The sequence below is a fragment of the Natator depressus genome, chromosome 23 (genome assembly GCF_965152275.1).
Source record: "Natator depressus isolate rNatDep1 chromosome 23, rNatDep2.hap1, whole genome shotgun sequence".
Lineage (NCBI taxonomy): Eukaryota > Metazoa > Chordata > Testudines > Cheloniidae > Natator > Natator depressus.
The window spans coordinates 4,343,276-4,479,119 of record NC_134256.1 but is presented as its reverse complement, the minus strand read 5'-3'; the positions used below and the strand labels follow the sequence as shown (position 1 = coordinate 4,479,119).

The 135,844-nt window shown below is 52.1% G+C and overlaps 5 protein-coding genes and 1 non-coding gene across 9 annotated transcripts; 4 read left to right on the top strand and 2 right to left on the bottom strand.

The window, feature by feature from the left end:
- Positions 1–1,054: 1,054 nt before the first annotated feature.
- Positions 1,055–39,317, bottom strand: WDR62 (WD repeat domain 62). Its single transcript, XM_074937547.1, has 30 exons — positions 39,181–39,317; positions 36,535–36,626; positions 33,720–33,782; positions 33,281–33,338; positions 32,766–32,936; positions 31,163–31,297; positions 30,404–30,586; positions 30,093–30,253; positions 29,039–29,213; positions 27,462–27,599; positions 26,193–26,368; positions 25,496–25,587; positions 24,959–25,084; positions 23,452–23,519; positions 22,955–23,076; positions 21,330–21,405; positions 17,730–17,841; positions 16,853–16,916; positions 15,926–16,048; positions 14,946–15,076; positions 14,516–14,568; positions 13,100–13,303; positions 12,366–12,517; positions 10,438–10,562; positions 9,863–10,021; positions 8,259–8,385; positions 6,997–7,108; positions 5,298–5,364; positions 4,180–4,265; positions 1,055–1,709 (listed from the first exon to the last, which is right to left on the bottom strand). Exons 1-30 carry the CDS (start codon positions 39,283–39,285, stop codon positions 1,443–1,445), a joined length of 3,723 nt encoding a protein of 1,240 aa, XP_074793648.1. The 5' UTR covers positions 39,286–39,317; the 3' UTR covers positions 1,055–1,442.
- LOC141976915 (small nucleolar RNA SNORA16B/SNORA16A family) lies at positions 28,363–28,506 on the bottom strand. Its single transcript, XR_012636155.1, has one exon. It is a non-coding gene; the product is annotated as a small nucleolar RNA SNORA16B/SNORA16A family (small nucleolar RNA).
- An 11,974-nt stretch (positions 39,318–51,291) lies between the features above and the next one.
- On the top strand, positions 51,292–64,652 carry THAP8 (THAP domain containing 8). Of its 2 annotated transcripts, none has more exons than XM_074937921.1 (4): positions 51,292–51,439; positions 53,298–53,490; positions 54,891–55,985; positions 62,559–64,652. In XM_074937921.1, the coding sequence occupies exons 1-4, from the start codon at positions 51,357–51,359 to the stop codon at positions 62,703–62,705; spliced, it is 1,518 nt and encodes a 505-aa protein (XP_074794022.1). In that variant the 5' UTR covers positions 51,292–51,356; the 3' UTR covers positions 62,706–64,652. The 2 variants fall into 2 exon arrangements, with proteins under 2 accessions (XP_074794022.1, XP_074794023.1); XM_074937922.1 differs by lacking the exon at positions 51,292–51,439 and adding an exon at positions 52,610–52,650.
- A 4,827-nt stretch (positions 64,653–69,479) lies between these two features.
- CLIP3 (CAP-Gly domain containing linker protein 3) lies at positions 69,480–93,342 on the top strand. Its single transcript, XM_074937048.1, has 14 exons — positions 69,480–69,619; positions 72,957–73,111; positions 81,231–81,370; positions 82,107–82,200; positions 83,439–83,600; positions 84,533–84,651; positions 85,529–85,765; positions 87,138–87,273; positions 88,219–88,347; positions 89,317–89,451; positions 89,628–89,751; positions 90,270–90,334; positions 91,059–91,131; positions 92,229–93,342. The coding sequence occupies exons 2-14, from the start codon at positions 72,976–72,978 to the stop codon at positions 92,281–92,283; spliced, it is 1,605 nt and encodes a 534-aa protein (XP_074793149.1). The 5' UTR covers positions 69,480–69,619; positions 72,957–72,975; the 3' UTR covers positions 92,284–93,342.
- A 3,779-nt stretch (positions 93,343–97,121) lies between these two features.
- ALKBH6 (alkB homolog 6) lies at positions 97,122–107,831 on the top strand. Of its 3 annotated transcripts, none has more exons than XM_074938100.1 (7): positions 97,122–97,213; positions 98,155–98,261; positions 101,760–101,828; positions 102,803–102,863; positions 104,378–104,529; positions 105,280–105,396; positions 106,934–107,831. In XM_074938100.1, exons 2-7 carry the CDS (start codon positions 98,208–98,210, stop codon positions 107,204–107,206), a joined length of 726 nt encoding a protein of 241 aa, XP_074794201.1. In that variant the 5' UTR covers positions 97,122–97,213; positions 98,155–98,207; the 3' UTR covers positions 107,207–107,831. The 3 variants fall into 3 exon arrangements, with proteins under 3 accessions (XP_074794201.1, XP_074794204.1, XP_074794202.1); XM_074938103.1 differs by having other exon boundaries at positions 97,203–97,221; XM_074938101.1 differs by lacking the exon at positions 97,122–97,213 and adding an exon at positions 97,448–97,585.
- Positions 107,832–114,269: 6,438 nt separating this feature from the next.
- On the top strand, positions 114,270–135,296 carry SYNE4 (spectrin repeat containing nuclear envelope family member 4). The gene is made up of 13 exons (XM_074937947.1): positions 114,270–114,388; positions 120,638–120,888; positions 121,447–121,597; positions 123,136–123,318; positions 124,743–124,880; positions 127,324–127,518; positions 128,743–129,025; positions 129,630–129,736; positions 131,033–131,219; positions 132,663–132,817; positions 133,657–133,718; positions 134,493–134,672; positions 135,179–135,296. Exons 2-13 carry the CDS (start codon positions 120,761–120,763, stop codon positions 135,294–135,296), a joined length of 1,887 nt encoding a protein of 628 aa, XP_074794048.1. The 5' UTR covers positions 114,270–114,388; positions 120,638–120,760.
- The last annotated feature ends 548 nt before the right edge of the window (positions 135,297–135,844 follow it).

The window sequence follows — 135,844 nt, the reverse complement described above, 5'->3', positions numbered from 1 at the left end:
AATACCGTCCTGAGCTCCAATTCAGGGCTTCCTTACTCTCTCCTCCCAGCCCCGTGGTGTCAGCCCTTTCCAAACAGCTGACCAGTTTGGTTGGTTCTAGCCCCTTTTCAGTCCCAGCACTTAACATCTAGTCAGTTTCTGGCCACAGTCCAGCCTAGCCTCCTTCCTTCACTGTCCTCCCCATTGAAGTGCATTTGCTCACCACCCCCATTCCATTCCCCACCTGGTGCTGGTCTGATCTGACAGCGGGGAGCACTTCCCTGCACTCAGAGGATGCTGCCTCCCGCTGCACAGTGCCTCAGCTCACTGATATACACAGCTGAGCTGTATACTCAAGCCTTGGCTGCCTGTGACCATTATGAATCCCACAGCCAGGGTAAGGGTTGAAGCTCTGTTTAGCTGTAGGACAAGTGAAGCTTGGGCACTGACTGGCACAGCTTCCCTAACCTCTCTTTCAGGAGCTCTGGGGTTCTACAGTCTTAACTGTGCCACTGCCCCCCGTATTGCTTTAGGCAAGTCACTGCCTTTCTGTGCCTCAGTTTCCCCTTCTAAAATGGGCAGACTTTTGGTCTTCCGGGTGACCTTGGCAGTCTCTTCCCCTCCCCGTGCCTCAGTTTCCCTATTTGCCAAATGGAAGTAATGATACTGACCTTTGTAAAACATTTGAGATCTCAGTGTGAAGAGTGCTATAATTAAAAGCATAGTAGATAACCATTAGGCTACTGGGTGGTCTTCAGATGGGCTTCCTATCATGATCAACGTAGGCTGGATTTGAACCAGCCGACTAGAGGTGAAAGGCTCAGTTACCCCATTACCACTCTTCCAAAGCCATCAAATCACCAGTTCCCCCAAAGCTAACCCTTAGAGCAGACCAGTACGCTGGGACATGAGCCCTGAGACAACAGCAGCGTTGAAATTCTCCAGCTGTGCCACGCAAGGTTCAGAGAAGATAGTCTAATGCTGGCCCCTTTAAAATCTATTCCATCTATGAAGCAATAGGAGGATCATTCCTTCAAACAAAACATATTTATTTTAAAGACTTCTTGAAAGTGGCAGGGATCTAAAAACAAAAAAACAAAAATACTTTTGCCGAAGCAGCTTACAACACACCAACCTAAAATACAGATCCAAAACATATCGACGGCGCGTCAATCCTCTCCCCTTGTTTCCGCTGTAACAGTCTGAGCGCTTTCTTCCAAAAAGGCCGTTTGTTAGGCTACTGCTTAGGACCGTGTTTGCCGAGGCCATTAAAATACAATTTACACACAACAAAACAAAAAAACTGACAAAAAACCAGTGCGGAAGACAACCGTTAACACGCGTATTTTGTAAAAGGTCGGACTCCGCAGGAGTCGCATGTGGGGCCTCGATTTAATTTGTGTTCTCTCAAGCTCTGCATTGCAATAAAACATACCCTTGGCGTATCTACCTGCCGGGGTCACTCAAGCCACTTCTGGTTTAATAGAGTCATCGAGTTTTTCCTGGACCATCCTCACCAGTGATTCTGAGTAATGTTTCAAGAGATAAAGTGTCTCATTGTCACGCAGGCGCTTGAGCTGAGGGGACAGACTGTCCGTAGCTGTTGCGACGTCAGCATTGTTTTTGACCGCTCTGGAATCCAGTTCAGTTTTCATCCAGCCGAAAGTGCTGGCAAGCATGGTTTTTATCTGGAGGAGCTCTTCCTCCGTGGATTCTTTGCATGAGGTCACCTACGGAGAGAGAGAGCTTTAAGGAATTGGACAGTATGCTTAGTCTTTCCCTAACAGCCCAGTAAGCTATTTGAGTCCTGATCAGATCTATAGCTGCCTCCTCAGTGGATTTTTGTCAACATAGGGTCAGTTTCGTCATTAAGCTCCTAGATTATTGACGTGATCTTACATTTTATGCTGTACTGAATCTTAGATTTAAAGGATCCTAAAGAGTGACACAAGCTGGTATGCAAACTATACCATATGGGTGCACACAGCCCCAAGGCCTAGAAAACACTTCAGGCCTGGCTCTGCCACCCTACTTCTTCAAGTCACAACCTCCGTACCTCAGTTTCCCCTCAGAGCGACATTCATGCCTACCTCTCAGAAGCATTCAGATCAGTACCTGTGAAGCACTTGGACAATGCGCTGCTGTTTAAGTGCTCCATGTTAATATGCATTTTCAGCCATAGGGGGGTGGAACCCAGCTGTTTTACAAGGTACAGGAATGCCACGCCAGCCTCTGAGAAGAAGACCTTTTCCAGATGATGATGGAGATGGAATCCAAGTCAGCAGAGTGTAAGCACTCAGGATGGAATTTTCCTTAAGAGAATTCTCCTCAGTCAGCTCCAAGCTCCACACTGATCCCACGGAGTCTGACGTTCTACCTCGGACACAGCCTGGGGGTGCACACCCCAGCTGAATTGTGTGCTATTTCAGGCATACTCCTTTCAACACAGCAGCAAGGACACTCCCATCCTTTAGGCGAGCGACTACATGCGTTCAGAAATACACGAAGCAAGCACACACAGCCATCCCCACTCTCTCTGGTTAATGGGCAAGTTCCTTCTTTTCCCATCCCGAGAAGTGCACAGACGTATTGGGAAATGGGCCGTATCTGCACCTAGGCCCAGCATTTATAGAATCTTAGAAATGTAGGGCTGTAAAGGACCTCGAGAAGTCATCAAGTTCATCTCCCAGGGCTGAGGCAGGGCCAAATAAACCTAGACCAGCCCTGACAGGTGTTTGTCTAACCTGTTCTTAAAAACCTCCAATGACGGGGATCCCACAGCCCCCCTGGGACGCCTCAGCTTCACTCCCCTGAGCGTTAGAAAGTTTCTCCTAATATCTCACCTAAATCTCCCTTGCTGCAGATTAACCCATTGCTTCTTGTCCTACCTACAGAGGACATGGAGAACAATTGATCACCATCCTCCTTACAACAGCCATTAGCATATTGGACCACTGTTATCAGCCCCCTCCGTTTTCTTCTCTCAAGACTAAACATGTCCAGTTTTTAATCTTTCCTCACAGATCAGGTTTGCTAAACCCTTTATTATTTTTCTTGCTCTCCTCTGGACTCTCTCCAGTTTGTCCACATTTTTCCTAAAGCGTGACACCCAAATTGGACACACCACCTGAGGCCTCACCAGTGCCAAACAAAGCAGGACAATTATCTTCCATGTCTCCCATACCTCCCATGTGGTGTTTTGTATCTTCATAAGGCTATTAAGGAAGCCTCGGCACCTCTGTGCTATGAGAATTATCCCAGGTTTATAGCTGGTGAAGAACCAAGGGTCAGATTTACAAAGGGATTTAGGCACCTAAAGATGCAGGCCTAGTGGGGTTTACAAAGTGCCTAAGCAGGTTAGGTACTTAATTCCTATTGAAAGTCAAAGATATTTAGGTGCCTAACCATTGCTTTCACCCCCAACAGAGAGCTATGCACCCATGTACGCACCTTCCCTACCATGCACCCACCCATTGAAATCAATGGGCGTTAGATAGCTAAAATACCTTTCAAAATCTGGTCCTAAATCATCAGATATACGCCTCTCTCTGATTCAGGTGTGAAAGTGCCAGAAGAGCATGCACATGTCAGGACTGAGCGTGTGTGTTTACAATTCACAAGCTTACACACAGTGGAGGGATTTGAAAATTTCAGCTCAGCTACTTCCCCAAGACAACATCACGTCAGTTTCAGAGCTGGGACTGAAACAAGAATTTAGCACCAGCACCTACATCTGTAGTTAGTCTACTACAACTGGACATCTCTAGTAGCCACGATGGCTCCATACATGTGCCATTTAGGGGACAAAGTATCCCACATCTGTCTACTATCGGGTTCTTTACACCTTCCTCTGAAGCATCTGGCCCCGGCCACCACAGGATACAGGACTAGGTGGACCTAGTATGGCCACTCCTATGACACACCCAGTCTAGATAAACCACATTGTAAAGTCACCTAAGCAGGCTCAGTGGGCAAGTTAAACACCACTCCTTGACAGTGTTCCTCTATGCTATATCTATACATCATTAACAAATTGTTTGCAGCCATTTTGATGATAATCACCACAGTGAATTTCAAAGGCCAGTAATTCCAACAATAGGTAGGGCTCCTAGCAAGGATGCTAGAATTTGTTATTCCTTCCCATGATGCGATAACATCATGTGCTTTCAGTTTATCACATTTCTTTATCCCACACTGTACCTTGTCATAAAGCTGCAACGTCTCCTGGAACGCAGTGCGCAAAGATTGCAGGTTCATTTCAAAACTTTTGAGGAGGATCTGGGTTTCTAAGAATAAAAACATTTACTGGGTTTGGACATGCAGTTTCCACATCTTGAGCCTTCCTAGACAAACTGCATCAAGTGGTTGTACTGCAAAATTCAGCTGTAATCTTCCATTATTTTAGCCAGCTACTTTCTTTAAATGACGACGCTAAACCTTTCCAAGAGGACTAGTATAAAACTTGAAGTCTCATCTAATCGTTCCTGCCGATTGAGTGACAAGTTTTTGGCTCTTCAAGGGCAAGTTAGAGCCTTTCATTCTCTTCACAAAGTCAAAAAGACGACATCAGAATAATCTCAGTCTAGTAAACCAATTACAGCTAGAGCAGATTAAGTCATGGGAGAGTTTACACAGAAGGCAGAGAGTGAGTTCAAGGCTCAAGCGTCACAGAATTTATTAGTGGAGGAAAACAGTCCCATTTACATTGCTGATCACCTTAAAACTTTTACTTCAAGGGCTCTCTCTGTCTGGTGTTGGGACAAGCAAAGCTACTATGAATTAACAAGGGACACAAAGAAAGGTCTTTTGAAGAGAGGAGAGCAAACATCGCCACCTTGTGGAAGTCAGGAGGAAAGGCGAGAACTACTACAGCAGCTCTGAAGATTCAAAGTGTGGTGTGCATGCCATTCCTGCTTATTACGGCCATCACTGTCATTAAGTGAAACCGAAGACAAGGGCAGTGTTTTCAGAAGCACCTAAGTGACTTAGGAGACTAAGTCCCATTGATTTTGAAAATGGAACTTAGGTATTTTTGAAAATTGTACCCAAGCTTTTTAAGACCTATATTGCTATACTCCTACAGACAAATGGCGCTCAATCATGTTTCCAGTGGGGGTGAGAGAGAGAGTGTGAGAGAGAGAGTGTGAGAGAGTGTGAGAGAGAGAGTGTGAGAGAGTGTGAGAGAGAGAGTGTGAGAGAGAGAAAGCCAGCTGTATACTTGTGGGAACAAAATGTGAAGCGTGCTTGGGTCATTTTCCATGTTTTTCCCTTTCCCAAATGAAGCATGCATCTCGTCTTACAATTAATCAGCATCTTACCTGAGGGACTGCATGCCTCGGGGTCTGTTTTTTCCACCACCTCAAGGGGCTTTTCCTCCAATGGTTTCTTTAAAAAAAAAAAATATTCAGAGAAAAGTTGGAAAATAAACCAATATAACAAAGATCTTAGTTTGGCTACAGTGTGTTACAAAAGTTTGAAATGATCCTCTAAAGGTGGAATTTTCAAAAATACTCCAGTCCTGTTGATTTTCAAATTTGATTTATGCACCTACATTACATACTTTAATAAATCACACCCTCGAGTCTCAATAAGACATACACTACATGTTTCATATATCCTGGTCCTCGTATTGCAGTAGCCATTGTGCTATGTTCCACTGAAGAAGAACACAGAAGAAACCAGTATGTATTAGATACAGGAACTACAAACTTAACAGAATACAGAGGTGGACTTAAAATTACAAACTCATGAAAATAATTTTTTCCCTCAACTTCCAACACTCATAGTAACAGTTCTGTTTTCCGCGCTAAGAGCAAATAACATGCTAAAACAGGAAGCAAGTGAACCATGAAAATCCTGCTGTATTGTAGCTGTTGATCTATCACCATAGCACCAGAGAGCCTCATAATCTGTAATTGATTCAGTTTACATGTCAAATGGTGATTTTCCTAACAGACAGTGTCACAAATGCCACTGAGCATCTGAAAACCCAGTGGTCCCCTTTCTGCTTTGGGTATCATCACGGGCAATACACCAGCTAGTCTCCGATTGGAGGATCCGTATCTGGGGTACTTCTATTTCCCACATCACCACAGTATCTTGATGCCTCACAACTTTATTATTTTTATTCTCACAGCATCCCTGGGAGGCAGGACAGTGCTATTATCCCCGTTTGCAGAGATGGGGAACTGAGGCCCAGAGAGGCTAAGACCCAGATCCTCAAAAGGTATTTAGGCTTTTGAGTTTAATGGAAGTTAGGAGCCTAAATACTTATGAGGATCTGGGCCTAAGTGACTTGCCCAGAGTCACACAAAATGTCTGCAGAGGATCAAGAATTGAACCCTGGTCACCCAGCTCTCAAGACCTAACCACTGGACTGTCCTTCTCTAGTTCATTTAATGCCATCACCTCTGGGGGTGGGAAGGAGAACAGGGAGGGGAAAAAAAATAACTAACTGTTGGAGAAAGATAACTAGAGCCCTGTGTAAATCAATTTCATGGAAGGCATGGCCCCCAAATGCCCCCAAACAGTGATCTTTTAAGTTGTTTGTGTTTGGTTGGTTGGTTTGTTTTTTAACAGGAAAATCTCTGCAAAAAAAGACTTTAATAAAAAAATTATCTTAACTAGCCAATTTTAAGGATGGAATGAATTTTTACAAGTAACTAGTCTCAAATGTTACTTGTAAAAATTCATTCTAACCTTGAAATTGACTAAATTTACTTGAAAGATTTATTCTGTGCAAACTCTGTAAAATTCAGTACTTTGCCATTTACGCTCTTATGAATTTTCTAAAAATTTTGATTTACACAGAGCCCTAGACCAAGAAACAATGAACCATGTGATTGTTTATTGCTTTGAAGGTTGAAAATTTCCCATCCAGTGTGATTTGTGGTCAGTTTCTAGGATTGGGGTTCAAAACACAGCCTTTGTCACACTTCGGTCACTTGTTGTAATAAGACGCAGTGTCTCATTTAGTATTCTGTAGCAGGAAGGGTTCTCTTTGGAAGATGAACATACCTCTGAATTATTGGCCTCACTAGACAATCTACTCTCTTCCTTAACTTGGTCTGTTGCATCTGTAGTACTTTGCAATTGCTGACGTGCTCTCGGAAGAAAGGCAGCGGCAAGCCTGGATGTAAATATACAGGAATCTGAATCAGGTTTGATCTATCAGTTAAAGTTGCGTACCAAACAACCTTTATGATAGACAAGGAGCTTTACCACGAAAGCCCTGAAATTACCAGCCAAGAGACAAGTTATTTGTCAGTTTACATACATTAAATCAGGGGTTCTCAAACTGGGGGTCAGGACCCCTCAGGGGGTCATGAGGTTATTACATAGGGGGTTGCAAGCTGTCAGCCGCCACCCCAAACCCCGCTTTTCCTCCAGCATTGATAATGGTGTTAAATATAGAAAAATGTGTTTTTAATTAATTAATAAGGGGGGTGGGGGGAATCACCCTCAGAGGCTTGCCATGCGAAAGGGGTCACCAGTACAAAAGTTTGAGAACCGCTGCATTCGAGTATTGCGTGCAGCATTGTTGTAGCTGTGTGTGTCCCAGGTTGGTTGTTGGACAAGGAGGATGAGGTCACTTTCATTGGAACGCTTCTACTGAGCTTACACAGAGCTCTTCTTCAGGTCCTTTGAAGACCTGAATCTAATACTTTAGGTTAGTCTTCTCTGTTCCCAAGTGAAATATTAAAGTCCTATTTGAGTTTCCGAAAAGATTAGACCCTGCAAGAGTCCATATGTTCTACTTTCTAGAGCTAAGATGCTCAGCTTGCATTTTAAAGCTTGAAATGAAACCTCTTTAATGGAATGCCCACAAGCAGCTGCCTTATCGACTTAGTGCAGGATTTTTCAGAAGCACCTAATGGATTTAAAATGATTAAAGTTGCACTGGAAGTCAAGGAGATACACAGTTTGGAATTGCTTAGGTGCTTTAGAAAACCCTGACCTTTAAATCACTGTCACTATCTTTTATCCAGCTGTCTTGGACTAGAAGAACTAGTGTACACAGTTAGCAGCTGGAGTCGTACTGATCAACAGTACCACTTTCTGAGAACTCAAATGACAGGCAAAAAGTGAATAAAAAGTGAGTGGCACTTTACAGACAAGACAAAGTCTCTGCACCAAGTATCTTGCTGTCTTAAGTTATTTCAGATACCATGGTGATTGATGCTCTATAAACAGGATATATTGAGACAGACTGGTGAGTGAAAGGGGGAAATAACCATGTGAAAAGATGTATTTGGACCGAGGAAACACGCTGCACCTACCTGCTGTTCTTCTGGCAGCGTGAGAGAAATCTTGCAGAAATACTCAAACGTGGATTCAAGAACAGGGTTTTTTCGTCATCCGCATCTTCAGGTGGCTTCAAATCCTTTAAGCAGCCATTAAACTTTTCTGTGTTTAAGGAGAGAGAAACATCCTATCAGAACTGCGTTCGGATTCCCTAGGCCCACTGCTCTACAATCACAGACCAATAATGAAAAAGTTCAAGAGAGAAAAAAAAAAAAAAAAAAAAAGTCATGTTTATTAGGGTAGTGCCCAGGGACCAAGTGAGAACAGGGTCCAATTGTGCTATGCGCTGTACAGTAGCAGACAGATCCAGCTCCAAAAGAGCTTACAGTCCAGCAGACTAGACACCCACAAAGCAGTGGAAAAGGATAGAATATTCAGGCAAAGTGAAGTATAGTGATAATTATATTGACCACCTTTGTAAAGTGCTTTGTGATCAGAGAATGAAAAGTGCTACATCAGAGCTAGGAATTTATTACCATCTGATTTCAAATACAGAATCAGAGTAGAAAAACCAAGACAGGCCACAGGATTTGTGCCTCAAGAGAGTGAATCATGTGCAATCTGCCTGGGTTCTGAAGTGAACTACACTTTAAGCCTCAGTACTGTGTGCCTTCCAGATTCTGAATACATACTAATAAAGGCATATAGAAGAACTTCACATACATGAAGCAATTTCAAAGGTTGCTGCCAGAAGTGAAGCTCCTTGAAATACCCCCAAGAAAGCCAACAAGCAGTTAGACAGGCTGTGGTAATAATTATGTCTTCGAGTCATACATGACAGTTGTGTTGGCTTTGAGATGAAAAAGACAAGATCTTTGAACTCAAATGCAAAAAACTCTCACTGACTTCAATGGGAGGGACTGATCCTACTATACAAACAATTCCAGATAAGATGCAAAATGGGTGTCAATTTACCACACTACATAGATTTATTTTAACATACAGTCATTATGATTGAGGTGCATGGGTACAGAAACATTACATACTGTTATGCTGAAAGGTGCTAATCGCTTGGATCCAAAGACAATCACAGACTTGTTAAAGCCAATGGGTGAGCCCAGCACTCTTTCACGCTCAATGGAGAAATCAAGCTTCTTCAGGTAGTTTAAACAGCTGCTGCCTTGGGCAGTCATCCCCCATTGTCAATAGGCCACATAGCAGTTCACTGCTGAGCTGTGTGGACTGAGGGGTTTCCCTGGCTGCAGACACAGGCTAGGAAACTGGTTGCAAGCTATAGGATGGGTGTAGAAGGCAGAAAGGCAGAGGAAGGAGCTATGAGAATGACCCTGAAAGGAAGCAGAGGGACAGGACTCCTGGGGCACAGAGCCCCTAGAAGGGCAGATGTGGGGATTTCTGAGAGAGGAAATGTTTGATTCTATGTGCAGGGAAACAGGACCCTCTGGACATTTTCTGTACGTCATCACCAAGACCACACAAACATATACCTGATTTGTATCATCAATTTCTCATCTTAATGAAGACAACCCTACAAAGCCCCAAATTTTGGTGAACCGCTAGGGCCAAAGGGGCAACCATACATGGCATTATTTTCATAATTTATTTGGAACTTAAGTGGTACCTTCAGCATGGGCATCTGTCAAGGTCTCAAAATGATGTTTCAGGTACTTCTCTTGTTCTGGGGTTTGGGGTAAAGAACTGTCTCTCCGGATGTTTCCGTCCAAATCAGTTGTTTCTATTTCCACGTCCAAGTCTCCATCTGAGCCCAAGGAGTCCTCATCTAGCATTACATTACACAGATCAAGAAAGAAAAAAAAGAGTTAAAGAGGAGATGCAAAAGGACTGAGTCTGGCATGCGTTAGGTTTTTTATTAATTAAAAAAAAAAATCACGTTATGACAGGCAGGTGTTCAAATAGGTCTGTAAGCCTCGAACCAACATAGCACTCGAGCATGTGTGAGACTTTAAGCGTGCAAGTATTCCCTGACTATTCACAGGCTCAGAGTCACACCCAGCTTTAACAGTGTTTTTGAATTGGGAACTTATCCTAGAAAACCGTTTTAAATACTTCCAAAACTGCCATGGATATTAAGCTCCATACAAGTAGAGATTTTTAAGCCCCAACCCGCTGCTTTATCACCCTCCCACCTTTTAATATTATAAAGGCTGGTTATGCTGTTGTATTTTCAAACATTACCTTCCTGTTGTCGATCAAAAGCAGATGTTTCAGAATCCAGAGATGTGACAGGGCAGCCTTTGTCTTTCCCATTTTTGACTTCCTTCTGATAAAGAGGCTGAAGATGTAGCTCCTTCACATATTTACTTGAAAATGAAAGGGAAAAAAAAAAAAAAAAAAAAAAAAAAAAAGGAGAAAGCAGTTTGTGAGAATTCTTAATGTATCAATTTTCAAAGCACTGTTAAAGCACTGGCCTTTTTATGATACACTGGGAGAGTCGATAATTCAGGCAGAGAGGGTCTTTCATCTGTAGGCAACTAGATTTAAATCCAATCCAGGTCAGTGGTGTTCAGCCATCACATAGTAGATTTTGATCTACATTATATGACTTGGCAATTCCAGTCTGGCTTTTCACAGATGGATAACACTGAGTGGAAAAAAAGATCCCACCATCACAATTATTTTAGCTCAAAGTCTCAGCAGGAAGGATCAGGACTGAGGCCCAGATCCTCAAAAGATATCTAGGCGCCTAACGTCCAAAATACCTCTGAGCATCTGGGCCTGCTGCTTCTTGAGACTAAAATACTCTTTCATCCTGAGAGATAGTCCCCACATCAGAATACTAGCAATAAGAGTGAATGAACTTTTAGAAGTTACACTGAAAAAAGTTAGTTTTGAAATTCTGTTTGAGAGTCTCAGAATATCCACATCACAAGTAAGTGTGTTTGGATGGTAGACTCTTTTTTTTCCATTAGCAATCAAGAACCATTACTCAAACCTAGCAGATACTTTAGAACTGCCACCTTTTCCTTCTCAGGCGAGAAGCTTTCTGAGCCATCTGAGAAACCAAGAGATGGATATTAACCAGGCAAGTAGGACAGAAGGAAAATAGTAGGAGGACAGGAAAGAGTAGAGTAACAAGCAGCAATTATGGATAAGTAGTTTTATCTTGTCTTCTCTTCACCAGATCTAGAGAGAGACATTCAAGGCCTAATAAGCGGAACAGATTTGCAGAAGGAGCTCAGAAAACCCGAGGAACGAACTCATGCACCTTACATACTCAACACTGCAACCAGATCTATAGGAAAGTTAGCTGCAGGGTGGTGAAGGAGGCAAGCACTATCTTTTGAAGGAAGGGCAAAGACACGTCCCAACTATCATGCAGCTGACCCATAACTCTATGGGGAACATCACTTGCTTACAGCATGAATGGGGGAGAGGAAGCAACAAATGATATAAAGCCAAGTTTACTCGAAGCTGGGAATGGGCGACATGGGATGGATCACTTGAGGATTACCTGTTCTGTTTATTCCTTCTGAAGCACCTGGCACTGGCCACTGTCGGAAGACAGAATACTGGGCTAGATGGACCTTTGGTCTGACCCAGCATGGCTGTTCTTATGTTCTTCCAATCTGCCCAACAATAGTTGTTCGGATTGCTTTCTAACCTCACTAGGGCCTTAAAGTGAAACATTTTGCAACATAAATAGCCTTATATTGTCCTTTGACTACAGAAGAGCTTAACGATGCATCCTCACAACGAAGACATGGTGATTCACCAGGGAGGTGGCTAGACAAGTGGCTATATGGAAAGCCCTTAAAAAGCAGATACTTCCCAGTTTCTGACCCCCAGCCGCAAACTGACTTTTTCCACCATAGGAAACGTTCGACTGGTTGGTCTTGCAGTTATTATCGTAGCACCTAGTAGCCCCTGACACGGACCAAGACCCCATTGTGCTAGGTGCTGTACAGAGAATTGCCAGTACTTTGCGGAAATTAATTCTAGATCACACGAGACACTCAGCCCAGTAAGACCTATGAACTGCTAAGACTAACATATGAATGAATACCTCGATACAGCTCTACAAAGAATTTTAATTTGGCACAAAGGAAGGGAGGGCTAATATGTAGACACATTCAAATGTAATCTTATTGCGTACCAATACTAACCTTTCTGCCTCTAAAGAGCTGTCCCCAGTCTGTGCATCATATATGCTGTTTCCACTAATTTCAAGAGATTCAGGCTCCTGATTTGTTTCGTCCTCCGAGAAGAGATCCGGGCGTTTGAAGTCCTCAATGACATTGCTAGGGGAATTCTCAGTCTGTAAGAAATACAAAGCTTCATTTCTTCTTAAAACACAAAGGTTCTCAAGCTATACATTGGCCTGCAGACATTAAGGGTATGTCGTGTCTACGCTACAATCCGAGGTGTGATTGCAGCTCACATTGACATACCTGTGTTAGCTTTAATCTAGCTAGCGCAACTAAAAAATAGCAGTGACGACGACATGGGGACATGGATCCCAGCTCAGGGTAGGAACATGAATATGTATCCAGAGTTCCAGGCGGGCTTGTACAGCCCACGCTGCTGCATCTTCACTGCTATTTAAGTTGTGCTAGCTAAATGAAACCTAGCACAGGTATGCCTACCTGAGCTGCAATCACATCTCTGACTGCACTGTAGCGTAGACATACTCGGAGATGGCTGGATGTGGTTCTTTATAAAAGGTAGGGTGGGTACAAGTGCCCAGGAGTCATATTTAATGATAAATAGCAACTGCAACAAACAAGGGATATTGACAGAAATGAAATTTATTCTGAAGAAAGTGACTTTGATTCTCTTAAAAGAGTAAAAAGAGGACAGTCAAAACAATCTTAACTATAAGCAACGTGAGATCACTAACCTCCAAGAGTAGTTGGTCCAGATTCTTTGGCTCGAGTTCAGTGTCACCCAGGAAGTCATTTTTTATTGGGGTAAAGTAACTCATGTCTGTGTCTAAAAGGGTTTTAATTGGCTCTTTGTCAGCACTTTCCGCCCATCGTCCTTGGGGCTGGTAATTCACCCTTGGATTAAATGTCATGCTGTCCGAATTTTCTGCCTCTCCCAGCTACAGAAAGAAAGTTTTCCAGGTTTTTAAGCACTGTGTGTAGTTTCTATGGATCAAATGCAACTGCAATCATTTTTTCAGTTCTAAGTTAAGTAATGAAAAGAGTAGACTTAAAATATTTTAAGAACAAAAACAATGTGTTAGAGAGAGAAAAATCACTGTTTTACTTAGCCGCCAAGACATCAGTTTGAGATCGGAAGGTTACGCATTTGGAGAACTACAGTTAGTAGATTAAAAGGAAAGGCATTTTGCTGAAGATTCGAACAGAAAAGCCCATACTGATTGGTGGCTGATGTTTTACTAATAGAAGAAATGCACTTTCTGAATTTGGATGGCCTGTCTTGATTTGGGGGAGACTATCCAGGCACTGTTCAAATCAATGGAAGAAGAAAAGAGTTTGGGATGACCCCCTTTTATAAATCTGGTTTATGATGTCAAATCCATGGCCACTATATGAGCATTTACCCCTGCCCTATGGTCAAACTGTTTGAGTTGAGGGTTCTGAAATCATCGTAAAAGTGGGCACCTGCAGAGGCAGTTTAGTGACGGAGAATCCTTAAAACATCTCATATGCCCCGTACTTTTTTAATCATTTGCGTAATTAAATGGGGGAAGCAAAGGATGACGACATCTTTCTTTTTAAGTGCCCAACTGTATCTCCAATAATTGTTTAGAGCACTGGCAGGGGGACAGAAACACAGGTTTAGTGATCATGCTATGAGAGAGTTTAATGCAACCGCGAACGGGGCACCAATAAAAAAATACCTGCAGAGTCAGAATCTTGTCAAATGCCTCGCCTTTCATGAAGCTCATGTTAGACTCTATGTATCTTTGCTCCTGCCCCTCTCATGGGTATATTTAAGGAAAGGGAGAGAAATGTGGCCAGCAATTTGTTGCTATTATTGTTAGATGAGGGATGTGTGGACAACAATACCAGCCAGCTCGTAGATAGTGCTTTTCATCAAAAGATCTCAAAGATCTTTTGCATAATCTTTAATGTATTTATCACCACAACACCCCAGTGCTATTGTCCCCATTGTATAACTGGAGAACTGAGGCCCAGAGAGGCTAAGTGACTTGCCCAAGCGTACACAGGAAGTCTGTGGAGGAGCAGGGAAATGAACCCAGGTCTCAGGCTAGTTCTAGCCACTGCATCATCCTTCCTCTCAAATAAAGCCCTTTTATACAGCTACATAATAACGCCCAGCTTACCAGTCTCTTTGCCCACATAGGCAGCTTGCCATTAGTTAGTATGCAGATAGGATCTGAAAAACAAAACCAAGAGACTGCTGAGATAAGCAATAAAGCTTATGTTGGGAAGCATTTGCTGCAGGGGAATGGGCTGAAGAGTGTGGGACCTTGTGATTTCTAATCCTGCGTGTAACAGGATGGTCTGACCCTAAAGGGTCACAGGCCAGCCAACCATGTTACACTGTGTTTTGACCACAGGAACACGCTCCCACTCTACTGAAGTTTAAAAGACTCCTTGACCACCTAGAATATTTTCTATTCCCCTCTCCCTCCTCTGTGATTCTCCAACAAACTTCCAAAAGGCTCAGGGTGTAAAAGCAGGAGAGTGCAAAAAGACAGTAAGTTTACATAAACATCACAACTGATTGACACACTAAGCTGGAGCGCATGCCTGTGTCAAAGTCTTTGGCTGGAGTCTGCAGAGAGGAGTCCTCTTCTCTCTCCTCATCAGTATCGTAGTCAGTCGGCTCTTCTGCTTTCTGGGACATCCTTCCACTTGGCACAGCAACATATGTCTCCCGCCTGAGGAACATTGTAAGTGTACAACCGTTACCTGCATCCTCGCTCCACTCTGCCTTACTTGTTACTCATGCACGTCTTACATAAGAAAGTTCCGGATTCAGATAACAGAGATGGCAGTGGCCACTATCCCCAGCGGAAGTTCAGGCTACCAGCCCAAAATACCATTAGGCAATGCAGCACACATTTGGCCAACCACTGGGCTGAAGTTGTAGTTCCCTGTGTGGGCCAATAGATGCCGCCATGGAGCCCAGCTCTGGGCAGACACAGAACACGTTCGTCTTCCTCCTGTCTGGCTGCTTCCCCTGCTGCATTTGGCTCAAGGAAGAAATAGTGAGCAGCCATGGCATCAGCTGCAGCAAGTGGTGGGGAGGTGATGATGGCTAATGAGTGGAGACAGATGGCAAGGGAACCTCAATACTAGCCCCAGGCTCCTCCAACTCTCCCAGATGCCACTCACCTACCTGCCCCAGTACTCACCCAACTCCAGTGACCCACTCCCCCAGAAGCCATGCCCCTACTTGACCACACCCAGCTACCCCTAGGCAGGGCTCAGTTCCCCAATTAACCCAGACACCCACTTGCACCCTTCCCCTCAGATATCTTCCTACTGCTACCTGCCAAGTTTTGTGCAGCTCCTTTTCCTACCCCCAACCACTGCTTGGGGAAGGGTATGTTAACCATAAACTTAGCTTTATGGTCATCTGCAAATTATTCAAATATCCACGTTAGCTCCCTGCATAATTTGCATAGAAGGTCAAACATGGAGCTGCCGAAAACTTGCAGGTATTAATAAGAGCTGCAATAAAATCAAATTCCTAACAAGCAGTTAATGAAAGCCCACTTTAATACCTGATTTGATTAGACCAGTTTAATTCCTTGGCTTTCTTCTGCTGTTGTATTTGATTGAGCTCCACTAAGTGCTGTTTCATACAGTTTGTAATCTCAGGGCCAAGGTGCCATATAAACACACAACTGTTGATAAAAAGATTTGTTTAGGACTGTAAAATTCTGGTATGTCTTGCATTCCGCAATACCTTTCAGGCTGAAGAATCCCAAATTGGTTTACAAAATCCAATGCTACAAATTATTGAACTCTTCTCAGTTCCAAATAAAGTCTCTAGCCAATGGTCATCAAGTCAATTCAGTGAGCTAGTGCCCACGCAGAGCTATTAAAAAAAAAAACCAAAAAAACCAAACCCCAACCCAACACCCTCAAACCAAATCAAATCTACTCCAAACACCATCATCAAGCCACAAAACAGAATCAGAAATATCTGATACCACCTCACCTGTTCATACCATCAGATTCAGCTCCAATCTGGTAGACCGAGTCCAACTCCCATTGAAGCCAACACTTAGTTAAAACAGATCTGTAATCTTCCACTGATGATGCGCCATTGACAGTAGCAATGGTGGGAGCTGTAGCATAGACATGGTGCAGTTTTCCAACATAGTGATGTTAGAAATTATGTCTACGTAGCGAATAAATAAAAAGCCTGCACCCTGGCTACACTGCAGCTTTCACCATTGCTACCAGTGATAATGAGCTGTGTATTCTAGGACAAACCTAGACACACAAAACCCTCAGTAACTTCGATGGGAGCTTGCTCAGGGTCAGAGCCTCCTCCCTTCCCTCCCATTCCCCTCCCCCAGGAACAATGGCTTACTGAGTAAATGCGTTAAAATATTCATAGTTCCCCTACTTTAGTACCTTCCCTTGGAGTATTAAATTCAAAGTAGCGTTGACATCAGCGTATTTTGTCAAATCACACGTACCTGTCTCCTGAGACTGTGATTAAATGCTTGCAATCATAGGTAAACTTCATCCCAGTTACTATTTCTGGAACATAAGAAATTAAGCCCTATTGGTCTCTTGTTCAGAAGACAATGAATTTGTGTAGTAATTTTCAGTATTATTCAAGATGATTTTAGGAACAAAATGAGTTTTGGTTAGTAAGGGCATATTCTTGGTTCAATATGAAGTGACTGAAGACACAGTTGACATAGTTAAATTACAGGCGTATCCTGATTTGAATTATTTTAAATCATATTCCTCTTTTCTCACTGGAATAGCCCTAGTTAAGTCACAAGCTACTAGTGATTCCTGATAAAACTTCTCATTTCCTAAATATTAGATCTCTGGATGCAAGCAATTCTGGATGCTAGTGTTAAGTCAGCATGCAGGTTTTGGTATCTTACTGAATATTCTGATCTACAAAAAGGCTATTAAAATATTTCTAAAAGCTTTGGAAAAACGTATTGTGTAGAGGACAATACCACACAATCAAAAAACATTGTGTTGTGCTTGGAGTTTAAAAATGTTCTAAAACGTGCTAATACTGGATGAAATGAATTATGTAACTATGATTAGAGCTGGTTAAGATAATTTAATGAAAGGCATTTTTTAAAAAATCATGTCCCTTTTACTACTAACTATGCTTTATAGTTTACTATTAGTTTAGAACACATAGGATTATTCCTGGTAAAATTTCACCTGAGAAATTGTTGGCTAGGATAATGCTTTTGGGAAATCTTTAATAACTTAGTTGTTTTCAATTCACAGGTGAAATGACTAGTGGAAGAGACAGGCGCTAAATTCTAGATTAAGTGTTCTTGAGATAAGCAGCTATAATGATAAAATGGAAAAGCACACCTGAATGGCCAAACATTTTTGCAACACACTCGCCGGAATGGAAGTCAATGACCGAAATACTCTTATCGGAGCAACTGGTTGCTAGAAAAGTTCCTGAGGGATCCAGCTGTACCTGCAGAAACAAGATACATTTCAAATAATTCCTCTTATTATGAGAAACTGCACATCCTCCTTCCAAAACCTAAAGAGCACAGGGTTAGTTAACTGTAAGTACAGTGCCCAGATAATTTCAACCACACATTATGGTGTTATACATATTTACCGTTGTGGGAGCATTAGAAACTGTTGAACTGGTAGATTTCCAGTCAGCTCTGTCATGCCCAGAGGTATTATTTTTTAAAAAACAAGGAGTAGACATGTTGTCTTGGAGGGATTAATACTCCAAAAGGTTTGAAGAAACAGCTATCAGACTGTATCAGAGCAGATTCAGGTTTCTGAACAGAGTAGATGCTCTGGGGAACCTACCAAGAGGTTGGATTTCTGAGAAAATAGGACAGCTGAATGGATAAAGAGAACTCTCAAGATGGGAGCTGGACGGAAATTTCCTAAGGAAGAACTGATCAAACATGCTGCACAATACACCAATGCCGACTCAAAACCAGAACAAAAAGAAACACTGACAATTGGCACTTCTAAAGCCATCGTATGGATGGCTCTCTTGTCCCTACCACAGCAAAAAACATCTCAACAAAGGTGCAGCTCTTGACAGCCCACGTTCAGCCATTGCTGACGGTGTTGGCAATGCTGTATCTGGGATAAAGGGTCATTCCCAAGACAGGAGATCCTAGTAGCCCTTTAAAACGTGAGGGATATCTAACTGTGGAATTTGTTTCCTCCCTTGGTCCACACTATAAATTGGATTTCATCATTTTCTAAGTGTGCTGTAAAACCCATCTCTCCCAGACCATCACGCACACTTTGGGAGAGAAGTGTTCATAAGGATTGTAGATGGTACAGAATATTGTAGGCAACCTGTGGGACTAGTAGATATTTTTCCCCTGCCATCGCAGTCAGAAATAAAGGGAAATCTATTAATTGCAGACTTGCAGGATGGAGGACTGAAGAACTAAATTATTATACTGATTTTTTTAAAAAAGTGTTGTGGCTGCGTATTTCAAGAGATGTGCAGAGCTTAGTACTACCTAAATTGAAATAAACAAAATAGGGAAAAAAGTGATCAGCGAGAGATTGACAATTCTTATTAGGACAGAATAAATGGTTTCATTCTAATGGGTCAGCTAAGGGTCAGGAATTTAAAGCCTTATACACAGAACTACTAATGAACGGTGAGGAAAGAGGAATATATAGATCAGCCAAGACTAAGCAAAGAATTACAGAGGACTTGGGAGCTGTAAAGTGTGCCAAAGATGAAAACGGAAAAGTGCTGATGGATGACAGTGAAACCATTAGGGGGTGGCAGCAGTTTTACGAGAAACTGCTCAATGAACTGAATGTGAAGAAACAGCTGAGGTAAGTATGCGCAAGCAACAACCTCCCAAGAGCTATCACCATGGTGGAGACATCGACGTCGGCAGTGGGACTGGGTTGAGACATTTAAAGCGTTTGGCCATAGGGAAGTGGTGACGACAAACTTTTTCAGCTTAATTCTCTGTACTGGAAAAATGCCCGACAAGTGGAGGAAGAGCCCATTGGTGCCTGTTTTCAAGCATAAAGAAGTGTACAAGAACATAGAAATTACCAACCCATCAAGTTAATGAGTCACACGATGAAATGGCTGTAAAGAACTATGGAGAAAAGACTTTTGGAGGAGCTGGAGCATCAAGTAAGCCACAACCAATTTGGATTTATGTCAGGAAAGTCAACAATGGAATGCCGTGTCTGCAGTTCGGATATTGCAGAAGTATAGGGTGAAAAGCAGGGAACTGCACTTAGGGTTTGTGGATCTGCAGAAGGCTTATGACAGAGTTCCTATAGAATTGTTAAAGTGGTGTCTGTGATCGTACAATCTCCCGGAGACATAGGTTCAGGCTATCATGGACATGTACAAGGGTAGCACAACAGTAGGGAGAAGCAGCTGTGGTTTCGGTGCGTCACTGACAGTGAGGGTAGATCTAGACCAGGGATCATCTGCCCTAAACCCATTCCTAATTCTGGTTGTAATGGACACCTTGGTGTAAGAGATTAAGACAGAGGCTTCATGGAACATGCTTTTCGCTGTTGGCGTTATGTTGTGCTGTGAAAATAAATGTGAACTGGAAAAAGAGCTAGAACTGCGGAGGGCTGCATTAGAAGCAAATGTCTTACAAGTCAACTGACAAAAGGCAGAATATATGCAATCCCTTGTTAAGAGGGACAATGAGAAGCCAGTAAAACTAGATGGTATAGAATTAAAGTCTGTGCAACAATTTAAATACCTCAGTTCAGTGTTGAGCCATGATGGGAACGTTAGGATGCTAGCAGCTGCATGAAGAGTGCTTGGTGTAAATGGAGGGAGCTGATGGGAATTCTCTGCGATAAAAATATGCCAAGTGTACAAGATTGTGCTTAGGCCAGCCATGACGTATGGGTCGGAATGCTGGCCAACGAGGAAGAGAGAAGAACAACTACGTCACACTGCCAAAATGGGAAGGCTCAGGTGAATGCCAAGTAAGAGAAGAGCTGACAGACTATGCGCCATGATGCGGGTAGCCCCATCATCAAAGAGCTGAGGGAATATTGACTGAGATTGCATGGTTATGCAAGACAAGGAGATGTGGGATACGTTGGCCAGAGAGTACAAGAGCTAGCAGTCATGGGACAAGGACCAAGGGAAAGACCTAGGGGGGGAAAAAAAAAAAAAAGTGGTTCAAGTTGCTGAAGGACACGAAGAAAGTTGGTGTCAGCTTGGAAGATGTACTTGATGAGAACACTTGGAGATCAAGAGCAACTGACTCCAATTGCCAGGACAAGGGAAAGAGGAAGAATAAATAGTTGCATCCAAACCAGGGTCCATTGTGACTCCTGCCTTGCTAACCTGAAATGTAACAAATCCTAGGGAGAGAAAGCTCACAAGAGGTCATGCCCTTGTAATGGCATGTGCATCTTCCACAGCACAGTCAAAGTGGGTGAGGTAATATCTTTTATTGGACCAACTTCTGTGGGTGAAGGAAACAAGCTTTCAAGATCTACAAACCTGAAGAGCAGCTCTGTGTAGCTTGAAAGCTTCGCTCTTTCACCAACAGAAGCTGATCCATTAAAAGGTATTACCTCACCTACCTTGTCCCACTAATATACTGGGACCAACTTGATTACAACAACAACACTGTGGACAGAACAAGCTAACATTCCACTTGGCCTTCTGATTAGTTGTCAAAGTTGATGGGACTGTCCAAGTGATAATTTGCATAACCTGCTTCTTTAAAGGACCATTCACGTGGTCTTGAAACATTCCCATAGTCCCTTGCAAACACCTATAATATGTTTCACCGGACTGTAAATCTAGAAGCAATGGCTCTGTAATCTCTACTTCAGATGATGTCTCTTTAGAATTTAGACATACAAACATGCAATACATAGGACATTATGCTTTAATTTCATATGTGTACCCACAGCACAAGTTTCAACAGAGCACTTGAAAAGCTGCAGCAATGACTGGCTTACCTTTAGTAACGACCCATCATCACCTTGTGATCCCTTGTAGCACCACTTTTGTTTCCCACTGACAGTGTTGTATACTCTGTAAGAAGGTCATTCCTTATTTTAATAGTGTGCAGTGGACAAGTGATTTGGCTCAGTCAAGACTTGCCTCACGTGCACACATAACAAATGGAACAGGGTAACTTTGCCATGTAGTTTTCAAATCAAGAAAGGCCTTTATAAAATACCTGCTTATAAAAGCACAAAGCGGCTTGCTTCTGCAGTGTGCCCTAGGCCTTGTACATATTTCTACTTATGTCAGTAGAATTTATGTTGCTCAAGGGGGTGACTAAGTTGTAAGTTACACAGACCTAAGCGCCAGTATGGACAGCGCTATGTTGGTGTGAGACCTTCTCCTGCTGACACAGCTACCACCCCTCACGGAGGTGGTTTTATTATGCCGATGGGAGAGCTCTCCTCACCAGACTAATGTAGACTAGCCCCTCGTCTCTGATATCCCGAGCACCTGCAATTCACACTGGAAAAAAATCAGGTCCTAACTCTCTAGACAATAATGCTGCTTGAACTCATATGCACTTAGCTATATGTGGTCTCCCTATAGATGTCACCTTTTGGCAACCTCACAGAAGCATGTTACCACCCCTCTGGTACAGCTGGGCCTTCTGAAAGGGGAAAATCTGTTGGGTTATTAATAACCTCTGTTGGATTATTAATAATAATTATTATTTTAAAAGACTGACTTGAAACTAGAAACTCTGGTTAGGTGCAAGTTCTAGCCCTATACACCAAGAAAGTAACTTTGCCAAAGTGCCATAGAACTATTTATAAATGGCAGTTTTAGTTTACATATTCAGGGTATTTTAAAATTGCATTTATTCTCTCATAAGCAGTTTGAAATTTTTGCTGTATGTTGTGCAACATTATAGTTCTAAGTCTTCTTCGTTATTGCTTAGATTTCAACAGTGCAAAAAAAATGCACTAAGCAATTTCTAAATGCAGAGGAAGATGGAACTTGTCTCAAAAAGAGTACGATGTACAAACAGTTTCTATAATGAGAGCTTACTTCATACTTGGCTTATGGAGAACAGCAGACAGGCCAGTAGCATAACAAATTTATCTACTGTAAGTGAAACAGACCTTTGGAAAAAGTGTGGGGGTTAATATAGTACTCTGATGTTGTGGAAAGCCAGCAATGAGGACTGGACAGGACAGGACAGGACGGTATTTGCCAGTGATTGGTTCCACCAGAACCATTATCTAAAAGTGAATTCTTGGAAGAACTGGACATTTACAAATGGTTCAGGTTAACCAGCTTACTAAAACTGCTGCAAGCTTTGGTTTCAAAGATGGGGTCAAAGCATCACAGGAAGATAAAGAACCTTGGAGTACCGTTTGTCTGAGGGATTACTGAATAAAGAATTACCATTTCATTAAAAATGGACACGGCCATTATTAGGGCACTTAAGACTCCGGTGTCTTCTCTGACCTTTGAGTTTCTCGACTCAAAGGCTACCAGACAACCCTTGAGATGTATTCCTGTTATTCAGACATATTGGGGAAATTTCTCTATTAGAGACATCATGTTTTATAGTCTAGCCTTCATAAAAAAAGCAAATAAAACAGATCACCTGACATTTCTATCTTGGCAGGCAACAGCTACGTATTTCTGTGTGATATCAATATCCATGTCATATAAGGTGGTTTTTTCAGCAACATGATGAGTTCTAATGAAATTAATCCCATCTGCAACCTGCATAAAAAGACATACAGACCAGAAAACAAGATTGGAGCACTCTGCTTCTTGTAATATAACCCTGACTTCTGTCAACAATTTTTCCATCTGTGTTTATGGGTACAATAAAAAAATCCCATATAGAATGGGCAACCCCCGTGTCAGGTAATGCCAATAAATCCCTGCTATAGAAACCCTGTAAATCTACAGGGCCTGCAAGGACCTTAAAATAAATTTCAAACTCTAGACAGAGATTATTCAAGTTGATTTTTCAGGGGTAAGTTTTGAAGTTACACTGTATATTCTATTTTGTTAAAAAGAGTACACACCCCAAGAGAGGACACTATTTTGCCAGTGATCAGCTGCTATCTACAGGGGGATGCTACAACTTACCTTTTGTGCACTGCGAAAATAAATACTTTTATCAGCTCCACAGCTTATCATTTGAACTTCTCCATTACCTGAAGGAAAAGGAAGGAAGGAAAAATGAAGTCAGAGAGTTTAAGGTAGGCACCAAGACCTAACAGGAATTCATTGCAATACCTCCCATTGAAGGACTGTAAAGCAAGAAAGCTAAAATTGCACTAAGTAGCTCCTTTTAAAAATTAAAATGTTCAAGATCTAAAGGTCAGATCCATAGCGGATGTAAATCTGCTAGGCTGTATAAGAGTCAATGAAGCTACTCAGTTTACATCAGATGAGGATTTGGTTCCAAATTTACACTGACAAATAGAGAGTTATGAAAACATGCCAAAGATTGCTTCCCATCTAGGGAAACTAACATAATGGGAAACCACTCTTGCAAACTGGGGTAATTTTTGTCATTACGAATATCTATGAATTAACACTCTGAATGACAATGACTAGTCCCTGGGTCAAGAAAAGACTAAGAACAGACTGGTGGTTCGGGCGCTCACCTAAGATGTGAAAGTGCCCATGTTCGAGTCCCTGCTCCAATGACTATTTAATGTATACATGGTGGAACAGCTTCAGCAGGAGGAACCGAAAAAGATTTGCCCCAGAATATGCCACAGCCCAGAGGTTAGGACACTCCCCTGCAGTGTAGGAATCCAAGTTCAAATCTCTTCTACACATCAGGCAGAGGAGGGACTGAACCCAGGTCTCCCACATCCCCGGTGGGTTGCTTAGCCTCTGGGCTAAAAAGATAAAAGTAGGCTTGGAAAGATGCGATTTTTATACATTGATTTCACCACCCATGGATGAAAAACTATTTCCATTCATAATAAAAAGTTTACAAACAGGCAAAGTTCTCAAGCAGTGTTTTACTCAGAGTTTGATTTACAGCTATTTACTTTGTCACCATCATATGTCAAAATATACATGTGTTTTAAATGGTTATAAAGCTTTAACTTTTTGAATTTCAACATCCCCTGTAATTAAATAAACCGTGCGACTCCCCCATAATCTCCCACAACTGTGAAAATTTAAAAATTGATAAAACAGAAAAAAAAAATGCTTAAAAATAAACAGTCAAAATTACAAAAAACAAAAATCGAATGCTACCAAGTCTAGTTATAAGGGAGCTGACTTCACCACCTCCTCCTCCAGGCACTTAAAAGTGCTCCCTCCCACTGTCAAAAACAAACAAACAATTAATTCACTGATTTAATTTTTGTGTGTGCAAATTTTTGGTTTCGATTTGAGTCAAACTGAATTCCCCCCGCCCCGCACAATTTTTCTGAACTTCCAGCAAATTGGGGGGGAGGGGAGGGAGTTATTTGCCCACCTCTACTGCCAAGCTATGCGAGGAGACATTCTTTTAAAGAAAAAATTAAAAACCTATTGTAAAGTAATTGAAGTTCTCTCTTCACAGCTCTGAGACAGATCAATGGAAGTTTAATAGAAACAATAAGTGTTAATATGAAGTCTGGAAACTTACCAGCAAATTTGACAGCTGTTATGGCAGATGAATGATCATCCAGAGTTTGCTCCAATTTATAATTTTTATCTACATTTAACACATGAATCAGTCGGTCTCTGCTTGCTGAAGCCAGCAGTGCCATCCCTAGAGACATTAAAAAGGGACATTTTTAAAGGCAGGGGGATTTGTGTTTCCTTTAAAAATAAGCAACATTTGTTTGAACTGTCATATTCTGAAAAAGTACAATGTAAAAATGGAATCTTCTTACACAAATGAGCATGTGTAGTCAGACTCATAAGCTCATTTTACTTAAAAACACATTTTTTCCAGTAAAATAAATATTTTATTGGAGTTCTTAATATAACAGAGGTAATCCACAGAAGGCAGTTTTAGATGAATATTTCTGCTAAATTAAAGTTACACATAGCTTGATGCAGACTGAAGCCAAAGAAACACAAATAATCCTTCAATATACTTTCAGCACCTTCCACGTGTTCAGTTGTGCTTTTGTCATTTTCCTCAAATAGATTTTAGAGTTTCTTTTCAAATACTTACCAGTTTCTGGTTTGGAATACTCCAAGCAGAGAACTTCTGAATCATGAGCTTCCACCTTAACCACTTCATGCATAAACTGTAACTCATGTATCCTACAATGAAAATGCAGCAGTGAAAAGCCAGGAATTTTACACATTGATGGGGTGGGGGAAGGAGAGGAACCAGTCCAACAAAGCACTTATCAATCATATTTATTATGGTAGTGGCCTAAGGGTGAACCAAGAATGTGGTCCAGTTGTGCTAGGCACTGTACAAACACAGAACAGCAGATGGCTCCTGGAAAGCTTACAATCTTAATAGACAAGACAGACACAGAGCGGGGAAAGGGATAGAACACATATAAGTACATGCTTATCTTTAAACATTGAGTAAACCCACTGAAGCCTCAAAAAATAATTTGAGGACTGGGAAAATGTCTTACAGTGAGAGATTTAAGGAGCTCAATCTGTTTAGTTTATCTAAAAGAAGACTGAGAGGTGACTTACAGTGTACAAGTACCTTCATGGGGGAGAAAAATACCAGGTACTAAAGGGCTCTTTAACCTAGCAGAGAAAGGCAGAACGAGAACGTAGGGGTATCCTGACAGGTGCAGAACCTGTAGCTGCTTTGCTAGCATTTCCAGGATCATTTCTGTTAAAACGTGCAACATTCAGTGAAACAGAGTAGAGGTGACAGTTGATGATATGATAATACTTGCCTCAAGTTGCCTCCTCTGTCACCTGAGGCTAAGTGCTGGCCATCAGGGCTAACCTGCATCACACGAACACCTGCTTTCACATCTAGATATCCTGCATTTTCATTTCTGTCAGGCACACTGGTTGAATCTTGCAAATGCTGATTATTATTGTCCATGTACACCACCTTCAGCAAGTTCTTTATATTGTGAGGGGGAAGAAAGAGCAAGTTAGATATATACCATAACAATGAACAATGGAACGCTTACTAGAGTCCCAGATAGTACAGTAATTTTGACTTCAATAGTATACTAGTACCTTAAGGATGGGATTTTCAAAAATGTTTGAATGAGTGAGGAGCACAAGCCCCAGTGACTTTCAATGGGACCTGTGCACCTAACTCACGCAAGTGTTTTTGAAATCCCACCTTAATGTTTATAATCTCAAGAACTCAAATCATCATCATCCCTAGTTGTAATATGGGACTTTCTATCATCAGATCTCAATGTGCATTATAAAGGAGAGCGGTCATTAGCCCCCTTTTACAGAGGGGAACACTGAGGCACAGAGGGGAAAAGTTACCCAGTGGCAGAGACAGAAATAGAACTCCGGTCTCCTGAGTTGCAGTTCAGTGCTCTAGCCTCTAGGCAACACTACCTCCAAAGCACTGACAGATTCTGACTGAGCCTCACAGACACAGTATCCCCATTTCACAGATGGGAAAATGCAGTAAAGAAAGGTGAAATCAGTTTACCAGTCTTGTTCTTTAGCCACTAAATCCCTATCTCTTGCTTTCAAAAAAGGCAAATCTGTACAGAATATTGTTGGCTTAGCTGAACTGATAAATGTGGCTAGGAACTGCTCCTACAGGCAGGAATAAGATATCCAGGAACCCTGCGTTCTTCAGATCATTGTAAAATCCTCTGAACAGGTTTAAAATAAAAGCTAGATACCTCATAGCTTTAATTGGATTTAAATTGGACGTAACCTGTCTTGAGTCAGACAAATGCATGTAAAAGAGAGAGGTGACTGCTGAAGAGAGGTACTGAACTAGAATATCCCACTCACTTCAATGTCTTTCCAGCCAGCACCAACCAATTTTTCAGCTGTGCTCTCTCTCCCAATACTCCAGCACAGGAGAGAGATTTTAAATAATTTCCACTCCCTGTAGTACACTTAAAGGCTTATCTGCCAGGCTTTACACTGGGGTAAGCCACAGGTGAATTTGGCCCCATTATTCTAAAGCTGTGTGTGCCTGTCAACAAAAAACAAAAAGCCATTATGGTGCTTACGTTACTGTAAATGTTATTCTGGAACATAGGTCTCGTGTCGCTTTCCACGTTCCAGAATCGTATGGTGTTATCGGATGAACAGGTTAGAAAAGATCCTGGAGGTAAACAGGACCTGTGATCCTCAAACTCAGGGTAAACCTACATATTTCCACAACATAAGAGAGAGGAAGGGTACAAATTAGTTTACATTCTAAAAACAGAGTGGGAGTCCAGAAGCCTAAGTAACAGCAGAAGTTTGTTCTACAAGACCCCTCTGCCATTCTCCTCTTAAAACTGGAGAGATTTTCTCCCCATCACGTGGCTTTTTTCCTAGGTGAAACTGACTAATAAAAAAAGGGAAGCTGGAAACATTTGTCCAAATGGGGTGGAGGGGTTTTGTTTGTTTTAAATATAACTCCCCTAACTCAGATGAAGAGCTTCTATTGTCATCGATACTTTATTTGTGCCTAAAGGTCCCCATCCTCGCAGTGTAAGGCACAGTATAACATATAAGTCTCCATCAGAACAGCTTTCACTCGAAGTATAAGATCACAGCAGGTGGATACAACAGACAAGGAAGCACAATGGAACAGTGATACAGTTATAACTGTAATAGACAAGAGTCACTCTGACCAGCTGTCTCACCATCCCTCTTTCAAAGAGCTCCCCCATCATCAGACTCCTTGTCATAGCCCCAGGAGGAAGATGACAGCCTGTGTATCAGTTCCTCTTCTAGATAAAGTGATGAGCCATTTCAGGGTAGATAAAAGTCAGTGGGTAGGTTTTCTACCCCCTCCAAGATACTTTGCCTGAAAATAAGTGCCCGAGTTTGCTTTGCATTTAGGAATCTGCCATGTCCTATCACGAGACATCACTGGGCTGGACACCGTCAGCACAAAGCTTGTATATAAATACGAAGTACAGGTGTATTTTTGTGAAATGTCACCGGACAGCTACAATGCAACAAACTGAACAGTGACAGTCAATGAAAACAAGTCACTTGCGGCTCCTGTTTGACCACATCAGCTACACAAAAGAGAGAGAGACAGCGTCGACCAGGGTCATGGGCACTATTAAAGCGGAGTAACTGGAGGCTGCCTAGTTCTATTTTCTGTTGAACATCTGAATCCATCCCAAAGATTAACTCTGCTTTTTCCCATCCTCTGTTCTGCCTCAAGCTACTGTACTATAAAGAAGGTTGATAGTATGGTCTGACTAGAGGAAAACCTTTATTATTAACCAGTTACTAGTCTGATATGGAAATAATAGAAGGATAGTAAAATCATCTTTTCTAAGTGGATAGTAAAGAAGCTTAAGTCATTTTTATTCCCCAGAACCAGCTTCAGAAGCTCTGTTTAATGGAGATTCTCTCTCCATGATCCCTTTGGAAGTCATTAGCATTGCTCCTTCTGATGGCCAAAGATAACAGGCCTAAGGGAAACGTCTCACCATCAGGACTAAGCACCACTAGCTCCCGGACTTCAAGCTCCAAATCAGAACCTTTGTGCTGCGCAGCCACCTTACTTGCCCCAATGAGGACAGAACGGGGCAGATCTCAGAGCTTTATAACTATTTCTAGCACATGAACTACATCTTACCTCAACATTCCATACAAAGGAACTGTGGAAGAGGTCTGACCACACTTTGCCAACTTTGTTTGTGTCTTTAACATCCCAGACGTATATACTGTGGTCTTTATACACACACGAGAGCCAACAATTGCATGGGTCAAAGGCTAAGGCAATGGTGTCTGGGTAGACAGAATCTGGTCGTCTTAAGAGACGGAGAAAGAGGAATTATTCTTTTTAGCTGAATTTAAAAAACAAAAAATGCAAGTATGGTATATACAACAATTTCTGTTTTAAACATCTGAAAATCACTAATCTTCCAGCCTACCGGACATCTTAAAACCACAGCTAGATTTTTCTGAGCATGTAACAAGTCTCACAAATGTCCATGCTAGGTGCAATTCAAGTCTTACAGTGCATAATATTATTCTTGGGTTTTTACCCTCTTCCATCCAGAATTTCTTATCTGTGAAAAATCTCTCTGTCTTGGGTACAGCCCAACGGACTGTTTTGATAACGCACAGCTCTGAAAAGCCACCTAGCTATTTGGAAAACATTCATGCCAGTTAGTCACACTGAAATAAAAATCAAATTAATGATACCTACTTCAGACGTAAAGTGCTTTGAGATCTACTGATGAAAAGCCTGATATAAAAGCTAAGTATTTTATTAAAACAGGCAAAGACGCTGTCAAGTCTGATTCGTCTTAAAACCTTACATTGTTATATGCAAAGCATCAGGTTTTAGTTTCTTCAAGCTCTTTCAGAAACTCATTTTAATGTTAACAACACTGGGACAGAGACCTCTTAAAGATGACTGATTTCTAGTCTATTTAATCTTAGAGATCCATTTTCTTCTTTTCTTAAATGTAAGACTAAAACTCACAAACTTTCAGGATCAAATTTTCAGAAATGCTCAGGGGTCACTGGCCACTTCTGAAAATCTGGCCTTTGCTATTTAGCCACTATCTTTAGAAGCTGTACGGAGTATTTAAGATCTACAAAGAGAAGGCACTTTTTCCTTCAAGCCAAGTCAAACATAATACACACGGTGAAGCACTATATTTAATGTCAAAACTTTGTACCTTGGTTCAAGCTCTTTGGCTACATCAATGCCCAAGCAGTGAGGTTTCGGTAGATCAGTGAGATAATGCATGTTGTAGGAATGAAAGATCCTCACAGTTCCATTTGCACAGCCACAAAAAATAAACTCCTCACTAACACAAATGCAATTTGCTAGTGATACCTGAAGTAAGAAGTCCACATGCATAAAGTTACGTTCTCGGTTATAAAAAAAGTATTTCTATAAAACAATTACAGTAACATATAAGGAAAGCTTAGGTATCCAAAACAAAATGGAATTATTTTACAGCAATTAGACAAGGCGGCATTTTACCTTCAGATCAATCCATTTTTCCAGCATTCGCTTCTCGTTAAATTGACAGAGAAGTCCAGAATAAGAAACGCAGAAAGTGTTGCCCGACATTTTCCCTTGCCCGCATGCTACACCACAAAAGATGTTATTGTGAAGTTCTCCCAGAAGTCCAGAGCGACCGACCAATGGCACAGTCTCTTTAATCTGCAATTAACATATTAGTTTGCATTATAAATACTAATACATATGTCCTTCTGACACCTCTCACTGAGGATCTAAAGAAAGCCTCTGAATATCACTAGGAGATAAGTAAGTTCCTCCTTTTTAAAAATGGGAAACAGGATTGTCACACATATTGATTAATGTTTTCTGGAATCCAGCAAGTATGCAATAGCTCTGTCAAAGAATTGAAACATCCTGCAAATGCGTTTTAAACGTTAAATTTAGCAATTTCCTGTCCCTTCACCCTTGTGCTCTGTTGTGAATGTGATCTTTGAAGACTACTTCCAGAAAGCTAGGTTCAAAGCCCAGCTAGAGCTGCCTGGCCATAGGTCATTCCTGAAGCAGGGCAGGAAGTTATGGTCTGATAAAGAGCTTGAGTGTAGGGAATGAAAAGCCTTACTGCTCTTTGGCACCACCCACCTAAAATAATATCCCTGTCTGCTGCAGTGACAGACATGGAATAAACATCTAGTTAGCTGTCTGAATATCCTGAGCACCCTTTTTTTAAAACTCATTTACTCCCACTTCCAACTGGTACAGCACGTGAGAAAGGTTTACCTTAACTTCTCTTGATGCATCCAAGAACCAGAATTTAACATGGCGGTGGCCAACAGTAACAAAGTAGCTGTCCTCAGAGAAGGATATCGCAATAACTTTACAAGACACTTTGTTTGATGCTACTAGGGTATCTTTCTGTAAAGAGACAAAAAATGAGCACCCAATAATTTGTACATGACAGATACACGGCACAAGAGACATGGAAGTTATGACTGAATTTCTGATTCCACTACAAGGCCAATTTTGACACAACCCCACTTCATCCTCATCATCATAACTTAGCAATTCATATGAACATTGACATGAAGTACAATTTAGCATACAGTTAATCTGCCAGGAAAGATGGTTTTTCTGACAATTTGGACAAGGTGTTTTTGTGAAACGACGATTCTCCCGAGTGTGAGATGCAGGAACGCTGGAAGCTCACTCGAAATGGGGGGGCCACCATTGCCAGAACCGTGGCCCCATCCCACTCCTTCCCTGAGGCCCCACCACCACTCCTCCCCCCCCCCCCCCGTAGCCCCCATACTCCACCTCTTCCCCCAAGGCCCTGCCCTTCTCTTGCTCCTCTCCACCCCCTCACCCCTCCCATCGCTCACCCTTAAGGCAAGTAAAAAGTGATGGGGCCATTGGACCCCCCCCCATTCCGGTGCCCCTGGTGGGGTAGGGAGGAGGAAAAGGTGTTCCGACTTTTTGAAAACATTCTAATGCTTCCTCCACTCTCCACCCGTCCCCTAATAACTCACAGGCAGCTTGACCTAGAGGCTTCATGTGTATATGGCTGAGCTGGTTCAATCAAGCAGGAGTGCCTTCACTGGACTTCTCTTTTTGGGAGCAAACATACTACAAAAGGTTAATAAAGCCTTTAGGATATGCATGTGATCCTGCAGGCGTTACAATGTATTACCTTCCAAGGTCAGCACGAATGATATGTGATCTACACCGGCTCAAGATGACAGGCCCTAGGTACTTTCATATTACAAGTGTGACAGATAATACAGTGGGGAGGCAGGAAGGAAAGACGACAGTGAGATCAAATAGGGTTAATCTGGGAGCAGGAGGCAGGATAGACAAGCAAGTGAAGAGGAGAGATCAGATAATGTTCATAGAAGGGACTATTGTGATTATTTAGTCTGATCTTCTGTATTACACAGGCCATAGTTAATTCCTGTTTGAACTAGAGCATCTTTTTTTTTTGGTAAAAGATCCATTCTTGATTTAAAAATTTCCAGTGATGGAGAATCCACTACAATCCTTGGTGAGTTGTCCCAATGGTTAATTACCCTCCCTGTTAAAAAATGTGTGCCTTATTCATCAGGAAAAGGGAGGCAGATAGTCTCGGCAAAGTCCTCAGCTCTGAAACTTGCCCTTGGTCCAGGAATGCTAGAGTTTGATAATCTTGTAGGCACATAGCAAAGTTCAGCTGTTTTCCCCAAGTGAGATCGGTTTCTTGGTTTGAATGAGGGAGGGGTTATTTTGATTGCATTCGTTATTATATAGCGAACAGATATATTATATTTTATTGTAAATGCATCAGTAAATTCTTTGCTTTTCAGTGAGAAATGACAGAGGCTATTTGTCCCTGACATCTGTGGTTCCTTACCTTCCAGTCCCACACATTGACAATCATGTCATGCTGATAGCCCACTGACACAATATACTTCATGTTGGGAGAAAAAGCCACACAAGCCACTCCATGTTTATGGCCATGCAGTTCAGATACTTGTGTCTTCTCCTCGACGTCCCACACTCGTACAGCTGGTCTGTGCCCGTTCTGCAAGAGTAATTTGAATATGTGCTGCCATTTGAATCGTACACAAAAAAATAGGAATTGCCATCCCAGATCAGAACAATGGTCCATCTAGTCTGGTATCCTAGTGCAGACAACTCACAGTTCAGCCACTTTAGTCTGTAGTTTAAATTCCAAATTAGTACTACCTGATCAACTGGCCAGAATTCAACCAATGTACGGAGGCCAGAAATCTAGCATCAAAACAGAGGGCACTAATTGGGCATTCCTTCTCGTCTTACTACGGCAGGTTTTCCACGCATACAAGCATTGGTAGAGAAATCAGAAATTCCATTCCAAGTGTACGCACTATAATACACTTCACTCACCTCACCAGTAACAATAAATTTTCCATCAGGTGAGAAAGACAGAGCACTCAGCGTTTTCCTGAAAGAAAGATATAGCTTTCGTTTTCCCTCAGAGAAAGTTCAGACAGAGCTCACCACAATAAACGCTAAGGTAAGGAAAAAACATTCTGATGTTACCCAGCATAGTGTTATTCAAACACACAGTCCACAATAGCTTATCTACTTAGACTGTCAGCTCTTTGGGGCAGACACTGTCTTTTTGTAATGTGTTTGTAAAGCCCCTGGCGCAGTGGTGGCCCCATAAGTAGGCATATAGCAGCCATGCACAGTATCAGCAGTTACACTTTGTTCGGCTCAGAGTCACATTCCTTTCTCAGCAACCCAAATCCCAAAAAGCAAGTTTGGAATAAAGATACCTAAGCACTATCAAGGTGGTGAGTAAATTAAGCATTGACAATACCTGGAAGTATTAAAGATGTGTCTTTGTTTATTCTTTTTGGGATTTAAAATTACAACCACACACCTGAAAAGAAAGAACAAGACATTTACATTAATAAGTGTTTCACCTGGTTTGTGGAGCGGTGGGGTGTTAGGAGGAGGATGGCATTCTTCAGCATTTGGAAGACTTCCCAGAAAAGGGAACATGTTGCAGAGAAAAGCACATCCTATTTTTTAAAATAAAATAATAACCGTAACTCGTCATCAGTCAAGCCCCAAGTTGACAAAGAGGGTCAGTATCATTATCCCCATTTTGCAAATGGGAGACTGAGGCACAAAGTTGTGACACGACTTGCCCAAGGTCACCCAGCAGGCCGTCACAGAGTCAGGAATAGGACCAAGGTTTCCAGAGTCCAGTCCAGTGTTCTATCGACTAGGCCACACTGTTATATGTTTATATTATGTTATATTGTTAGAAGGCTTTTGTTCTAACACTAATCTGGAGATTACTACAACAACTAAAAGTGTGACCTAAAACCCCTGTTTCTATTGTTCAGCAATAAGCACTTACCCTTAAAGCACAACTGAATCTGGTTTCAGCCTCTGACAATGGATACCGATGGTGTTAGTGTCACTTTTGACTAATATTTTAAGTTAAACAGACCATTTAAAGTATAATTTAATATTTAGGGTTTGTTAAAATAAGCTTTTACAAGGCTAATATTTTGTTTGTTTGTTTGTGGGGGGGGGGTGTTAAATAATACCAGTGTAAATAGTGGGATTTAAAAAAAAAAAAAAAAAAAAAAGACAATCCTGCGGTGTTTGTATGTCAAATGCCACAGCATCAAGCCAGAAAACGAATCTGACTGCTAGTTGGCTTTTAACAAGCCAAGAGGAATGCAAAACAGTTAACAACATGAAGAAAAGTTTTTGATTTTAAGAATTCTTTCAGTTGTAATAATTCAAATCAACAGTCTTTTTGTACTATGTTTGTCCTGCAGCTAGCACAAGGCCGTCCTGGGCCATGACTGGGGTAGCTATGTGCTACAGCAGTACAAATAAATAATAATTTGTAAAATAGGTAAGAATGTTTCTTAAAAATGATTCTGAACATGATTGACTCTTTCCCTCTAATTCAGTGGAACACCATAAAGGAAACAAAATATTTAAAAAAAGAAAAGGAGTACTTGTGGCACCTTAGAGATTAACCAATTTATTTGAGCATAAGTTTCGTGAGCTACAGCTCACTTCATCCGATGAAGTGAGCTGTAGCTCACGAAAGCTTATGCTCAAATAAATTGGTTAGTCTCTAAGGTGCCACAAGTACTCCTTTTCTTTTTGAGAATACAGACTAACACAGCTGTTACTCTGAAACCTGTCAAAATATTTAAAAGTTTGTGTTAAAGAATACAAATTTATTTTGTTCTTTTGAATAATTAATTCCGCAAACATTTTTTAAATTGGTTGTAATATATCTATTATGTAACCTAGCAAGCTAATTTTGACCTGTGCTGTTATAACTTTCAGTGGGTTAGCTACTGATTAATCAGGTCCCTTGATTTGCTTAATGTTATATGTTCACAGCACACACACAGAAGTTAGATAAAAACCACACACTCTTGCTGGAAGGTTGCAAAGTAATACGACTTTATTTTTTAGAAACCAGAACGATGACACAAGAACCCTCAACTCAAAAACAGAGACAGAGAAAACAGGCTGCTCCCTAAGGCAGCAAGACATCTCTCACCCCACCTTGCTTTAAGCTTGCGCTTTTCAGAATGACTCAGATTGCATGCTTTGCTACAGATCCACCCCCCCAGTCTGCAAGCAGGATCAAGAAACCACCCCACATTCTAAGCATGAAAGCTTGCAATTTCAACACAGTCCTCCATACCCCACACCTAACACATTTTATAAACGGCAAGCCAGGCCAGCTGGTAACTATCATACCACGCACTGTCATACTGGGATCAGAGGTCAGGACTCTTGCTTGGTCACTTTCTGGACTCTCAGCATCAGAGACCGAGTCTGACCCTGGAAGTAGGGGTTCTGGAACAATTTTTATAGTGTGGGTGCTGAGAGCCATTGAACCAAACTGTAAACCCTGTATATGATGGAACCCACTTTGAGCCAGAGGGTGCGGCAGCACCCACAGCACCCTAAATTCCAGCATCTATGCCTGGAAGTGGTGGGGTCAATACAGAGCAAAGAAACAGAGTATAGCTTAAGCTACTCCATTATCATGAAACTGACAGGTCTAATCAAGCAGTGATATCAGACTTGTGGATGCCTATGAATGAGAAGGTGAACTTAAAGCACTCGAATACACCTCTTTAGCCAGATCTAGAAGATGCTGTAGTTGTCCAAGAGCTTTCCATTTCCAGCCCTTGGCTGCTTGATGAACACTGTGAGAGAAGGTTTAGAGAAGCCCCACAAGGGGAAAAAAACTACTAAGGGCTCACAGCCCTATGAGATGCTGAATGTCTTCATCTTCTACTGAAGTCAGTTGGAATTTTGGTGCTCAAGCATGCCTCTAGCTACTCTGAATATGCTTACAGTGGTAGCTGATTATGTCATGGGATGGGATCCAACCTTTACTCGTGCAAGCTGTCCCATTAGCCTCTGCTTATGTGAAGCCTACCTGAGTGACAAAGGGCTGTAAGATGGAGCCCCAAAGTAATAGTGAAATAACATTACTGCATACACACAGTTGGCAAAACAACCAGGGTCCGTGTCCATTTTTTTTCTCTGTAAGTTGCAGTGGTTTCTATAATCATGCAGGTAGACACACAACATAAACTTACACTTTTTCACATTTAGTTATATAGTACACTTACCCTGTAGGATATGCTATCTGCCCGGTGTTTGGATCACAAGCTAAACCACTACTGGTTTGGGTAGTTATTCCCAATACTTTCTCAAGCATAACCTGCCCAAAAAAGAGGGAAAAATATTGAAGTCTAGTACAGTCAGAACTATGTAAGAGCTTATTTATAACTCCCAATTATTAGATTCTTGAAGCAGTTGTTCCAGCAACCTGGAAGGCAAGGTTTCCCACATCAGGTCAGAGGGAACCAATAAAAATTCAAGCAAACAATCATGCACAATAAACAAGCTTAACACTGAACTTTCTTTAAAAATGGAAACATTGCTTAATAGCCCAAATAATTAGAGACTATATGTTCAGGCTTTAAAACAGTGGCTGGAAATGTTTTTTTCCCTATTCTTCCAAAACCAGAGATCAAAGTAAGTATCGTAGGCTATGTTTATACTAGACTCTGCTGGCATAGTCCCCTAACATAGATGTCCTTCTGTCAGTGTAGGCTACTTCTTTTGTCTGTGCAAGAGCACCACCTTCCCAATGGACACCGTACTCTTCAATCAGCGTGGCTGTGTCTACACTGGGGGGTTTGTCAGCATAGTTGTGTTGGTCATAGGAGTGGGATTTTTTTTTTCTTCACACTCCTGATTGATCCAACTATGACAATATAAATTAAGTGTAGGTACTTATCAAGCCCCCCATCACCATAGTATCTGAACACCTCCCTATCTTTAAAGCATTTATCCTCAACACCCTTGTGAGGTAGGTAAGGCAGCATTATATCCCCATTTTATAGCTGGGGAACTGAGGCACAGAGGCCAAGATCCTCAAAAGTGCCTAACTCCTATTGAAAACCTTTGAGGATCTGAGAGACAGAGTCTGAGGCCTGGTCTACACTTACAAATTAGATTGACCTAGCTACATCACTAAGAGCAGTGAAAACATCTCCTGCCCTGATTGTAAAAGTTAGGTCAACCTAACCACTAGCATAGATACAGCTAGCTCAACGGAAGGACTCTTCCATCAAACTAGTCACTATCTCTCGGAAAAGTGGATTAACTAAATTGACAGAAAAACCCCTTCTATCGATGCAGGAAGTGTTTACATCACAGTGCTACAGCAGCAGCACCATAGCTGTGCACCTGTAGCATAGAAATGGCCTAAGTAACTTGCCCAAGGTCACACAGGAAATCCATGGCACAGCAAGGAGACCATAGGAATACAGCTCCCCTCAAAGGCTTAGATGTCAGTGATACAAACTGTTTGAAGGGGAAACAGAATTGTGAATGGAGGTCTTGGTAGCTTAAATGTCTTGTTCAAAGATTCCAATCTGTTACGTTTGAAGGGAGGCTGTCAGAACAAGTTTGTTTAAAAAAAAATTGGCTTTGTAGAAATCAGTTTTCATGATTTTCAAAATATTGTAATCGATTTTTTACAAAAATTAACAGTTCCTGTTGCATTTCTAACCCATATGCTGCAGCACTGAACTGGGACACGAGACCCTAAATGAGATATAAACAAGAAAAACAGACCAATCAGAAACTATAACTTCACTTAAAAAGATATGTTTACATCAAGACAACTAACTCACTGAAAAATTCTAGTGGAGACAAGACTCTGTGGTTTTTACTTCAGTCGAGGTCAACCAGAGCTGAGGGAACAGCTTTATCTTCACTATTAAAAGGTATGGGTTTTTTAACCTCGAGGTAACTAACATGTGAGCTATCCCAAGACAAAAGCATAGTGAAGATAAGGTGTTTTATTTGTACCGTGAGGTGAGGCTGACCTCAGCAAGTCTACCTTGCTGTAAAACTGAAATATTTGATCTTCACTGTGCTTTTACCTGAGGATAACACATTAGTTACTCCCATGCAAAAGACACACCCGTTTTGGCAGTGAACACAAGGTTTATAGGGCTGATCTTGTCAAGATAAAAAAACTACCCATGCTGTCTCCAGGAGGATTTTACAGCAAGTTAGCTATCTCGCTGACGGGGGAGGTAAGGAGTTGAATACAGCGAAGAGGAATCCCAAGAGCGCAAGAAGCGAACAAACCGCCCCAATGGCATGACAGCCTGTATAACCCCTCAAGCTGCTGAAGCGGCCGGGGGGTTGGGGGGGGGTATTTGTAACTTGTACCGTATGTGTGTAACCGAGAGCCCTGCTCCCACTGAGACACAACCCCCACCCTCAAAACACACACACAGCCACACACCCATTCCCCAAAGAAGTTAGACCCACCCAGCTCCTACAGCCCATGCTAGGGGACGCTGGGGGGGGCAGGGTCTACATCTAAGGGGGGGGCTGAGACAGACACCCACAGGAGGGTCTCAAATCACTGCCCCTTTTCACCTCTATCTCCCCAACCCAATAAACCCCCCCATCACTTCCTTAGTCCAACCTCCCCACGCATCCCCAAAAGTCTCTCACGCCCCCTCCCCAAACCCCACCTCTCATGTAGCCCCGCCCCCTCCCCAGTTCTCCATCCTTGCATCTCCCTAAGCCCCGCCCCCTCCGCGTCGCCCCGCCCCCTCACAGTTCCCCCAGCCCCGCCTCCTTTGCATCTGCCCACCCCTCCCCATCACCGTCTCGCTGAGGCCCCGCCCCCTCAAGCCCCGCCCCCCACTGCCTCAGCCTCTCTCCCGGTCATCCCGGCCCCTCACCGCCTCCTCCGGCCCCTGGTGCCTCGATCTGCGCCTCAGGCTTAAGAGCGGCGGCGAGTCGGCGCCCCCGCTCCGGGCGTAGAAGCCGCCGCCGGACCCTGCCATGGCTGCGGGGCCCTCCGCGCCCCTTCGCCCCGGCCGGACCCCCTGAGGCGGCCTCTACCCGCAGCAACCGCTCCGAACTGCGCGCGGAAACCCGGCTCCCCGCCCCCATTGGCCGCCGCGCACGCCAAACACCTCCGCTCGCAGCCAACGGCGGCGGCTCTGCCATGAAACCCCGCCTCCGTAACGCCCCAATGGGTGACGTGTATGCTAATCAGCCCTCGTTCCGCCAATAGTGGCGGCGCTGCCATTAAATCCCGCCTCCCGTGAAATATACCTTGCGTATAATCTAGTGCGGGGGGCGGGGAGGGAACCAATCATTTTCCAGATCAGCCAATAGCGGCGGAGCTACCGTAAAATCCCGCCCCTGTCTCCTCTTAGGGGCTGTTTCAGGTCTAACACCCACCAGGGGCCTGAAGGTTAAAGGTTCGAATCCCAGCCCCCACTCAATGCCATGAGTTAATTATTTAAAACCCAATTAATGAATTAGCACCAGTTATAAGCAATTAAACCATGAGTCTGGGAGGAGAAAACTGGAGCCCGATTGTGCGAGCCCTCTCTATACACAGGCTCCCTTTGAACCCAATGATCTTTCTGTGCCACCTAGGGCTTGTTGGATCAAGCCTAATATAACTGGAAGGGTCAGAAAATGCTTCACAGCTTGTACACCTTAAGCTTATTGCAATGCACCCATGATTCCCTGCATCCCTCTATTTGTCTCTCTCTCTCACACTCACACACACACACAGAAAAGGCTCTATGCATGCCCCTATTCCCCCCTGCCTCCATGGTAGGGGCTTTGTCTATGCCAAGCAACTTAACAACATAAGAACAGTCATAGTGCATCCATAATGTCCATCTAGCCCAGTATCCTGTCATCCAACAGGGGCCAAAGCCAAGTGTTTCAGAGGGAATGACCAGAACAGGCAATCATCAAGTGATCCATCCCCTGTCAGTCACTCCCAGCTTCTTCCAGTCAGAAGCTAGGGACACTCAGAAGATGGGGTTGCATCCCTGACCATCTTGGCTAATAGCCATTTGATGAACCTGTCCTCCAGGAACTTATGTCGTTTAAAAAAAAAAAAACAACTCATTACAGTTTCGGCCTTCACAACATCCCCTGGCAATGAGTTCCACAGGTTGACTGTGCCTTGCGTGAAGTACTTCCTTTTGTTTGTTTTAAACCTGCTGCCTATTAATATCCCCTGGTTCTTGTGTTTGTGAAGGAGTAAATAACACTTCCTAATTCATTTTCTTCACACCAGTCCCAAATTTTATCATATTGCCTCTTAGGCATCTCTTTTCCAAGCTGAAAAGTCACAGTCTTTTTAACCTCCCCTCACTTGGAATTTACCTCCCAGACAGAAAGATGACATTCAGGGTGTCGTCAACGTGCTAATTTCTATTGGGAAGATGAGCAGAGATGAGGCAGGGTATTACCAATTGTTTGATCAATACACAATTGCGGTGGTCCTCCGTTGCATTGGAATAATATTTATAGTGGGGGTACTGAATGCCGTTGAACAAAACTGTAAACCCTGTATATGGTGGAAACCACTTCAAGCCAAGGGGTGCTGCCACACCCCCAGCACCTCTGGTGGTGCTTGAAGCTGTGGCTGTGCTAACCAGATGGGAACACCATATGTCCCCCCCCACCCCTGATTTTTCCTATTTGGTTTTCTCCAAAATGGATATGGGTCTGGCCATTGATGTCAGGAACGTTCCCTGAAGTTTTGGAGTGGATTGAATAAAGCATTCTAGAGTTTAATGTGTTACAGACAGAGAAATGTTGTTGGGTTGACTGTAAGGACTTCACAAACTCCCCCCCCCCCCCATCAACCTGGTTGGGTGGGGGGGTAGAATAGGGGGCAAACACAGAGTTCCTCCCATAGGGGGAGAATGGGGGACCTGGAAATGGGCATAGTGTGACCCCCATCCCTTATTTTAAAGGGCCATCTTTTATTTAATTGATTTTTTCCCTTAAGGTGACCATCCATCCCTTGTTTTAAGATGTATTGGAATAGATTAATTCTGATCAGAAGTATGATTTTAAACATTACAGTGAAGCTAATGAGAATTGCATTGTATCCTTGGGGGCCGTAGAAAAAATACATGATTTGCGAAGGAAAATAGTGTTTCTTTAAAATAAAGCAGCCCCTTATTTTTCATGTGGTTTTCCCTTACTTTCATCCAACAAAAGTGATCACTCTAACCAGGGAGAGGGGAAATAGGAGCACACAGAGCCTCTGGCTGGGGAGGGAAGCGGGGAACTGGAGGGACACACAGTCCTTGAAGAAGAAGGGGATGGAGGGATTCAAGTCCCTGATGTGTGCAATAAGTACAGCCTACACTAGCTACAAAGTGTGTAGCCCCCATAATAAATATTAATAGTATAATTCAGTACATTTAAATAAATAACCTGTACACATCCTTGCTAGACCTGGGAAAATTTCTGGTTCTATAGAACACCTATTCAGGGGAGCACATATTCCATTTACCTCTGACTGGCTTATCTTCGAGCAGTTAATTCCCCTTCCTCCTTTCATTCTGGGTACCATGGTCTCCTCCTTCCTCCCCCAAATGTAGGGCTCTCCAAGCAGGGGAAATGGCTCTGCTGTTTTGCCCCCAAAGGGATCATCACTTGGGATCATCATCATCAGAGCCCAGACCAGCTCTGGGGCTGAGTTTTTAGCCCTTGGGGGAGGGCTCTTTTTTTTTTTTTTAAAGCTTTATGTATTTGTCACGTCTCAGTGCCATCATTCAATGCCTGGTGAGAAGAGAAGCCCAGAAAGCAAATGTAATGATAATCAAATTGGTCTGTAGACTTAATGCTTATGGCTAAGCTAGATTTGAGGTATAAAAACTTAACAGTTAGGGGGGTAAAGGCAAGGCAGAGGGAACTCAATAAAGCTGAGTAGCTGGTCTGTGTATTTATCTATTTACAGCTACACCTGTGCTGTTTGCATCAGTGGCACCAGCAGTCAAGGAATCTCCTAGGGCCTAATCATTGGGATAGCTAGGCACCAAGGCTAGCTTCAAGAATTTCACAACAGACCACACTCCCTGGCCTTTTCCTACTGCCCAGGTTCAGCTGCCATCACTTAATTTTTTCCTAAAGCTGAGCTCTGACAGCAGTAGCTACTTTGCAGCGAAGTGGGAATTTAGGGGACAGAGCACTGGACTGGGACTCATGAGACCGGGCAAGTTACTTCAGCCCAGATCCTCCAAGGTATATTTAGGTGCCTAACTCTTATTGCCATCAGTGGGACTTAGGCACCAAAATAACTCTGAGGATCTGGGCCTCCCTCCAATGTGCCTCAGTTTCCCCATCTGTAAAATGAAGATAATGATATTGACCTCTGTAAAGCGCTTTGAGAGCTATGGATGATAAGAGCTAGATGTTGTTATATTTATAGGTGATAAAGCAGAGGCATGGCAGAGGGAGTGTTGTCTAATGATCAGAGCGCATGACTTGAGAGTCAGGAGCCCAGGTTTTCAAAAGTGACTAGTGATTTTGGATAACTCTGTTTTTTAGTGGGGGGAAGGAGGCCAAACTTGAGATTCTTCAAAGGGGCTGTGACAGGGTGGGCTGGCCCTTTCAGGGGAGTTGGGCTCTGACCCACCTGCACTGAATTATCAGCCTAGTGCGTGGAGGATTAAGTGACCAGGCCGTGACAGATTTGGGGGATACATGTGTGTCAGTATATGAATTCCATTTTGGGTTTGCGGTTGCTACATTATAGTTCAACCTCTCACCTGAACACAACCTCTAGCTGGGCTTGGCGCATTCGCTGTTGTAGGAGACGCTTGACGGAGAAACCACATCCGGGAAGCTGTGACAGAGCAATCAAGTGCTGTGAGCATTGAATGGTTCTACCCCAGTGGAACAACACGTTTAGTGCCAGCATTGACTTTGACTCACTCTCTGCCCAGAAGCCTACTGGAGGGATTGGTGCTGCCCAAGTACAGGGGCAAAAAAGAGGCCATGTTTAAGAAGATGAACGCTGTCTAAGCCAAGGGAATATCTACACTGCGCGGAGCTGTGATTGCAGTACATGTAGACATACCTTTAATCTAGCTAGCTACCAGAAACAGAAGACCCTGCTGGAGTAGGGTGACCAGGTGTCTGGTTTTGACCAGAATACCCGGTCGAAAAGGGACCCTGGCGGCTCTGGTCAGCACTGCCGACCAGGCTGTTAAAAGTCCGGTCGGCAGTGCACCAGAGCTAAGGCAGGCTAGTCCCTACCTGTCCTGGCTCTGCGCTGTGCCCTGGAAGCGGCCAGCAGGTCCAGCTCCTAGGCGGGGGGGCCACTGGGCTCTGCGTGCTGCCCCCGCCCCAAGCACGAGCTCTGCACTCCCATTGGCCAGGAATCATGGCCAATGGGACCTGTGAGAGCAATGCCTGTGGGCAGGAGTAGTGCCGCGTGCAGAGCCGCCTGCCACGCCTCTGCCTAGGTGCCTGACCTGCTGGCCGCTTCCAGGGCACAGCGTGGAGACAGGACAGGCAGGAAGCCTACCATAGCCCCCCCGCTGCGCAGGAGCCACTGGAGGTAAGCCTGCACCTCAACCCCCTGTCCCAGCCCAGAGCCCCCTCCCACACCCATAACCCCTCTGCCCCACCCCCCCAGTCTGGAGCCCCCTCCTGCACCCCAAACCCCTCATCCCTGGCTCCACCCCCGAGCCTATACCCCCAGCCAGAGCCCTCACCCCTTCCTACACCCCATCTCCTTGCCCCAGCCCAGAGCCCCCTCCTGCACCCTGAACCCCTCATTTCTGGCCCCACCCCAGAGCCTGCACCCCTAGATAGAGCCCTCACCCCCACCTGCACCCCAGTCCAGTGAAAGTGAGTGAGGGTGGGGGAGAGCAAGCCACCAAGAGAGGGGAAATGTAGTGAGCGGGCGGCAGGGCCTCAGGGAAGGGGCAGGGCTAGGGTGTTCGGTTTTGTGCAATTAGAAAGTTGGCAACCCTATGCTGGAGGGACTCTGACTAAACTCGGGCCTCACAGGGATGGGGAAGACATGGAGAGGCTGGCATTGTTTTCCATAGATCTCTAACTGGGAAACCAGAGCTCCCACCGTCAGGAGGAGTCTGGGGCAAACAGATGGAATCTAGGAAGGGAGTTGGAGTCACATTGCAGGCTCAGGATAAGAGTCGAGGTGAGAATTTTGTGCTTTCAGCCAACCTGGTTGGCAACAGTGCACTGTGGCTTTTTCTATAGAATCAGAGGTAACTGGACTGCAGTGGTCTGCACTGCCTGGAAATCTTGGCCAGAGACCAATGCAGAAATGCTGTATAAGGACCTGTTCCAGGCTCTTGAGGACATGATACAATTAATGGCCACAGCTCATCTTTCGAGATGTCACCATGCCTTCACACATGGTGCATTACTGTATATAGCACGTGCTGAATTAAACGCTAGTTGTGAGGAGTGTTAAATTCTATATAAAACAATGACAGTTCGGCGTAGACGTGAGACAGAACTACGGCAAAACACATCAATTTTTATGGAACCTACTGCCGCAATAATGCAAGTTTCTTTTAAGAATAATATAATCATTTGCAACAACAATGCAAGCTATGGCAAATTATGAGCATGGAACTAGGCACTATAAACTATGCCTCAGCAATCCAAATGAATCAGACAGTCATGATTTTGGAAAATGGAGAATTTGGGATGGCTTGTTTTTATAACCTTCCCAGTGATAGAGCACATTATAATGGGATGGTGATTTTATTTTACTGGAGCACCTATTCTGTACCTCCAAGCAACGGTTCCTGCCCTAATTGGTCATTGTTTTCTAAATGGATATTGGTGGCAGAGTTTTTCTGAATGTTCATTCGTGAAAGAATCAAGGAGAAATATTAGAATAACAGGCTGTCTCCAAGTTATAAATGACTTGTATTAAAAGTAGCTATCTTCCATTGTGACCATTGGGATTATTTAAAATCAAGGTCTTATCTGTGAATAGGGAGCTTCTTATGTGAAGATGCTGATCACTATATTTTGAAAAAAGAAAAGGAGTCCTTGTGGCACCTTAAAGACTAACAAATTTATTTGAGCGTAAGCTTTCGTGAGCTACAGCTCACTTCATCGGATGCATCCTTTTTCATAAAGGACTCCTTTTCTTTTTGCGAATACAGACTAACACGGCTGCTACTCTGAAACCTATATTTTGAAATATTCTAAAATTGAGTGCTCCTTTTTAAAAAATAAAGAGAGGAAACTAGTCGGTTACATGTAAATTTCCAAGAGATTACACACTGCACCACAGAAACAAACATCACTGCTATAAAAATCACTGGTCGCACCAGAGAAATTAAGTGCACATTTAAAATCGGCATCATGTTGATAAGATTCTCAAGATTTGAAGCTTTCTTTTCTTAAAGAAGAGTTTTGTTTGATCACCTTTGTAATTTCCTCTCTTAGAAATAAATGAAGCTCCGATCTCAGTTGGGGTCTCTGGGTCCTACTGTACTATAATTTTCCTTCTCTTTTATTCTGCCATATCCTTGTCTGTTCTGTTTCTTCGGAACTTCCAGCATGTACAATCCTTAAACATATTTTAGTGAGAGCTCATCCTGCTAACAGTGCATCCAATGAGAGAGTAAAAAGACAAAGAAAGTGTGGTTTGTTCCTTGTGCTGCTCACAATTGGTGTGATGTCAAGTTTTTATTCCTGTGTAATTCTGCAAGAGGGTAGCGAAGAACAAAAACAGTTCCATGTGGGCCAGACCTTCTAGCAATCTCATTTCCCTATGGCAAAGAAAAGCAGAAGGGTGGTCAAGAACCTGTACACTGGCTAGTCAGTTTTTTTCCTATTATTCATGTGTGTCTTTAACACAGAGACAGACCTTTCGCTGGTGTAAATCAGTGTAGACCCACTGGAGCTATGCAGATTTACACCAGCTGGGGTTCTGGTCCATGGCTTCAAACACAAGGGAGATAAAACACTGTAAAAATAGGAAAATGTGATCTTAAAACCACAAATTTTGGCAGATGGACTGAGAGAGAAAGATGGGGGACAGGGCCTGGGACTATTTTTAGCTTCCTCCCTGACTTTTTTTTTTGGATTTACTAGATTTCAGGTTGATAGCACCTCTTAAATTATGTTGTTTTTGACTCTGTGCCACTCATAGAGGTGGAGTTATTAAGTCGATGGTAGCAAAATTTAACTGTAGACACTTCCATACTTAGGCTGATGTAAGCTGCCATGCATCGACCTAACTCTGTAGTGTAGAGTCCCTAAGTTCCCTGTAAGCTGCACAGCCATGCGGCTGCACAGCAGGGTCTCAAGGGCCATGCAGGCAGGTGTGGAGAGGAGCCCTTCCCCAGCCCTGCCAGAGCTGTCGGGGAGAGGAGCCTTCTCTTCCCACTGCAGCTGCGGAGCAGCCTCCATGCCAAGCCCCTCATCCCTGGCCACATCCCAGAGCCTTTGCCCCTAGCCAGAGCCCTCATCCCTCCACACCCCAACCCTCTGCCCTAACCCTGAACTCTCTCCTGCACCCTGAACCCCTCATCCCCAGCCTCACCCCGCAGCCCTCACCTCTGTACCCCCAACCAGAGCCCTCACCCCTGCACATACCCCAACCGTCTGCCCCAGCCCTGAGCCCCCTCCCACACTCCGAACCCCTTGGCCCCACCCATCACCTCCATATGGTTGCACATAACAAAATTTATTCCGCACATAGATGTAAAAAATGAGAGCGAACACTAATGTAGACCAGGCCTTAGGAACAGAAATCTCATTGAAAGTCACTTGGAGCTGGAGTGAGGTAGGAGAATCACTTGGGAAACAAAGGCCAGGTCTATAGTACAGTCTTCCGCCAGTCAGGGAATCACATCTCTTCACGTCCTGGACCAACAGAGCAGGGGCAGCAGAGTCTGTAGCATAGCCACAGTTGCACCAGTAAAACTGTGCTTGTTTTACCCATGGGGCAGTGGGTTCCTATACAGGCACAAAGCACAGCTTTGCCAGTATACCTGCGTCCAGACTAGGAGCACTTTGCCAGGACGGTAGACCGCTAACATGCTCTGAGTGCAAGCATAGTCAAGAGGTGAGTTTTGAAAACCCTTTCTAAAATACAGAGACTTTGTCCCCCCTAGGAAGCATAACTATGGTGGCAAACCCCCTAGGAGAGATATAGTTTATACCTGTCCTCAAACTGCTATATGTTTAGAAAATGGACTTTTTTGCCAGTGTAACTGCATCTAGTCTAGGGCTTTTGCCACAGAGCAATGTCAACCAAGGGTGTGAGTCCCCCCCGCCCCAAACACATACACTCTGTCCTCAGCAATAGAGCTATGCGAGCAAAATTCTTATGTGCAGATCAGGCTTTGATTTACACTCATGCAAAACTCCCAGAAACTTCATCTAGAGCTGGATCCAGTAAAGACCTCAGGGTGCAACCCTTTGTGAGCAAATCAACCGGGAATTCCTGACAGTGCCCTTTTTATGGGGACCTCTAGCTGTGCTGTGCAAAGAAATGCACACAGCGCTCTTCTGAAAGCCACAGAATTGAAAAATCAATTATTTGGTCACCTCTAACTCTAATCCCTCCCTCTTCGCTGCCCTTCATTCCTTTTAGAGCAATGCCCCATTAGCTCAGACCCCTCCTCCCTTCTGTGGTGACACCCCCACCTCAACACTCCCAAGGAGACCCCTCCAGCCCAAGACCACTAATTTAGCCCCCACCTCCAGGGTGAACCCCCATCCCAGGCCCCTCCTCCCTGCTGGGGTGACACCCCCTAGTTCAACCCCTCTCATAGCAACTCCCCCATCCCGGGCTCCTCCTCTTTCTTGGGGAGACACCCCCTAGCTCAGCCCCTCTCACAGCAACCCCCCCATCCCAGGTCCCTCGTCCCTCCTCCCTCCTGGGGTGACACCCCCTAGCTCTGCCTCTCTCATAGCAACCCCCCATCCCGGGCCCCTCCTCCCTCCTGGGGTGATACCGCCTAGCTCCCCCCCTCTCATAGCACCCCCCCATCCCGGGCCCCTCCTCCCTCCTGGAGTGACACCCCCTAGCTCCGCCCCTCTCATAGCACCCCCCCCATCCCAGGCCCCTCCTCCCTCCTGGGGTGACACCCCCTAGCTCCGCCCCTCTCATAGCAACCCCCATCCCAGGCCCCTCTTCCCTCCTGGGGTGACACCCCCCTAGCTCCGCCCCTCTCATAGCACCCCCCCATCCCGGGCCCCTCCTCCCTCCTGGAGTGACACCCCCTAGCTCCGCCCCTCTCATAGCACCCCCCCATCCCGGGCCCCTCCTCCCTCCTGGGGTGACACCCCCCTAGCTCCGCCCCTCTCATAGCACCCCCCCATCCCGGGCCCCTCCTCCCTCCTGGGGTGACACCCCCTAGCTCCGCCCCTCTCATAGCAACCCCCATCCCGGGCCCCTCCTCCCTCCTGGGGTGACACCCCCTAGCTCCGCCCCTCTCATAGCAACCCCCATCCCGGGCCCCTCCTCCCTCCTGGGGTGACACCCCCTAGCTCCGCCCCTCTCATAGCACCCCCCCATCCCGGGCCCCTCCTCCCTCCTGGGGTGACACCCCCTAGCTCCGCCCCTCTCATAGCAACCCCCATCCCGGGCCCCTCCTCCCTCCTGGGGTGACACCCCCTAGCTCCGCCCCTCTCATAGCAACCCCCATCCCGGGCCCCTCCTCCCTCCTGGGGTGACACCCCCTAGCTCCGCCCCTCTCATAGCACCCCCCCATCCCGGGCCCCTCCTCCCTCCTGGGGTGACACCCCCTAGCTCCGCCCCTCTCATAGCACCCCCCCATCCCGGGCCCCTCCTCCCTCCTGGAGTGACACCCCCCTAGCTCCGCCCCTCTCATAGCAACCCCCATCCCGGGCCCCTCCTCCCTCCTGGAGTGACACCCCCTAGCTCCACCCCTCACATAGCAACCCCGCCCCCATCCCAGGCCCCTCCTCCCTCCTGGAGTGACACCCCCTAGCTCCGCCCCTCTCTTAGCAACCCCCCATCCCGGGCCCCTCCTCCCTCCTGGAGTGACACCCCCTAGCTCCGCCCCTCTCATAGCACCCCCCCATCCCGGGCCCCTCCTCCCTCCTGGGGTGACACCCCCTAGCTCCGCCCCTCTCATAGCAACCCCCATCCCGGGCCCCTCCTCCCTCCTGGGGTGACACCCCCTAGCTCCGCCCCTCTCATAGCAACCCCCATCCCGGGCCCCTCCTCCCTCCTGGGGTGACACCCCCTAGCTCCGCCCCTCTCATAGCACCCCCCCATCCCGGGCCCCTCCTCCCTCCTGGAGTGACACCCCCCTAGCTCCGCCCCTCTCATAGCAACCCCCATCCCAGGCCCCTCCTCCCTCCTGGAGTGACACCCCCTAGCTCCGCCCCTCTCATAGCACCCCCCCATCCCGGGCCCCTCCTCCCTCCTGGGGTGACACCCCCTAGCTCCGCCCCTCTCATAGCAACCCCCATCCCGGGCCCCTCCTCCCTCCTGGGGTGACACCCCCTAGCTCCGCCCCTCTCATAGCACCCCCCCATCCCGGGCCCCTCCTCCCTCCTGGGGTGACACCCCCTAGCTCCGCCCCTCTCATAGCACCCCCCCATCCCGGGCCCCTCCTCCCTCCTGGAGTGACACCCCCCTAGCTCCGCCCCTCTCATAGCGACCCCCATCCCGGGCCCCTCCTCCCTCCTGGGGTGACATCCCCTAGCTCCGCCCCTCTCATAGCAACCCCCCATCCCGGGCCCCTCCTCCCTCCTGGAGTGACACCCCCTAGCTCCGCCCCTCTCATAGCACCCCCCCATCCCGGGCCCCTCCTCCCTCCTGGAGTGACACCCCCTAGCTCCACCCCTCACATAGCAACCCCGCCCCCATCCCAGGCCCCTCCTCCCTCCTGGAGTGACACCCCCTAGCTCCGCCCCTCTCTTAGCAACCCCCCATCCCGGGCCCCTCCTCCCTCCTGGAGTGACACCCCCTAGCTCCGCCCCTCTCATAGCACCCCCCCATCCCGGGCCCCTCCTCCCTCCTGGAGTGACACCCCCTAGCTCCGCCCCTCTCATAGCAACCCCCCATCCCAGGCCCCTCCTCCCTCCTGGAGTGACACCCCCTAGCTCCGCCCCTCTCATAGCACCCCCCCATCCCAGGCCCCTCCTCCCTCCTGGAGTGACACCCCCTAGCTCCGCCCCTCTCATAGCACCCCCCCATCCCAGGCCCCTCCTCCTTCCTGGAGTGACACCCCCTAGCTCCGCCCCTCTCTTAGCAACCCCCCATCCCGGGCCCCTCCTCCCTCCTGGAGTGACACCCCCTAGCTCCACCCCTCACATAGCAACCCCGCCCCCATCCCAGGCCCCTCCTCCCTCCTGGAGTGACACCCCCTAGCTCCGCCCCTCTCATAGCACCCCCCCATCCCGGGCCCCTCCTCCCTCCTGGGGTGACACCCCCTAGCTCCGCCCCTCTTATAGCAACCCCCATCCCGGGCCCCTCCTCCCTCCTGGGGTGACACCCCCTAGCTCCGCCCCTCTCATAGCAACCCCCATCCCGGGCCCCTCCTCCCTCCTGGAGTGACACCCCCTAGCTCCGCCCCTCTCATAGCACCCCCCCATCCCGGGCCCCTCCTCCCTCCTGGAGTGACACCCCCTAGCTCCGCCCCTCTCATAGCACCCCCCCATCCCGGGCCCCTCCTCCCTCCTGGAGTGACACCCCCCTAGCTCCGCCCCTCTCATAGCACCCCCCCATCCCGGGCCCCTCCTCCCTCCTGGGGTGACACCCCCTAGCTCCGCCCCTCTCATAGCAACCCCCATCCCGGGCCCCTCCTCCCTCCTGGGGTGACACCCCCTAGCTCCGCCCCTCTCATAGCACCCCCCCATCCCGGGCCCCTCCTCCCTCCTGGAGTGACACCCCCTAGCTCCGCCCCTCTCATAGCAACCCCCCATCCCGGGCCCCTCCTCCTTCCTCCGCCCCCTCCACCTTGCTGCGCAGCGCAGCGCAGCACGCGCGCCGGCGGGTGGGGGTTATGCGTGGCGACGCACGACGTCGCCTCGCGTGCGTGGTGTGGCGCGGCGCGTGTCACGTGGGAGTTGGGGGCCAGCCCGGCGCTGGGGCGGCCGAGCGGCGATGCCCAAGTACTGCCGGGCGCCGAACTGCTCCAACTCGGCCGGGCAGCGCCGGCCGGGCCGCGAGCGCCTCAGCTTCTATAGGTCAGTCCCGCGTGACGTCAGGACGCGTCACGCGCCGGTCCGGGGTGTCACGCGCGCGGCGCTCTCGCCCCCCTTTCCCCACCCCCCCGAGCAACGCGGGACGGGAGGCGGGCGCCGGCCTGGAGGGGGGCGGAGCAGGTGGGGGACTGTGGAGCGGGAGGGCTATGAGGGGGCAGTGAGGTGAGGGGGCGGGATGCAGCGGGGGGCAGGAGGCAGTGAGGTGAGGGTGGGGGGGCAGGAGGCAGTGGGGGGCAGTTGGGGGAGGCAGTGAGGTGATGGGGAGGACTGTGGAAGGGGCAGGGAGCAGGAGGCAGTGGGGGGCAGTCTGGGGGGGCAGGAGGCAGTGAGGTGAGGGGGAGGACCGTGGAAGGGGCAGGAGGTGGTGGGGGGCAGGAGGCAGTGGGGTGAGGGTGGGGGGGTAGGAGGCAGTGGGGGGCAGGAGGCAGTGGGGTGAGGGTGGGGGGCGGGAGGCAGTGGGGTGATGGGGAGGACCGTGGAAGGGGCAGGAGGCGGTGGGGTGAGGGTGAGGGGGTGGGATGCAGTGGGGGCAGTCTGGGGGGGCAAGCGGCAGTGGCATGAGGCGGAGGACCATGGAAGGGGCAGGATGTGGTGGTGCGGGGCAGGAGGCAGTGAGGTGAGGGGGTGGGATACTGGGGGGCAGGAGGCAGTGGGGTGAGACACAGTGGGGAGCAGGAGGAAGTGGGGTGGGGAGGAGGCAGCAAGGTGAGGGGGAGGACCGTGGAAGGGGCAGCAAGTGTGGGGGGGCAGGAAGCAGCAGGAGGCAGTGGGGTGGGGAGGAGGACTGTGGAGGGGGCTGGACAGGGGCCGTCTGGGGGGGTAGGAGGCAGTGGGGTGAGGGGGAGGACCGTGGAACAGGCAGGAGTTGGGGGGGGGGTAGGAAGCAGCAGGAGGCAGTGAGGTGAGGGGGCGGGATGCAGTGGGGGTCAGTCTGGGGGGGGGGCAAGAGGCAGTGGGGTGAGGGGGAGGACCGTGGAAGGGGGAGGAGGTGGTGGGGAGGGGCAGGAGGCAGTGAGATGAGGGGGCGGGACACAGTGGGGGGGTGGTCTGGGGGGCAGGAGGCAGTGGGGTGAGGGGGAGCACAGTTGGCGTGGGGAGTGGGCCATACAGGGGTGAAGTGCATGAAATTCCCCTCCCCCAGTAGCAGGATGGTGCTGTCATATCAGTATGTGCTGCGTGGTGGGTGTTGCCAGGTACTGTAAATTACTTTCGGGGTAGGCGGGCCCTTTATTTAATAGCAGTGAGTGACAGGCGCCGTATGCTTACAGGGATGCTTACAATACCAGGGTGTAGCCATGGCTAATAGGCCCTAGGCACTGTAAGGTATTGGAATGGGGCAGGGAAATGCGCTGGAGAGCAGGAGAATCTTTCACTGTATCTGTTTTATTGGTGTCTGGCTGAGCCCATGCACCTGCTGCCCTGGGGTGTAGGGGGAGAAGAGCAGGGTGTCAAATATTTGGAACTTAGCACTGCCCTGGGGTTGATATTCAGGCCCTGCCAGCCGAATCCTGGTGTCTGCTGCCACCTCTCTAATCACTGTTATCTGCTTGCATATTTGATAGCATATGGGCCAAGAGTAGTGCTCGGGGAGTCAGGACTTTTAGGTCCTCTTCCTAGCTAGCCTGGTGACTCACTGCTTGAATTTGGGCAAGCTCTTCACCTTTCTGTCACTCCATTTCCCCATCTGTAAAATGGGAATCATAACACGGACCTGCCTCAAAGGGGGCTGTGAAGCTAAATCAGTGAATGTTTGTGGGTTGCTTGGAGATCAGAGGCTGAATGTGGCCGTGACAGCGTGAGGTTTGGTTGTCACTGAAGACCTGTTCTGATGTCCATGCAGGTTTCCCTTGCATAACCCAGAACGACTCCAACAATGGCTCTCTCAGATGAACCAAGAGAAGTGGGTACCCACCAGATACCAGCATTTATGCAGCGAGCACTTTGCTCCGTCGTGTTTCGAATACAGGTGGGGGGTTCGCTATCTAAAGCCTGATGCTGTCCCCACCATCTTTCAACTGTCTGAAAACCCCCTGGTAAGTCTCTGGTCATCAACTGATATGGGGAGTTTCCAGTGTGAACTCAGTGGGGGATGCTTGGGAGAGAGTTTGACAAAATAGCTGACTTGGGAGGAGCATGGCTGAGTAGCTAGTGTAGCGGACTGAGCTCTATTCTTTACTCTGGGAAGAAATTATTCCCATACTCATAGTTGGGGAAACTGAGGTACAGAAGTATGAAGGGACTCAAAGTAAGGGCTTCCGAGTTATATTCCCGACCCTGGGAATGGGGTTTAGTGGCTAGAGCAGGAGGGACTGGAATGCAGCTCCTGGGTTCTACTCTCAACCCTGGGAGTGGGGTCCGGTGGTTAGAACATGGGGGACCTGGGGACTCAGGGCTCCTGGATGCTGTTCCCAACTCTGTTACTGACTCTGTGTGACCTTGGACGAGTCTCTTCCCCTCTGTAGCCTAGTTGTCCCATCTGTAAAATAGGAAGAATGATATTGACCGCTTCCTGAGGGGACTGTGAAGCTTTGAGCCCCTTGAGGCGAGCTTGAGTCACTGTGTTTTTATTACTTGTATGAATCTGGCAAGATGATCAGAAACCAGCCTAGTCACTGTCAGGTGACCTGCCTATACCTGCCCCTGGTTCAGCAGGCTAGTGACAGTCTGTCACTCCCCGAGCAAACAGCTTGAGAGTAAACAGCTCTGTCATGTGACTTAACAAAGGCTAATAGCAATGGAGGAAATAATTGCCTAATCGGAACATAGGAGTGGGAGGTGAGGAGCATGTGGCTCTGTCTGACTGTGCGTGCTTGTGCAAGGTGTTGGAGAGGGGGCTGGATTGATGACTCAGGGACCCCAGAGGCAGGCCTTTGACAGCACTTTAAATCTGGGCAGTCCCTGCAAAGCCCCCTGGGGAATGGCAGCTAGTAATGCAGTTGAGAATCAGGCCTGTTGGAAAACCTAAAGCCACTTTGCACTATTCAGGAGTGCAAAGGGGACTGAAAGTGAGCAGAAACGGCTGCTTGAGCCTCCCTCTTGTGTCAGAGGCCTCCCCAGCTGGCATAGAGCAGGTGTAAGGGTCCTGCTTATAACACCTGGCGTGGGGATAGATCAGGGCACGGCCAGAGCACACAGCAATGTGTGTGTGTGTGTGTGTGTGAGGGGGTGGCCGGGGGGTGGCCAGAGAGCACTGTGCTGTGTCCATCCTCTGCTCCCCAGGGCCCATAGGCAAAAGAGCATAACTTAGAGCAGCTCTGAGGCTGCTGTAATTGACATTGGAAGCCAGATAAGGCTCTCCTGCAGCATAGAGGAATGCAAAGGGAACTGCTAGCCGCCTCTTCCTCCTGCCTCAAGCAGGACAGGTAATTGGGCCCCCTCACCTCTGCATTGTCATTCAGAGGCAAACACATATTGTTTCTTTGGTGGCTTGCAGAAGAGGGAGAATCTTGCCAGGCCTCCATGCGAAACACAGACCAAGAAGCTAATCATTGAGACCAGCATGGACAGGACCTTGCAGGGGCCACAAGCCGTGGCTGCCCACCCCACTCAGGATACACTGGAAGCTCTCGCCATAGCTATCGACCCAGGTCTGTCCTCAGCCCCAATCTACGTGGAAACCCAGCCCTCTGTCTCGGATCTGGACCTCCATGCCCTCTCCTCCCCTCTGGTCGGGGCGGTGAACCTGATGCCTCTCGTTCAGATCGTGGAGCCGCTCAACGCTGTGGCCCTGGCCATGGCCTCGCCCACGGAGGGCGTAGAGTCCATCCCCATCCATCTCCCGGGCCAGCCGTTTCCTCCCACCATGGACCAGTGTGTGGATTTCTCCGTTGAGGCTTCACCGGACTCTTTCGTGGCGGACGTGCCTGAGCAGTTTGCCACAGAGATCATGGTCTCTTGTGAGGATGCTGCTGTGGTGGACCAGCCTGAGGGCACCTTCGCTGCTGATCAGCCGCATACCTTGGTGGCCACGGTGGACCCACAGGAGATCGCAGACCAGGGCACCCTCTTCATTGAGAACGTGTCCATCCAGCCCCTTCTGGAAACCGACCCTTCCACCGCAGCTGTCTTGAGCTCTCTGCAGGTGTCAACCACCCAGATGGTGGCATATTTCGAGACCATCCCCACCGCGCCAGTGGTGACCTCCGGTGCCATGGGGCCGCTGACGTCCAGTGCGTCGCCTCCCGAGACTGTGTTGTCCTCAGCCTTGACGGTGCCCATTGTCTCCACGGTGCCCATCGTGTCGAACTATGCCGCCGGCTCCCTGGATGACGACGACGACTCCTCCACCATTGAGGTGGAGCTTTGTGCCGAAACCCTGGAGGAGCAGCTCGAGGAGCACCGCTACCACAAGAACGAGCTAACCACCCAGCAGCTGGTCGACCTGGTGATGGGCCTGCAGAAGAAGGTCAAGGTGCTGCAGCAGCGACATCGGCGTCACTGCACCAAACTGGAAGCCATGGAGGGCGTAGTGGAGCAGCTGAGGAAGGAGAGCCTGGTGTCGGAGGAGAAGCTCAAGCTGCTGGAGATGGTAGGTTGGCGCGTGTCTAAGCTCTGTCTGCCTGTCTAAGGGTATGTTCTGATGCTTGCCGGGTCCCTCACCACCAGTTGCCCTTAGCATGAGGGAGTCTTGTCTGTCCCTGCTGTGGGTTGGCTTCCTGAAACTACCAGCCTCGGGAGCACAAGTGCTGCCTTCCAGGCCTCTGCAGGCCCCTCTTTCTCCACACAGGTAAGCAATAGGCACATGTCGTCTTGCCGTGGGCCTAGCCCTGTTCCTCTGAACACTGACAGAACTTGTAGATTTGCTGTTCCCAAAGGAGAAGTCCACTCCAGCTTGTAAGATGCAACTCTGGACACCACTTTAGTACACACACAGACACCCACCCACCGCGTAGGTATCTATATAGTAAAAACAAGAATCGGTTCAGCATCCAAGGACAGAGATTCCAGTGATAGTGGGTCGGAATATTGGAAACGGTTACATATGAAACAAAATCATAACATGCTTTCTAGAGATTATATTTAATTCACACAAGGCGTTTTCATACCTCCTACAGCGGGGGCTCTCAACCCTTTTCTTTATGAGGCCCCCGCAGCATGCTATAAAAACTCCACAGTCCAGCTGTCCCACAACAACGGTTTTTCTGCGTATAAAAGCCAGGGCCAATGTTAGGGGCGTAGCAAGGAGGGCAATTGCCGGGACCCCCACGAAGCTAAGTTGATCAGGCTTTGGCTTCAGCCCTGGATGGTAGGACTCAGGGACCCGAGCTGCAATCCTGGGTGGCAGGACTTTGGCTTTCTGCCCTGGGCCCTAGTGAGTTTAATGCCAGCCATGCTTGGTGGACCCCCTGAAAACTGCTTGTGGCCCCCCAGGGGGCCCTGGACCCCTGGTTGAGAACTACTGTCCTACAAGATAGCCTACCCCAAGTCCTTTCCCCAGCATTTTCAGCCAGTAAGGTTGAGACCTCTTCTCATAAAATCAATCCCACTGACAGCTTGTTCTTACAGATTGAAGGACTAATGGGGGTTCATAGGCACCCCCTAGAAATAGTCCCCCAAGCCATTGTTTGCAAACAGGATAAACCCCCTGTAGCTTGTTTTTTCCTGTGCTGCTTTCTCTTTGATGGCACATCCCTCTGTTAGCATTTGACAAGCCAGACCAGAGAGAGAAATGTTTCTTAGCTAATTATTCTAAAGAAACATAACTCCTTAAATATCCCCTGTACATCCATCTTACAATGATCAAGAGGACCAGTATATGACACGCTTTCAGTAGACCCTGACATGGACCTTTGGTGAACTAGAATGTAAATACCGGACTCCGGAGACGCCTGTAGCCCTCTGTCAGTTGGCACCATGAGGTCCCTGGGTCACACATGTATGCATACATGGGGGTGATTGCAATTCGTGTGGAAGTACCTGTGCTAGTTGCACTCCTGAAGTCAGGATGTGGCACTGCGGGCTAGCTGGAGTACGTCTCCAAGACCAACCCGTGGCTGCAGTGTAGACATAGCCGTAGGTACTATCATGGTGGTATCTCTGCACTTCACAATCTTTAAAATCCTGTGGGGCAGGGCTCTTGTCCCCATTGTATAGATGGGGAACTGAGGCTCTGAGAGGCTAAGTGACTTGCCCGAGGTCACACAGGAAGCCTGTGGCAGAGCTGGGAATTGAACCTGGGTCTCCTAAGCAGTGCTCTAGCCACTGGAACACCGTTCTGTTCTACCTAGTGGCTATGTCCCGTAGAGAATGCAGATACGGACCTTTAGCTCAAGCAGTAGCAACTCATGAAGTTAGAGCTAGGGGTCCCATGTTTGATACCCACAAACAGCCTGAGCAGGATGCTCTGAGTGCCTCATTTGGGGATACAAGGGGTGGGATTTTTTCCTGCTTTGGTGGGTGTGGGACAGACCGTATAGCCTATTGTTCCCTACTCTATGCCGTATGTGGGGCCAGATTCATCCAGCTGGCTTCACTCTGCTCTGTGGAACAGCTCCAGGGAAGGATGTGGCCTGGTATGCTGTCCTGGTGACTGGGTGGCCCAGTGTCTTGTGGGTGTCTGTTCCTAATGGTGGTGTCGCTGCTATGGGAATCAAGGCTACAACAAGCGTTGGAAAGTTGTTCCCATCTGCCAGCCTGTCTCGCTGTCCCTGTGTGAGGAGAAGTGGGGGGAGAGGTCTTTTGCAGCGAGCAGGGGTCTGTGTGCCAAGCCAAACCACTAACTCCCACATCGCCTTGGCCCAGAATCCATTGGGCCATTGGGACCAAGCACCCCCTCTTCCCTGGTGGGGTGATGATGGAGGTACCTTGGTAGGGGGAGTGGGGCACTTTTCAACATTACCCAGGATGACCGGGGTGAATACTACCACCTGGTTACAGCGGGAGGACACCCTGTCTGTGCCACACCAGGGGAAACTCTCCCCAGCCACCAGCTGCTGGCAACACAGGTGCACTGCTCTGGGCTCCAGGAGCCCCCTCTTTCCCAATGCAGGCTAGCAGTTTACACAGCCCACTTTGTTACATGTGAGTGCCCAGTCCCCTATTTTCTGGATGCCTGCAGGGTGCGCCAATCCGCTGTCTGTGTGGAAGCAGTGCACCCCTGTTCAGTGGCTTCTCAGTTCAGCACTCTCCTTAGATACGTCTATAGTAAAACCATATTAAAGCTCGAGGTAAAGATTCAAACTAAAGGCAACTGTAAGGGTTTGGAAACATAAGGGTTCCAACCTGGTGGCCTCTCTGCCGTTGAACTCCTCAGGCGCATGTGACCGTTAACATGCACAATACAGAGGCTTTGCAAACAGGGATTCTAAAACAATCACTCTCTGCTTGAGATGGCCCAAGAGATATACCGATCCAGACAAAACACACACACCTCCACGCATTCCCTGCATCAGTTTCCTCACCTCTCTGAAACTTCTTTGGACTTAGATCAGAGTCGAAAAGTCAGTGGCACCTTTTATTGACTTCTGGGGCAGGGAAATGACACACAATAAAAAACAGGTGTCCAGGACCCTCCTCCTGCAACTCACGGCTTCTCTTCTGAACCCTACTCTTGCTCTCTTTCTTCTCCAGCAAGCTTCTCTGACCTTGAGTGGTACTGCAGTCAGAAAAGCTGTCTTCTGCTATGAAAGTGTGTCCCTTTTTTTCCTCTCTATGGTCTCTGAGTTCATATGGCTTAGCAATAACATCCAGTTTCTTTGTTTCTCCCCTTCTGGGAAATTCCAGTGTTCCAAACCCAAGGCCCCCGCAGAGGTGCTGGAAAAAACCAGTCCTCTTAGCTTCAGCCAGCGCCTGGTCCCGAGGCGCACTCCCAATTGAATGAGAGCCATTCAGGTTAATAAGTCTCCGTTGCCCCTGGTCTGGAAGAGACATGCTACAGCCCTGAGAGCAGATGGTGGAACCCACATACACCGAGGCATTCAGTGATACAGCAGTGTCATAAAATCAACCAATACATAGCTTCCTCACCGTCATAGGAGCCAGTTCTTGCAAATAGTACTAGCAAGAAGGCACGGTGGCCCCATGGTTAGGGTGCCAGTATGGGAGACCCAAGTGCAATTCTCTGTGCAGCTACAAACCCCCTGTATGACCTGTTGCAAGTCACTTAGCCTCACAGGGGTCTTGTGGGGGGAAATACACTAAAGATTGTGAGATGCTCAGATACTATGGTGATGGGCACTATAGAAGTACCCTAGATGGATAATAAATCTGGTAATGTTCACAGCTCTGTATCTTCCCCCGCCCCTTGAGAGGCTGTTAATAACTTGTGCCATGGAGATAGAGTTGCTCAGAGCCCTTACTAGACGATCTTTCCATTGACTAGTGCAATAACCTTCCATGCCTAATCATCTATTGTGGGAGTGGCTTGTGTCTGTCCTTAAGTGCCAAATTGGCTGTGGTGTTGGGTTCTTTGTTAGCACATCTGTTCGGCTGTCTGTTCAGTCACCATTCTCTCCCTGTCGCTGGGCTCGGATGCAAAAAGATTCACACACAGCTCTTGTTTTAGGAGGGTTTTAATTGTTAACTTTGAACTTTCCCCTCATCCTCAATTGGAATTCACTCACCAGTTTATTGTTTTTGATCATTTTAATTGAACTGGATAAATGCATGTGGATGGACTGTATCCCCCAGTCCTCCTCAGATCGTAGCTTGAAGTTGGATCTTTTCCTGCTGCTCACTCATGCTGGTCGTGAAACCAGAGGCTTTGATTTAATTTATTGCCTACACGAGGGGTTTTCAAACTGGGAGTTGTGACCCCTTAGGGGGTCGCGAGGTTATTACGTGGGGGGTTGCGAGGTGTCAGCCTCCACCCCAAACCGTGCTTTGCCCCCAGCATTTATAATGGTGTTAAATGTATTTAAAAGTGTTTTTAATTTATAAGGGGGGGGTTGCACTCAGAGGCTTGCTGTGTGAAAGGGGTCACCAGTACAAAAGTTTGAGAACCACTGGCCTACACTGTATTGTGGGGCTGGGAAGTTGGGGGCCTGGCAGAGTTGTCTCTGTTAGGATGAGAAATTGATTTTACGAGTCAGGTAGACTCACGCTGTCATCTTGTCTATATACAACTATCTCTACCAAGTGCTGATTCCCTGAATACAGTACAAACAAAACAGGCATCTTCCTTGCTCATACATCTTCAAGTCTGTCCCTCCAGAGCGGGCTGTCCCCAAGAAATCCCATCTCTCTGCTTCCTGTCAGGGTCACACTCACAGCTCCTTCCCCTGGCTCTCTTGCCTAGCTTTTGTGTCTGCAGCCAGGGCCCCTCCTCAGTTTACATGGCATAGCTCTGATGTGCCATCCAGCCTGTTCCCTTGGGCTGTCAGCCTTTCTTGTCTGCAGCTGCCATCAAGTGGCTTGATTGCGCCTTCTGTTTAGCCTAAAAGAGTGCTTGGCCACACCCATTGGCTACAGTGGGGCCTGTGATTGTGTTTGGATCCAAGGTTTGCTTGCTGGCAGCCTTTAGCCCTTTCAGCATGACAGTATGTTTATTCCGATGAAGTGGGCTGTAGCTCACGAAAGCTTATGCTCAAATAAATTGGTTAGTCTCTAAGGTGCCACAAGGACTCCTTTTTCTTTTTGTGAATACAGACTAACACGGCTGCTGCTCTGAGACCTGACGTATGTTTACCTCCACGCTTTCCTGTAGCATTTTGGAATAGGGGGTATGGGAGAGGCAGTTGAAGCAAAATTATGTTGCATGAAACAGGATCTGCTTTACCCAGGCCAGACTAAGATAATTGTGGTAGTCCCTTCTAGCCTTAAAACAAACAAACAAACAAACAAAAAAAAACTACTGATCTGTGGACCTGAGGGTTTGTCTACCCAGGGAAACTGACCAGAATAGCTTCCCATATGGATACTCTTATTCCAGAATATCTATAGGACTTGAAATCCATACCCTGCCTTGTTCCAGAATAACTTCCCCATGTTGATGAGCCCTGAAATAGTTGGGGTGGGGTCGAATGGCTTGTGAGCTTGACTAGGAGAGAGGCAGTGTCTTTCACTTCTAGGTCATCAGTTCAAGTGGAGGTTTCCGACCTCTGCCTGCGGTTCCCACCACAAACCAGGCCTCTTCCCAGCAGCCTAGGCAGAGAAGCCAAGGAATGCACAGGTCACTGAGACTGAAATCCTCTGTTGCCCCCTTTCTCTGTGATCTGCAGGACCCTTTCTAGGGCTCAGAGGGGAGAGTTCAGCCCCCAGGGTCCAATCAGCCCTTGGGTTCTCTGCTGAGGCTGCTGATGAGGGGCCTAAGTCCACCTCTGGCTTGTGCACCTCTAGCTCCTGCACCCTTGTTCGATAGCAACCAAACTCCTTTTGTCCATGGGCCACCAAACAGCTATCAGACGGGAACGACTCATTTGCTGTTCCCTGGGGCTGGATCTAAGGAGCGATCTGGAGCTAGAGTCAGAGAGCGTAAGGCCAGAAGGGACCACCAGACCATCTAGACTGATCTGCTGTATCTCACAGGCTACCATCAGCACCTGCGTGCTAAACGCAGCCACTGAAATTAGACCAAGTATTACAGCTTGCAGGAGATTGGATTATCATGTGCCACAGGCAGCGAATAGGAGGGACTGAGGGGCACCTGTGCCCAAGGCCCCAGCAGTGACAGGGAAATGATTCAATGAGAGAGACCCAGATCATCCCGGCAAGTGACCTGCCCCCCATGCTGGTGAAAACCCCCTGAGGTCCCCGCCAATGTGACCTTCCGGGGGGAAATTCCTTCTTGACGCTGAGGAGCAAGAACCAGCCAGCCAAGCACCAGAGGGTGCGTCTACACTGCAATGCAAAAACCCACGGCACCGAGGCTTGGAGCCCAGGTCCATTGACTTGAGCTGCGGGGCTAAAAATGGCAGTGTAGCTGCTCGGGCTGGAACCCAGGTTCTGAGACCTGCCGCTTGGTGGGTTTGAGTCTGGGCTCCAGCCCAAGCCTGACCGTCTACACTGCAATGTTGAGCCCTGCAAGCCGTGGCTGTGCTGTGGGTCTTTTATTGCAGTCTTAGATGTACACCTCTGAGCCCTGGCCCCTCCCGTCCTTTAAACAGCGCTGCCTGAAAACCTCTCCAAGCAAAATCTTTAACCTCCCGTCTTGCTCTTCCCCCAGGCTTGCCTGCAGTCCAGCGCGGTCATGCCAGAAAGCGGCAGCACGGTTGCCATCATCTGCCAAGAGGAAGACCGGGCTCTAGTGTACGCTGTTCCCCAGCTCCCAGAGGAAGGGAATGAGACAATCATCCACGTGGAAGAGCAGTAACCCAGAGACCCGTCCTCTAGAGCCCTCCGCTCCCTGCTTCACTGAGCTGCACGTTCACGGATCGCCCAGGTCCTTCTCTCCCCAGCAACAGGAGCGGCGATTCCCGTGCTGCTGGCGGTGATGCGGCAGCTGCGTATTCAATGGCCTTAATGCCATGGCACCTTATTTTTGTGGGGAGTGGAGAGGTGGGTTTGTTTCAGGTTGGAATGATTGTTTCTATAGGGTTTTCTCGTGGGGGGGATCGAGTTACTGGCTTGTCCATGCATCCACCTCCCCGAGCATCTGAGCTGCGGGGTCTTGCTGTCACCGGGTTAATAACCACCGATTAAAAGCCGTATTTACTCATGTACTCGCTCTGCCTGCGTATAAGCTGGCTGCCTGGTTGAGTGACAACAAAAATGAGTGGGGTGTGTATAGGCCAAGCCAACTCACCCCGTCCTAAGCTGCTGAAAACTCCTCCTGTCAGATCTCTGCTTTGCTCCTGGCCCTGAGGCTTCTGTCTCCCCTGGGTCATCCTGTGTATAAGCCCTCCCCCACTGATGCTTTGGAATCCTAGCACAAATTTCTCTCCCTATGCACAAGTGTCTGTGCGGATGGGAAATGGAACGAGCAGACTGAACCAGCAAAGCCAGGCTGGAAATCTTGAGGATACCAGTGCTTGCCCCAGATCTGGGCTGCAGAGGTCCTGGAGGGATGTGTGACTGTGTATCAGTTAACACTGGCCAGCTGCATTGTCACCCAAAACGCTGTCTTTACAAGGCTCTCCGCTCCCCCACAGGGTCCCATGCATCCTGGGTGTGCGCAGTTTGCCGTGGTATTTAAATGGCTTGTTCTAGGCAGTAGTGCCAACCCCAAATGTTCAAAACATCACCAAAATATCAGGAGCTTGGCTTTCAGATCTTGAGATGATGTAAAAATAAGGGCTTTGGGGTTCTTTTTATTGGCCTTCTGCTTTTTGAGCCTTTAGGGTACCCTGGGGTCGCATTTTGAAGCTTTCTCCCCAGCCAGGAGGGCTAGAAACTTACTTTTGCTTTAAGAATGAAGGCTGCAATCATCACATCTCCAGGAGCTGGAGCTTTAAGGAAAATAATAATTTATCATGAGACTCAGGACAAAATCATGAGAGTTGGCAACACTGTGTAGGAGGCTTGTAATGGTGCAGGTTTAGCAGCTGGGGAGATGGGCAGGGCCAGTCACTTCAGGGAACGTGGACGTGTGCACTAGCTCTGCGGAAAGGTTTGTGGCTGCCAGGAGTTGGGGTCATCAGAAAGCTTGATAAAGGATTTGTCAGAGGGGTTAGGCACCTGGGATTTTGGTGGGTGGGGGTGGAAAGATGGGGGTGTCTCCTGACTCCTGCTTTTTTCTGAGCCTAATCCATGAATGTTTAGAGCCTGACCCATGACTCCAATGGGGGCGCCTGTGCTGAGTGCCCTAGCATTGCAGCCAGCTCTTGTCTATCCGGTTCCCTGTTTGGAAGACACTGCAGTTAAGCAATTCGGCTGCTATTGAGGATGATGGGAAAGCTCCCGTTGACTTGAGTAGGTGCAGGATTGGTCCCTGAATTGCAAGTTATCAGTAGAAGAGAAAGCATTGTTTAGATCTAAGGATAGCTCATCCTCCAAAGGCTTTAAAGCAAGGCTATCCACCCCATGTTGTCCCGTTGCCAGTGGCTTTCCCGGACTAGCTGTGTACTTGATTCTTTCCTGAGGGTGTGAATAAATTCTCTTCCACTTTATTTTTTTATTTAAGTTTATTTTTAATACAATTGTTTGCAAATGAAACAGCCGGAATCAAAGGTTGACTGGCGACACCACGATTTTAGATCTTGTTGAAGGTGTTGAGGGGAGGGACGGGGACCTCATCGTGCTTAAATCTTGATTTGTCTCTCCACCGGAGAGATTGTGTTTGTACCTGGTTAAAAAATGCTTTAATAAAAATGAATGATGATGACAAAGAAGTGCGGTTTCCACAGTGAAAAATTCTCCCTGGAGCATTTCCTTCCAGCCTATTGGGTGTATTAAAATCAGGGGTCTGATTTATTTATTTTTTCCTCCTCACTCTCTCCCAGTGTAAATCAGGAATAACGCCACTGCTGTCAGCGTGTGGAGCTGGGGCGCCGGTCCTGGGTCCACATGACGTCTGTACTGGAGCAGAGTGCCTGAGAGCACGTTTGCGCTGCGGTTTGGAGCCTGCCAGCCTGGCTTGACTGATGTGGGCTGGTGAGGCTTGCTTTGGCTTTCCAAAAAGTGCCATGTAGACAGTGCTCTGAAGTTGCATCTCGGGCTGGAGCTCGCATCTTCAAAGCGTTCCTGCTAGCCTTTGTCTGGCAGATTTGAGCTAGCGGATCTGTGCTGGGGCTTGGGGGCATCGCTGCTGCAGGCTCCAATATGCAGTATAGAGACACACTGAACCACTGGGCAGTCCATCCCCTCTAGGCACTTTTGGATGGCTACATCTCCTGCAGCAAACTTCTGCTTGTTCCCTTTCGTTTTTTAGTTGGGCTAACGCCATTCTCTGCCAAAGGAATGTTCCCTAAAGCCCATTATAAATCACACCATGAAGCCGGGTGGGTCCTGGATGTTTGAAAGTTGAGCTCTGCCATAAATATAAAGGGAAGGGTAATCACCTTTAAAATCTCTCCTGGCCAGAGGAAAAATCCTTTCACCTGTAAAGGGTTAAGAAGCTAAAGGTAACCTCGCTGGCACCTGACCAAAATGACCAATGAGGAGACAAGATACTTTCAAAAGCTGGGAGGAGGGAGAAAAACAAAGGGTCTGTGTCTGTGTGATGCGGGGACCTTCATGAAAACCTCCTAAGCTTACTTTTACCAGCTTAGGTTAAAACTTCCCCAAGGTACAAACTATTTTACCCTTTGCCCTTGGACTTCCACAACCAAACTTTATCTGGGTTCCTGAAAAAGCATAGTTTGGAAATGTCTTTCTTCCCAAAATCCTCCCAACCCTTGCACCCCACTTCCTGGGGAAGGTTTGGTAAAAATCCTCACCAATTTGCATAGGTGACCACAGACCCAAACCCTTGGATCTTAGGGCAATGAAAAAGCATTCAGTTTCCTTACAAGAAGACTTTTAATAGAAGTAAAAAAGAATCACCTCTGTAAAATCAGGATGGTGAATACCTTACAGGGTAATTAGATTCAAAACACAGAGAATCCCTCTAGGCACAACCTTAAGTTACAAAAAAGACACACAGACAGGAATATTCATTCTATTCAGCACAGCTATTTTCTCAGCCATTTAAAGAAATCCTAATCTAACACATACCTAGCTAGATTAGTTACTAAGTTCTAAGACTCCATTCCTGTTCTGTCCCCAGCAAAAGCATCACACAGACAGACACAGACCCTTTGTTTTTCTCCCTCCTCCCAGCTTTTGAAAGTATCTTGTCTCCTCATTGGTCATTTTGGTCAGGTGCCAGCGAGATTACCCTTAGCTTCTTAACCCTTTACAGGTGAAAGGATTTTTCCTTTGGCTAGGAGGGATTTTAAAGGTGATTACCCTTCCCTTTATATTTATGACAAACTCCATGTAAGGAAAACACAATCCCACCCCCAAGTGTATCGGTTGCAGCTAGTCCTTTATGTGTCTCCTTGCCACCCCGCACGCTCTCTGCAAAATGCTGTTGTGGATCTTCTTAATTTGAGCCTCCCTCTCCTTTCTGACCTGCGTTAATGAGCAGGGGAATGGTTAATAATTAAGGGAGGCCTAGTGGATAATGCACTGGCTTGGGTCTCAGGAGATATTGGTTCTATTCCCAACTCTGCTTGCTGGGTGAGCTTGGGTAAGTCACCCCACCTTCTCTGTGCTTCAGTTCGGGGTTGAGGATACCTATCTCCTTGGGATCTACTGATAAGTACCATATGAGAGCTAACAATGGGGACATTTAGGCTTTGCCTTGACTAAGGAAAGTAGTTGAGTTTAGGGCTGGCTTTGCTAACACGTGCCAGCTAAGCCTGACTGAAGTGTGTCCACTTTTCCGAGTCAGGATAAAGCCTTGTAAACATAATTGGCTTAGCAGCCGTTGAAATCAGTAAGGCAGTCTCCACATCAGAGCTATTGTTACAGGCTCTCTGCAAACTCAGGCAAGCTCTTCTGAATTGGTAACGCTGGGAGCAGCTCTCCCCTCTCAGATTGCTCTTAGTGCTGGTCCACACTTAAAATTAGGTCAACCTAGCTACATCGCTCAGGGCTGTGAAAAATCTCCTGTCCTGAGTGCTGTAGTTAGGTCAGCCTAACCCCAGTGTAGGCCCGGCTAGGTGAATGGAAGAATTCTAGCTACCGTCTCTTGGAGAGGTGGATTAGCAACATCAATAGAAACTCCTCTTCCGTCAATGTGGGAAGCATCCGTGCTATGGAGCTACAGCACCATCAGTTACGCTCAGAACAGTTACCCTCTCTCTGCCAGGGCGTCAGGCTCTCTGCAAACTCAGGCAGTCTCTGCATCAGTCACACTCTTCACATTTTGAAGATTTCCTTTGTAAGCATAACCGCCACAGACTTATATTTTCCCTTTATACAAAAGCTGAGGCTCTGGGGAACGAGTGGAAGGTCTGGCTGCACCCCCTGCCCCAATGAGTTCTTCAAGGGCACATCCCATTCTTTGTGAAACCTGGTCCTAGCTAGAATACAGCCCTAGCTCTGAGTTGTTAGTGTGGTGCTGCTAGGTTTTTCCAGCACACGGTGGCAGGGCGCAGCATTGCCCTGCTGCAGTATTCGCTCCCACAAGAGCTGCGTATGTGCAAAGTGATCTTCTCGTTGCAGAATGTCTGCGTGGAAAAGCTAACCTGACCCCAGAACAATCGGATGCTTGACTAGCATCCACCATACGTGCTTTAAACATGAATCTCCCAGGGGCATTGCAGCTTCCAAGCCACCATCCTCCATTTTGTCCAGCGTGTGTGGAAGGAGATCGGCTGATGGGGGGATGGAGTTTTATAGCTGCTTTTAAGGTGATTTGTAGTAATGGACGCTCGGTTTTCTCCTAGCTCCATGCCAGCTCCCTCCCCTGAATTACCGGCAAAATCTTTCACGCTTGACACAAAGGATCACGCACACTGCGGAAATGGGCCTTCTCCACGGAAAAGCTTTTCTCTGGAGCTGGGATTGAATTTATTACCCTCTCCCCACCCTGACCTCTGAGCTCCTAATCTGATTTTGCAGATGGCTCGTGCCTTTATCGTGGGGGGTGGGGTGTCACGTTGTGGGGGTGAGGAGGAATAAAAATTGGCAGTGCTTCAGCAACAACCTGTAACCCCCTACTCTGCCCGCTACGTAGTGTGGGGGTAGTTGCCATTTTTACTGTATATGGTCATCATTAGGTTCCAGAGTTATTCTTTTGCGATGAACGGGACCAGCTGCCTTCCCGCATAGAGAAGGCTGTTGTAGCTGTGGAGGTTATATAACAGGCCTGTATTGGGTCGTGCTCGGAAGGTATTCGTGGTTAGAAACTTTTACGAGTTGTTCAGGACCATCTGTGGCAGATTGGCAATGCCCATGGGTGGGAGGGAAGCATCAGGCCTTGCCCCACAGAACTCATGGGGTGTTTGGAATCTGGTCTGGGTCTCCCATCCTGGGTCTGCTAACACCTCAGCCCCCCGAACTGATTCATGAGGGGGTGGTTCTGTTCAAAAGCCCGGGCACAACAGGGCCTAAAGCGCTGAACTCAAGTCTCGGGAGCTCCAGGGTTGCTGTGTCACTCCCTGTCCCAGACCGTGCAGGATGGCTGTGCGCTGCTGAAAGAGCCACCCCGACCCCACCCCTGTGGCAGTCCCATTTCCGTGCACCCACAGGCTCCTAGGCACTTTGGGGCCCCCATTAGTGGAGAGGAGGTATCTCTCTTACTCAGTCACCCCCACAGGACGACCCACACTCCCTTCCCTATGCCTCTTTAGCTATACGCCCCCCCACAGTCCTCTATACTCCTGGTCACTGTGTTTTAGTCCTCTATCCCGTTTCTCCCCTGGAACCCCCACACCTCCTGCTCTGTCTGTACCCCATCATACAGCCCATCTCTACCCCCTTCCACTTCCCCCAGGCACTCTGCCCCCTTACGTTCCTCTCTAAACCCCATAGACTCCTAGACCTCCTTTATAACCCCCATGCACCTTCTCTCCCCCCAGAACCCCCATAACACCTGCTCGCTCCCTATAGCCCACATAGCAACCTGCTCTCTCCATGACACCCTTCCCATATCCCTGGTTCTCCTCCTGTAACCCCCACACAACCCCATAGCCTCCTCCTTCCCCATCAACCTTATTCTCCCCCTATAGTTCCCATAGCCTTCTGTTCTCTTCCTGTAACCCCCATACCAAACCGAGAGGTTCCTTCCTGCCCTGTTCCCTCTTATCTTACCCCACAGCCCTCTACCTCCCCTATAGCCCCAGCTCCCGTCTACACCCCCTCATCTTACCCCACAGCCCCCTCCTTCCCCCATAGCCCCAGCTCCCCTCTACACCCCCTCATCTTAGCCCACAGCCCCCTCCTTCCCCCATAGCCCCAGCTCCCCTCTACACCTCCTCATCTTACCCCACAGCCCCCTCCTTCCCCCATAGCCCCAGCTCCCCTCTACACTCCCTGTTCCCCCCTCATCTTACCCCACAGCCCCCTACTTCCCCCATAGCCCCAGCTCCCCTCTACACCCCCTCATCTTAGCCCACAGCCCCCTCCTTCCCCCATAGCCCCAGCTCCCCTCTACACCCCCTCATCTTACCCCACAGCCCCCTCCTTCCCCCATCGCCCCAGCTCCCCGGGATCCCGCGGCAGCCCCATCCCCCCGAGGAGGCGGGGATGCGGCGCTGATGCTGGTGCTGATGCTGCGGGCGGCGCATGGGCTCTGCGAGGCTCCGGACCCAGCGCCAGCGCCCGGGCACCGAGCAGACGGAGGGATCCTCGTCCCCGGTAGGTGCGGCCCGGGCCGGGCCCCCACCGGGACAGAGGAGTCGGGCCGGGCCCAGCTGCCTCCGCCCCGGGGGGATGCGGGGTGGGGGTCGGTGTTTATCTGGGGCCGGCCGGGATCAGCCCCCGCCCCCAAGCCGGGCGAAGATCAGGTCCCTCCCCTGCCCCCCCTGCATCGCCCCACTTCTGCCCTCCCCACCCGTCACCGCCATCGCCCCTCAACCAACCCGCCTGTACCCCATCGCCCCCCCGTCCCCTTCCTCATCGACTGATCACCCCACCTGTACCCCATCCCCCCTTCCCCTCCCATCCTTCCCCGTCCACCCCCATCGCCCCCCCATCCCCTTCTCCATCGACTGATCACCCCACCTGTACCCCATCCCCCCTTCCCCTCCCATCCTTCCCCGTCCACCCCCATCGCCCCCCCATCCCCTTCTCCATCGACTGATCACCCCACCTGTACCCCATCCCCCCTTCCCCTCCCATCCTTCCCCGTCCACCCCCATCGCCCCCCCATCCCCTTCTCCATCGACTGATCACCCCACCTGTACCCCATCCCCCCTTCCCCTCCCATCCTTCCCCGTCCACCCCCATCGCCCCCCCATCCCCTTCTCCATCGACTGATCACCCCACCTGTACCCCATCCCCCCTTCCCCTCCCATCCTTCCCCGTCCACCCCCATCGCCCCCCCCGTCCCCTTCTCCATCGACTGATCACCCCACCTGTACCCCATCCCCCCTTCCCCTCCCATCCTTCCCCGTCCACCCCCATCGCCCCCCCGTCCCCTTCCTCATCGACTGATCACCCCACCTGTACCCCATCCCCCCTTCCCCTCCCATCCTTCCCCGTCCACCCCCATCGCCCCCCCATCCCCTTCTCCATCGACTGATCACCCCACCTGTACCCCATCCCCCCTTCCCCTCCCATCCTTCCCCGTCCACCCCCATCGCCCCCCCATCCCCTTCTCCATCGACTGATCACCCCACCTGTACCCCATCCCCCCTTCCCCTCCCATCCTTCCCCGTCCACCCCATCACCTCCCCATCCCCTTTGATTACCCCACCTGTACCCCATCCCCCCTTCCCCTCCCATTCTTCCCTGTCCACCCCCATCGCCCCCCCATCCCCTTCTCCATCGACTGATCACCCCACCTGTACCCCATCCCCCCTTCCCCTCCCATCCTTCCCCGTCCACCCCCATCGCCCCCCCGTCCCCTTCTCCATCGACTGATCACCCCACCTGTACCCCATCCCCCCTTCCCCTCCCATTCTTCCCTGTCCACCCCCATCGCTCCCCCGTCCCCTTCTCCATCGACTGATCACCCCACCTGTACCCCATCCCCCCTTCCCCTCCCATTCTTCCCTGTCCACCCCCATCGCCCCCCCATCCCCTTCTCCATCGACTGATCACCCCACCTGTACCCCATCCCCCCTTCCCCTCCCATTCTTCCCTGTCCACCCCCATCGCCCCCCCATCCCCTTCTCCATCGACTGATCACCCCACCTGTACCCCATCCCCCTTCTCCTCCCATCCTTCCCCGTCCACCCCATCACCCCCCCATCCCCTTTGATCACCCCACCTGTACCTCATCCCTCTCCCCCATCACCCCTCCCATCCTTCCCCATCCACTCCCATCGCCGCGCAACCAACCCGCCTGTACCCCATTGCCCCCCCTGCCCCCTTCCCCATCGACTGATCACCCCACCTGTACCCCATCCCCCATAACCCCTCTCATCCTTCCCCCGTCCACCCCCATTGCCCCTCAACCAACCCGCCTGTACCCCATCAACTGATCACCACACCTGTACCCCTTCCCCCCTTCCCCCATCCACCTCCATCACCCCCAACCAACCTCCCTGAACCCCATCTCCCCTCCTTCCTGATTGCCTGATCTCCTCACCTGCACCCCATCCCCCCTCCCCCCTCCCATCCTTCCCCTGTCCAAGCCTATCACCCCCAACCACTCCCCCTGTACCCCATCGCCCCCCAACTACCCTATCACCCCCACCTGTTCCCCCATCACCCCCACCCTTCCCATCTGTACCCCAGGCCCCTCCCTGCCCCTCCATCCTCACCCAACTACTCCATTACCCCACCAGTCCCCTGATCACCCCACCCTTTCCATCTGTACCCCCAGTGTCACTCACTGCCCCTCCATCCTCCCCCAACCACTCCATCACCCCCACCCTTCCCATCTGTACCCCCAGTGCCCCTCACTGCCCCTCCATCCCAATCCACCCATTCCTATCCCCATCCACCCCACAGTCCTGCCCTGTGTGCCCCATTCTCCCCTCTAGGCCTTGACAACCCCCCCTCATTGCCTCCCTCCATTCTCTTGTCCTGATCCTCCTCCCTCACCCCCAACCATTGGTCCCATCTCCCCCGCTGCTGGGCTGCCCCATTTCTTCCCCTTTGTCCACCAGTCCCACTGATTCTGGGGCTCTTGTGACTTTTGGATGTCAGGCCAGGGGTGTGTATAAGGCAGGGGGAGGAGGGGGCAAGTGTCCAACGGGGCCCCCACCAGGCCCCCCTCTTCTGAGACCAACACCCCCTCTTTCCCTTCCCTCTTGCACACACAGCAGCGGGAGGGGCTGGGGAAGCCCCATCCGCAGCCAGGGCAACGGTTCTGATCCGCAGGGCAGGCCAGTGTGGACCAGTGGCAGGAAAGACCTGGCTCACCTTTCCCATAGGGGGCTTTGGGGGATGCAGGTGGGAGGGGGTTCTGAACTGCTGGGCTTTCCTAAGCTGGAGCAGGAGACAGCAGTGTATGATTTGGCGAGATGGGCAGAGGGAGTGGGGTCTAGTGGTTAGAGCCAGGACTCCTGGGTTCTATTCCCAGCTCTGGGGGGGGTCCTATCTGTTGTGATTGCTGGGAGACGGTGGGCCTAAGCTCACCCATAGCTAAATGCCCTCCCGCTTAAGCATGGGGGAAGGACCAGTGAACCCAGGCCCGAGTGAGTATTGGGGAACAACAGATGAAAGAGCAGAGACAGGAGTGGGGCCTAGTGTTTAAAGCAGGGCACTGGAATTTGACCCTGGATTTCAGTTCCCCATTCTGCCTAGCCATGTGACGCTGCAAGGCGGCCCATTCACTGGTCCATGCCTCAGTTTCCCCATCACCTGCCCAGTATTTAATAATACCAAACTCACTGTGGGGGGGTGGGGGTGAGCCTATGGGGCTTAAAATGAATGTGAGCCCATGGGACAGAGGGTGCTGCAGAGATGCCAGGTCTGATCGTATTAGCCCTGCCCAACGACAGTGACTCGACCCTTGGGGGGCGCGGCGGGTTCAGCTGATTGCTCAGAGGCCTGGACATTTTTTCCCCCGTTTCCTCCCCAGCCAGGAGTAAGAACCCATCATGACCAAAGACGACTCAGCCGAGCTTCCCTCCGAGGAGGCGCGCCAGCCACTGGAGTTCCAGAGCCCCATCCTGGAGCGGAGGAAGAAACCCATCGTCCATCCCTCCGCCCCTGCACCCTTGCCCAAGGACTATGGTGAGCTTGCCCCGTCACCTGCCTCGGGACTCGTCAGTGTCTTGCTCTCACCCTCCTTTCATTCCCCATTCTTGCCCTGCATTAGATCAGGCTTTGGATCCCAGTGACCCCCATCGCCCAAGACAGCTGCGTGGGGTAATGTTTCCCATTGCCGAGGGGCCTCATCCCCAGAGGTGCTGAGCACCAGCCAGCGAGAGGCAGCATGGCCCACCAGCTGGGGCCACGGGAGAGTTCAGTTCAGTTCCCATCTCTGCCGCTGACCTTCCTCTTTCTGTGTGTGCCTCAATTCCCCCTCCTGCCTGTTGTCTGGTTTGACTGTCCGTTCTCTCGGATGGGGGGCGGGGGGGGAAGGGGCCTCTTGCTCTGTGTCCGTGCACAGCCCGACACAATGGGGCCCTGCTTTCAGCTGGGACCCCGGGGCGTTGCCATGATGCATGTAAGAAGAGTGGTGGGTGCTTGGAACTTCTGGGGATTAGACCCCAGCATCAAAATCCCTAGCTCTTCTCATTAAGGGGTCTCAGAGCCCCATTTTACAGATGGGGAAACTGCTCCGTGCCTCAGTTTCCCCAAAATGGGGGCAGAGCTAGGATTAGAACCCAGGTTACCCGGGGCCTAATCCAGTGGGGTATTCACTAGGCAACACTGCCTCCCTGCATTGGCCTATGGGTGACAAGGATGTTGTTGCATTCTCCTCCCATGTGGCTCTGTGTCATTCAGCTTTTAACCCCAGGACCAGGTGCCCTGGAGTCTGAATCCTTCTACTTATCCACCATGCGTCCTCCACTTACCCCACCCCCCCAGCCACAACGGCTCACCGCTGCTTGGACAGGGCCAGCTCTGAGCCAGCAATCTCCATGGCCCAGTCAGGCCCCGGTGTCTCTGCTGAGACTGCCAGCAAGAGGTGACTGTGCCGTCTGAGAAAATGGGCTGAGACCAGCCAAACTCGCTTCATGTAAGCTGCCAACCCACTTGTCAGTGCTAATGGAGTTCAGCCGTAGAAACCGAGGCCTGATCTGAGCAGAGTTAGGACCAGTTTGTGTCAGCTGGGAATATGAGTCTTCTTCTTCTGTATATAAGCCAGACGGGTTATACCGGTATAGCTCATTCCCCTTCCTATACAGGAATAGTTATCCATGTCTGAGCACCTTTACGCCTGTATAACGGCACCCAGTTCTTCTGCTTTAACTAGACTGGGATAGTTGGTAACTTGGGTGGGGAGACAAAATCCCTAGGCTGGATGTGAACCAGAGGTTCTGAAACCCTTCCTTTGACTGCTGGCTCCATGGGCCTGAAATTTACGAACGAATTACCCACCTCCGTCCCTCTCAGGACCAGGACCCGGTGGAGGTGTGCCGGGGACGAATTGGCAGGTGATCGGTTTCTAAACACAGCCCAGTGACTCAGTGTTGCTAGATGCAGACACAGTGCGTCATCGGATGCCATTATTCTGGAAAGTCTCCTCCCTCCCCCACCCCCCCCCATCTGCTTTTGCATGAATTTGGCCGTGGCAAGAGAAGTATAGATTTTTGTTTGAGGGGTGGGGAGATGAGAGAGGGGCACGTGTCTCACCAGCAGTAGAAAAGGGAGTGTGGGGGGGTGACTTTGGATCCTTTATTTATTTTTATTGGCTTATGCTGTGAATATTTTGGCAAATAAGATGAGCTATGAAATCCATGCTAGGAATATGCTTACAGCACGTGCTGGTACAATAAGCTTTGGGGGGATTTTTTTGCAGTGTGGATTGCGTGGGAGACCCCTTGGCTCTGTGCAGGTCTCCAGGTGCCTACACCTTGTTGTGATTAATTTAAAAAAACAAAACGAAACAATTTAAAACCAAAGGTGAAAGGAGTGGAAGGCTGATCTTGTTTGCCTGAGACTCAGGAGAGTGAGGGTCTATCCGGGGCTCTGCTACTGACTCCTTGTGTGATCCTGGACAAGTCACTCGATCTTTCCGTGCCTCAGTTTCCCCATGGGTAAAATGGGGAGACTAACCCTGCCTTTGTCTATTTAGATTGTGTGCTCTTTGGGACAGGGACCGTTGCTCACTCTGCATCTGGGCAGCACCCAGCACAATGGCGCGCTGGTCTCGGTGGAGCGTTAATAATTTAGCAATTGTGGCGGGCATCAGATAGACGGCCCTAGAGAGGCAGAGACGTGGTTTGTTTATTTCCAGCGCAAACTGCTCCCCAGCTGAAAGGGGAGAGAGTTCAGTCTCCAGGGCCGTTCAGGCCCTGATTCTTTGCTTGCTGTGAGCTGAGGCCCACAGACTCATTTCACCAAGCAGCCCTTGAATCGTAAATGGCTGCTGGTCACTACCCGCCTGGCTAGGATTGGAACCAGTGACCTGCGCAGCTCCACCCAAATGGTTTCTTATGTAGTTAAGACAGTCATTTGTTTAACAATAATTATTATCCTTTGTTTTTATTTATTTATGTATTAATTATTAGTAATACTGTAATGCCTAGAAGCCCCACTCATGGCCCAGGAGTCCAATGGTGCTGCCCATTTTATTGCTATTAGGTGTATTGCGGTAGAACCTAGGAGCCCCAGTCATGGACCAGGACTCCATTGTGCCAGGTGCTGTATATATATTTTTTGCTATTAGGTGTATTGTGGTAGCACCTAGGTGCCACACTCATCACCCAGGCCCCCATTTAGCTTACGTGGCAGGGGCTGGGCTTTCCGCTCCGCAGGGCCTGCTCCCTTCCTGCAGTGGCTGCCCTGGGAGAGGGGCGAAGTTGTAGGCAGCTGGGCATTTGTACAGCATTTACCAATGTTAACAATCATCAGCATAACCGGAATTGACAGCCGTGGCCTGGGCTGAGCGATGGATCCTAGAAGGTGTCCTGCCAAACGGAAAGAGCAGCTGATGTTATGCAAATGGGCAGTTGGCTCAGCCTAGAAGAACCCAGGAAAGGCAAATGAAAGGCAGGGTGCGATGGGATGTCTGATAGCTCATGGGGCTGGGGAATGGGACCCTTCCCATCTAAGGGGTGCTGGCTCCAATCCAGCCTCGAGGGGGGGGACTGGCTGACTCAAGGGGGCAGGGAGTGGGACATGGGGCCTGTCCTCTCTAGGGGGCACTGGCTCTGATCCAGCCCCAGGATGGGGGGACTGGCTGGCTCTGGGAGTGGGGAATGCAACAGAGGCTTCTCCTCTTGGGGTCTCCAATTCCAATCCAGGACCTGGAGGAGGGGCTGGCAGGCTCAGGGGATGGGGAATAGGATATGGGACCTCTCCCCTCTAGGGGGTGTGGGCTTTGATCTGGCCCCAGATTGGGAAGACTGGCTGGAATATGGTGGGGACTGGGATATGGGACCTCTCTCTAGGGGGCACGGTCGTTGATCTGGCCTCAGGGCAGGGGGACTGGCTGGCACAGGCGCGGAGGCCGCGGAGGGAGGGGGCGGATAGCAGACAATGCGGCTGCCTGGTTTGCAGAGAGATGCCATCAATCTGGCACCTTTCCCCCGTGTGAAATTGACTCAAAAGCCTCCCCGTCACACAAGCCAGCTCTTGTGCTGCTCACAAGCTGTGTTTTATCCCAGTTCTGAAACGCTCTCTCCTTTGTCCAAGGGCCCTGCCCTCAGGAAATCTATAGCTCAGCCCCAGAGTCAATCAGACGATTGAAACAATTGAAACAATGTTTATTCCTCCGCAAATCAACCTGAGCAACTGAAGTGCGGTACAATTTATTAGGCCAGCTTCTGTTTTTATTAGATCTGTGGTGGTAGTGTCTGGAGCCCACAGATCAGGGCCTCTTTGTGTTGGGCGCTGCCCAGACACACCGTGACCGAGGTCGGGGCCCTGTTGCGCCGGGCGCTGCCCAGACTCAGCAAGAGATGGTCTCTGCCCAAAGAGCTTCCCGTCTAAACAGGCAAGGCAAACCAAGGCAGGATTATTCTCCCCCCAGTACAGCTGTGGAAACTGAGGCCCAGAGAAGGCAGGGTCAAGTTTTCAAGCCACACTTGTAGCCATATTTTCCAAAGAGCTGGGGTCAGCCCTGAAACACGGAGCAGGTGTTTCAAGCAAGATGAGCGCTCGACATGCTGAATATTTTTATTTGTGAGGGTCATTCATAGAAGATCAGGGTTGGAAGGGACCTCAGGTGGTCATCTAGTCCAACCCCCTGCTGAAAGCAGGACCAAGCCCCAGTTTTTGCCCAAGATCCCTAAATGGCCCCCTCAAGGATTGAACTCACAACCCTGGGTTTAGCAGGCCAATGCTTAAACCACTGAGCTATCCCTTCCCCCCCCGATATTGCTTCTATCTAATGCATGAAAGGGAGGTGAGCTCTTAAAATTTGCTTCTCTCCTACCCCACTTGTGTAAGGCAGAGTGGGGAATTGAACCTAGAAGTCCCAGCCCACTGCCTTAACTATGAGGCCGTGGACAGGATGAGGGGCTTGTGGATGAGCTCAGGGAGATGATGCCATGCTTAGGGGGCTGCCAGGAAAGGGTGTATTTGCTGGCAGGCATAAGGGATAATTCTCCACCGGCCTAAAATTCATGGGACCTATTTTTATGTCTTTATTTTCGGTCTTTGCTAAAGCTGCTTCAGGTTTTGGGTTATAAACTCGGGCTTGAGCCTGTTGGACTCGGAGGGGAACTCACACGTTGATTTCAACGCCAAGTGACTCGACGCCCCTTTCGCTCGCCTCCCGTGTCCCCACCCGGCGGCCCCTGCGCACCCTGCTTCTGCACGGCGCGTCCAAGAGGCCGCGTTCTCATCTGCGCACCTGTGGTGTCAAGAAGCGGCCCCCCCCCCACCGCCCCTCGGGCGTGGCCGTCCGGCTACTTCTGCTGGCAGGGCTCTCTGCCCCGATGAATCGGAGCCCGGGGAGCTGCCGTGCCGTGATGCTCACGAGCGACAGTCACGCTGGCCTGGTTTGCCGTTGGGGTGCAGATCAAACAGCAGTTTCATAAGCTGCCGTTGCTGGGGGAGGGAAGATCCAGGCTTTGTGTTTCCCCTGCAGGCTGAGACAAGCTCTTGTGTGAGTGCCCGCTGCCTGGGATATTCATCCCGAGGCTGCCTGCAAAGCGGATAAATGTGGCTGCAGCCCATATGTGTCAACGGCACAGAGCTGTTGGCTCGCTGGAATGTTAATTCAGGCCTGGTTAATTCAAAGGACCCTATGAGTCAGGACTGAGTCAGTGCCCCAGGGTGGTACTGGGGCGGGGTGATCGGTCCAGCAAAAAGTGTGGGTGGAGAAGCCTTTGGGAGATACTCTTCCCCCTCAGTGAGTCCTGGTCCCCCTGCTTTGCTGCAGGGAGCAGGGTGGGTGACTCAGTAGAGGGCGCTCTCCCCCTGCAGTCAGGGCTCGACCCCAAGGCCGTGCTAGGAGGCGTTGTACCGCAGAGCGTCCGTAGGGGGGCGCTCTCCCCTTGCAGTCAGGGCTGACCCCAATGCGTCACTAGGGGGGCGCTGTGCTTCTTGACTTGGCGTCTTTCAGATCAAATGCAAAACTGAAACCCTAAACCCTTCCGGTGGTTCTGCGACGCTCTTTGCAATATAGTGGTGTCAGCCCATTTAGCCAAGGCACTGGGGTTAACTGCAGCCTACTTCCTTCCAGTCCCCCCATGCCGTTCCAATTATATGTAGGGTTTCCCTTTACTTTCTACCCTAAAGGGATGCACCGTGTTTCCGTTGAACGCTGCTGCGCCCCACCCCAGAGGAGGCTGCATGGTAGCACTGGTGAGCGATCCCTGCACAAATATGAAAGGAGGGTGGTTTATAGGGTTATGGCGCAAGTCACCGGGTGGCGCGGTGACAGCCGTATCAGTTCTTTCTCTTAGCCTGGGAGCAGAGTTGGGCTCTTTTCGTGCTGCCGTTTCTCTCTGGAGGAGCCGTTGCAAGCAGCGGGAGAACTGAGCCGTTGCCTCAGTCTCCCCGAGTCGAGTGGAGGCTTTGGGCAGAGCTGCTCCCTGGGAATCAGCCATTGGTGTTTGGCCAGACAGAGGGCAGGGGTCAGATGGGAGAGGGGGAAAAGAGGAGCTACTCTTCCAAGCCCCGCCCACTAAATAAGCCCCGCCCGCGCGCGTGTCTCCACCCACAGCGGGCCGTGCAGACAGTCGTAAAGGGGGTTGGTTCTCTCGGCTCCTGACGCTGAGCTGCCCCTCGTTGGGGTTTGGCCCTGGGCTCTGCTAGACTCCTGGGCTCAGTGTGACAGAGAAGTAGAGTGACCAGACGTCCCGATTTTATAGGGACAGTCCCGATATTTGGGGCTTTTTTTGATATGGGCTCCTATTACCCCCCCACACCCCCCGTCCCGATTTTTCACACTTGCTGTCTGGTCACCCTACAGAGAAGGCAATTTCCTGCAATCTCCAACCTGGCCCAACCTGATTGAATTAAGCGTCAGTATCCTAGGGCTTGTCTACATTTGCAACACTACTGCGGTGCAGCCGTTCAGCTGCGCTGCTGGAGTGCGCTGGTGTAGACGCAATTCGTGCCAGCGGGAGGGGTTCTCCAGTCGCTGTGGTTAATCCGTTTCCTCGAGAGGCGGAGCTGGCGTTTTTTCTGTCGACATCGGGGGCCACTTACATCGGCAGGAGACACATTTCAGTGGAGACCCGTGCGCCGCTAAGGCATAGCGTTGTAGGGTAGACCAGGCCTGAGGCAACAGCTCACTTGCGCCCCGAGGAGACACCCGTGGTCGGCCGATCAGCTGTTACAGGGGGGACGAGATCAGACGCCCAAACTGGACCGGCGAGGGACTCTCAGATTCACGGCGGGGCTGGTTCTGAGCGAGAGCCGTTGTGAATTTGTGGCCACAAAAAAACCAAACCCCCGCTGGGTGGGATTAGAAGGACTGATGATGGGCCAGGGCCTGTTCGAGCCTCGGTGACTGCCCGATCCTTGCCCTCTGCCAGGCCACTGGAAGAGCAGCGGGCGTTGCAGGGTCTCTGCCGCAGTCACAGCTCTTGGGGCCAGTGATGTAGCCTCACTTGAGCAGCGCGTCTCTGGACCGGCCAGCTCCAGCGCGGAGTCGATTAACAGCCCAGGGCTGTTCTGCCCCGGGTGGGAGAGGCTCGGCTGGTGGGAGCCGGAGCGCGGAGGCGACAGGGTCGCTGGTGTTTGTCTGACGGGGTGACACTGATAGGGCTTTAATGGTGGCCAGACAACTTTGTTGGGACGTTCAGCATCCGGGTTACGTCTTGGGTCCGTGCGTCGCCTTGTGCACTCGACTCTACGAGCAACTTCCCGGCGTATCTCAGGAGGAGCAATCCGGCTGAGGCAGGCAGATTTGCTGGGGACCGGGCTGCCTGGACGTATCCCGCTGAGACGCACAACTCCATCCGAGAGAGGCGATGGCTGGGGAACTAGGAATCTAGAGCGGGTGCCCCTGCTGGACCCCGGAGGGGGAATACAGGCGCAGTTGCCCTGAACTGTAACCGGTGACTCCTTCCTGATTGCGGAGGAGAAACAAAAACTCTTGTGGCCGCTCCCAAACCCCACCCAGCATATTGGGCATCCCCGTGACCTGCCCTGGCTTGGCCGGACATGAAATCGTTAACGCGGCGGACGTTTAAATGGGCTCACGCCTTCCTGAGATGAGGGGAGCGGCTCACACCTCTCCGAGCAATTACTTCAGACTCTCTGCATGGGGACCTGTTTTCTGGGCAGCCAGAAGAGCTAGTTGGTTTGTAAATGAAAGCTGAGATTCTGGAGAGCTGGAGAGTTGGTTCAGAGAGGGGCAGGTCTGGCATGCGGGCACATACTGGCTATCGCTGAGTCCTGGTGGACAGGAGCCTGCATGCTGTTTGCAACCACCTCTGTCCAGGGGCTGGTGTAAATGAAACAAGCTGTGCTCAGAAAACACCCTGACTCTTCATCGCTCCCGGCTCTGCCACTGGCCTGCTGGGTGGCCTTGTGCACATCCCTTCCGCACTCTGTGCCTCAGTTTCCCCTCCCACTTCTGTCTGTTTAGGCAAGAACTAACTGGTGTCTGTGCAGTACCCAGCACAAGGGGGCCCTGGTCTGTGTTGGGACCTCTAGATGCTACTGTCATACAGGCTTGGTGTGGCGTGGTCTCGATTTTGGATGGGGATTCAGGTGCTGCTGTAGTGCACCTAATAAAGGGGTAGGTCCCCCTTTTTAAAGACCTTCCTTCTCTTTCCAGCTTTCACTTTCTTTGACCCGAATGACCCGGCTTGCCAAGAAATCCTCTATGACCCCAAGACCACGGTCCCAGAGCTGTTTGCCATCATCCGACAGTGGGTCCCCCAGGTGCAACACAAGATTGATGTCATAGGCAGCGAGGTGAGTGAGGGGAGCCGACGCGCCTTGCGCAGTGCCGGGTGCTCGCGAGAGGTGCCGGGTTGCCCGCCCTGGGGACATGGGACGCGCCGCGGGGGGCTGCAGCTGGGTGGAACCGGCACATCCTGATCAGAGAAGGGTCTGATTCCACTGCGGGGGTCTGAGATCGGCGCCACAGCGGGTCGGAAAACAGCCCACAGGAAATTCCGAGGTAGAGCTGAGCGGGGGTTGGGAATCAGGACTCCTGGGTTCTGTTCCCAGCTCTGGGAGGGGAGGGGGGTTGAGCGGTTTAGAGCAGAGAGGGGCTGGGAGTCAGGACTCCTGGGTTCTATCTTCAGCACTGCCACTAAGTCGCTTTGTGACCCGAGGCAAGTCCCTTCCCCGCTTTGTGCCTCAGTTTCCCCCTTCTGCCAAAGGGGCAGTGCCTGCCTTCGGGATCCCCAGGGCAGAGGTGCACCGTGTGGCTGCTGTTAGAAACCTCCCATCAGGCCCTGAGACGCGCTCGTCTCTTGCACCCCCCAAGCCCCCATCACCAGGCACCTTCCCACTCTAGGCTGGGTGCTGCTGGCCTGGAAATTAACTTGAGACGCAGCAGGATGGCTGGGGGGGAACAAGGCTTGACCAGCTCTGGCCAACCTCACCCCCCTGCTCTCTCTTTCCCCTCCCCTTCTTCTCCTCCCCCCACCTTCTCTCCCCTCTTTCCCCCTCCCCCTGCCCTCCTCCCCTCTTCCCCCCCCAGATCCTGAAGCGCGGTTGCCATGTGAACGACCGGGATGGCTTGACCGACATGACGCTGCTTCATTACGCCTGCAAAGCCGGCGCGCACGGTGTCGGTGAGCTGGGGTCGGGGGAGGGCTGCAGGCTGGGGTGGGAGGGGGAGGCTCCCTTGGTGGGGGTCGCCCTCTATCTCCGCTGAGGCACGAATGGCCAAATCCCCCGGTTGGGGGGTGGGGAGCTGCTGTCCTGGGGCAATTGGGACAATCTGGGGGGCTCACACTCCCCCACGCAGACTCTGCCCCTGTGCCGTGGGCCCAACCCACACTTGAAGGGGGGTGGCAGGCGGCCCCCATCCCTTTGATGCAGGGCCAGCATCGTGGGACCCATTTCTTCCCCCTGTGGAGCAGGATCAGGGCCATTCTTTCTCCTGCACAGAGGTGTGTGTGGGGTCCCCACAGTGCTCACCTCAGCAGCTGGGGGTCTCTGCTTGGTGGCAGGGGGCTGGGCCTGCTGCACTCTCCCCAATCTGCCCCACACAGAGCTCCCTGCTCGGGCAGGGCTGGCCGGACCCCCAGGAGCAGGGCGGCTGGGAGTTTAAAAACTCACTGAGACACCTGGGGCAGCTCCCCACGCTCAGAGCAATGGGCTCAGGCTCTCGGCAGACCCAGGCAGTGTCAGTTACAACCAGGACAGCTCCCCGTGCTCAGAGCGATGGGCTCGGGCTCTCGGCAGACCCAGGCAGTGTCAGTTACACCCAGGACAGCTCCCCGTGCTCAGAGCGATGGGCTCGGGCTCTCGGCAGACCCAGGCAGTGTCAGTTACAACCAGGACAGCTCCCCGTGCTCAGAGCGATGGGCTCGGGCTCTGGGCAGACCCAGGCAGTGTCAGTTACACCCAGGACAGCTCCCCGTGCTCAGAGCGATGGGCTCGGGCTCTCGGCAGACCCAGGCAGTGTCAGTTACAACCAGGACAGCTCCCCGTGCTCAGACCGATGGGCTCGGGCTCTCGGCAGACCCAGGCAGTGTCAGTTACAACCAGGACAGCTCCCCGTGCTCAGAGCGATGGGCTCAGGCTCTCTGCAGACTCAGGCAGGCATTAGTCACACTCCATTCCTCTATTTCGGGCTTTTCCCCCATTCGCCGTGGCTGGAGAGCTGCTTCCTTTCCAGTGCAAGCCAAGCTCCTCCTCCTGGGGGTCCCGTGACGCAGGGAGCCGGGGCTCCCAGCCTGGGCCCAGCGCGATTCTGCCTTCCTCCAGTCTGGAGTGTGCAGTAGCCTCAGGGGGAGGGCGGTTGCAGGGGCTCTTGTGCCCACTCAGGGCTCTGATCCCATTGCCTTTGTCCCCCTCCCCCCAGGTGACCCTGCTGCTGCCGTCCGCCTCTCCAACCAGCTGCTGGCCCTGGGGGTGGATGTGACCCTGCGTAGCCGCTGGACCAACATGAACGCCCTGCACTATGCTGCCTACTTTGACGTGCCTGAGCTCATCCGCCTCCTGCTCAAAGGCTCCAAGCCCAAAGGTGAGCCGGGGCGAGAGGGGGGAGACACATGCCAAAGAGGGGGACGCTTCCCCCCCGAGTCCAGCCGGGGGCCCCCCTGAGTGCTACTGCCCAGGGGCTCTGGGGTTGCGTTGCCCTGGCCCAAGTGGCCCAAGCCGTGTTTCTGGTAACCGGGGAATGTCAAAATACCTAGGAAAGCAAAGGTGACCTCAGTGGTTAGAGAGGGAGAGGGGCTGGGAGTCAGGACTCCTGGGTTCTATCCCTGGTTCTGGGAGGGGAGGGGAGTCTCGTGGTTAAAGAGGGAGAGGGGCTGGGAGTCAGGACTCCTGGGTTCTATCCCTGGTTCTGGGAGGGGAGGGGAGTCTCGTGGTTAGAGCGGCGGAGGGGGCTGGGAGTCAGGACTCCTGGGTTCTATCCCCAGCTGTGGGAGGGGAGTGGGGTCTAGTGGTTAGAGTGGGAGTGGGGGAGGGCTAACAGTCAGGACTCCTGGGTTCTATCCCCAGCTCTGGGAGGGGAGTAGGGTCTAGTGGTTCTGGGGGTGGGGCTGGTAGCCAGGACTCCTAGGTTCTATCCCCAGCTGTGGGAGGGGAGCGGGTTCTAGTGTTTATGTGGGTGGGGCTGGGAGTCAGGACTCCTGGGTTCTATCCCCAGCTGTGGGAGGGGAGTGGGGTCTAGTGGATAGAGCGGGTGTGGGGGAGGGCTGAAAGTCAGGACTCCTGGGTTCTATCCCCTGCTCTGGGAGGGGAGTGGGGTCTAGTGGTTAGAGCAGGGGGCTGAGAGCCAGGACTCCTGGGTTCTGTTCCCACTTCTACCACTGACTCATTGTGTGACCTTGGACAAATCGCTTCCCATGCCCCTGTTTCCCCTCTAGCCCTCGGCATGGGGGGCGGCAGGTCCCTTCAGGGCAGGGGTTGATGCCTCACCCTGGGCCGCGTCCGCGCTTTGCCTTGCAGTGCTCAACTCGACCTGCAGCGACTTCAACCACGGTACGGCGCTGCACATCGCCGCCTCCAATCTGTGCCTGGGGGCTGTGAAGTGTCTGCTGGAGCACGGGGCCAACCCTGCTGTCAGGGTGAGAGCCCGGGCGCGGGAACGGGAACTAAACTGCCCAGAGGGGAGGGGATGACCTTATACAGGCAGGAGACCAGCTGGGGCAAGATAGGGGCTGGTGTGGGAGGCAGCTGGCAGCATATAAAAGACACCAGATTGTCAGGATACGGATCAGGGTGGTGGGGAGGGAGAGGGGAGCTGGCATCAAACCAGTGACCTGACTGGCAGGATGTGGACTGGGGAGGTGGCAGCAAAGAGAGGACCTAACTGTGGGGATATGGACTGGGGGGGAGGGGCTGCAGGCAAAGAGGGGCCCTGACTCTGAGATATGGACTGGGGGGAGGGGCTGCAGGCAAAGAGGGGCCCTGACTCTGGGATATGGACTGGGGGGGAGGGGCTGCAGGCAAAGAGGGGCCCTGACTCTGGGATATGGACTGGGGGGGAGGGGCTGCAGGCAAAGAGGGGCCCTTACTCTGGGATATGGACTGGGGGGGAGGGGCTGCAGGCAAAGAGGGGCCCTGACTCTGGGATATGGACTGGGGGGAGGGACTGCAGGCAAAGAGGGGCCCTGACTCTGGGATATGGACTGGGGGGGAGGGGCTGCAGGCAAAGAGGGGCCCTGACTCTGAGATATGGACTGGGGGGGAGGGGCTGCAGGCAAAGAGGGGCCCTGACTCTGGGATATGGACTGGGGGGGAGGGGCTGCAGGCAAAGAGGGGCCCTGACTCTGGGATATGGACTGGGGGGAGGGGCTGCAGGCAAAGAGGGGCCCTGACTCTGGGATATGACACAGGGGATGGGGGACCGCACACAGACAGCTTCTCGGGCCCTTCCCCCCTCCCCCGGCTGCCCCGTCCCCTCCTCCCGTCCCAGCCTCTCTCCCCCTCTGCCCCCTGCAGAACAGCAAAGGGCAGGTGCCGGCCGACGTGGTGCCCGACCCCATGGACATGACGCTGGACAAGGCCGAGGCCGCCATGGTGGCCAAGGAGCTCAAGCAGCTGCTGCTGGACGCCGTCCCCCTGAGCTGCAACCTGCCCAAGGTCACGCTGCCCAATTACGACAACATCCCCGGCAACCTGATGCTCGCCTCCCTGGGCCTCAAGCTGGGGGAGCGCGTCGTGGTGGGCGGACAGAAGGTACCGGCCCGTCGGCCCCCTCTGGGAGCTCCCCAACCGAAGCAGGGGTGGGCCGGGCCGGGGCTGGGTCTGCGCTGACCCCGGTGTGGCGCTAGGGGGCGCTGTGCTGCAGGGAGCGGGGTGGGGGCTCAGTAGGGGGCGCTCTCCCCTCGGTGCCTGCGCTGACCCCAGTGTGGCAGTAGGGGGTGCTGTGCTGCAGGGAGCAGGGTGGGGGCTCAGTAGGGGGCGCTCTCCCCTCAGTGCCTGCACTGACCCCAGTGTGGCAGTAGGGGGCGCTGTGCTGCAGGGAGCGGGGTGGGGGCTCAGTCGGGGGCGCTCTCCCCTCGGTGCCTGCACTGACCCCAGTGTGGCAGTAGGGGGCGCTGCGCTGCAGGGAGCGGGGTGGGGGCTCAGTCGGGGGCGCTCTCCCCTCAGTGCCTGCACTGACCCCAGTGTGGCAGTAGGGGGCGCTGTGCTGCAGGGAGCAGGGTGGGGGCTCAGTAGGAGGCGCTCTCCCCTCGATGCCAGCACTGACCTGAGTGCAGCAGTAGGGGGCGCTGCGCTGCAGGGAGCGGGGTGGGGGCTCAGTCGGGGGCGCTCTCCCCTCGGTGCCTGCACTGACCCCAGTGTGGCAGTAGGGGGCGCTGCGCTGCAGGGAGCGGGGTGGGGGCTCAGTCGGGGGCGCTCTCCCCTCGGTGCCTGCACTGACCCCAGTGTGGCAGTAGGGGGCACTGTGCTGCAGGGAGCAGGGTGGGGGCTCAGTTGGGGGCGCTCTCCCCTCAGTGCCTGCACTGACCCCAGTGTGGCAGTAGGGGGCGCTGTGCTGCAGGGAGCAGGGTGGGGGCTCAGTCGGGGCGCTCTCCCCTCGGTGCCTGCACTGACCCCAGTGTGGCAGTAGGGGGCGCTGCGCTGCAGGGAGCGGGGTGGGGGCTCAGTCGGGGCGCTCTCCCCTCGGTGCCTGCGCTGACCCCAGTGTGGCAGTAGGGGGCGCTGTGCTGCAGGGAGCGGGGTGGGGGCTCAGTCGGGGCGCTCTCCCCTCGGTGCCTGCGCTGACCCCAGTGTGGCAGTAGGGGGCGCTGTGCTGCAGGGAGCGGGGTGGGGGCTCAGTCGGGGCGCTCTCCCCTCGGTGCCTGCACTGACCCCAGTGTGGCAGTAGGGGGCGCTGCGCTGCAGGGAGCGGGGTGGGGGCTCAGTAGGGGGCGCTCTCCCCTCGGTGCCTGCGCTGACCCCAGTGTGGCAGTAGGGGGCGCTGTGCTGCAGGGAGCGGGGTGGGGGCTCAGTCGGGGGCGCTCTCCCCTCGGTGCCTGTGCTGACCCCAGTGTGGCAGTAGGGGGCGCTGCAGGGAGCGGGGTGGGGGCTCAGGACGGCCGATGATCTGTCTGCGTCTCTGTAGCTGGGCACCCTGCGTTTCTGTGGCACGACGGAGTTCGCGAGTGGCCAGTGGATCGGGGTGGAGCTGGACGAGCCAGAGGGCAAGAACGATGGGAGCGTTGGAGGAATACGCTACTTCATTTGCCCTCCGAAGCAAGGTAAATGGGGCCTGGACGCCTGGGTTCTCTTCCCAGCTCTGGGAGGGGAGCGGGGTCTAGAGCAGGGGTGGGCAAAACTTTTTGGCCCGAGGGCCACATCGGGATTCCGAACTTGTATGGAGGGCCGGGTAGGGAAGGCTGTGCCTCCCCAAACAGCCTGCCACCCCCCATCCATCCCCTCCCACTTCACGCCCCCTGACTGCCCCCCTCAAAACCCCGGACCCATCCAATCCCCCCGCTCCTTGTCCCCTGACTGCCCCCTCCCAGGACCCCCAGCCCCAACTGCTCCCTCCGGGACCCCACCCCCTATCCAACCCTCCCTGCCCCCTGACTGCCCCACCCCCTATCCACACCCCTGCCCCCTGACTGCCCCCTCTGTTCCCCGTCCCCTGACCGCCCCGCCCCCCTGAACATCTGCCCCATCCAACCCCCCTGCTCCCTGTCCCCTGACTGCCCCCCGGGACCCCCTGCCCCTTATCCAACCCCCCCACTCCCTGCCCCCTTACCATGCCGCCCAGAGCACCAGGACTGGGAGCTGTAAGTAGTACACCGTAGGTAGCATATTCCTACGGGGAGCAATTTAATACACTACACCTGCAGCTCTCGCAGCCCCGCCGTTCACCCCAGAGCGCTGGCGGCCCGGCGAGGGAGGGCGGACAGGAGGGGAGGAGCTGGGGGCGAGCCTCCCCGGACAGGAGCTCAAGGGGCAGGCAGGATGATCCCACGGGCTGGATGTGGGGCAGTAGGGGGCGCTGTGCTGCAGAGAGCAGGCCATAGTTTGCCCACCTCTGGACCAGAGGCTAGCGGGTGGGCCTGGGAGCCCGGACGCCTGGGTTCTGCTCCTCTCTCTGGAAGGGAATGTGGCTTAGTGGATCCTGGGCTGTACAGTTTAGCATTTTCTGAGTCCCCCATTGACTGTTGTTGTTTTTTTCTCCATCTTCTCAGGGGTTTTCGCCTCTGTGTCTAAAATCGCCAAAGCCACAGACCAGATGCCGTCATCGGTGACGTCCACCCCAAAAACCCCCCGCATGGACTTCTCCCGCATGACCGGGAAGGGCCGGAAGGACAAGAAAGGTAGCGGGGCACTTCTAGTGGCTGAAGCAGCAGGAGCTGGGAGCCAGGACTCCGGGGTTCTGCTCCCAGCTCTGAGAGGGGAAGTGGTTAGAGCAGGGGGGCTGGGCGGCCGGACTTTTGGGTTCACTTCTTTGCCTAGCTCTGGGAGAAGTGGGGTTTAGTGGTTAGAGCTGGGGCGGGGGTGGTACTGGGAGACAGGACTCCTGGTTTCCACTCCCAGTTCTGCCACTGATTCTGTGCGTGACCTTGGTTGTGTCCCTTTCCTTCCATGTCGCATTCATCCACATCTAGAAAGGTACTTGGCTAATTAACTCTGAAGATCCTTTATTGCTAGGGGTGGGTGGAAAGAGCAGACCTGGCCTTTGGATCTGAAATCTCATCAAGGGGCTTGACATGACGGCCAATTAATCAGGAGCTCTTTGCAAGGAGATAAACCAGGAGCCCCCCGGCCCTGTCCTCAGATCGTGCCTGCCCCTCCCTGTCTGGTGGGGGAGACGTCAAAGCCCCGGCAGGCTGGCCGGCTCTGGTGCCGCAAAGAGTGGAAGGGGAAATCTGCATGCTATTTACATATGCAAATTGGAAAGGCCCAGCCTCCCCACAAACCAATCCCACCAGTTCTCCCCACCCATGTGCATCGCTCCTCCCCCATATTCCAGCCAGTCTCCTCCTCTCCACCCCCTGCCCCCTTTCCAACTCCTCCCTCGGTCAGCCTGGGCTTGGCATCTCCTGCTGTGGGCTCAGCGCCCCCTCTCCTCGGCTCCTCCCCCTGCTCCCTCCAAGTCACTCTCTGGAGGAGAGAGGAAAAGTTGAGGGCAGGGAGATGGCAGGATTGGCTTACAGGTGAGCAGGGGGAGGGGTTTCATTCACCGCCCCCCTTCCAGCCCCACTCTGGCACCAGGCTACCCGCTGGGGCCGCTGCTGCTGGAGGTCTGGGCAGCCTTGGGTTGGTCTCACTGCCTTTCCGCTCAGCCCTCAGGAAGAAGTCTCCATCCGTGGGCAGCCTGGACCGAGAAGGGCTGAAGATCGAGATCGGGGACCAGGTGCTCGTGGCGGGGCAGAAGCAGGGCATCATCCGGTTCTACGGCAAGACGGACTTTGCGCCGGGTAAGGCACCGGCTGGCGGGAGGGCAGAGCCGCCGGTTGGTGAGTGGAAAAGCCTGTAACAGGGTCTTTTAGCTCTGGAGTGGGAGTCTGGTGCTTGTAGATCCGAAGCTCCGGGGTTTGATCCCGCGGCTCGTGCTGGGAAGTGGACAGCTGACGGCTTCTTATCCCATCGCCAGGTTACTGGTTCGGCATCGAACTCGACAAGCCCACGGGGAAACACGATGGCTCGGTCTTTGGGGTCCGGTATTTCACCTGCCCCCCTAAACACGGAGTCTTTGCCCCACCTTCCAGGGTCCAGAGGTACGTTTCTCCTGGCTCTCGCTGCGTGTGAGCGTGAGCGATTGCCTTTTGGTGGCTGACCCCACCAAGGGACGTGCTGCTTCTTTAGCTCAAGGGTGGGAACCTACGGATGTGGCCCTACACGTGCTGGGTTCAAATCCTGCCTCCCTGAGGGGGCGTTTGTGAGCACCATTTCCCGCAGCGTTTGACAGCTCTGGTTCTCACTGGCAAGGACGCGACAGCCTCCAAATCATCCTAACGAAGCCCCTTTGAGTGGCAGATATTCTCCCCGTCTGAGGCAAATGTCACAGAAGTGGCTTCTGCCCGGATTATCCACCTCCCGTTTTTAAGAGGCTTTGGGACAGATCTCAGGTCTCGCCTATGCTGGGGGTTCACCCTGATCCCCGTCACTGGTATGCGAGCAGCCTTCCTGGACTATCACCGGGGGTTGGAATCTGGGCAGCTCCCTGGCGTCGGTCCGGTCCTGGCTCCTCCACACGTCCGTGAACAAGCCTCTCTTCTCTGCCCCTCCCTTTCAGGATCGGTGGCCCCAAAGACTCCCAGGGAGATAGCAGTTCGGTGAAGAAGGTGCACCAAGTCACTAGTAGGTATACTCTGGATCCTCTGCCTTTCCCTTGCCCCCAGCGACGGGAGGGACCAGGGGCCAAGCCCACCCCACCTGTGACTCCACTGGCCTTGCACCGGGGGTGACTTAGCTAATGAGGCCACAGGGACATCCAGTCTTCCCCAGCAATTCCGTCTGTGCCGAAGGCATGGCCCCATGGAGTCTCTCTTCAGTGCTTACGTGACCCCCCGCCGGCACTGTCCTCTCTGAGCATCTCACCATCGTTAGGGTGTTTTTAGCCTCACATCCCCCCGGGAGGCAGGAATATTTATCCCCCTTGATCAGATGGGGAAACTGAGGCACAGAGAGGCAAAGTGACTTGCTCAAGGTCACGCAGGGAGTTTGTGGCTTAGCAGGTAGTGCTCCAACCCCTGCTCCATGCTCCCCTCATTCTGCCAGCGCCGTTCCCCCAACACACACTGCCCTCGATGCAGCAGCAGCCCTCCCTTGCCTCAGCCCGCCACCCCGTCCCCCCTCCCTGTTTAGAGCCGTAAGCCCCGTCATCTCTGCGATCCTTTGCAGCCACCATGCAGGGAATTGAATCCGGACCTCCCACATCCCAGGCGAGCACCCTAACCACTAGGCCTGTGCACCCTCCTGGGTTTGTTGCACAGTGATTCCACCTGGGTTTGTTAGAGGGCGTCGGTGGCCCCCGGGTACAGTGACTCCCTTTAAAGCAAGGGCGTTGTCCCTTCTCTCTCAGTGTCACAGCCAAAGCGCAACTTCACAGCAGTCAGGACCCCAAAAGACATCACATCAGAAAACTCCATCTCTAGGTAAGGCGGGGGAGGAGCTGTGCGGGGGGGAGGGGGGCATAGCTGGAGTGCTGTGGGCCTGCGCTGTGGCTACTCTCTGTCCACCAGGGCCCATAGGGGGCTGATTGGGGATGTGGCCAAAGCACCCTGCTGTTTCTATTCTCTGCTCCCCAGGATCCATAGGGGGGAGGATCAGGAATGCGGCAGGAGTGCACTGTGCTGTGGCTATTCTCTGCCGCCAGGCCCCACGAGGGGCAAACAGGAAATGAGAGCAGTGTCAGAGCTAGCTGACTGCTAGAGCAGCCCTGAGGCTGCTCTGACTTACAACGCTGGCCGGGCAGGCCCCTGCACAGGAAGCATATGGGGAGGACAGAGCTGGCTTAAAGCCACTGTAAACCACCTTCCCTGTCTCAAGTGAGAATGACAGCACCAGACCCCTGGAACGTCTGCACCAGCTCTTGCAGGGGATGATTGATAGAGTCATAGCGCTTAAGGCCAGAAGGGACCATTAGACCATCTAATCTGACCCCTTCAGTTTCACCCGATACCTCTGTATCAAGCCCGAAGACTTGAGCTAGACTTCGGTGTTTCAGTCCTCAGGAGGCTAACCTGTTGTGAGCCCCCCTCAGATCTAGCTGGGGGGAAATATCCGTTCCCTGGCTGCCTACCTAGCTGTTGTTGTTATTTATTATGGGAATTACGGTAGCGCCTAGAAACCCCAGTCACAGACAAGGACCCCTTTGTGCTAGGGCTGTACATTTTTATTGCAATTAAGTGTATTACGGTAGCACCCCCCCAGTCATGGAGCAAGACCCCATTGTACTAGGTGTTGTATATTTTTATTGCTCTTAGGTGTATTATGGTAGTGCCTAGGAGCCCCAGTCACAGTGGTGCGAGGTGCTGTACAGTTGTGTTCCTATCAGGTTTGGACCAGGATCCTGTGGCGCCAGGCGTTGTACATTTCTATTGCGATCAGGTGCTGTACAAACACCGAACAAAAAGCCATTCCCTGCCCCTAGAAGCTGACACGCTGCCTTCTCATTTCCTCTCCCCCTGCTGGCGGGGTCCCTGCTGCGAGCTGCCTGGTGAGCGCTCCCCCCGTCTCTCGTCTCTTTCAGATTACTCTTCTGCTGCTGGTTCCCCTGGATGCTGCGTGCAGAGATGCAGTCCTAAGGCCTCGGCGCGCGCCTCTCCCGTCCTCCGCTCTGTCCTCTGTTCTCCAACTAACCGAAAGACTGCTCTCCCCGTTGGGCTCTCATCTCCCTGACCCTAGTCGCAGTTCTAGTGAACCCCAGTGCCTTGGTACCATTGAACGTCGCCCCCCATAGTCTGCGAGAAAGGCTGCACTAACCCCCCCCAAACACCACGCGTATGCACCTCCCACCCCGGGTAGATGTGACATGGGCTTGGAAGCTCCCCTCTTTGATTTCTCCCCTGACCCCCCTCCGGAGCACAGTGGCATGAACACAAAACCTCTTTGGTACGGATTTCCCTCTGCGGTTTGATTGCTCTGAGCCTGACGCTCGGGGTAAGGCCGATCCAGCATCCCTTGAACCTGGCCCTTTGAGTTGCTCCCCAACGAAACTTAATCTAACCTCGCCTCTCTCTACATCTCTGTAGCTGCGTGGACAGTGTCAGGTTATAACACTCCAAGTGTGGAAGTAATGCTCCTCCCCAGCTTAAGCCGCCTTTTTCTCTGGGAATCATGTAATGCTCACCTTCCAGGATTAGATTGCTCAATTCCTTCCAGGGAGGAGATCTGGCTTATAGAAACCGGTCTCGTTTGGACCTTAAAGAGCAGTGAGATTTGGGGAGATCCTCCTCTCTGGAAGCAGTGCGGGCCCCCTTCTGAGAAAGCCCCTGTCCCCCAGGCATTCACTCTGGGGCGCACTGTGCAGTTACCATGGGGGGAAATCAGTGCGTGAGTGTATTTCTAAGTGAGATCAGCGCTTACTAAGATTGCTAAGCATTCCCCTTGAGACACAACCGCTCCAAGGACCATCTGATGTTGGCTTCAAAGGTTGGAGCAGCTTGTACCCGATACGTTCAGGGCGAATCTGAGGGGTTGGGGTCTCTTAACACAGCAGGGTGCCTGGTGCTCCTCTGTCCCTCTTTCACTCTCATCGATTCGTTCCCCTCGGCGTGATCGCTCTTTATTCACAGGCAGGGCTGCCGGGCTTTTTTCCTTTTGAGCTGTTTAGGGAAAAAAAAAATTTAAAAGAAAACCACCCTTAATAACTATCTTAAAAGAAAAATTAGCCATGGAGGGCATGTTGATGTTCTCCACCGAGCCGAAGGTCTGTCTAAACACGAATGTTGTCCTGTTTAACTCTCCCCGTTAAAGCAGTCCAGTCCCAGTCCAGTTAAAGCAGTACTGTGGATTTATACTGGTATCAAGGTGCTTATATCAGTCTAGCGGAGAGGAAAGGGAATAAGCTATATTAGCTACAAGTAAACCTATACGGGGGTTATATCAGTGTAATGGTATCAGTAAAAAAACCACACCTCTAGCCCGCACGGGTTGTGCCAGCGCAAAATCTGTGTGTGGAACCAGTGTAAGGGAATGAGCTGCCCGGTTCTCTCCTGTGACAACCTCAGCCTGGATAAATAGCCAGCTTTGATCCAGTATAACCATGCAGTTTATAAAGGTGCCTCATACTGCAACAGCTTATTCCCCTTCCCATGTGGGAATAGCTATCCTGGTGTCAGCACACTGAGCCGGGTAAAACTGCGTCCACACTAGAGGGGAGCGGTACCACGTCAGCTGGTCCGGTCTAGTGAAAGGGGTACAGCGTCTGGGGGCAGGGCCGGTCTCGGGAACGCTGGGAAGTTGGAGGTATTTGGGACGTTGCCAACAGCCTCCGGGTGGCTGGTTTTGGGAACGGCGAAGAGCTCCCTGTTTGAGTGCCGGGGCTCGGCTCTGGGCAGCAAACGGTACCGCGGCCTGCTCTCGCTGGGGGAGAGCTACAGATAGTTGGGTGGGGGCTGCCCAAGACAGGGCGTGGGTCATTGCTAGCAACCAGGAACAGCTGCATAAAATCTATCCCTCCATCCATCGCACTCTGTCCTCAGATCCATCCATCTTGTCCCGCCACCCATCCTTCCTTATCCCTCCCTCCTCCGCTCTATCCATCCGTCTTCTCCCTCCATCTCTCCATCCTTCTCCCTCTATCCTTGGATCTATCCATCCATTCTTACCCTTCCCTCCATCCTTCACTGCTGCTGCCATGTCCCCTAACGTCACAAAGTAGGAAAGCTGGAGAAAACGACTGGTCAACCTGCTTTCTCTGGGGTGTCCTGTTAGTAAGCAGAGGCAGCCTGGTCCAGTGGTTAGAGGTGGGGAAGCCAGGACTCCTGGTTTCTATTCCTGACATTGGGAAGGACAAGGGAAAAGGAAGTCCAGACACCTGTTCTATTCCTGACATTAGGAAAGGTGCGTTGGGCAAAGGAATAGAAAGCCAGGACTCCTGGGTTCTGTTCTTGGCATTGAGAAGGAGGGTGGCTAAGTGTTTAGAGGCGGGAGACTTCTGGGTTTTCTTCCTAGCTCTGCCACTGACACTATGGGCAAGCCTCTGTGCGCCTCGGTTTCCCCCATCAACAAAATGGGGATGACGATATTGACCCACCTCACTGAGGGATCATGGAGCTTGCGTAACGAGAAGGCTTTGAGCCCCTCAGAGTGGCAGCCTCTCCTGGAAACACGGAGCAGTACCAGTCAGTGAAAAAAGGACCTGGGCCCAGTGTACTTTAAAACACCTCCAAATGGAACAGCGGCTTGTGCACCAGGCCAGAATTCTAACCACCATCTCCAAATCCTCTGCCTTCCTCTATGTCTTTCTGTTACATTTTGTGAGAGCTGGGAAAAGCCAGGACTCCTCGGTTCTATTCCTGACACTGGGAAAGGAGCCTTGGGAATAGGAAGCCAGGGCTGGCCCCTAAAGCTGCCCCCGACATGCATCTCCATCCCTGTCAGCTGTTATGAGTACTAAACACACGCATAGCCTCATCCCCTTTGCTTCCTCTCTAGCCCAATAAAAAGACTCCCGCTTTCTCATTTTCTTTTTACTAGCAATAAAAAACCTGCAATTGCTCAGCTTTGTCCTGGTCACGAGGGGGTACCCTGGGCCTTCCCCCATTTCATCCGGACCTTGAGTCACCCCGGCCGGGCCTGCGTTCCTGATGCTAACCATCATCGGGGACCGCTGTCAAAATGCTAACCTGGCCCTAGTCCGGCTCTGACTCCTTTGCAGTGGTCCCCGCCATGGCCTCAGTGTTTGTATAATAGAAATCACGTCGGATGGAGTTTCTTTAACACTATTTTTAAAATTTGTAACCCATTCTCCTTGTAAATGGTTTAGCGAGTGGCTTGTTACTCCCGCTGATGATCTCGCTGTTAACTCTGCATGCCTTGTCCCTTTCCCCTTCCATCCAGGATCTCTGGAAAACTCAGCATGAGAAGAAATCAGTATGCCTATTGCTTATCTGTCATTAATAAAGAGTGTTTCTATGTGCATTGTGTAAACGGCCTCTGGCTTTCACTCCTCTCAGTGCTGTTCTGTCCCATCCCCCTGCCTCCCCCCCATTCCCAGCTCCTCTTTGGAAGTACTGTAATAATATGAGGAGAGGGAAGGTGGCATCTCAGGTCAGCGGGGCATTTAAAACGAAAGCCTCTGCAGTGTCTAAGTTTAGAATCCCCCTTTTCCCCTGCAACTGTGAGGGCAAGAAAATTAACTTAAAAAAATAATAATTTGAGATTCTCAGCGGAGGCTTTAAGATGCCACCTTCTCTCTCTTTCTGGAGTATGGACTTAATCTCTCTTTCGACCCGCTCCAGCCCTGCCTCTGAGCTCTCCGGCGGCTCGGCCGTCCTTCCCAACAGAGCAGATTGCAGCTATTCATGCATTCCAGCATAACAAGCCCCCATCTCGGCTCTGCCTATCCTCCCAGTAGAGCTGACGTCCTGAATGACTTATCACTCAGACAGAAAGAAGAGGGATAATGGGGAGGGGTTGAGAATGCACACACAGCCCTTGCCATGGGGCAGAAGAGGGTGGACACAGAGCTGCTGGCATAGAGGGAGAATGGGAGACCCTGGTATGGGAGGAGGAGGGAATGGGGGGCACACAGAACCTCTGGCTGGGGGGATATTGGGCAACAGGGGATGGATCACTTGATGATGACCTGTTCTGTTCACTCCCTCTGGGGCACCTGGCACTGGCCACTGTCGGGAGACAGGACACTGGGCTAGAAGGACCCTTGGTCTGACCCACTCTGGCCGTTCTTCTGACCCTGTTATGGGGGGAATGGGAAATGGGGGACACAAGCCCCTGGCATGAATGGGGAGAACAGGAGACAATGTTATGGGGGGCGGCCCTGGGGAGGAATGGGGGGCACACAGAGCCCCCGGGATGGTGGGGGGGAAGGAGAATGGGGGGCACACAGAGCCCCAGAGATGGGGGGGAAGAATGTGGGACATGCGGAGCCCCTGGTGTGATGCAGGGGTGGAGGTCGCAGGGAGTCCCTGAAATAAGAAAGAGCGTGCTGGGGAGGAACGGGGGGGGGTGTCCAGAGACAGCACCCAGCTGGTGGAAGCCGTACCCCCCGTGCCCTGCTGGGTAAGGGGAGCCACCCCCGAGACACCCCACACCCTGGCGCAGCACCCGGGAGACGCTGCAAGGGGTGACCCCGGGAGGGGGCAGCCGGGTAGCTGTGGTGTGGGGAGCTGGGGGACCCTCTGCTGCTGCCGTACCCGCGAGCGGCGGGAGGCCACGGGGATGGGCTGCAGCACGCGGCCGCTGCTGGCAGCCAGGGGGCGCGTGCGACGCCGCCGCCGCCGCCTAGAACCCGGAGGCGCCCAAGGCCCGCCTCCGCCCTCAGCCCATTGGCTGCGGCCTGCCCCGCCTATCGCAAGAGCCGATTGGTTCCCTCCCCCCCGCTTACCCTTTCCCCCCACCGCTGATTGGCTCAGCCGTGGCTTCTCAGGGGCTGGGGGGGGAGGGGACCTCTATCAAGGGGCAGCCGGAAGTGGTTGTGCTCGTGCCTCAGGCGGGGGGAGGGGCCTCAGCAGCGGAGCGCTTTTCCCGTGAGCCTTTGCGACTCGCCAGGTGGTTCCGTGGGTTCTCTCCCTGGCTTGCGGGGTTGGGGGGCCGGACTCCTGGGTTCTCTCTCCCTGGCTTGGGGGCTGGGAGCCCGGACTCCTGGGTTCTCTCTCCCTGGCTTGGGGGCTGGGAGCCCGGACTCCTGGGTTCTCTCTCCCTGGCTTGGAGTGGGGGGGCTGGGAGCCCGGACTCCTGGGTTCTCTGCGTGACTGGTTACGGGTGGGGGAAGCCAGGACTCCTGGGTTCTGTTCCTAGCTCTGGGAGGGGGAGTGGGGTTCAGAGGTTAGTGTCCTGGGAGTCAGGACTCTTGGGTTCTGTTCTCGGCTCTGCCCGTTTGAACGCTTCCTCTCTCCCTGCCTCAGTTTCCCCGTACGTGAGGTGAGGATAACCCTGCCCATAAGCGGAGTGGGGATTGCAAGCGTTGGTCCATTCACGGTACTAAGGCCCGTGTGTGCTGTAGGCCGGTGGTTCTCACCCTTTCCAGACTTGACTTTCAGGAGTCAGGCCTGAGCCCCGCCACCTGAGGATCAAGCCTGAGCTCTGCTGCCCGGGGCTGAAGCATGTAATATAACTTTACAAGCTCCCTGTGGCATAGGGCCCTGGGCAGTGGTCCTGCTTGCCACCCCCTAGTGCCAGCCGTGCACTTGTAACACCGCTAAACCCTGCCCTGTGACCCTTGGGGGGGGGGGGGGGCGTGACTGCCAGGTTGAGAAACACCGATCCAGATGAGTTGACGTACCCCCTGGAAGATCTCTGTGTATCCCCAGGGGTATGTGTGCCCCTGGTTGAGAGCTACTGTTGCAGTGCCAACTGTTCCTGTTGGAGCTCTCCCTGCAGCTTGGAGACCCTGATGGTCTCGCTTCTGTTTGCAGTGTGCGCTTGGCTAGCTCTCAGGTAGCTAATGGTGCCTCCTCTGCTTCCTTTCCATGGATCTGCAACGGTTCCAGGAGGGGGACCCAGAAGACTAGACCTTCCAGCCATTGCAGGCCCCTCCTTTGAGATGGAGGAGCCATGTGCCAAGATACTTGCGCTGGAGATGTTTCGTTTAGAGCAGGTAACCAGGCGGGGAACGTAGCTGGGAAGTGGCAATAGGGGGAACTGGGGGTTTTATCTGGTTGTTATGCACTGGTGCAAAACCCTAACGTTCATTTGAGAGAGATGAGATCGTCTGGTTTTACCCACTTAGTTGTTGGGGCATGTGTAAAAACCATGGGTTTTGAAAGGTGAGTTTGGGGTGGCAGGGGTTATTGAGCATTATAGCAGTGGAGATATGCCTGCAGGTTTCGCGTCTGTTGTTCTGGTATGGTCTGGTGCCGCTTTGAGTTGGTGGGCCCTGGTCTGGGGGGAACATGCTCCTGATGATGAGCTTAGCAAGGTTGGTGTGAAAGCCAGAAGAGGGGATTTGGCCAGGATTTCTTTCAGGTTGTGATCCCTGTCGAGTATAGGTTGGAATTGTTTAATGTTACCCTGTAGGGGTTCCAGTATGGGCTGGTCGGTGACAACTAAGGAGTAGGGTGACCAGATAGCAAATGTGAAAAATCGGGGTGGGGGGGGTAATAGGAGCCCATATGAAAAAAGCCCCAACTATCAGGACTGTCCCTATAAAATTGGGACATCTGGTCCCCCTACTAAGGGGGTACAGTTGGAGGGGGTTTTGTTCTGTATTGAAGCAGGTTCTCTTGGGATATTTGGGTGGCCTGTTCCAGGATACGATCTACTTCTCTGGTGGAGTGTCCTTGTTCGGTGCAGGTGGTTTTAAGTGTGTTAAGGTGTGTATCCTGGACTTCCTCCTTGGAGTTTATTCTGTGGTATCGGAGTGCCTCAGTACAGAGAGAACAGATTTCTTGGTGTGTTTGAGGTGCTTACTGGATCTGTGAAGGCAAATGTGTTGATTCGTGGGTTTCTTGTAGAATAGATAGTTGTCTGTAGGGTTCCGTTGTTGAAGCGGATCGTGGCATTCGGGAAGTTGACACTGGTGCAGGAGTGTTCTACAGTTTGATGGTTGTGGGGTGGTTGTTGAAGTTGTGATGGAAATCTATGTGAGAGGTCAGGTCATCTGTCCAGAGGATGAAAATATTGATGTCACAGGTACATCATTGGTTTTGTGGTGCCTTTGTCCAGAAAATCTTCCTCACGGTGGCCCATGAAGACATTGGCATACTGGGGAGCCATCCTAGTATCCAGAGCTGTTCCCATGGTCTGGACAAAGTGGTGTTGAATGTAAAATGGTTAAGGGTGAGGATGACGTGGATGAGTTTGGCGATTGGGGTGGGTATCCCAGTGTTGTCCATTGTCTGTCTTGTAGGTATTTGAGGCAGGTGCCCATGCTGTTGTTGTGAGGGATTTTAGTGTGGAGGGAGGTGACACCCAAGGTGGCAAGGATGATGATCTGAAGGTGGTGGTTAATGCTGTGGAGTTTCTGGAGGAAGTTGGTTGTGTCCTGGAGGAAGCTGGTCCTTTGTGTGGTGACTGGCTAGGGTCCTCGCAACAAATTTTTGGATGGCCTCAGAGTGTGGCCACCAAGTCTTGCTGGTGGCTGCTCTGACAAATTTTCCTAAAATACTTTAGGAAAAACAAATATGCACATAAACAAGTCCAAATATTATTTATTTACATAGGGTGGGTTTATTTTGCAGACTCAATCACAAAAATAATGTACAGTTGGATTTTGGTGCCCTTAGCTCCTGCTGCCTCCCATGGCCCCCCACCCATCACCTCTGGCCCCCACTGCCTCCCTTCGGGTTTTCCATCGTCCCCCGGGCCCCACTGCTCTCTTTCCTCCCCCCACCCCCCTGGCCCAATTGCCCCGAGCTCCCTTCTGCAGCCTCACATCCCAGGCTCCCGTCCGCTCCTTGCCTCTTGACCATGGTGCCCAGGAAGGCCGGCCCTGCTGAAGCCCAGAGCCGGAGCCCCATGATTGGACTGGGGTGGGGAAGCCCTGGGCCCTGCTATCCTGGGGGACTGAAGCCCAGAGCCCCACAGCTGAAGCTTGGGGGGAGCTGAAGCATAGAGTCCCGTCACCCTGGGGGATTGAAGCCCAGAGCGTCCAGCTGAAGAGGGGCTGAAGCCTGCCGTTGGAGCCCCTAGGCGCAGCAGGGAAGGGGCGCTGCTTTGACCCCCTCCCCCATCTCTGCCAAGGAGGCTGCTGTTGCTGCAGGAAAAACCCCTGGTGGCCACATGTGGCCATGGTGGCTGGATTTGAGAAACACTGGGCTTGAGGATGGTTTCTATGAGTTCAGTTATTCCTTTGGTAAGCGTGCCATGGCCAGGTACAATAGGCCTGCCTGGGTTCCCTTGTTTGTGTATCTTGGGAAGCAAGTAAAAGATCCTTGGGGCGGGTTTGTGGGGGACGAGGTTATCGAGTTTCTTTTGGAGTTGTTTGGAGAGAGATTTGATGATCTCCTTCAATTCCTGGGTGAATTGCGGTGTATCGGAGGCGTCTGTACAGCTACGGACCTGAAAATCAATCTGTAGGCCAGCAGTGGGGCAAGAAAGGAAGGGTGGCCTTGGAGTGAAGGGGCTGGGCTGGGATTGCAGAGACAACAGGTGGATGTAACTGAGACCGGGATGGCCTACTGCAGTGGGGATTTTGACCCAAAAGGGGGTCACAAGCCTATTGTAGGGGGGTAACGGTATTGCCACCTTACTTCTGCGCTGCCTTCAGAGCTGGGCAGGCAGAGAGCGGCGGCCGCTGGCCAGACATCCGTCTCTGAAGGCGGGTTCCACCGCCAGCAGCAGCGTAAAGGTAACGGTGGCATGGTATGGGGGGGTTGTCAGAGCCTGAAATATTTTCAGAGCGGGTTCCAGCAAAAAAAAAAAAAGTGAGAACCCCTGGCCTAGTGACTAGAGTGTTAAACTAGTGCTCTGGAGACAGGGGGTCTATTCCCTGCTGTCACAGACTCCCTGTGGGATCTTATGCAAGTCGCTTCATCTCTCTCTGCCCCACATTCCCATCTGTAACACAGAAATACTAATCCCCCGCCCCTCCCCGTCCATTTAGTCTGAGAGCTCTTTCGGGCAGGGACTGTCTGGGCAGCACCTGGCCCCGATCTCGGCTGGTGCCTCTGGATACTGCTGTCCTGGACGTAATAACGTTAAGCTTCTCACTTGCCTTGCCCTGGAGGGAGGACCGTTCTGTCCGTGCGAACAGAGTTCAGGCTGAGAGGTGCGTTCAGCCATTGGGTTCTCTGCTGATGTGGCCCACGCCTTTGGGGTGGGTGGGGGGAGTGGAAGGGCAATTTGCATGGAGCCTACTGGTGGTTTTGTGTAAGGGGCCCCTGTCCTGCTCAGACCCAGCAAACTCATTGCACAGAGTTTTGCAGGGGTGGCATATGGCTTAGTGGATAGAGCACTGCACTGGAGCTTGTTCCTGGCTTCTGTTCCTGGCTTGGCCACTGGCCTGCGGGGTGGCCTTGGGCAAATCACATCCCCTTTCTGTGCCTCAGTTTCCCAGTCTGTAAACTGAGCATAATGACACTGACCCCCTTTGTAAAGTGCTTTTGAGATCTACTGATGAATATCTGGTGGTGTTATTAGTATGTTTTAATTACAGGTTCCACCAACTGTCTATTATATTCCAAACTTCATCTCTGAGTCGGAGGAGGCCTATCTGCTGCACCAGGTACGTGAGATTTTCATTTGGGTTTATTATTCCCATGGCATGAGAAGCGAGTGTTGCGCTTGGCGGACGCTGCTCTTGCAGGGAGGAATTTTCCTGCCTGACTCGGATAAAAGCAGGGCAGTTTGTCCGTTAACTTCACTTCTCTGCAACGGAGATCTCGGTCCCAGACCCCGACGGACAGGCACAGACGGACCCAGCTTTTGTAGATCTGGAATCCGCCCGACGCTCCCCCTTCAGTGTAGTAGGACCCGTAGGGATCTTAAGTTCATGATACGTGTTATGGGAGCACCTTGAGGTCCCAACCAAGATCAGAGCCCCATTGTGCTGGGCGCTGCACAGACCCGGAGTGAGTGGCAGCTCTTGCCCCAAAGACCTTGCAGCCTCAGTAGGCAGGGTGGATTGTTGTGCCTATTTTATAGATATAAGCACGGAAGTGCCTTGCCTGTGGGATCTGTGGTGGAGACAGGAATTGAACCCGGATTTCTTGAGTCCCCACCGGGGTCTTAACCACAGGGCCGGCCTTTCTCTAAACATTCAGTTCTGGGCCCCATCACCCACTCCCTGTGCTTAAGGCCCATCCTTAATTTTCTGCTTCTGTTTCCCCCCGGGCCCCTTGGGCAGGCTCATTTAATGTGAAGCCCCTTGGTCATTAGCCTGGGCCCTGGTTCAATTCCCGCCTCTGCCACAGACTGCCTGTGAGGCCTTGGGTGGGTCACTTAGCCTCAGAGCCTCAGTTTCCCCTCGTGCCCTTTGTCTGCCTTGTCTATTTAGCTTATAAGCTCTGCCTGCAGGGATGGTCTCTTTCTTTGTGCCTAGGCAGTGCCCGGCACAGTGTAGTGGGGGGTGTGGTTGGCATCCCTAGGCGCTAATGTAAATAATACTTTGTGCCTCTCGTACTGTTTCTCCGTAATGTTATTCCCCTCTCAAGCAAAGCTTTCCGGCATCTCATCCCTTCCCTGCGTTCATCCCCTCAGGTTTATGCTGCCCCCAAGCCCAAGTGGACCCAGCTGTCTGGAAGAAAGCTGCAGAACTGGGGTGAGTTCTCTCCGGCCCCATCGCTGGCTCCCAGGTGACCCCCCCCCACTGCACCAGGGACCGGTTAGTGCATGGGACTGGGGAATTCGCTCCCGCTGATGGTCTGGTCTGGGCTCAGCGCAGGATCCGTATGTGTCAGCTTTGTCCTTTAGAAGCCACGCTGAGCAGCCTGCATCAGGGAGGGAGGGAATGTCATTTGGCTGGTGAGTGACCTGGGCTGGCTGGCTGCAGGATTGAGGAGACAAGATCTCCCCAAACCCAGCGCCAGACCCTGCCTCAGTTTCCCCACTCTCATGCAAGGCCCCAGGCCAGCTACCCATCAGTGTTTGTTTTCAGTTCCTTTCCCCAAGGACATGTTTATTGTTCAAGGGCAGCTCGACATAGGTCAAGTCAGGTAACCCAGGCCCCGCCTAAGGTCTCGGGCTTTTGCTGATGTCTGGGCCATTGCTTTCCCCAGTCAGGTCTTTCCTGTAACCGGTGTGGCTGAATCTGGATCTCCTGCAGAAACTTCTCCTCGTATAAATGGGGCTTGATTAGTCACAGGTGGGAGCTAAGACCAGGTCCCTCCCTGGGACCCCATGACCCAGATTCCTCCACCGGTGGTTCTCCAAAGATGTCTCTGGCGTGCGTCCATCCCTATCAACCTCACTGTGTGTCCAGGGTTTAATCAGCTTCCAGGCAAAAGCACCTCTGGAGGGTGGTGGGAAATGATCCGCAGCCCTCCATGGGAAGCAGCAATGACTGAAGAGCAGCCAGTCGCATGGGCGTTTGCAGTGGGATGTAGCATCAAAGAGGATATAGTGATGGGGTGGCGGGGGGAGGGCCTGCATATACAGCCCCAAATATGACTGAGCCGGGGAGCTGAGAGTCAGATCTGGAGTGAGTGGACCAAGGGATATTACTTAGCTTGTCAGCTCCTTGGGGCAGGGACTGTCTTTTTGTTCTGGGTTTGTACAGCGCCTGACACAATGGGGGCTTGGTCCATGACTGGGGCACCACAGTGCTACCGTAATATACCTAATAAATATGCTAATTGCATTCCGTTCAGGGCACAAATTGGAAGGGAGTTCAGAGGAGAGCAGTAAAAATGATCCAGGGGCTGGAGCGCCTAAGTGACAACCAAGATGGGAAAACAGAGTGACCTAGAGGATAGAGCACTAAGCAGGGACTTGGACACCTGGGTTCTATTCCTGGCTCTGCCTCTGGCCAGCTGGGTGACTGTGGGCAGGTCACTTTGCCTCTCTGTGCCTCAGTTTCCCCATCTGCAAATTGTGTAAAGTGCTTTGAGATCTAGGGAGCTAGGGATCTGCTGGTTGCAGGTGTGAAAGAGGGAAAGGAATTGCTTAGGGTGGTATGGTGCTTAAACCAAGCCTGGTTGAACCCCTGGAGAAAGGCCTGTAGGGGTTGATCCAGCCCAGTACTTTTCAACCATGGATCTCCCAGCACTCTGAGCGAGATGGGACCAGCTGGATCTCTTTCATCGCCAGCTCCTCTCTGTATCCTCTGCCTCCCAGGAGGGCTGCCCCACCCAAAAGGGATGGTACTGGAGAAGCTGCCTGCCTGGCTGCAGAGCTATGCTGAGAAGATCTCCTCCCTCGGAGCATTTGGAGGGAAGCTGGCGAACCACGTGCTGGTGAACGAGTACCTCCCTGGGCAGGGGATCATGGTAACTACCCGTGGGCCAGCTGCTTCGTTACTCAACCTCAGGGTAGTTCCTACACTTGGGGGCAAGTGAAGAGGGGCAGACGCAGATCCCGACCTGATCAGAGGCGTGTCTATGGGGGCAAATCCTGTAACCATGGCAAATCCTGCTGGCTGGAGATTTCAGCGAGGCGGAGTCTAGATAGCCAAGACTAGGTTTTCCCAGGAGAGTGATGGTTAGCGCAGGGGCGGCCTGGGAGTTGGGATTCCTGGGTTCTGTCCCTGGCTCTGGGAAAGGAATTGGGCCTAGTGATTAGAGCATGGGAGGGGGATGGGAGTCAGGACTTCTGGGTTCTGTCCCCAGCTCTGGGAGAAGACTGGGGTCTAGTGGCTAGGCTGTGTGTCAGGACTCCCAGCTACCGACATCTTCTCTTAATCCCAACACCTTTTGATAGCCCCGACCTCACTTCGAGAGAGCAGATTGCTTTGCCAGCCATGCTTGTATCTAGGGTGTGGCGTACCAGTGACATGCGAGCTTAGGGCATGTACTCCCCATGCACGCTCCCGGCTTTGCCACGTGCGCTGGCTGCGAAGGTTGGCAACGTCAGGGAGGCATCTGCTCAGCAGCAGGGCCTGTGTGTGATGGGTTGGTCCACGTGTCTTCTGTGTGTAGAGACATTTCTTCCTGCGTTTCATGCTGGGTACCAGAGAGGAGAGCTGGGGGAGTGCGTGGGGGCTCCTTCCCTTTTTAGTTTGACATCCTGGTTCCCTCTAGCCTCATGAAGATGGACCTCTGTACTTCCCCACCGTCACCACCATCAGCCTGGGATCTCACACGCTGCTGGACTTCTACCATCCCGTCAGTAGGGGGCAGCATGCAGACAGTGAGCAGGTGAGCACAGAAGGAATTGCAAACAGAGCCTGGAGAATAACGGATTTGATTTTTTTTCCCTTTGGTTCCCATTGTGCCGGGAGCTGTACATTTTTATTGCTAATAGGTGTATTACGGTAGTGCCTAGGAGTCCCAGTCCTGGACCAGAAACCCGCATTGAACTGGGAGCTGTTCAAACCTGGAACAGAAAGGCAGCCCCTGCCCCAGTAGAACCCCCCTGCTTCCTGTAGAGGGTTGAGAGGGTAAATCCATTTCCAACTGTGAAGCGCTCAGCTGGTGCCCATCACTGTGGTATCTTAAGTACCTGAGCTGGACAGAGACTGTCTTTTTTCACTCTGTGTGTTCAGTGCCATGGGCAGGGGAGCCCGATTGGCGAATTGGGATAACCAGTTCCTGCTCATTTTAATCTGAGGGCCAGATCTCTTGGGCAGCTTTAAAAATCTCTGCCAGAGGCACTACAGGGAAACCAATAACCCCAGTCGTGTTCCCTGCGGTGGGATCCCTGATGTGCACGAAGCTAGGCAGGGCTGGTCTGCATGCGGATTTTGTAGTGCTTTAATTTAACTCCATCCAGCTTAAAAACGACTACAGCAGTACACACATACACATCCCTGTTCCTTCTCTCTCTCTCTCTCTCTCACATACAGTTTATGGATGATGCACTTATAGGTGTGTATGCATGCACCCCCCCGGCCCACCTTATCGTAGACTCACAGGACTGGAAGGAACCTTGAGAGGTCATCTAGTTCCATCCCCTGCACTCATTGCAGGACTAAGTATTATTTAGACCATCCCTGACAGGGGTTTGTCCAACCTGCTCTTAAAAATCTCCAGTGATGGAGATTTGACAACCTTCCTAGGCAATTTATTCCAGTGCTTAACCACCCTGACGCCAACCTAAACCTCCCTGGCTGCAATTTAAGCCCATTGCTTCTTGCTCTGTCCTCGGAGGTTTAGATCAATTTTTCTCCCTCTTCCTTGTAACAACCTTTTATGTACTTGAAAATTGTTATCCTGTCCCCTCTGTCTTCTCTTTTCCAGACTAAACAAACTCAGTTTTTTCAATCTTCCCTCACAGGTCATGTTTTCTAGACCTTGAATCATTTTTGTTGCTCTTCTCTGGACTTTCTCCAGTTTGTCCACATGGACATGGGTTCTGTCCCCAGCTCTGGGAGGGGAGTGATGTGTAGTAGTTAGAACATGTTGGGGCCTTGGAGGCCTGAGAATCAGGACTTCTGTTCCTAGCTCTGAGGGGAGAGTGGGGTCTAGTGGTTAGAGCTGGGGGGCAGGGCCTGAGTATAAGGACTCCTGGGTTCTGTTCCCCAGTCCTGCTGCTGACTCGCTGTGTGGTCTTAGGCAAAGCCCTGTTTGTGCCTCCATTTCCCCATCTGGAAGACGGGAGTGGTGCTGTCAACATCCGGGGGGGTTGTGTGGCTTAAACAACTAACATCCTTCAGGTGCTTTGAGATCCTCCCGTGGAAGCAGCTGCAGAAAGGGCCAGGTTTCGTTCTGAACGTGCACCGCTCTCCTTTCCCAGGTCCCCACGCCCCAGACAGAGGACCAGCGCCACTTCCTGTCCCTCCTGCTGGAGCCACGCAGCCTCCTGGTCCTGCGGGAGGACATGTACGTCCGTTACCTGCACGGGATCCGACCCGCCGCCTCTGACACCGTCACGGAGAAAGTCGCCAACGTGGCGGCCTGCGGCGCGGTGCTCGGGGACGAGCTGCGCCGGGGAACCCGGGTGTCGCTCACCATCCGCCACGTCCCCAAGGTGCTGAAAACGGCCATTTTCCTGGGCAGGGGGAAGTGAGGGGGGAAGTTTGCTTCCCTCCTTCCCAGGCTTTTGCCGGAGAATGGTGCCGCGAAACGCGCAATCAACGAGGGGGTAGGGAGGCCCAGACGTGGAAGGCTGCAGAGACCCCATCCTGCGGCGCACTGGGAGAGCGGGAAGAGCCAAGCCCTAGAGCGTCTCGCCCGCAGGGGAAGAGAAGAGCAGCCTCTGGGGTCATCTGTACGAAGGCGCAGAGCCTTGGACAGGAAGCAGTGTGGTCTAGTGGTTAGAGCGAGAGGCCAGGGTATCAGGACTCCTGGGTTCTATTCCTGGCTCTGGGAGGGGAGTGGGGTCTAGTGGCTAGAGCAGGGGATAGGAAGCCAGAAGGCCTGGCTGCCTACTCCCCACTTTTGTTGCTGCCTCACCATGTGACCTTAAGGGACTCTCCCCTCCACCTCCCAGTGCCTTAGTTTCCCTGGATGGGACATGGCAGGGGTTGCTATCCGTTGGTAAAGCACCCTGAGCACTTCAGCAGTGCATGGCAGGCTCGCCTGCTCCTACCTACATTCAAACATGTTCATTTAAACCGATAAACTCTAATAAAGGCAGGGGTGGATCATTCCACCTCGGTGGGGGCTCCTTGCTGCTGTTTGAGGGATCTGTTACATTTCTGCTTCTGAACTCTCTTGTGCCGCTGAGCCCATTTCCCCGGGCTGAGATCTCGGCTCAGCCGGCTGCTGCCCCTGCCCCCTGTTCACACCTGCGCTCTCTGCCCCTGCCGTAGCCCTTGGGTGCGTAGTAGGTGAAACCGTGCATTTGATGAGGGGAGGGATTGGCCATTAACTGCTGCAGCTAAGGGCTTGTTAATCCACCTCCCATCAGTGATGTGCTTTCTAAGCTGGAGCCGATGGGGAACTGGAGTATGGAGCAGCCCGTACTCGGCAGTGGCTTGGAGCGCCTCCAGATGGACGGGAGGTGGATACCCAGTGGGGAATCCACCACAAAAACCAGGAATACCGGGAGAATCGGTGGCTGGAGGCTAATGGTATTTAGATGATTCTGAGCTTCGGGCATGGTCTTGGGAGCCAGGACTCCTGGGTTCTATTCTGGACTCTGGGAGGGGAGGGGGGGGGGGGTCTCGTGGTTAGAGCAGAAGGGGCTGGGAGTCGGGACCCCTGGGATCTATAAGCCCGGGTCTGAGAAGAGAGCATGCTCAAAGCCCAGGAGTCAGGACGCCTGGGTTCTATGCCTGCCCCTGCCACTGACTCACTCTTGAGCATTGGGTGAGTCACATCTTTGCTGCGTGCCTCAGTTTCCCCGTCAGTAAAATGGGGAGAAATGTCATACATCCATCTCCCGGGGAGGTTATGAGGCTTCATTCGCAAACGTACTTGAAGCGCCGGGCTGCTCCGAGAGCCAGGTATGGAGGAGCCAGATCCCCAGCTGGCGTGTACAGGCCCTTGCTCCATTGGTGTCCATATGGATTTTCACCCCCCTGGGAATCTGGCCTTTACTGCACAACTCTGACTCTCTTAATACCTTTGGAGGTGAGTGGCTAAGAGCTCGCGTTGATCCATCTGTGCACCCCGCCCCCTCGGTTCTCCTGTGAGCCGGCTGCACTCGGGCGTGAAGGCCGTTGTGTGACATGCTGGAGCGTGCTGCTCGCTGTGGTGAAAACACGGCGCCCCAGGGCTGGAATGGTTGAGCGCAGGGCCACCGCCGCCTCTCCTCTCGTCTCGGTGCAGCCAGCAGGGGTTGAAGAGACAGCGGAGGGATATCCTTGATTTCAGACTCTCCCCCGCTCTGTGGATGCAGCAGAACCAGCTCTGGGAGGAAGGATGGCTGGCCCAGGGATCAGGGCACTACCCTTGGGCTCAGCAAACCTGTGTTCAAGCCCTAGCTGTGCCACCGCCTTCCTGTGTGACCTGGGCCAAGTCGCTTAGCTGCTCTGGGCCTCAGTTTCCCCACCTGTATGCTGGCGGGGTAATGCCCCTGCCCTACCTCACAGAGGAGTTGTAAGACCCTCAGCTCATACAGTGGTGGGCACTATCAACAGGGCCATATTTCCAATTAGGCAGAATAGGCATGTGCCTAGGGGTGCCAGCATTCTAGGGGTGCCTTACCTGTCTAAAGCTGTGGCAAATGAAGGTCGGTTGTAGGCATGGGGGAGGTGCTGAAGCTGGTATGCCTAGGGGAATGTAAGGTGCATCCTGCTATAGAAGTATGATAGATCGATTAGCCTTTCCCGCACTGCGGGGGACTCGCCTGCCTTCCTGGGAGATGTCAGACAAGACAGGATCACCCTGAACCCTATAGACCTACAGTGGTCTCGGCTCCTTTCAGTCCCCTCCTCTAGGCTGAAATGGGGCAGACGGGAAGGTCTGTGGGTGTCTCGGGCTGCATTCTAGCTTGGCGGTTCACAAGTGTGCATGAAGGGGAAATTGCTCAGTTCCCATTGTCTGTGGCCAGAAGGGACGGTCTCTTTTTGGTGTTTTATGCAGCGCCTGGCATGATGGGGACTTTGTCCATGGCTGGGGCTCCTTGCCACTACTGTAGTACACCTAATATGCCTTGCACAAATGAGTCCTGGTGCGTGAGTGGGGCTGTATAGCCCAGGCCAGAGAGTCCCACTGAGCCATTCCTACATCCAGCCCCTCTGGTGGTCGAGCTAGAGTGGATTTATTGGCATCCAATCTTGATTTAAAGACTCTAGTGATGGAGATTACTCCCCCTGTCCCTGGGTTAGTAGTTCCTAGGGTTAATTCCCTCTCTGTTTAAAAATTTGCATCTTTTTCCCTATGTGAATTTGTCCAGATCTACGTCCGCCTTTGTCTGCTGGTTTACCGAGCCCTCCGCTCACAGAAATCTGCCCCCCATGTAGGTACTTATAGACCAGGATCAAGAGGCCTCTTGACATTCTTTTGGATAATTACACTTGAGCTGCTCTGTGCAGCATAAATGGCCCTGGCTGGAGCACACTGCGCTATGCCCATTTCTCTGCTCCCCAGGGCCCAGTGAGTATGTGAGTTTAGAGCAGCCTCGGGGTTGCTCTGACTGTTGCTGGGAGCTGGGCAAGGCCCAGAATGCAGGGAGAGCAAAGGGGGCTTCAAGCCACCTCTTCCCTTCCCCCCACATCCCTGCCTCAAAGTGCAGGAATGGGAGAGCCGTGAATCCGGCCTGAAGTTCTCACAGGGCTGCTGAGACTCTGCTGAATTCTGCATGATCTCCATGGTTGTCTGTGCTGCATAGGGCGTGGGTGAAGCTCCGTCCCATCAGCCTCGTTCTTCCCTTGCTTGCACGTTTCATTAGTCCAGGGAGCGATGTCTTTTTGCAGGCAGGCTCTTTCCCCCACCCCCACCCGGTCCCTGAAATGATGGAGATTGTTTTCCTAATGCAGCAGCCAGATCCTCCCCATCTGTAGCTGGCAGAACTGCAAAAGTAAATGCCCAGGCTATGAAAGTTGTCACTGAGTGAGTTCACAACGGGACTTGAACTCGGGACAATCAAAATCCACAGCACAGCGTGCTACCTCTTGAGCTAAAAGGGTAACTCCTTCAGCTGTTAGCTGTAGTAGACTGCTATCCTTCCTGTTGCCACTAGAAGGGCCTGCTCTGCTTGCATATTGCAAAATCACTTTTTAAATTTTTTTAAATAATCTGTCTTCCCACAAACGTCTCATTAAATTTCCCTCCAACTTTCCAGGAAATTTCCTTTGCGGGTACAAGAGCCTGCTTCTTAATTTTCAGACAGATCAGCATAGTGAGCACATTTAAGAGGGATGGGGTTAAAAAGATCCTACCTCTTTAATGGTAAAAGTTTCAATAGTTTAATGTGGCAGGATTTGTGTCTCCATTGTTTGGCTGTAATGCAAGCAGGGTTCCTGATGGGGATGGTCCGATTAAACCCTTTGGGGAAATCCCAGTGCTTTATAGAGCTATTTGCTTTTCTTCCGATATCTGCCATCAGCCAGCCTGTTTGTGAAGGAAATTCGACCCCTAGAGCCTTCTCAACTCCCTCTAGCTTGTAGGGCTGAGATGGTCTTGAGGCTAAAAAGCAGGGCTGTGACTCAGATATTTCCAGCTCTGTGCAGGGAAAGTGGGGGGTTAGAGCCAGGGGACAGGGAGAGCCAGGACTCCTGGGTTCTATTCTTGGCTCGGGGAGGGGAGTGGGGTCTAGTGATTAGAGCAGGGAGGCAGGACCCCTGGGTTCTATCCCCAGCTCTGGGAGGGGGCCAGCATGGGAGACCAGACTCCTGGGTTTTATTCCTGTCACTGTCTCAGCATTTTTTGTTTTTTAGACCAAGTCACTTCCCCTTTCTGCACCTCATTTCCCCCATCTCTAACCTGGGGCTAGCGCCAGCACACTGGGTGCTTCACTGGCCCCTGTGCCGCGCCCTGACCCCAGAGGGATTGCATTTCCCGGCAGCTCTCCCTCACCCCTCGTTAACAGAGAGCAGGCCCTATCTGTCTGGGGTTGGCAGTCCAGCCATGGAATTCGGTTCCTCTCTACCCCCAGATGAGTCTGCAAACAATGAACTGGGGTAGGGGGTGTAACGTTCCAGGGTAAATCCCCGCCCTGGGCTGAACCGGTTAAGACTTAAGGGCCCGATCCTCTCTGAAACCAACTGAGCTGCTTTGCGTGCACCGGATTTGTTTGAGCAAGCCGGGTGGCTGGATTGGGCTGGGCTTCTTCCCTCGACAGGTAAGCAGGAGCGGGTCAGGTTACTTGGCACCTCTCCACCCCTCTCTCCGTCCGCACGGTGCCGCTTTTGTGCCATTCTCCCAGCCCTGCCCACCTGCTCCTAAAGCCAGGAGGGAACCTGGGCTATAGCTCGCCGCCCATCTCCTCCAGACAGGTGGGGAGATGTGCAGCCGGGCGGGTGTGTGACTCACCCGGCTGCCGTGAGGGCAGGGTGGAGGAGGGAGCGGGACCTGTTAATAATTGATCAGCATTGGAAATGCAAATGGACCTCGGTTCTGGGGTTGAACTGCGGATCCAGTGGGCCACGGAGGATTAGAATTAAGCCGTCCGCGTATCAGGTACGGTGAGGGCAGCCGCTGGGCAAGGCAGCTGGCTGGAGCGCCCGGCATTACTGGCCCCTTCAATCGCTGGTCTCTCTGAGGCTGCTGCAAAGGGGAGGCAATTGGTGCTGATCTCACCTGGTCTCTGGGCCGCAAATCTCCATCTGTCAAAGCTGGGGCAGGGTGGGGAGGGAAGGGGGGAATAATGGGGACTCAACAGTCAGGTTATTGGAGCAGGGAGTCTGTGTCTATGTAGCGCCCAGCACATGGGGTCCATGCAGCACCTAACACAATGGGGACCCCGCCCAGTCTTGGTTGGGGGGGGCAGGGTTGTGCTGTGATAGGCGTGGTGGGGCCCTGGTCATGATTAGGGTCTGCTGCACCTGGCACAATGGGGCCCTCTGATATCAGCTGGGGGAGGGGTCTGTGCTGCACCTATCATAGTGGGGGTCCCCCGATCTTGGTTGGGGAGGGGTTGTGCTGTGCCTGGCACAATGGGGGCCCCTGATGTGGGGCGGGGGGGGGGGAAGGTCTGTGCTCTTACCTGGCACAATGGGGGCCCCTGAAGTGGGGCAGGGGGCAAGGTCTGTGCTGTACCTGGCACAATGGGGCACCAGGCTCAGTCGGGGATCCGTGCACTGTCTGGCGTATCGGGGTCCCTTTCTCAGCTGGGGTGGCAAGGTGGTACCATCATAAACAGCAGCAATGGAAACATGAGGCTCCATTCTTCCCTGGCAAAGCTGCTCCGACTCCCCTGGATTTAGGGGGTGCTGGGATGGGAGATTCCTGACTGGGGAAGCTTCACCAGGAGCTGGATCTGAGGGGCCGGTGTGCACTCCGCGGTCAATATTTATTCTGTCATTTTAACCCTGGCTGCCAGGTTGGAGACGTGGCCTGGTCAATGACAAAGTACAAAGTTTGTGGCTTCCCTTGGGTTTACAGTATATCCCTGCCCGGGGTCAGGGGGCAGCATCACGGCTCGAACTCCTGGAGCACAGGCTTAAAGGGGCGTGCTGCCAAATAGATCTGGCAGGATCAACCCCGGATCATGCCCGACAGTCCTCCTTCTTTGTATTCTCCTAGCATCTATAAGCTCCGGTTTGCAAGGAGCTGTATGTGACGGATGTGGCTCCTTGCCCGAAGAGCTCACTGCCTAACCAATGTAGCGTTAGCCCCACTTCCCAAATGAGGAAAGTGACTCACCTTTGGCAGAGCTGGGACTGGAAGGCAGGTCTCGAGGGCCCAATAAGCACCCGGCTAGTTTCGTTTCCTGGTGGCTTTGCTGGCAGTCCCAGGTGCCCAGCGCCTGGCAGGAGCAGGCCCTGCCTGCTAGAAAGGGTTTCACTCTGCTTTTTAGCTTCAAAGCAAATGTTGGGTTTAAACTTCGTCTCTGGGACCCCAACCTAGCAGCCAGGGGCTGAGTGCCCTCCCCTGGATAAGTTGACTGATGTAACGTCACTTGCCCTGTGATGATTATTCAACACTTGCTTCTGGTAGCAATGGAAATGCACTAGGTACAGTGCAAACGCAAGCCCTGAACCTGCAAACAGGGCCCTAGGAACAGACCCCGGGCCCTTCTGCTGAGCCCCGTTAACTGCACGGTCCACAGGTGTGAAAAATCCACACCCCTGCGCGATGCACTTAAACCAAACTAAGTCCCAGTGCAGACAGCGCTAGGTCGCCTGGAGAAGTCTCCAGTCGATATAGCCCGGGGAGGTAGGTTATCTATGCTGAGGGGAGAAGCCCTCCTGTCTTCATTGAGGTGCTACGTCAGTGCAGCTGCAGCATTTGAAGTGTAGACCTGTATCAAAGCTCATCCTCTTTGGGGCCCCAATCTCGGTCACTGCATGTCTGGGCAGCGCCCGGCCCCGACGGGGCCCCGATCTCGGTTGCTCTAAGCTCCACTGTAATATAAAAACTAACATTAGAAAGATCATGATGTCTCCCTGTGAATTCAGCCGCCACCCAGAGTGCGGGGGACCAAGTTGCCTTTCAGATTCAGAGAACTGGCGTTTGGCCGCTAGAACAAAAATAATCCGGTGTTTCTCTGGTCGCTGCCTTCCAGGGCTCGGCATCAGGATGGAAGCGTCTTCCTGAAACTCTCTTCATCTTGCCCCACTGAAAGCAATTTGTGGCAGCTCACCAACCGTCCTCCTGTCTTCCCACCTTGGAATCTAACCGTGACCGACAAAGGCTTCTGGTAAGAGGGGGCTGGGGAGCAAGAAATATCCCGCCCTTATTTCTTATTCTTCAACAGATAAACTGCAAATTTAGTTTCTGGGACACAGAAGGAGGGGGAGGGAAGGTAATTACAATCCCTAGCTCTTATCAGTGGTAGACCTCAGAGTGTTTTACAAGGCAGGGCCGTATCAATACCCCCATATTTACAGATGGGGAAACTGAGGCATGGAAAAGCAAAGTGCCTGCCGTCATCATTCACAGCTGTGTAATCGCTGCCCAGTGAGAATGGTCGATAACAATTCTGATGGCCTCCAGCCTGTCTGCCCAATTCTCAGGAGCTCTCAGACTGTCTTTCCCCCCCCCCCCCCAACCCCATCCCCTTCCCATATTCTCTCTAAAATAGGGACAGCCACAGAATTGGGGTCAAAGTCCAGGGTCAGAAGGATCCGGGATTTCCTGGTGGAGCCTGCAAAGAGCAGGAATTTCCATGGATGTGGGGGCCAGGGTGGATCAGAAAATCCCAAGTGGTTACACTTTATTTTATATCACCGTGGTGGCTAGAGGCTCTGTCGTGCCAAGACAGTCCAGCCCCGGAGAGCTTTCAGTGTAACTAGACAAAGGGCGGGAGGAGAAACTGAGGCACAGTGAAAGGAAACAAGTGGCCTACGGTCCTTGGCGGAGCCGGGACTAGAACTGAGGTCTGTGGAGTTCCAATCTAGGGCCCAACCCACAGGATCACGCTGGATCTTTTGTCCGCATCCCTGTTTGTTTGCATATCTCCACCTGGAGCCCCCTAAACCCCAGTCCAGGGAAGGTGCTCGGCCAATGGAGACCCTGTACTTGGAGCTGGGGAATCGCCACACCTGGTTTTCAGTAGCCAACAGTGAGGACGCTTTGGACTCGGTAGTAACAGTGTGAGATTGGGGGGTGTAGGGCGTTTCAGGAGTGTAAAGGTCTGGGGGTCCTGGCAGCTTTATGTGCTGGGGAAGCTGCCTGCAGTGCTGGCTGCGTACACAGGGGACTGGGAAGGGTTCAGGGTTACTCTGATTCTCAGCTGCCCCGACCCTGCGTTCAGGGCATGGCTGGGGAGAGGTGGCTGTAAGTGTCCTCTTTGCATCCTGCCCAGCCTTAGCTCCTATCTGCCCCTGTGGGGCAGAGACTAGCCAAAGCGCAGGGCTCCCCAGCCATGCCCCTGATCCTCCCCCTATGGGCCAGCCACGCCCCTGATCCGCACCCTATAGGCCCTGTGGGGCAGAAAACAGCCACAGAAAACAACCCAGTGTGCCCTGGCCACACCCACAGATCCAGCCCCTACACCAGAGGCTTGGCACAAAACCTTACGCTAACTCCATGCCAGCTGCAGGGGGCAGATTCTCGGGGGGTTGTTTCCACCCCTGTGTAGCACAGGAGAGCCTCACCATGACTGAGAACCGGGGCCCACTTAGGCCATCATTAGCTCCTTTGCAGGCTCACAGCCCCCCATTTGGGTGGAGTCCAGAATCGTTCCTGGGCGGGATGGGGTGGGGTGGACTGTGGATCCGGAATGTGTTTGCAGAATTCTTGGTCTGTTTGCTCAGGACTTAAGGTCTCCTCCAGCAGGTTCATTTTCCAGAGGGTGGTGGTACCATGGAGTGGGAAAGGCCCATCCAGACAGGACATGCAGGGTGGTACTGAAAGCAATCCCATGTCATGCTTTATTAGGGGGCAGCACAGGAGGGTAGTGGGTGGGCCAGTACGTGCTGGGCATCAGGACTCCTTTCCCAGGTTCTCTTCCCAGTTATCAGAGGACAGTGGTGTCCAGTGGTTAGAGCAGGGAGGCCTGGGAGTCAGTCAGGACTCCTGGGTTCTATCCCTAACTCTGGCAGGGGAGTGGGGTCTACTGGGTTAGTCAGGGACTGGGTGCTAGGGCCATGAACTGCCAAGCTTAGAGGGGCCAGGGCACAGTTCTGTTAAAAATTAAGCACTGTGGAGGGGCCATTCTAAAGTGTTTAGCGTTAAGGGGCTGCGAGGCGGGAGTGCTGGGTTCTAATCCTGGCTTTGCCCCTGAGTTTTTGTGCCCTCGACATGTGGCTGAAGCTCCCAAGACGACGGGACCCCCCCCACACCCCCCGATTAAGATGCCGGGGTGTCGTCCATCCCCGCAATCTATCGATGCCCCGCCACTGTTCGCTTAGCCGGCTGTGCAATGCTGGGCCAGGGGGAAATCTTTTCCTGCTCCTCTTAGCGCTCGCCTGACCCCCCGAGGTTGGGCTGCAGCTCGCTAACGAAGCAGGTGGCCTGGAAACCGCCGAGCAACAATCGGGTGGGGCGAGTTATGGCCTCCTGAGCACAACAAACAAATCACGTGTTGGTTGGCACAAAAGCAGCTAAGGAACAAACCAGGAAACCTGAGGGTTGGGAGGAGGGCGGTTGGCTCAGCCCGGGCTGGAGCTGATGGCCTGCTGGGTTTGGCTTTCGGTTCTGCTGGCTGGCAGAGAAGGAGGCAGAGGAAAGGCGGTTCCCCGCTGGCCGCGGCAGATCCCTGGGTGGTCTGTTTTGTTCGGGGAAGGCAGGCAGAGCTGTCGGACCAGGATCTTCGAGCCAGCGGGGAGGCAGGTGCCGCAGGCTGGAGTTTAGGGCTGGCACCGGTTGGGGGCTGGTAAGACCATTGTCTGTCCCGCTGCCCAGCACTGTGTCCTTGTGTCCATCCGTCCCCCCCGCCCCGGTCTGTCTGTCTCCACCTGGTCTTGTATTTGGATCGGCAACTCTCTGAGGAGGGGACTGTTTGTACAGTGCCTAGCACAATGGGGTCATGGGCTGTTGCTGGGGTGCCCTCTGCCCTACTGCAATACACCCAATTGCCATCAAAATGTACAGTGCCTGGCACAATGGGACCCCAGTCCAGGACTAGTATGCCTAGACGCTACCGTAATACACCCAATAGGAATGCAAATGTACACAATGGGCTCCTGGTCCATGACTGGGGTGCCTAGGCACTACCGTAATACACCTAGTAATACTAATGTTGCCCCTTTGGCTGAGCCCCTTAGCCAATATTTTGGGGCCTTGCAGGGTTATTTCCATTAGGAGGAAAAAAATATCCGTGATCACCAGGTGTTTGTTTACATAGAATGTGCAGAAAGTCCTGTTTTCCCTGAACACAGTAGGGAGAAATAGCAGCAAGCAGCTTCCTCACTCAGAAATCCCCATGTCTGCCCCTCCAGTGGGCTCTGTGCCCAAGAAGCCCTGTCCCTCTACTTCTTCTAAGGGTCACACTCATAATACTTGCTTCAAGGCACCAGTAAGTTGCTTGCAGGGTCAGGAAGGTGTCCCTGCCCCTATGCACAGTTGTAATCTGGGGGCGGGGAGGGCAAATTTCACCTTCCTCTGAGGCATCGGGGATTGGCCACAGCAGGAGACGAGACACTGGATGGGTTGGACCAGCGCTCTGGGGTGGTCTTAGATGCCTGACTGGTGGGTCTTGCTCACATGCTCAGGGTCCAACTGATGCCCAGATTCAGGGCTAGGAAGGGATTTTCCCCAGGTCAAATTGGCAGGGACTTTGGGGTGTGTTTTTTTTTTTTTTGCCTTCCTCTGCAGCATGGGCCACGGGTCGTCTGCTGGGATCATCCGGCCATCTCTCGCCTAATCAATTCTCTGCCATGGCATGGGCCTCGGGCCCTGCTGGCCCCTGGGTCTCTGCCTACGATTCACAGTTTGATCTCAGTCGAGCTCCGTGTCGGGGTATTTGGGTGGAATGGAATGTCCTGCTGGGCGCTCTGCGGGAGGCCAGGCTAGATGATTTAATGATCCCTTCCGGCCTGAAACTGTTCCCTCCACCAGCCACGCCCTACGGCCCGTCTTCTCGCCCTTGTGTTGGCAACCATCCATCCACGCTCCGACCTGCGAGTTTGGGGGCACCCCTGATAGTCGGCAGCTGCCTTCGCTACCTGAGGGGGCTTGGATGACTCCTTCGGTCGCTCCTGAAGGGGCGTGGGCGCCAGGGTGCTGGGGCTTTAATGAAATCTCACTGTCGTGCAATGCAAGGCTCAGCTGGTGTTTGACAGAGACCCCTTTCTGCAGAGCAGCCATAATAGCAACAGGAGCCGTTCCATGACACGATCCCACAGCCGTTGAAACTAGACACATTCAGACTGGAAATAAGGTGTAGATTTTTACGGTGAGACCATTGGAACAATTTACCAAGGGTCATGGTGGATTCTCCATCACCGAACATAGGAACGGCCATAGTGGGTCAGACGAATGGGCCATCTAGCTCATTATCGTGTCTTCCGACAGATGCTTCAGAGGGAGTGAACAGAACAGGTCGTCATCAAGTGATCCAGCCCTTGTCATTCACTCCCAGCTTCTAATAGGCAGGGCATGGGGTTCTGTCCCTGACCACATTAGCTAATAGCCATTGTTGTACCTATCCTTCCAGGAACTTACCTAATTCTGTTTGAATCCTGTTACAGTCTTGGCTGTCACAACATCCCCTGGCAATGAGTTCCACAGGTTAACTGTGCATTGTGTAAAGAAGTACTTCCTCATGTTTGTTTTAAACCTGCTGCATATTACTTCCACTGGGTGACCCCTGGTTCTTGTGTGATGTGGAGGGGTAAATAATACGCCCTGATTCACTTTCTCTGCACCAGTCATGATTTTTTAGACCTCCCTCAGATCCCCCTTTAGTCGTCTCTTTTCCAAGCTGAAAAGTCCTGATCCTTTTTTCAAATTGAATTGACTATTTTTAAACCAGGGCTGGGTATTTTCCAGAGAGATCTGGCCTTCACAACATCAGAGTCCTGTCCCAAAACAATCCCTAGCCCAGATCTCTTTGGTCCATCAATGGTTATTAGCCGGGATGGGCAGGGAGGGTGTCCTTCGCCTCTGTTTGCCAGAAGCTGGGAATAGGAGACAGGGGATGGCTCACTTGATGATGACCTGTTCTGTTCATTCCCTCTGGGGCACCTGGCATTGGCCACTGTCGGGAGACAGGACACCGGGCTAGAGGGACCTTTAGTCTGACCCAGTCTGGCCATTCTTATGTTCTCTGGCGAGTGCTATGTGGCGGGTCACGCTACTTGGTTACACTGGGCCCTGCTGGCCTTGGATTTTACGAAGCAGGATCTCCAACAGCACGGGGAATGAACGGAAGCCAAATTAAAGGGGCCTACGCCGTATTTTGTTTCACTTGCCGGTAGGGGGGCATGCTACCCCCATGCGTCTGGGTTTGCCCGGACGTTGCCTCTTTTTCTGAGGCTCTGTCCTCCGACTGGGCGGATTTTTTCAGATAACAGGCAACGTCCGGGATTTTTGTAGCGCAGCCCTCGCGTTTCAGAAAGAGCCCCGATTAGTCCCCTCCCCTGCATCTGCAGCTGATTGGTCCATTCCCCTGCAGCCATAGCTGCTGGATCATGCCCACCGGGGTCCCAGCTCCCAGCCCTGGGGAGCGGGGGTCCCACAGGGAGGTGCTGACCGACGGCTGTTGCTGTGTCCCAGGCTTGCACCCCCCGCCCCCACCTCCAGAGAGTACCCCTGCCACAGGTACCCCCTCCAGGACCCCAACTGTACCCCCCTGTCAGTGTCTTTCTTTCTGGAAACCGAAAATATGGTAACCTTATTTGCAGGACGTCTTTAAAAAGTCTTCCCCTCTTCTCCAGCCACCTTCACCATGTCCCTGATATGGCCCTTTTGTGTCAGTTAGAGCAGCCTCGCAGCTGCTCTAAGTGACTGGGGGGGCAGAGAATTGCCTCAGCGCACTGCGCTCTGGTCACACTCCTGATCCGCCCCCTATGGGCCGGGCGGGGAGACAGAGAATATCCACTGTGCAGTGTCCTCTGGTTACAGGCCCAGTCTGCCCCCTATGGGCCCTGGGGGGCAGAGAATAGTCACAGCGCAGTGAGCCCCAGCCACACCCCTGATCTGCTCCTAATGCCATCTCCACACTGCCTGGGGAGCATGGTGGGGGGAGGGAGGACAGATTTCAGACGAGTTTCCACCTATTTCGAAGCTCCTCCGTGCAGTGACACCCTTCCCTGCCCCCTTCGGGAATACCTCTGCCCCAGGGGCCTCCCAGCATGGCTGGAATTTACGAGAGCGGAGCGTTCTCCCCCGGGGGTGGTGGTGGCTGGATTTTCTCTGCACCTGTTGCCCTTAGGAGTTCCTGTCTCCCCAGCAGGGCCCCCCCCGACCCTGGGCTCTGGGTGGCCCTGCTGTGCGGCTCTCCCAGCGCTAGCTGCAAGCGGCGGCCCTGTTATTCAGGTGAGATCTGTTTGTGCCCAGACAGGATTGGCCGGACCTGCTCCCAGGAGGGGCAGTCCTGCGCCCCCTGCCGATGCCCAGGCTTTGTCCAGATGCCCAGGCATCCCCGAGACGCCCGCGGGGATTGTGAAGTGAGGGGGAGCCAGAGATGCAGGGGGACAGCGTGGCCCGGAGCTTCGGCTCGGCTCTTCTGAAGCCTCGGATGCTCTCCGTGTGCCGGGGGGAGCCGGCGGCCGGCTGCAGCCTCCGCACAGCCTCCGTGGAGAAACGGATCAGGTGAGGCCGAGATCCAGGCTCTGGTATTTGGGGAGGGGGGAGACCCCGCCCAGTATCAGGGCATGGGGGGGTGTCGGCCTTTCTGGGTCCCACCACCTGCAAGATGCCCAATGACCTTCCCAGAAGCCTTTGAGGAAGCAAAGGATTGTGGGGATTTGGGTGCTGGGGTCACTTGGGTTTTTTTTTTGGTGGGGGGGGGAGGAGGTCATTTTGTGGGCAGCGGGAAAAAGAAAGGATGAAGGGAGCTGGGATGTGGGGGGAGGAGTGAGGGGGGCTGATGGGATGCAGTGGGGAGAGAGGAGGGGGGACTGGGCTCTGGTGGAGTGGAGGGGGTGGGGGCTGGTGGGGGCGAGTCTATATTTTCTAGAGATGTCCCCCGCGGCTGTGCCAAGCTGCCAGGCCCTTAGCTTTCCCCATCCCCGTCTCTGGTCCGTTCCAGTCACTCTGTTGGCACGGCAGGGGAGCAGGTGTCGCTGGCATTCGTAACACGGGGGGTGGCGACCGGGGGGGCGGCGTGCCAGCGTGGGCGCTGTGAGGCTCCTCTCTGTCTCGCTGCAGGGCCGAGCAGGCCCGCCGGCTGCACGATCGGGTCCTGGACTCCCTGTCCCGCTTCCAGGACTGGCTGCGGGGGGCAGAGCTGTGGGCCGCCTCCCCCGCTTCCTCCCAGGTGCCCTTCGCTGTGGCCAAGGAGGAGCTCAAAAAGTTCGAGGTGAGGATAGGGGTGGGGAGAGGGGCAGCGTGTCCCAGTGGATGGAGCATTAGACTGGGACTCAGGACACCAGGGTTCTATGCATAGCTCTGCCACCCTCCTGCTGAGTGGCTTTGGGCCAGTCCTGGCCCCACTCTGTGCCTCAGTTTCCCCTCCCACCTTTTGACTGTTTAGACTTGGGGCAGGGACCGTCTCTCGCTGTGTGTCTGTGCGGCACCCAGCACAATGGATGGGGATGTAGGTGCTACCGTAATACACATAATAAGGCCCAACACAGTGGGGCCCCCCCATATCTGGAGGCAGATAGAGGTGCTACCGTAATATACATAATAAGGCCCAGCTCAATGGGGTCCCGATCCTGCATGGGGATGTCAGTGCTACCATAATACACATAATAAGGCCCAGCTGATGGGGCCCCAGTTCTGGACGGGGATGTCGGTGCTACCGTAATATACATAGTAAAACAAGGCGTGATGGGGACGGTAGGTGCTACTGTATTACACCTAATAAAGCTCCACTTAATGGGGCCCCAAACTCCAGTCGGGGTTATAGGCACTACTGTAATACACCTAATAAGGCTCACCGTGATGGGGCCTCAAACCCCGATGGGGACTGTAGATGCTATCATAATACACCTAATAAGGCTCAGCACAGTGGGGCCTAGATCCTGGATGGCGACTGGTAATGACCCTAACAGGGCTCAGCATGGTGACAGTAGATGGTAGTGTAGCACGACTATTAAATAACACTGGAAGAAACTGAATGATTTCTTCTGCGCAGTGATGTTGGCACAGCCAGGGTAGGGCAGGGTTGGCAGGAAGGCTCTTGAAAGAGACCTCAGGGGAGACCCTCGGTAGCAGAGGAGTCTTTGAGTTGTGTTTGTTGAAGTCCTTTTATTTCAAAGGTGGCAGCAAGAGCTGAATACACAGAAGATCAAACAAGGGGAACATTTATAACCCCCCAGTCCTTCCCCTTGGCAAGAGGCTAACGAGGTCTCCAGTTTCCATAGTGCTTCAAGGATCTCGGCAGCCTGTTGCAAAAGTTTCATTTCGTCTCCTGTTTCTGCCCCCCTGAGCCGGGCCTTGGTTATTTCCATTTGACAGATAGGGAAACAGAGATAAAGTGACTTACAGCAGAGTTACGTAGTGGGAGAACTGGGAACAGGACCCAGGAGTCCTGCTGCCAAGCCTTTTGCTCTAACCACTAGCCCCTACTCCCCCGCCAGAGCTGGGGACGGAACTCTGGGATGAGCTCTGCAGATCAGCACCATGGGGGGCCTGTAACACATACTCACCAGAGAGTAACGACTGACTGCCGTCCCTGAACACAGCACAGCTGCTCATGAATTGATCCTCACAGCCCCGTCCTGTCCCAAGAGAGGGGAGAATTATTCAAATTTAACAGATGGGGAAACTGAGGCACAGAGCAACACTGCGACATCTATGGCAGGGGCCCAGCATCCAAGCTAGTCCTAGTCCAGGGCTACAACAACGAGGCTGCTCTTCCTCACCAGTGCTGGTCTCCCTTTCTCCCTCCAGGTGCTGGAAAGGCAGATCCAGGAGAAGTTGCACCATCTGGAGTCCTTAAACAGGCAGTATCGGCAGCTGGTTCAGGCCAACAGCATCAGTTTGCAGGGCCGGCTCAAGGCCGCGGTCCAGGAGAGCAACCAGCGCTGGGACAACCTCCAGAAACGAGCTGCTGCCATTCTCAAGAGACTGAAGGTACCAGCTGGTGGGTCCCTGGGAGGGAGGGAGGGGCACTGGCATGGTGGGGAAGTAGCTCAAGGCACCATCTTTGTGCCCAGGAATTTGGGGTCGTTAACAGGCAAAGAAATGTGCCCGTGGTGTCTCCCCCACTAATAATATTTGGGTGGGGAGGGAGACAGGATGGGCGTATAAACCTGCCCCTGGTTACACTGGATATCCCTTACTCAGCAGGGAGACACAGACAGTGAAACGGTTCAGATCCTCAGTTGGTGTGAATTAGAGCAACACTGATTTACACAAGAGGGGGATCTGGCCCAGAAAGTGAAATTGATCAGGCCCAGATTCACGCCACTCGGCTGAGCAAAATGCAAAAGAAGTAATTCTTCCACTCTACTCCACGCTGATTAGGCCTCATCTGGAGGATTGTGTCCAGTTCTGGACACCACATTTCAGGAAAGATGTGAACAAATTGGAGAAAGTCCAGAGAAGAGCAACAAAAATGATTAAAGGTCTAGAAAACATGACCTATGAGGGAAGATTGAAAAAGTTGAGTTTGTTTAGTCTGGAAAAGAGAAGACTGAAAGGGGACATGATAAGAATTTTCAAGTACATAAAAGGTTGTTACAAGGAAGAGGGAGAACAATTTTTCTCAACCTCTGAGGACAGGACAAGAAGCAATGGGCTTAAATTGCAGCCAGGGAGGTTTAGGTTGGACATTAGAGAAAACTTCCTAACTGTCAGGGTGGTTAAGCACTGGAATAAATTGCCTAGGGAGGTTGTGGAATATCCATCATTGGAGATTTTTAAGAGCAGGTTGGACAAACACCCATCAGGGATGGTCTAAATAATACTTAGTCCTGCCATGAGTGCAGGGGACGGAACTAGATGACCTCTCAAGGTCCCTTCCAGTCCTATGATTCTATGAAAAAGAGCAAAGTTTCAGAAACTCAGGGGTACCACCCCAGCATCGGATTAATTAGTGTTATTATTGATTCACCATTTGTATCGTGATAGCACCTAGGAGCCACAGGCATGGACCAGTATCCTGTTGTGCCAGGCGGCGTACGAACACTGAACACAAAGTCATTCTGCCCGCAAGAGATTCCTGTGCTTAGGGCAAAAACAAAGAGGGGCGTCTAAAAATTACCAGCCACTTCTGCAAGCGTGTCTGTCAAGAATTCAAAATCCTGGCCCTTTATTATAATCATTAATAACCCCTAGCGTCATTAGCGCTAAGCAGAAGGACACTGAAGTGTGAATTTTCTGATGTCCAACTTCCTGCTAAACCTGCTGGCTCTGTTTGTTTGTTTGTTTGTTTGTTTGTTTGTTTGTTTGTTTGTTTGTTTGTTTGTTTGTTTGTTTGTTTGTTTGTTTGTTTGTTTGTTTGTTTGTTTGTTTGTTTGTTTGTTTGTTTGTTTGTTTTTGCTTCTCCCCCTCAGTATTTTGTTGGCCAGCGGGAGGAGTTTGAGTGGGAGCGGGAGACCGTGCAGGTGTGGCTGACGGAGCTGGATCTGCGGCTCACCGATGTGGAACATTTCTCTGGGGGCAGCTCGCTCGAGAAAATGATGGAGCTGCAGGTAAAATGAGAGCGTCCTCTTGTGAAGGATTAGGGATCGCAGGGCATGTATACATCGTATTGGCCTCTTGCAACTCCCAGATGCATCCGTGCAATGCACACGTCTGTGCAGCCTCATCTCAGCATGACCTTGCACAATGTGCGAGGGGCACTGGTCTGCAGGGAGCAGGGTGAGTGCTGAATAGAGGTTGCGCTCCTCTTGGAGTTGGTGCTGCACTGGGGGCGCTGTGCTGCGGGGCTTAGTAGGGGGTGCACTCCCTTTGGAGTTGGTGCTGACCCCTATGCCCCAGTGTGGCTCTGGGGGGCGCTTGTTGCAAGGAGCCAGGTGAGGGCTCAGTAGCAGGTGCTCTCCTCTCTGAATCAGTGCTCACCCCAGTGTCCCAGTGTGGTGGATAAGCAGCTGCCACATCCCACCCCAGAGGTGGCTGCGTTTCTGCACACGGTGAAGTGATCCTTGCATATTCTTCCCCCCATCCCCTCTGATGGGAAGCAGGGAGGGCTCAGAACTCATGAGCTATCAATTAATGTTTGTGATCTTTGAATGGGAAGAGCAGTGAGTGAGCAAAGTCCATCGTTCTGTGGCCAGCAGGCGGGTAGCTCCGGTGAAGAGCACGAGCAGAGACGCCTGTGTACGCAGGCACACACCTGATCATCTGTTGACATAGAAAACAGTAGTTCACCGAAGGGGAAATTTTATTTTTAGATAATGACGTACAGCCGAGCTGGTTTCGGGTGACACGTTTCACTTAACCTGTCAGGTGCTGAGATGTCAATACATCCAGAGAAACGGCGGCAAGCTCAGGGTTAAAACAATACACAGGCTCAGGAGGATAGCGTGGGTTTTTTTGCCGGGGAATCAGACCAGTCTAGTTCCAGGGCGGGAATATCTTCTCCCGGTGATGCTCTAGCATCTGCCTTTCAAGGATCTCCAAGCACCTTCATAAATTCAGCCCCCGAGGGATATGAGTTGATCTCTTCCTCTGAGTTTTATAGATGGGGAAACTGAGGCATAGAGAAGGGAAGTGACTCTGCCAAAGTCTTACAGGGAGGCTAGCTAGGAATAGAACCCAGGAGTCCTGACTCCATGTCGCCTCCTTCAAACACAAGCTCAGACCTTCCCAGAGCTTGGTGTCGTGTAGATCAGGGTAGGTTGGGTTGGTCTCACGTCTACTGGGAAGTGAATCCTTCTATCCAGTGTCATTTTTGTGCCTCCTCTCTCTTTCTGCGCACGCACAGAGCAGGGCTCGTCCCCACCAGCAGGGGGCAGCAGACAGATGCCCCACCCCTGTGATCATAAACGTTACAAGTCCGTAAGGGACAAGGCGGGTGGGTTTTCAGAGAGGAAACTGAAATATTTGCTGCGATCACCTGGATCAAAGTGCTGCGCAGGGATGGATAGCTGCAGGCTCCCTGTATAAAACACCAAGCTGGGGCCTGGGGCTGAGCTGTGGGCCCTTCCACCTTGAGGTCATCCGTTCCCATCGGGTCGTGGTCAATAGGGATTGAAACTTGATGATGAGTGTTTCCCCTGGATGGGCCGTTTGCTGGCCTATGTGAGATGAGTTTGCCAGGCCTCAGGGAACTGGAAAACTAGCTCTTCTTTTCTTCCAAGAATCCCTAGCTTTTTCCTCAGCAGATCTCAAAGCGCTTCCCAAAGGAGGCAGTATTGTTCTCCCCCTTTGACAGATGGGGAAACTGAGGCACAGTGTGGGGGAGGTGGCTTGCCCCAAGTCACCTAGCAGGCTACATCTCCTGAGTCCCAGCCGAGTGATCTCAGTCAGCAGGCCGTATTCCACCCACCCCTCTATCCGTGTCTGTGCGGACTTTGTCCTTTGGTTGAAGGCACCGAGCAGTATTAAAATATCCCAGGGCTGATTAGTCTCCCGAATCCCGCCCTTCGCCTCCCGCTCTGTGCACTGGGGGCAGGAGGGTACAGGTGTTGAGTATTACTAGAACTCTGCTTGCTCAAACCAGCCAGCCTCTGCCCGGAAGCCTGTGGGGACGCCAGATCGATACCGAGATTAGCTTATTGTTTCCAGTTCGCGATCGCACCTGTCCCTGGGCACGTAATAAACCCAGTGGCTGAGCAGCTGCAGCCCTGTGACCTTGGGCGCCGAGCCGCGCTGTTCTGGCAAGCTCAGCAGGGTCAGGAACTGGAGGGGCGACCACGCCCCGTGGGTGTTGGGATCGGCCATTCAGTTGGCCTTGCCCTCCTCTCTGGGGCAGCATTGAGATGGTGGCACAAGGGGGCGCTGTGCTGCAGGGAGCAGGGTGGGGCTCAATCGGGGGTGCTCTCCAGTGCCCCAGCATGGCCGTAGGGGGCGCTGTGCTGCTGGATAAGATATAAATCGGAGGCCGTGCCTGCTAAGATTCCCGGGGCAGTTTGCATGGAGCAAGGAGGGTCCAGCCCCATTGTCTCGGCTAACGTCTCCCCTCTGTCCCAGGAGTTCCAGGAGGCCGTGCAGTCCAACGCGGAGCGGCTCGACTGGCTGCTGGTGTCCGGCGAGCGGCTGATCCAGAGGAGCGAGCCGCAGGACGCCGAGATCCTGGAGGAGGAGCTGCAGGAATTGAGCTGCTACTGCCAGGAGGTCTTCTGGCGGGTATCCCGCTTCCGCCGCCGGCTGGTCAGCATGAGGCTGGTACGCGTGGAGCAGAGCCCGCGCCACGGGGCACTGCGGCTCAACCGTCACCGGGCACCTGGGCGACCTTGTGCTGCAGTCCCAGCAAATCTCTCTGGCTGCGCAGGGTCAGCCCTGCCCAGACTATGGATGTGAGATTTACCAGGAAAATCCTCGGGGCCACAGGGCCCCCGGGGTGGGGGATTCATTGTGGGGAAGTGCTCCCTTCTGTCAGTGCTGACTGTAATGCCCCCCGGTGGCACTAGGGGGCGCTCTTCTGCAAAGAGGGGTGGGGGCACAGAATGAGGCGTGCTCCTCTTGCAGTCTGTGCTGGCACCAGGGGGCGCTGTGCGCAGGGAGTGGGGTGGGGGATCAGTAGGGGGCGCTGTCCCCATGCATTCAGTGCTGACCCCAGTGCCCCAGGGTGGCACCGGGGGGGGGGGGCTGTGATGCGGGGTGGGGGGGGGAACAAAGGGGAGTATGCGCCAGTCTAAGTCAGCTGATTCCAACTGGCATGCTGCAGGAAGCAGAGGGGGGCTCAGTGAGGGGGGCTCTCGCCAGACCCCAAGGCCCAGGTTTGGTGGCAGGGGCTGCATCGGTTGTGCTGTTGAGGGGAGAGGTCCAGGCACCGGGTGCTCATTGTGGTGTTTTTCTGGCAAGAGTTGGGCTACGAAACGCCTGGCTCGTGGCCACATTTCCTTGTGAACCGTTGCATTTTTACCTTCTTAGTCCTTCCCCCCCCCCCCCCGCGTTTTCAGCTGGTTAAAGTATTCTTCTCTTCCGCTCCTCAGCTGTTAAATGGCTGCCGCGCCCCACCCCAGAGGTGGCTGCATCTCAGCACCGGGTGAGGGAGCTCTGTGTAAACAGCTGCCACATCCCGTCCCGAAGGTGACGGCGTCTCAGCCCTGGGGGAGGGCTCTCTGGATAAACAACTGCAGCTGTAGCCACAGAGCTAGATGAGGTGATCTCTGGGAATCAGTTTCCAAAGTGTTTGGGGATTGTCAGGCAAGATATTATAATTTACAAGCTTGTGTGTGCTTCACTCCCCTCTGCAGGTAGAATAAAAATGGCTTGAATGTGTGTCACAGCCCCTCTACTGCCAACAATGACTGGGGATTCTCCTTTAGCTCAGGTGTATTGGAATTGCCCCCTGCAGGATCCATTGCAGGAGGGTTAGTGAAAGGCTACTGAAGGCCTAGGGAGCCGCTGTCTCTTTCCTGCTGACCCTCCCTGCTCACCCACCAGGTCTTTGAGGACGAGTGGCTGTCGGACCGAGAGACCGACGTGGAGTCTGACTGCTTCACAGATGCATCACTGAAGCCTGAGGTCGAGGGAGAAGCCAGGGGGCCCCATCCCGCTGCTTGGATCTACCAGTCCACCCCGCACAAGGCTCTCTGCTGCCAGCGCTGCCATCCGTTCGGGGCTGCCTGGAGGGGCAGCCTGGACCTGGAGTGGGACCCCTCGGTGGATGTGGGTGGGTCCACATCTCATGACGAAGAGGGTTCATCTTACTGCAGCGCCATCACGGGTACGGGCTGCAGTAGGTCGCAGGCTCTGGCTGCCCTGAATTGCAGTGGTGGGGAGAGGAGTCCTTAAAGGGGCAGAGCCCCCCAAACCGCCCCCGATGATGGGTAGGAGGTGGCTTCTCGCTCCCCTCCCAGAGATGGGGATGGAACCCAGGAGTCCTGACTCCCAGCCCCCCCGGCTCTAACCACTAGACTCCCCTCCCCTCCCCTCCCAGAGCTGGGGATAGAACCCAGGAGTCCAGACTGCCCCCACACTCCCCAGCTGTAACCCACTAGACAACACCTCTCTCCATAAAGATTCCTCCCCCCCCCGCCCCCGCCACATATGGCAGGGGTGGGCCACCCTGAAAGGGACTGGCCCCCCACCCCCAACAATGACCCAGCTGCCACCTCCCTGCTGGGGCTTAGCTGTAAGGGCAGCAGCTCCTGGCCCTGGAGATGGGTTGGGGGTGCACAGACCTGCCCACCCCCCTTGCCTTAAAGGGGCAATCCCTTAAAGGGGGGCAGCCGAGCTGGGCCAGCCCAACATTGCTGCAGCAGTTCCTAGGGGGCATGGGGGATCTTTTAAAGGGGTCGATACCACCCTCCGCCGTTCCCTCTCTCCAGGTGTGGGCCAGTGGGAGGAGTCGGGCTGGAGGTGCAGCTGCCAGCTGGACGCGCCCGCCAGCTGGCCGGCCGGATGCGGGAGAGGCGCCAGCCACGAGGACCTGAATGTAGGTAGCTGTCATAGTCCATCCCAGGGGGCTGAGCTTGATACAGGGGTCACTGGGTGACACGTACCAGAGGTCTGCTGGCCCCTGCTGGCCTTAAACCTAAAAGTACCAGCGGGGGCTTCCTGGGACCCCTCTGTAAATGGCTGGGGGTGGTGGTGGTTTCGGGTGTGTTGAAACTGACTCCTTCGGGGAGCATCAAAGCGAAGTCCTGGAAGGGGTTTTACGCAGCAGTGGCCCAGGGGTGAGGGGTGGACAGCAGAAGTTGGGGGGGCCCAGTCCCAGGTCGCAGGGCCACCCCACCCAGTCACCCCACCCAGCTCCAGTCAGCGGCCAGCCAGGGAGGAGGGGGGGAATGCTTCCCCCACAGCTCCCCTGCTGAGTTCAGGTTCAAAAAGGGGGTGGGGAGAGGCATGGACCCCCATGTTTAAAAAGTGTATGTGGGGGACAGTCCCCTTTGGTCCCCCCAGTCGCTGGTACCTCTGTGGTGGCCTGGGGGTCTGATTGATTCCCAGGACCAATTCTCAGCCCTTAGGCTTGTGTTTCCTCCCTCCCCACGTAGGATCCATCCGTGTCACGTAAGCCCCGCTCCGCGTTTCATTATCTGCTTTACAGCAGCAGCTCCCGGAGTGAAATTCCAGGCCCCGTCGTGCCAGTAACGAGATCAGGGCCCCGTGGCTCCAGGTGCTGCCCAGACACCGTAACTAAGATCAGGGCACCAGACCAGCCGTGCCTCCGAGAACTCACAGGCAGAGTGGGACTCTCTCTGTTTGAGGGGTGGGGAAACTGAGGCCCGGCGAGATGAAGTGGCCGGCGCAGGGTCTCACACAGCTGGGACTCGAACGCCGGTTTCCTGAGTCCCAGCCTAGCACCTTAACCGCAAGGCCGCTGCCTTGGTCTAGCCCTAAACCAGCCGTAGCCTGATCAGTAGCAGGGTGAGCTCGCCTTGCCTGACACCATCCCCCGCTGCTTATGGGCTTCACTGGGAATCAGAGACAAGGTGATTCCCTCTTGTATTTGTAAGAGGGAGCGGGGTCCAGTGGTTAGAGCAGGGGGCTGGGAGCCAGGATACCTGGGTTCTATCCCAAGCTCTGGGAGGGACGTGGGGTCTAGTGGTTAGAGTAGGAGACAGTGGGGCTCAGGACTCCTGGGTTCTGTTCCAAGCTCTGGGCGGGGAAGGTGTTTACAGACACGTGCAGGGGGCAGGGAGGTACTGGGACTCCTGGGTCCTGTTCCTGGTTCTAACCCTGATTCACTTTATGATCTGTGGTTGTGTCCCTCCGTTCCCTGTAACCCAAGAATGAGACTAACCCTGTCTCCTGGGGAGGAGCTGTGGATATCATTAACAGGCCATTCCCTTTGGGGGGGGGAACGCAGGCGCAGCTGGCCTCCCAGGACAGGCCTTGTCTCTCCCTGGCGACCCAAGACAGGCCTTGTCTCTCCCTGGCAACCAGAAGGAAGGTGGAAATTGCCTGGGGCAGTTCTGGTAAGTAACTTGGTTCCTGGCCCATCAGAGTCCAGTCCAGCTGACCACTGCCTACCTGCTACCAAGAGAGCCCCTCGGTAGCTCGCACTCGCTAATGAGGGGCGACTTGTGGGGTCATAAGAAAAGATGCTGGGACCGGATCCCTCGATAATTGCCCTGTTCTGTTCATTCCCTCTGGGGCACCTGGCACTGGCCGCTGTCTAGATGGGCTAGAGTTGTGTGTTTGCCACCGGGGTCCTGTTGTGGTTTTGGTTTTTGCAACACAAACGAGTCGGCAAAACCGTCACCGGTTTGCAAAACATGCCGAATCTGCGTTTGTCACCGAAAACTGAAACGCTTCTCCCACCTCTAGTCCCAACCCCTCTGAATAGACTTCCCCCCCGTCTGGCTGGAAACCAACCGGAGGGAGCCGGGTGATTCATAGAGCCTAAGGCCAGAAGGGGCCATTCGGATCAGCCAGGCTGCAGCCAGCCCAGATCTGGTGGTTGAGCTAGAGGATCTGATCTCCGTGGAGAGCGATGCAGAATCCACCGTGTCTCCTATGGGGCTGCGCCAATGGTTAATTCTTAATTTATCCAGCTTCCCATCCCAGCAGCTTGATCTCACTCTGCCTGTCTGTGCTCCTATAAAAGTGTCTTCTACGATCAGATCTCTCCTTCCCGCGTAGTTACCTACGGTGAAAGGTACTTTATGCACCAGGGCAGGGCTTTGGCCCTTTACGGGCTTGAATGTGGCCTTTGGTTGCCTGTAACCCCGGCGCTATGGCTGTGCCGAGGAGCGAGTTGTGAGGTCTTAGTGCCTTTCAGCGCGGGACGGGTTTCTGCAGCATAAAACACCCAGGCTCAGGACTGGTGGAAGGTCCCGTGTGACCAGCCCCCGAGATCTATTTCTCAGCCGCTGCTCTGGAAAGACTCCCCTTTCGGGGATGAGCTCGGTCTCCAGGGCCCCTTGAGTTCTGGGCCCCTCTGCTGGGTGGGTGGGACGGACACTGGACTCCCCAGGAACTGGACTGAGACCTGACTAACTCATTTCACAGTAGGGAGACCACCCAACAGCCATGAGCTGGCAGCATGTACTGAGGTGGGATGGTATCAAACCAGCATCCTGAAGACAAAGGGCTGCATAGGCCAAGCCACTGGCTCTGCAGCCCCCCATTATTAACTCCTTTGAGCTACCTGCTGATGCCCCCCCCCCATTACTTAGCCAAGTGCCTCATAACCCTCCTGTAAGGCTGGTATCCCCATTGCACAGATGGGGAAACTGAGGCACTGAGCAGCTAAGTGATTTGTCCAAGGAGCTTGTAGCAAAGCAAGGATTTGAACCCAGCCCTGCTGTCTCCCAGGTTGGTATCCGAATAACCAGGTCATCCTTCCTCCCCTGGGCTGGTGTCTCTCTTGTAGCCCTGCCCCTGGCAGTCACGCCCACGCCATCCTCTCCTCTTAGGGAATGGCCCTCGGCAGGGCAGCTGGCATCCCCACAGCCTGGCACTGGGGGACGAGGCCTGCCGCCAGACAGAGATGGTGGGCTTTGACCCTGAGCGGATTGAAAGCTGGCTGGGCCAGACCTGCGTGGAGCAGGGCAAGCCGGAAGTGATGCAGGTGAGCACGGTTGCACCCTGGAGGGGGCAGGGGGGTACCCCAGCCTACCGACACCCCCACATCCCCAGTGCCTACAGGGCTTAGATCTCTCCTGGCCCCAAGCTCCATGCAGCTTTCCCTCCCCTGCTGGGGATGGCGGTGCTGATCAGGTGGTCTGGGGGTCAGCCCCGTGACCTCTGCAGGGATGGGGCACCCTAGGGGGAGCTGATGCAAGTGGGATTTGGGCTGGGGCGGAGGTCCTCCCCTCTGGTCTCGCCCCTACCCCTTTCTATCCACCCCCACCCGCAGGCCTCAGTGCAATGGGGCTGCCCACCAGTTTCCCCTCCCCAAGCAGCAAGGCCAAGCGTGGGTGAGCTCAGCTGGGGTGCCTTGCGCTGGGATGGTGTCAGATTCCCCAAGCTAAGCAGGGACGTGCCTGGCCACTCCGAGGAGGGGAGGCCCCCTTGTACTGCGGATCGTTAGAAAGAGCGATGCCCGCCCAGCGCATGAGCCAAGCATGGGGCTAGACATAACTCCCCTCCCTGGTGCTGGGGTAGGACCCAGGAGTCCTGACTCCCAACCCCCCGCTGCTCTAGCCCACTAGATCCTCTCCCTCCCAGAGCTGGGGATAGAGCCCCCGAGTCCTGGCTCCCAGCCCCCTGCTCTAACCACTAGACAGCACCTCTCCCGCTGTAAAGTTTCCTTCTCCCCGCGCGAGTTAAGGAAGAGGGCCCCACGTGTGGTGGGCTTGGGGCTGGTACCTCGGATGCCCTGGCCACGCAGAGCCCATAGCTCAAGGGGGTGTTGGGCCCCATCCAGCCCTGGCTAATGGCCCCCCCTCTCCATCCTTCCTTCTGCAGCCCTGCAAGAGGAATCAGGCTGGTCCCGGCTCTGAGGACGTGGCAGTCATCATTGAGAAGGGGTAGGGGGCTGCAGCTTTGAGCCACGGTGGGAGAAGGGCAGGAATGACACAGACAGATGTCCTTTGCCCCGTCCTCCCCCGACTGACCCCCAGGCCTGGCCTCTCCCCACCTCCCAGCCCTGCCTTGCCACGCCTGCTTTCCTGGGAGTGGGGTGCGTTACCATGTTGCACCAGTGCCCGCAGCCATCTGTCCCAGGTCACCAGCCCATGGGTCCTTGCCCACTGCAAAGGGTTACGGAGAGCAAGAGCAGAGGTGCCCAAGGGCTGCCTGGAGCAGTCCGAGCGCAGCCCGGTTGTGGCTGGGTTGTCCGGTCGGCCTGGGCGAATGAGGCCGAGACGTGAGGGGCAGGGGTGGTGCTGGGTGTGGACCTCCCGGTGGGCTAGCCATAAAGCCAGCCCAGCCTTTCTAGCACCCCCTCTCCTTGTATCTAACTAACCACCCGTCCTTTCCAGCCCCAGCCAGACCTGCCCCTTTCCCACGCCCTGGAGCGAAGGTCTCCATACTCACCGTCTGAAACAGCCACTAGGCTCCCTCCCCGCTCCCCTGGCTTTGGTGGTCACCCCTCGGGAGGGGGCTTTGGTCCCCCAGCCAGGGGACAGAGCAGTGCAGAGAAAGGGACGCTGGGAGCGGCGAGTCCCATGGGAGCCCATACTCCCCCTTTTCCCTGCAGCTCGCAGGGAGGGGGGTTGAGCTGCGGCGGGCCTCTTCCCTGACTGTACTGTTTCCCCCCACACCTGTGCCAACTCCAACCCTGGCATCTCTCGTGCCTCCAGGCCTAGGTCGCAGCCCTCGGCTTTCCCAGATCAGCCTCGCCCAGGCCCCAGGATCCTGGCCAGAATGAAGAGGCTGCTGCTGTCTGCGGCTGGGCTGCTCCTGCTCCTCCTGGCCAGCACCTCCTTTCTCTCCCTTGCTGAAACCCCCTGTTACACCCGGTCCTTCCATTTCATGCTGAAGTACGTCAATGGGCCACCTCCTACGTAGGCATGGTGGGAAAATGCCACCGAGAGCCCACGGTTTCCCCAGTGGCGGGGGCAGCTCCAAGCGGGGAGGGGTCACTTCCCACCATTCAGTGCTACCCTTGGGTGGATTTTCCTTGGGCAGCCGCTGGGCCACCCGCTTCGGAGGAAGGTCCCAACCTCCCGACGTGCCCAGGTACGCAAGGAGCCTGCCCGTGAAGGATCCTTCCGGGGCCTTTGGAAGAAGCTCATCGGTACCGCCAGAGCTGACCCGCACAAACCCAGAAGCTTATGGCTGGAAGGAACCTCAAGAAATCAGCTGGTCCCACCGCTGCACTGATCAAGGACCAAGGGTGACCAGACAGCAAATGTGAAAAATTGGGATGGGATGGGGGGTGGTAGGAGCCTATATAAAAGAGAGACCTAAAAATTATGATTGTCCCTATAAAATGGGGACATCTGGTCACCTTACAAGGACCCCCTGTGTTCATTGTCCTTGGCAGGTCCACTGCTCCCCAGGGAATGGGGCTGGTTGGAAAATTCTCCTGTTCTCTGACAGCAAATCAGGACTCAACCCACCACAACATGCCCCCAGGCCCACCCAGATCTGAGTCTCTGTAAATGCCAAGTTTAAGTAAATGTGTTTGAAGTGAATTTATTCCTGTGCCATAGAAATGGTTTGCTGGGACCTCAGACCTTTGGTCGTTGCCCGTCCACCATAAATGGGGGCCCACCTAAATTTTCATGCCTGGCTATGCCACTGGGGAAGGCGTTGTAACTGGCACCGCTGCAGTCTTGCGGGTGGGTACCGTTGGATCCATGCAGGAGGAGGAGTGGATGTGTTAATTGGTGCCAGGCTAGTCACCCACCATTGTGCCATGGGTACCATTGGAGCTCTGCAGCCAGGGACCAGGGCGCCCTGGTGCCAGGTGCTGTACAGACACAGAAAAAAAAGCCACCCCCTGCCACAAAGAGTTGGCAGTCAAACCATGCCCATGTCCCATGCCTTTACGGGGCCCTGATCCTTCCACAGTGGGGGCAGATGCGGGTAGAAAGGATGGCCCAGGGGTGAGGGTGCCGTTCTTGGACTTTGCAGACAGGGGCATGTGAGTGAGTCATTTAGCCTTGCCGTGCCTCAGTTTCCTCTCTGTGCAGTTGTGAGGCTAACT

What these genes read in the sequence shown, in the direction of transcription:
- WDR62 (XM_074937547.1), bottom strand. Translation starts at nt 39,285, where the DNA reads ATGGCAGGGTCCGGCGGCGGCTTCTACGCCCGGAGCGGGGGCGCCGAC. An exon ending in AACTGGTCTAATCAAATCAG is followed by an intron (nt 15,077 to 15,925) that starts GTATTAAAGTGG and finishes AATGTTCCTCAG; the next exon opens with GCGGGAGACATATGTTGCTG. An exon ending in GACAGATGCCCATGCTGAAG is followed by an intron (nt 8,386 to 9,862) that starts GTACCACTTAAG and finishes CCTTAAACACAG; the next exon opens with AAAAGTTTAATGGCTGCTTA.
- THAP8 (XM_074937921.1), top strand. Translation starts at nt 51,357, where the DNA reads ATGCCCAAGTACTGCCGGGCGCCGAACTGCTCCAACTCGGCCGGGCAG. An exon ending in GAGCGCCTCAGCTTCTATAG is followed by an intron (nt 51,440 to 53,297) that starts GTCAGTCCCGCG and finishes ATGTCCATGCAG; the next exon opens with GTTTCCCTTGCATAACCCAG. An exon ending in AGCTCAAGCTGCTGGAGATG is followed by an intron (nt 55,986 to 62,558) that starts GTAGGTTGGCGC and finishes CTCTTCCCCCAG; the next exon opens with GCTTGCCTGCAGTCCAGCGC.
- CLIP3 (XM_074937048.1), top strand. Translation starts at nt 72,976, where the DNA reads ATGACCAAAGACGACTCAGCCGAGCTTCCCTCCGAGGAGGCGCGCCAG. An exon ending in AGCCGGCGCGCACGGTGTCG is followed by an intron (nt 82,201 to 83,438) that starts GTGAGCTGGGGT and finishes CCCTCCCCCCAG; the next exon opens with GTGACCCTGCTGCTGCCGTC. An exon ending in CCACCTTCCAGGGTCCAGAG is followed by an intron (nt 89,752 to 90,269) that starts GTACGTTTCTCC and finishes CCTCCCTTTCAG; the next exon opens with GATCGGTGGCCCCAAAGACT.
- ALKBH6 (XM_074938100.1), top strand. Translation starts at nt 98,208, where the DNA reads ATGGAGGAGCCATGTGCCAAGATACTTGCGCTGGAGATGTTTCGTTTA. An exon ending in AGATGTTTCGTTTAGAGCAG is followed by an intron (nt 98,262 to 101,759) that starts GTAACCAGGCGG and finishes TTTTAATTACAG; the next exon opens with GTTCCACCAACTGTCTATTA. An exon ending in AAGAAAGCTGCAGAACTGGG is followed by an intron (nt 102,864 to 104,377) that starts GTGAGTTCTCTC and finishes TCTGCCTCCCAG; the next exon opens with GAGGGCTGCCCCACCCAAAA.
- SYNE4 (XM_074937947.1), top strand. Translation starts at nt 120,761, where the DNA reads ATGCAGGGGGACAGCGTGGCCCGGAGCTTCGGCTCGGCTCTTCTGAAG. An exon ending in CCATTCTCAAGAGACTGAAG is followed by an intron (nt 123,319 to 124,742) that starts GTACCAGCTGGT and finishes TCTCCCCCTCAG; the next exon opens with TATTTTGTTGGCCAGCGGGA. An exon ending in TTACTGCAGCGCCATCACGG is followed by an intron (nt 129,026 to 129,629) that starts GTACGGGCTGCA and finishes CCCTCTCTCCAG; the next exon opens with GTGTGGGCCAGTGGGAGGAG.